The sequence below is a fragment of the Poecilia reticulata genome, chromosome 16 (genome assembly GCF_904066995.2).
Source record: "Poecilia reticulata chromosome 16, P_reticulata-male-v2, whole genome shotgun sequence".
NCBI classification, from domain to species: domain Eukaryota; kingdom Metazoa; phylum Chordata; class Actinopteri; order Cyprinodontiformes; family Poeciliidae; genus Poecilia; species Poecilia reticulata.
In genome coordinates, this window is record NC_088845.1 from 25,189,569 (window position 1) to 25,311,464 (window position 121,896).

Genomic DNA, 121,896 nt, shown 5'->3' on the forward strand with positions numbered 1-121,896 from the left:
CACAGGCACAGAAATGTACTACTACTCTCTGTCAGCACCATCAACACAGATGAATGTGTGGGGAAAAAATGCCCAAACCACTTAATTTCAAATCCTTTACTTTAGAGAACTGACCAGGAAGAACATGCCTGGTTGTAAAAGGCTTCTTCAACCAGCTCACCAAATCCCACACTGTGAGAACCAGATGACAATGGCCGTGCTAAACCCAAATGCTAAAGAATCCCAGCTTTATGGTTATCATGCCACATTGAATGCAGAAAAGAAAGTTTCATGCCTGTGTGTGTGTGCATCTTTTATGTGGGTCACCCCACCATGTCTAATGGCCCCTTGCTGCGTGCAGCGTCCTGCGTTGAGCTGCTCCCTGCTGTCACACTCACACACACACACAAACAAATGTGCGGGCACAGTGGGGGAGATTTTTGGGGTCTCCCTTTGCCCTAATACCCTCCACAATACACCACTGCTGCATCTGTTGCGTCTGTCCTCAAAGTTTAAAGTTGCTCGGTGAAGAACTAGCATCCCTCTCCTCTCCTCATTAGCTAGCTTCTCTCCTCTTTTCTGATGACATCTGCTCACCCTTTCCCTCTTTTCTGCCACTTTTTATTCTTTCAACTCAAAAGATGGGTTATTATTTTTGCAATTTTTTTCTGCAGTTTTTTTTGTTGTTTCACCCTAGGATGACTGGGACTGGATTCTACAAGGAGCAGACTTCAGCTTTTTTTAGGCCTCCATGACGCTAGCGGCTAGCAGCTACCTCAACCAGGTGAGCCTCTGCTTTAAGGAGATTTAAAACCACACATTGGCATTTTTAAGGTTCCTCTCAATAGAAATTCAAGGCTAGTATTGACATAGCTAGCAAAAACAACATTGCTTGATCCCCCCTCTGAGTCATTAATGCCATGCTAAAGCCAGCCTTGGCATCTTCTGTCTCAAAATGTGAAATTCAAAGTATTTTTGCAATTAGTGGGTTGGAAGAGTGTGTTGTCTTTTTTGTCATATTTTTTCCTTTTGCCGGCTTGTCTATCCAGGCATAAACCAGAAAAATAATTTTAAAAAAAGACCCTTATTAAAATTCTAGCACTGCAGTTTTATTTACCTCCTTCACTGTGGAAAAATCTTGGAGGCGAGGAAAGACGAAGAGAGGAGAGGACAGGAGCGTAGGGGGATGGGTGAGGTACAGTTCGAGAAAGGAAGAAGCAAAGACGAGCAAAGAGTGAGATGCTGATAATTCAGTTTACCACAGCCAGACCCAGCCCATCCCCATTGCGTGTATATGTGCTGGAGCACGTATACACACCAGGAAACAAGGCAAGGCATAATTGTAGATACAATAGGCTAACTGGGAAGCAGCTAACTTTCAAAATACGATCAGCGGCATGAAGGCTCACTTTGACCCTCAGAGCGTAAAACGAACCGATACATACCCTAGCTAATTCTCAGCTGCAGAGAAGCCAGTTACGTCACTACATTTTCACACTGCGGTACTGTCTCTTTGTCTGCTTGTCGGATAGCCAGCTGTAAGACGGAGGGCGTACGATGTCTTGGACAAAAATACAGCTTTGTGGATTTTTTTTTTTTTGGTTTGTTTTGATGCACCTTTGTTCAAATATTGATCAGTGTCACGATGATTAGTTGTTTGGTGTTTCAGTTTTTTCTCTTTTTTTATCTGAAGTGTGTTTCACCGAATATTTTCACAGATAAATTGTTTGTCCTTGTGTGTGTGTGTGTGCACAGAACATCACGTGGATTATAAGATCCACTGAATTTTACAATAGGCATGAAAAGGGAAATTAAAGCCATCTTTGTGTTTCCACGTGAACTGGGCATCCATAAACGCAGTGTAACGGAGTAAAATTTGTATCGTGATATATGGCGACCTTTTGTTCAGCTGTGCTCGACGTCTCATAAACACACAGACAACACAAAGAGAAGAAGAGTAATAATTTGTTTCGGTTCTTCTCCTGTCATATCCCGTTTTAGTTGCAGTTTCTTTCAGTAAAAAAAAGACAGTTTTTGACTAAAGTAGAGGATTCTTTTTAGCAATCTGTTTGCCTGTGTGCATCAGTAGCATTCTGTTATTTTCAGTGCCACGCCTTCGACCGTTTGGGACAGACTAACCTTATTCTAACTCCACCACCCCCATTTTCAGCCCACCTGACCAAGATTCACAAAAGACAGACCCCAAAAAACGCTCACGCGAATCCACAACACAGACGACATGAGACCTCCAAAGTCTACAGCGAATGCAAAAAATTATTCAGACGTAGCAATCAGAACTGTGAAATAACAATTCTCATTTGTTGCAAGTGATAAACAAAGAAACGTTTTGGGGTTTGATTCCACTGTGGCTTCTGCTCTTCACACACAGTCGTACCATGGACTGGCCTGATAGGATTATAGAGTGGTCCTGTAGCCACATTCTTTGTGTTTCTTTCCTCTCTTTCAGTCCGTCAAGCCTAAAATAATCACAAAGTTAATTCCTGTCTGACAGCACTAAAAGAAATATCTATCTATCTATCTATCTATCTATCTATCTATCTATCTATCTATCTATCTATCTGTCTATCTGTCTATCTGTCTGTCTGTGACTATATTTTTCAGGTTTTGGATGTGAGGGTGTTGTCTGCTGGTGTATAAATTAAAAATAATGCAGCAGAGCTGGAGACAGACAGGCTTTACAGAATACTGATGCCATATTACGTGTTCGCGTGTGGAGAATATTAGTCCTATAGCGATAGGTTATTGGTCAAACCTCGGGTTGTGACAGTAGAGCTGTTTGTCGAAAACCTCCAGCTTTATCTTGCTTATAAAAACGCCAGAGTGACACTGTTATTTTTCAATTATATATATATATATATATATTTTTTTATTTTTATTTTATTTATTTATTTATTTTTTTATCAAACACTTTTGCTGTGCGAAAGAATGAAATGAGCAGTTGTTGTAGCAATTGTCCCGACGTTTTCGTATTTGATTTTCTGGAGGTGACTGCAGCCTTATTTATGTGCTTTTTATTCGTTGTCTGGGTATCGAAAGAGTGTTAGTTTTTCTCTCTGTCTGAAGGACAATGTTCCCATTCGGAGGAGAGTGGGAGTGCAGTGTTTGACACATGTTAGTGCTGGCTGATTAGTCGACACATAAAGAACATGCAGTCCCTCCATCACTATTCAGCCATTTTGTCTGCGCCGTTTGTGCTTACTGGTCGAGTGGATGTTTGAGTGCGCGAGAAAGGCTTTTGTTAAGGTAATGCCTGGGAGAGAGAATGACCAAGGGAGAAGACACCGTGAAAAATCGCGCAGACCGCGGCCAAGTCCCACCGACCCTCAGATGAGATTTTGTCGTCTTTAGTCTGACCACATCATTAAAACTGAATTTTTGTGTTTTACCTAAAATTGCAAGGTAACAAAGTAATGCCTTAAAAAAAAAAAAAAAAAAAGGTTATATTTAATATGGAGAGGTGCTGTGTAGGGAAGAGTGTCAGATCAGTAGTGTTGTGTCTTTTGTCTCTTAAGTGGATTAACACTGTGGTCAGTGAGACACAGTGAAACTGGCAGCCATAGCCATTGTTTACAAGCTGGTGTCGCCTCTGCCGCTTCAAATCTTTGTTCGATGCTGATTTGTTTTCCCAGACTTTCTTACAATTGCTGGGTGGAGTTTGAGCTGATTCGATGTGTAATCTTTTGACGTTGGGGGGGGAGAAAACGTGCAAATGTTTGCATTGCATCGTTATATTTAATAAATTTTTGGGCCCTTTTTAAAATTAGAGTCCAGACTGAGAAGGTGATGTGGTCAAATCTGCAATATATGTATATTCAGCACACACATACACACACACACACACACACATATATATATATATATATAACATGTACAATTACAAATATCATGTTTATTATTATTTTACTGGATGCTGCATCTTTGATAAAGATGCAAATCTTGTTTTTCACTTTGTGTAATCTTGTGTAGTTTTGAAGGCAAATTCAATCAACCTTCCAACATCATACTAGTTTTATAAAACATCAAGAGGAAATAATTAGATATGCAGTATAAGGGCAAGACATTTGATGCTTTTTATATTTTCATCTTATTTTTTCTCACTAACTCCACAGCATAGCTACTATACAGTAAAGTCTGAAACACTCTCAATGAATATGTGCATAAATACAAATTAGTTTACTTAAATTGATGCAATTAGTATTACAAATACTATTTATGTTACTGCTTCTGTTCAGCATTCAATGTATGTAATGCATGGTATGTCATTCATTCATAGCATACATTTTATTTCCTTGTTTTTTTTTTTTTATTATTCCTGAAAAGAGCAAAGGTACTTTGTAATTTTAGTTGTTCGAACAGTAGAGCTCCCCCTCTGGCTTTCAGGTAGCTTAGCATCCAATTTGGCTCTAAGCAATTTGGAACAATCAAGTGTGTGGTTATAACTCAATTGTTTTTACTTTTTAAAAAAGAGAAAAAAAGAACAAAATAAATAGCTGTATTTCAGCTGCGTCGCATATATTTACGATTGACTTACACCCTTAGAACAAGATGAATGAAATAATGTGACATATTCACATATTTACGTAATTAATTTTAAAAACATAATCAAAACATATTTTAGCTTCACGGTGAACAGATTTTATTTTGATTTGAAAAACCATAAAGAGTAAATTACTCTGCAGAACGCAGAGCTGCTGGTGTCTCTGTTTTAAAATTTTCTTTGAAGAATCAGTTTTTGTTGAGTGGGTTACATTCACAATGACAGTGATGAAAAAAGTATATTTGCACCACGAGACGAAAATTCAACTTAAGCTCCTTTCATATTTATCAATCGCAGCCCACATTTCACATCTCTGCAGATAATAAATACCTGCATATTTCAGATTTGTTATCTTTGCCTCTGTACGCCTTATCTCTGCAGGTAATTTGTATATCTTTACGTAGACTCTTAACCTCGCCTACAAACGACTAAAACGATAAGATTTCAATACGTTTTTGAAGTGCTGTCTAATAGATGGTGCTGTGATTACACCTTCAAGGCCTTTAAGTGACATCCAAGTAATGTAGTTCTATGTCCTTCATTTTTTCCTTTTTCATTTTCCGACGAGGCTTTTTAATGGATTTATTCGTCAAAAGGTTGCTACGTGTGGTCGTGTTTTCAGTAGTTAACTTGACGCTTTAGTTATTTTTTTTATTTTTTTTGCATTTCTTTAGAACGTAGTCTTCTGTTTTGTTGGCTGAAAAATAATTAAAGTGGACGGGCCTAAACGTACACGAGTAACTTTGCATTAACGGTCAAAATTTAGACAAGGGAAAACATTTAATCAACATTCATGGGTGAATTTTAAATAAGATATATATATATATATATTTTTTTTTTTTATGAGCGATGAAATAAATCAAAGCCTAAATAAATATTATTCATACTTAATAACACGAGTGCATTACAGATCAAATAAAAAAGCTAGATATTTATCATGCAGCACTACTTATCCAAATTCTCACAGTAATCAGAAATAATAACATTTCTTTTGTGTCTCATGACATGTTAAATTGGTTTGTGAGCCATGAAGGAGCTGTGATTTCAACAAAATGACTCAATGTTAAGTCAGATGACATTGAAAAGCAGTTTGTTATTCTTCTGGTTGACTCAGTCATCGTCTCCTTTACCATTCAGCCCCGTTCGCTTTGACTGAGGCCTGTGCTGAGGACCGCCATTCATGACCAGCAGTGTGTGCAAACAGAAAAGTGTTATTGTCAAGGTGGGTGTGTGTTTGCATTGACCCTTTTAAAAGGGAGGCTGCGCCTCCACAATACACTCTGATGTTGATTTTTCACTCTTTCTTCTTCTATCTGTATTTCACACACACTCCCTGTCGTAAGCACACACACACTCACAAAAGCCAGGCGGACCTATGCAGGATCAGCCATGCTAGAAGTTGTCAGTTTGACATTGTTGTCTATAAGCTGCTTTGGAGCAAAAGAAGAAGAAGTTCTAAGGACATTTCCAAATGGTTTGTAGTAGTTGAGTTCTTTTTTTCCCCCATGGCAGCCACAGCTCCACGTCAGTGAATCTCTGAAGGGGGGGGGAGGGCGGCGGCTCCTTCCAGTCATTCGCAGCTCAAATGTGAATAGGACCAGCAATTGATTTGCTAATGACAAAGTCCTCTGCCTTAATAAAAATGGACGTAACAAGCCTGTCCGTGTTGGCGTTTGGCGTGTTTTAGCAGGCTTCCTGAATCGATTAGCGGAAGGTGAAGCGGAGGCTGCCGTGCAGGATGTTGTTTCATGCAGTGGAAAGATGACTTTAAGATAAATGTGACACAGCTGTTGTAACTGCTGCTGTGCCGCTTGAATCTGCCTGGAATAACCAAATAGTAATTATTGAATTATTGCGCCACAAAGTGAGTGGAAATAATACGCTCAGTCATGATTAATAAATTCATTTGAGCAGAGTCAGTCTTGTCAATGGTGCAGCCTCGTCAAGGACTCGGTTTTCCAGATGTGCTTTTGACTTACAAGCGTTTACAATATGGATTTATTTTCACATAGGATTTATATTGCACTGTTCGTTCATGAGCTGAAATAATGTTGGGCTTAGACTCGGATAAAGATTTTATGTGTCTTAAACAAAATTGAAAACACGTGATGTAATTGATTTTATTTAAAACTGAATCTTACAACTACAGTAAGAAATAATGTATTATTACAATCACAGTTAAGTTATATGTCATTTTTACTTATTGCTATTTAGATATACTTAAACAAAAGTTCAGAATTAACTATTACTAAATGTATTCTCATGTTCTGTCATTTATGGAGTAGCACAACCAATTGATGTATAGTTGGAAAAGAGATGCTGTTTAACGGAGACGTTCGTATTGAGCCAGTTGTAATTTGGATACGTTACACTTCTTTAATTTGTGCTCAGTGACTGTCTGTGTTTGTGCAATCAGAAAGATTTACAAAGATATAAACAAAAAAATTCAGCTGACTGGCAGTGTGCAGCAACCACGGGAGGGACGTGCATTACTTGATCCATTCAGGAAACTCTTTATTTCTCTGTCATGACATTAAAAGGACTTTAAAGTATAGCAGCAGTACAATAGAAAACATTAGTACATTAAAAATCTCAGCTTTTTAAAACCTTCAAATGTGCTGAAACCTTTAACTAGCCCATAAATCATCAAAAGCCTTGTAGAAAAACCAATGAAAACCCCAGCTAATTGTTTTTTCTTTTTTTTTGCTTGTTTCCCATATTTGGTCATCTCTTCCTCTCATTTTCTCATCAGTAACGCTGTTAGTTTTCTGTTGGCTTGACTTGAAATCTCGATAAAGCATCTGAAATGCCACCTCCCTCTTCAGCTAACATTTACACTCTCTCAGGGCATGTTGAAATTACGTTTTAGCTGGCGTTGACGCGAGAACAATAACGACAGTGATTGTGCCCTGCTGCGGATGTGGCACAAACGGCACATAAATCCAGATGTGACTGGCTTTATTAGACAGCTGCTGACGATAATCCAGCCGATAAATGACTTTGAGGAGCTCTAAGCCCCTCAGCTGCAGCGGTTCGCTCTCTGTGACAAGTTTTAATTTCCCCGTCACGAGACGTAATAAAAATATCAGGAAGCTGTGTGACACTTTGCGCATTCGAGTGCTGATTGAGACTCAACGCAAGGAAAGTTATTCCTGTCTAGCTTTTAATAAAACGAAGCCGAAGCAGCAGAACCGTCGTGGAGGGGAAGAAAACAAAGTTGGAAGCGTATGGAGGCGAACGCCGTCTGCGGGCCCTCTGCGCGTTTAGGCTCGCCGCGCCTGTCGTGCTGTTTTGTAAACTAGCGATAGATCCGGAGCAAGAAATCTCAGCGTGGTCCTTGCAGGAACATCTCAGCGCCTGCACATCACACAGCTGTCACTGGGTTTGAGCTGTCTCTCAGACCTTGGATTTCTCCTTGCGCTCAGTCCGCTCTGAGCGTCTCCTCCTTTGCGCAGGATAGACGCGGGATGGAGGACCCTTCACCATGGCAACCGCTAATGCAGTATAGATGCAGGGACTGCCGGCTGTAATAACACAGGGATGTGGGGAGAGGCAGGTGAAATGTCACGGGGGCTGCTTAAATGAGGCGCCTTTGATGTTCCAGTGCGGCGAACTCTAAATCCCGTTCGGCTCGGCAGTGGAAATCAGGTTATTGTTTCCTGTATTGGTTCGGCGCTGCCGTCTCCCGTTCAGCAGAGTGGAAGCCAACAAAAGAGCCTGTTCCTCAACATGGCGTCCCACACCGCCCTACAGCCATCACTTCATTTTTGTGTCAGCCTCTCCTCGGCATTGTTTCCTGTATCGGCTTAGACTGCCCAACTCTTCTAATCCCCCTGTAGTCTGAGTTGGATATCGGCTTCGTGCCGTGTCCTCTCACCTCTTCAAGGATGGGATTTTTCTGTCCTGTCCTTCACACACTGGAGTGCATTTCAGAGAGTTTAAAAAAAATTATACTCCAAGCAAGTTGTAATGGAGTTGTCAATACAGCTTTCCATCTTGTTACCCATTATTTCAATATATATCTTTTTATTATAGGTGGACTAATTGATCAATAAGAGATCAGAACAGGTAATTGTTTGCCGATTAACTCTGATCGGTGATCAGATCCTGAGCAAGAACCCTAATAATCCTTTATTTTCTCTTTTATTAAAGACACCAAAACCAAGAACTCATCAAATAACTGCGTGAACTTTTTTTTTTTTTTTTTTTAAACAAATGCTTTGGATCGTAAATAGGGATGATCAATTCAGCTACTGTTGCATCTCAAACTACTATCTCTTTTCAAATAATCTTTTTTTCCTTCCGTTTCATGTGTTTAGAGTTCTTAGAAAAACTAATCGTGATCAGTCGAAATTGAACCTCAAAGCAAATCGGAAATTGCTATCAGCCTGGGAAAAGCCTGATTACTGCATTTCCTATTGTTATTTTTAAATGCATTTATAAATGTGTTCATAAACACTTGTTCATTCGTATCACATTACTAGAACACAAGTAAGTGCATTATTTGATCATTTCTAGCTGACACAAGGCCACAAGTCAAGGACCTCATGACCACACGGTCCAAAACAAACATTTCTTCAATACGGCCTTGTCAGTAGCACTTTCCTGACCCTGCTGCTACTGCTCCTGCTATGTGTGTGTGTGTGTGTGTGTGTGTGTCCCTGTGTGTAAGGGCGTATTTGTTTTGTCTGAACCTATCTATAGCTTTGAGCTGCCCCTTTCTTTTACAGGGAGAGAAAGAAACCACACCCCTCGGGCCTTAACCAGCCTCTCTGTGTGTGCGGTGGTTTGCTCTCTTGGGATTTGGGGATTGATGTTGGGAGTTTTTCCTCCACAGCAGAAGCTGCGGGACAACGGGATGCATGTGTTTTAGAGTGAAATGTACCCTGAAAGTTTTCTAAAAGTTCTGATATGCAGTACATGAATAAAGATGGAACATATACCGAGGGCAACGTGCATCTTGCCCCACACGGTGATGTGTTTGTTTGACTTTTACACACTCAACTTGTCAATACAAATGACAGTGTTGAAGAATAAACTTGACACAGCACATATTTGCAAGTTTACTTGTTTTGACCAATGAGATATGGATGTGATCAGGCGTTCTGTTTAGAGCACCAATGACAGATCACAGTAAAAATGCCTTGGTTTTATAGTGGTTTATACAAATACATGACATGATCTAACTGATTTTAAAAGTGATATTTTTTTCAACTGCTGCAACAATATTGTATCACATTGATATTGCTGCAGTTACAGTAATATCTTTAGCACCTATTTATTTAAACTTTAAATTAAATCAGTGATTCTTGAGAATAAGGACAAAATGGGTTTTAATTCTCCCTTTTTTAAAATTATTTCTCAACCTTATGTATGCAAATATGACAAATAATTTTTTGGAAATGTAAAGATGCTAAGGTACAGGCTCCCAGTTGCAACATTTTTTTTAAATTACGTTTTTAATCGACGTGACCCAGAACGTTGTCATCACCATCTGACAAAAATAAATAAAAAATATTTTTTAATGACCCTGTTACTGATATTTTTACTCATTTTACAGACAAATGCTTCTCAAGAAACAAAATAAATATTATTTAAAACAAAAAACAACATAAATCCATCAGATGGAGTTGACAGTGCATGACCGAGTTGACACGGAACTGAAGGTGGTGACAAACTAGTGAGTAAAATGAAAAACTTGATACATGTGAAGTAATGCAATTTATGTAAAATACATTAAAATTAATTAATTGCACATTTAAGTGAGATTTGACAACAATTTCACTGAAAGACTCACAAAAACTAAGCTGACATCTGACGGAGATGACAAAAAGCCAAACTACCTCAATTTATATGATGTTATTCTGAAGGAGGCCATATTGTAGCTCATCGGGTCCATGAAATCTTTATAATATACCAAAATTAAGCTTTTATTTCACAAAATTTCATCAAAGTTTTGTAAATTGTCAGTTATGGAGTTGACATATCATGGTTGTGACAAACAACATAGGATTAAAAAGAAGAAAAAACTAAAGAATAACATAAGCCAACCAGAACTAATTAGCCCTCTTAGCAAAGAAAGAGAAAGGAAGAGGTCATGGGGTCCTCAGAAGTTCTGGTGCCCCCCCAATAATGCCTGATTTCTTTTACATTCTTTTCATGTCTGACGGTGTTGACAAAAACTAGGGACAAATTTCAATGGAGTTAGAAAATATATTAAAATGATTTTTAATTACATTTATTGATACTTTTATAATTATTTATATGACTACTTATACTTAATTGTCATAATATATACTTTTAGTATTTATTTAATTGTTTTAAACCATTATAATGTATTGAGTTCTGCTCCGGGACAAGGGATTTTACAGGCATCATCAACCGATTACAATGTTTAAAATAAAAAAATATTCAACAAATACCTGGAAAATATACATTGTTGTGCTCACATGACCCAGGTTAGCTTAGTCAGATATTTGAAAAAATTATATTTTGTGTATATTTTATTCAAATTTTGTGCTTTATCCATAGGACCTGTTTTGTCCCTATTCTCAAGAATCACTGAAATACTTTGAGGAAAACATCACTTTAGACGCTAGCTGCTGTTGTTTCTTTCTTTTTTTTTTAAATAAATGCTTTTTGTTTTGAATACTGCATTTTTTTGCCGTTGTGCTTTTTCTACAGTATAACAAGCCGACATTAGCCGGTTAATTAGTCGGACTACAGAGACGCCGCTCTGACCTTCCTGACTGCAGTCTGAAAACGGTGGTACCTTAATGAGAGTGATGAGTGCTGCGCCTTAAGTTTCCACGCCGTGAACGTCTGTGGTTTTTCGTGACCGGAAGAACACTCCGGTCATGCTGAAAATATCCCTGGTCTCATTAAAAGGGCTGAAAACTGTAGCAACTGTCTGATTCACCATTTCTCGGATTTAAAACTCTGAACTTCTTAAAACATTTGGCGTACCTGCGGCGTATGGACCAATACAGGTCTGCTTCCGTCCGTTTGACTTTTAATTGCATGATAATGAATGCGGCTAAAAACCACAAATAATATCCACATTACAGTTTCATTTGGCGACGTAGATGACATGTACGCTTTATAATTTGTCGGACAAATGTGGGAAATATTTTCTCAAACTTTTACAACACTGGCGTCCTATTTTTAAAGTCGACATTAATGCAGTTTCGGTTCCAGAAATATTTCCAGGAGATTAGGAGAAGGAACTGAAACCTGCACAGACACATGATTGGAGTTGGCAATGAAAACATCAGGACTTAATGCTTAACATTTTCCAACAATAACAGGCGAAGAGTATTTATTTTTCAGTAAGATTATTGCAGTCCTGTCCAAATTTGCTTGCATGTTTGTTTTAGTAAACAGTGTGCCATACCAATCTCTATCTCTGCATTTCAGGTGCACAGACTCCTCATCGCGCCTGGGCGGAACATGAAACGGTCCCTCCAGCTGGAAGAGCGAGAGCTGTGTGGGCTTCCTGAAGTGGTGCAGCGCCGGGTCATCGGAGAGCCGCAGTGCATGCTTGGGAACAGAAGCAGCTATCTGTGTTATTTCAGCAGCAGCAGCATGTTGGATGAAGGGCCCTTCCACGGGCATTATGGATTAATCTTTGGCAGGATCTCAACTGGATCGGCCCAAAAATGGGATGTTTAACCTCACGTGTAGCAGAACCGCTGTGATAAAGCGGGATAGAGAGAGGATTGAGCGTGACCCACATTGGGACTGTTCTAAATGTATTACCTGTGTTGACTGTTTATGAAGGTATGTGCTAAAAGGGTATGTGCTCTGCAAACCCACAATGTTACTCCAAGAGAATCGTCACTATATATATATATATATATATATATATATATATATATATATATATATATATATATATATATGTATTTATGTAAAGCAACAACAGATGTTTGCTAATTCTGAGAGGTTTGTTTTAGATGCAACAATCAGAGATCAGAATCAACATTTGTTTTTTGTTTTTTTTAGCTCTGACCAAGTCAATATACAGACAATGTTATGTTTCCCCTTCATTCATTAAAGCTACATTCCTCCTATGTATGCTTCCTAAATTCAACGACCAAAACGCAAGTACGTTTATGATATATATACTTTTAATAAGTAAAATCAGATCAAGGTTAGTGTAATGCACTTTCATGCATAAACTGGGCTTAACATAGTCATTGCTTCATTTCTGTTGGATTCCAGACATCTGTCTCTATCAAAGGATCTGCAGCATATATTCCCCCCCCCTCTTTTATATGTTACAGTCCTAAGAGAAAAAAAAAAATCACTCAAAATCGAATCTCAGAATCATCCTGTGATCATTCCTAATAAACAATTGGAAATATTTCTCACTTTCAGTCGTTAATAGGCAACATTTTTGAACTATGCGGTGGCGTTTAATCCACCACCTTTCACAAGTGAACACAGGCTCCCACTGCGGACCTCCCTCGTAAATTGTTACACAGGCCTGAGTGGAGAGTCACTTTCCTGTCGAGCTTCACATCAGGAAGTCAGTTTTGACAGGTCTGAATAAAAAAAAAAGAGTCAGGAATCACAGGAGAAAGGCATTTTATGAATCCAGTACGTTCTCCAGTATCGCATGAAACAAGCTAGGCATAGAAGGCGATGCTGTTTGCTCGTACGGAGCAGTTTGCAGCCTTTTCATAGACATCCCAGATTAGACATCAGAGGGATTTTCCACAGAAGATAAATCTGATTTTAAGTCTGTGCTCTTAATCCAGACTCCATGGTCACGAGACGATGACCCGTGACAGTCTGGTTGTGATTAAACCTTCTGGTAACTAAATCTTAACTTGGGTATCGCAAAGTCACTCTCTCTCTCTCTCTTGGAACGCAATCACGGTTTTTTGTGTGTGAATTATTTCATGTTACTTGTTTAGATTACATCCAAATCATAAAATAACATCCTGCATGAATCATTAAAAAGAAAAAAGAAAAAAGCATAAAAACCTAAACCTGCTTCTCTTGGAACATATGCTTCAGCGGGGGAAGTTCTTTAGTTAAGATTCAAGCATTAGACCCGAGACAGTGATCACAAAACTCTGTTTAGATTGTGCAAGCAGCGTTTCAGCACTACAAAGGCAGCTACGTCTTTTCATGAAGGAGTTTACAAGTACTTCCTGCTTTACAGTGGTGCACTCCAGAGAAGGTGAAGGCTTTAATGTGCAATTGCCATCTAACAAAAACACGATTATGTCAGAAGCTGCGTGTACCATTCTCTCTGTTCAAAAGGGCTTTTGTGATCATATATTTTAATGTACTTTATCAAAGATTCCCTTTTTTTTCTGCTTCTGAACCCTGCAACAAATGCTGCACCGTTTGATATTCGGCGTACGAATATGATCGGATTTTTAGGTGCTTTCAGAAGGACAAACGGATCATCACACCTCTGATCACAAGCCCATCGCCTGACAAGTGAACACAAAACCTCTCGGCTGATTTATGTTTTGGCCTGTAATTAAAACGTACGAATGTGAAATCACCCTGTCCTCCTGACGTGACTCACAGCATTAGGATTTGTCGCTCTTCTGGTTGTGTAATTGTGGTCCCCGTGAAGTCATGTGACCGGCGTGAACCCGTTTTCGACTTGAAAACCTCTTGGCTCGGCATCTGCCAGAGTGACAGCAGTAATTCTCGGTGTGGTTTGAAAAGGGATTCAGGAGAAGAAAAAAAAAGCAAATCAATCATGTTGCAGCCTCATGACACAGGGTGGAGTCACGCTGCTGATGCGCTCGTTGCGTTGCTGTGACGCTCCTGTGTGTGTGTGGGGGGGGGGGGACCAGCTGAATTAACAGTTTCAGACAGAGTTGGGGTTTCGGCACTCTATTCCACCCACGCACTGTAAATATAGGTTAATGAAGTAGCCTGTAGGCAGACGACAGGAGAGTGCGTTACTACCTTTGTTTGCTGGTGACATTGCCGCATGCAGCATGAAGGGACCTCGCCGGCTCCGCAACCTTTTATTTCAGCAATTAAGGGACCAACACTGACGAGGGGGGACCTGAAATGCATGCTGAAATTTTATATGAGAGCCTCCCTCCTAACTGCATCAGCACCGAACCACATAGAAAGTCGTATGAAAATGAATAGCTGTGATCTCCAAATGAAAGGGAGATCACACTATTTGCTTAAAGGACCACATCTATGCCCGCTAATAGGTTTCATTGGCTCAATCTGTTTTTTCCGGCCCGTGTTTAATCTGAGGCCGGAATAGTTTTTTGAATGGCTTGGTTTGATTAAATCTCTAGATGTGTTAACTGCCAAAACTTCCCCACTCAAAATGCTAAAATACTCCCAGTGATTTGCTCACCACTTTCACGTGATTTTCCTTAACATGTGGGTTTTTGATTTGACTCCGCTGTGTTTGTATTTTAGCAGCCATCGAATGCCAGGCGTCTCAGACGAGCACAGGCTCTCGAATTGAACCCTGATGCAAGTAATCCACATTGGAGAGCTGCTCAGACCTGCTGAACCACTTGTCATGTCGCCTGCAGACATAATCAGAATGTTTTTTTGTTTTGTTTTGTTTTTTTTCAAAGGAACAAGTTGTGAGCAAAACAAAAGCCTGCTACTGAATGGCAAGGACATTTATCAGTTGAGTATTGAATATCTGAATGAATCAATAACAAATAAACCAATTAAGTAAACACATTTTCTGAGTCATTTCATTGAACTGTGAATGATTGTTTTAATGTTTGTCAGACCACTAACATATTCTACATGATAAGTCTCAAACAAACAGTGGTTTCCAAAGTTGGGAATGTGTGTATCAGATCTAAGTAACATAGATAGCAATGGTAACAACACATTTATGCATTAAGTTATACAATAAATACAAAGCAGTACTTATGGATTGGTTAAAAAACAACAAACAACTATATCATGATTGTTGAAGTTGTTTTTGTTGTCAGTACTTACCCTTAAGTGACTTTTAATGACTGCCTACTCAACAGTCAACGTCCCCGGTCTCTTTTGTTGTTATTTTGAGGGTTGGAAGGTAAAAGGTTAGGGAACCACATGGGTTCAAACCCAGTTATGGTGTCTCGTTTCAACCCAGTTTACTGAGATTTAAAAAAAAAACAAAAAACTTTTTTTAACAGTGTATTTTTCGTCCCATTTCAGGTAGAGTAATAGTATAAATACCATTAGGAATGACACGGACACGGTCTGTTTTAGCAAACTTCTATGTTTGTGTAGCTTAAAAAAATACCTATTTTCTATTCATTATATATTTTTACAAACCAAGATAACTCCGGGAAAGAAGATCGGTTTTCCTATGCTTTGGGGGTGGGGGGAAGCTGGAACTTCATTTCATTGTGTATTCATACTCCACACGTACAAATGCATATTCTATAAAATGAGGTATTTGTTCATACCAAATAATTGTATTATTGTCATAGGTAAATTAATGCAGAACCGAGTCAGAGATATAGGAAGACAAAATATGATTTCTGATTTTAGTTTCTATTTTATTAGAGAGCACGGCAGGATATGGCTAGAATGCGGGTGTTCTCCGGTCTATATAACTCCGCCGCCATCTTACATTTCCCAGTCTCCGCTGTTCTGGCTGCGTCAGTACCTGCTGTCTGCAGTTGCCTGTGAGGGAGTGGATGAGGGCTCCCCGCTGACGCTGCTCCACACATTCTCCCCGACTTTTTCTTTTTCCTTTTCCAAGTGGTTTTTACTCTCCGGAACCCAAGTGGACGGATTTGTCGTATTGACAAGGGTAGGCTTCAACATTCAAAACTATCGGCTTTCCTCAGTTTTCCTCCTTTTCCTTACCCGGGTCCGTGTGAACGCCAGCGGGAGTGGAGTCGGTTGTTGTGTGTATGTATGTGTGTATGCGTGTGTGTGTGTGTGGGCCAGCCGGCCGGGGATGGAGCTGCGGTAACCTGCGAGTCAGCTGCTTTCACGGCAGATTTTTGGGATAATCCAGCCACCGCCTTTTGGGGGCAAAAGCTTGTATTCTTAGATATTCGTCGACCTAATGTTTATAAAGAACATTTAGGCTGTTTTCCCAGCCAGTACTTAGACACGTTTGGATTTTATTGCCTTTTACCTAATTCGGGAGCGGAAAAAAACAGTTTGGATATTTTGTCTGGTATATTTTTAAAGTAGTTAACATTAGTAAATGTTAGCCTGTTAGCTTACAAACTGTTGGCCACATTCCTCCATTGTGACTCATGTTTGGGCTTCTTGAGTTTCGCCAGTTTTTTCAACTGTTTATGCGTAACGAAAACTACTGGAGGTGAGGAGGACACAACGGGGGGTTCACGCTTAACTTCTTACAAGGTTATTTCATCGATGTGAAAAACGCATAACGCGAATTTGTGAATTGTATTAAAGTCAAAGCGAACGTTTTGTCTTGAGTTGGAAGTTTGTGAGACTCTCCAACCTGTACGGAGCGTCAATGCTGTTTTATGTACGTATCTCAGTTGAAACAAAGTTTTTGTAGGTTATTTATTTATTTTTTTTAGTCTGACTGCAAGTCTTGGGTCAGCGTGTGTGTTTTTTCCCCTTTCGTCCTTTTAAACAAAGACCGACAAAATTCCTCGGAGCCGATGTGCTTCGGGAGGAAGACGAGGAGGAGCCAGAGTGTGAAATTTGAGTCGCTGGTGTTGGGGCAGAAAGTCGGGGGCAGCTGTGGAGAAGAGGCGGGGCGGCGTGCACATTGTTCGGGTCTATGTTGGTGGGGCTTTAGTAAATATTCCGGGGCTGAAAAAGTCGAATTTGACCCATTCGGCTTTTTTTTTTTTTTTTTTTTGCTTTTGCGGTTTCTGCCCTGTCGCACCTTCCCACTTGTCCTAAGCGGAGCCGTCTGCCGCGGGACGTTTCGGATCTACCATGAGTCAATTCATACCCACCAGGGGACGTTTCGTACCTGCTTTGACGCTGACGCTTCCTGACAGTGGCATGTAATTAAAAAACAAACAAAAAAAAACAAAAACAGACTTGAGATTTGAGGATTTTTTTTGCCAAATAATCTGAATAATTCATTAGAATATGAAGAATATAGAGGAATATGAACTGGTTCAGTACATGAGTATGTAGTAGTTTCAGATATGACTTGCAGTGTTAAGAAATTAAAAAGCACAAGTATGAAACACATTAGTACATTCCTGTGTGTGTGTGTGTACTTGTGCTACCTATTTTGATAATTTTCTGGTATATTCACTTACTTTAAATAGGCCTTTAGGGATGAGACCTGTCCTAATGCATCAGTTTGAGTTAGTATTAAGCTATACTGTGAATTTAAGTTTAAGATTAGGAATGTAGATGGAGGTGTTTGGGTTAAATGTCAGGAGTTCCTGAGTTACACTGAAGTCAGTAAAATGTCCTATTTTTCAAATACTAAAGTGTTTTTGTTCATAAAATGTGGACAAAAACACAATTTGAAAAATTTTCATACAGTACAGCTAGGTGCATATGTTGAACATGGCAACTAAAATGATCAATTTCAAATCAAGTGGTACCTAATTTAATGCTTTTATTCAGACTTTTTAGAATATTTAATTGTCTTCTTTTGTGTTTGTGTGGCTCGTCAGAGAAATCCCCAAGCAGGTTGCACAATGGAATAAAAAAAAGTGGATCAAACTTGCTGTCTCGTCAACACACTTTTTTTTTTTTTTTCTTTTTCTGATGATGCACAGAAATTTTTCAGACGGAAACGTAGGTGGTTTGTTTTGAGACGATCCACCTTTCCAGTGGTCTTGTCATTACCGGAACAACGCAGGGTTTCCTGTTTCCTCTGCTACTGAGCGTTGTCTAGATGTAGGCAGTGATTAGTGTTTGCCACCTGGTTCTGAGGCAGACTTTCGAGGCATAAACAAATAAAAACTAATGTGTGTGTGTGTGTGTGTGTAAGCTATGTTGGAGAACTCCCAGCATCAGAAAGGGATTCTTCGTGCGAGCCCCGTTGACGTTTGTCCTGTGTCCACAGCTATGCAGCATTTTGCAGCTGAGACACAAAATACGACTCTGCAGCGGCTGCAGGCATTTGGTTCATTGTGGTGTTTGGCAGCCAGTACTGAGTGCTGCTGACCCTGCACTTTAGCCGGCTAAGCCTGTGGCTGCTTCTTTTTCTCTCTGCTTTTGCCAATAATGGTTTTACTTTTGCTCATTTACTCATCTGGAGGTATTGACGCTCTGTGTTTTCTCCAGAAGAAACTCGATTGTCTCTGTAGAAGGTAGATGGATACAACTGGTGTATTGTCCTGATGTGAAAAGCTTTTTTTTAATGTCAAGTACAGCATTTCCCACCCCTAGAAAATAATCGCCCTCTTTTTTTAATTTTTTTTTTTATGCCTCTACATGCCAGGAAAACGGTTGTAAAATTTGGCCACAAAAGTCTGCAGGCCAAATGGACAGAAATGTAATTTAGCCTGGGGTAATTTGCCCAAAGCTCACTTGAACATAGTCCAGCACTAATTTAAAAGTGAGCTTCTTTTGCATTTTGTTGGTCTGTTTTCAGGTTTTGAATGTTATAGTAACTGATTTGAAAACCCGTTGCATTAAGCTTCAGGTCTGTGTGTAGCCTGGCTAGCTTAGATTGCAATAAAACACACTACACACATTTTTGTTCTTCTTGTTTTTAAATTTTACATCAACACTGTAACTTGTCAGCAAAGTTGAGCTGCAGCACATAAAAGTTAGGAAGCATTTAAAGTGCATCTGTGAGTCAGCTTGTGTTGCACCTGACTTTCATTAAAAAAAAAAGTTTGTTTCTCTAAGTTAATTGAGGCTTTTTTGACATGTTGCACGGCATGCGTAGGTCATAGTTGTACAATCTACACTCATATCTGTGACAGCTGCTTAACAGGCCCAGCCGAGCGCAGCTAAAGGTGATGTTTTCCTTCCCTTCGCTGCACAGATCATCCCTCTAGTGGCTGCTGTGTCGGGCAACGTGCATCTGGTTTTAATTATCCGCCTTTTAACTGCACCAGGCACAACTCTACATACTGGATTTGACATATGGCTTCAAAGTAACCCACCGTTCAGATTCTTGTGGCAGTGCACACAGAAAGTAAGAAGTCCTGCAGTGACAAGTTCTTTTTTTTTTTTCTTCTTTAAATTCATCTTTACTGTTTAACTTTTAACATTTTCTCTCGGTCAAAATTCAGAGATTTCTCTTTTGCTCATCTATAAAGAAGAAACTCTGTTTCCTAAGCCAGATTAAACGAACCGCTCAAACCGCCAGCGTGAATCATAAATGATTCCACTGTGTGCTTTGATTGTATGTTTGATTTGCATCCAGGCATGTATGAGGCATGTGGCTCTGGTTAGGACTGCGTTGGGTTATACGAGGGCAGGCCGGCGGTGCCGGGAGGATGGCGTGTGAACAGCAAATTTGAGTTCATGGTTGGAAACAGCAGTCGTCATCTAATTCGAGAGGATTCAAGATTGGCTTTTTTAGTCACCCAGCTAAACTACGGTGGTGGAGTTTCTCCTTGGATATCTGCTGCAGTTGAGCTTCATAAACTCACATTTACAGAGTAAATTTGTTGCCTGCCCTGTTTTAGTAGCTTGTTTTGTCTTTACTCCTACTTTTTTTTCCACCTTTTTCTTTTTCCTTTTAGGTTTTGATCTGTCCAGGATTAACCTGGGATAAAATTTTCAAGTGAAAATGTGTGGGGTTTCCCCCCAGTGTATTATAAGCCTGGCAGGCCACCAGGTTTTACTTGTGACCCCACCAGGCTAAGCATTGCTTATTTACTTAAATCTTTGCATTTTTTTTAAGACTTTATAGTTAATGTTCAGGTATAAATCTTCCAATCTTTAAGTAACACATAATTATCAAGTGAAATTTTCAAATTTTCCTGTCAACTTTAAACATTTTTTCACTCAAAAACACGACAGGCCGCTGGATGAACGATGCCCAAGCATCCAACCACTGGGCTTAGCAAGTTTTCTTGGGGAAACTTTCAATGTATAACAATGTTTTATTACTTTTACTTTAAATATTTTTGCCAACTAGAGTTTTAAAAATAAAGTTGTGTGAATGAGAGTGAGTGGCACTCCTTTAGTTTCCACAACTTTTCTGTCATGTTTTCCAACAGGATACATTTCTTAATACTATTTATTTTAAAGTCTTCTGGAAAATATTATTGTCTTCTTTTAGTCAGAATGACCAGCATTGCGCAGCAACTGGTGGGGGAGGGGCAGGGCTGCAACACTCCAGGACTTTATGAGATCTCATTAAAAAAAAGACCTTAGAAACCATCTGAGAGGAAATTTAGACTGTTTTAAAACGGAAACTTTTTAAAGCCTCCCAGTAATAAAGCCATAGTTAGCTGCTGCTTCTGTTCTATTTGAATAAACTTGGCTTAATCAGCTCCTCCATGTGTTGCTGTTCTCACCAGATACTGGAACAGATGCGTTGTTTAGTCAGACATTCAGAGATGGCTCTTAATCCAGCTGCAGACAGGATTTTAAGTTATGTTTGTTTCAATTCTTCCTGGATTTTGTACTTTCATAAACGGCCGATTGGACTCGATAGAATCAAGCTCTTGTTGGATTTTAAATGATTAAAAACGCACCTTTTTCCTGCCAGACAGGAGCACTGTCATAATAGTCAAAAGATGCTGTTGTAGTTTTGCATGTACTGTTACAATGCAAAGATTACATTTCAACTACTGACCAACAGCACTCTGAAACGTAGCAACCACAGGGCTTTTCTTTTTCTTCTTTTTTTTTTTGGACCGAGAGGATGGAACATTATTTTAGTTGTCCATGTGTTGGCTCAGAGATGCAGGGTAGATTAGGGAAATTAGGTCTGCCAGCATTTGTCACTTGTTCCAGAGGCAGCTGCACCCGAGAGAAAGTACTGCTGCTGGTCACGCTACTGCTTTAGTACAATAAAACCCACTTATTGCTCCTAAACTGTTCAGATATCACACATTCCTACAGAGGATAGAGTTGTTTTTCCATGTTTGAGTTTTGCCACCGAAGGACAAACATTAATGTTTTTCCTTGTCCTGTTTCCAGTTTTGCTGAGCTAAAGTGCACCTTCAAACTAGTAACTTGTTCACTCGAAATTGAAGTTAACAATTTTTTAAAGGAGGAAAGACGAGAGGAGCTCAATCAATCCGTCACTTATCCTGTTAGGATGGTTGGGACTGGTATCCATCTCTAGAGGTCGTTGGGTCACCACCAGTCCATCACAGGACAAACAACCACACACCGTTGTACCCGTGTATCTTGTGTGTCTCTAAATGATTTGTGCTCTCATTCCTGTGGGTGTAAAAGAGGGGATGAGCCACAGACCCCAGAAAACCTCCGTCTGTCTCCTGGAAAATTACATGTGGTTTAATTACATGTGATTAAGCAAAGTTAGAGGGACTTGTTCTGTAATCGTCTGAAACAGAAACTAGACCTCCCCTCTTGTGAATATCCTGTCATTTTAGTCATTACTGTGATTTTTGACACAAGATGGACGGGTGTTCGTAGGAGTTGAACTCTACTTGTGTTGACTGACAGGTTTTCTCTTTGAGCGCTTCAGAGGTTTTGTTTCTATAGCAGAGCCTGTTGTTTCCTTTGATTAAAGTCTACAGTAAGTTTGTTTTCTACACAGGTTCCTGTCCTGCATGTTTTCAAAGCTCTGGTTGCATGTTGGTGTTCAAAAATACCTGATTAAAAAAAAAAAAATCTTCATACATTGTAATTTGGCCCATTGCTGGTCTCCTCTCATGTGCTGTTTTTATAAATGTTGAGAGTTTTTGGTCAAGTTAAAGTAATGGCTGGTAGAGTTGGTGGAAAGCAGCATCAGAAATGATGAGATGAGACAATTTCCTGATCTGATCTAAAAAAAAAAAAAACAAACAAAACCCAAAGCTGTAGTCTGTACAGTGGCAATGTGACCCTGACTTTTAAACCTGTGCAAAAACATGGGAATAGATTGAAACTGAGTGACTTTATTTGCTGTTTTGGGCTGGGTTGTGTTTCTATTTTACTGGGTAGAAGCTGTAGCTGGCTTTGTATACTGTAGGAAATGTACTTGCGTTTTATTGTCTCATTAATCTGTTTAAATGGGTTTTTCCTTTCGTCTCTCATATGGCGCCTCTTTAATTTGAAGGGGCGTTCAGACTAGCATGTTGTAACAAGAGCGCATTCATTCTCCCATTTACTGTCATGTTAATTTTCACATGATGGTTTTTGAATGTGTACAGACTCCACAGGTTCAAACTTTTCTTATTTTGACAGACCTTTGTAGACATTTTTTCTTCACTCCAACTTTTTTGTTTCTGTCATAACATTTATCTTCCAGTGTGAATTGAAAATGCCCCGTTTTCAGTTTTGCCCCCTTTCCCCTGCTAAATTAATCCCTTTTGCTTGCTCTACCTCTCCTGCCATTGCCAGTATTTACTTTCCAGCAGTGTGTGGTTTCGGCTTCAAAGCCAGCTCAGGAATGCGAGCGCCCTCCTCCCTCCCGTTGCCTCCTCTCTCCACCCAGCGCTGCACTTCCCTCGTCCTTCCTCGCTGGTAGCTGCTGCCCTTAATGGAGGCTTTTGTGTGCGAGCTGCAACTGTTTGCATATCTGTCTGAAACGGGAAGAGGAAACCCAAGAAAGGGAGGAGGCAGAAAAAGAAAACACTGTAAAGTCACTTGTCTGGGCCGTTTCCTTTGAACTAATATCTTTAATTTCAGCTGCCTTTTTTTTTACAGCTTTCCTCTTTGAGTGATGTTGGATGAGTAGATGGAAGTAGAAATGTTTGACTATTTGCTGTCTTTTTTTTCCCCCTCTGCAGATCAGGAAGCTGTGTTGGGTGTGGTTTGAGAAAGAAACATGGCTTCCCAGGGTGAGTTGTTGTGGTTCAGGGGTCATCTTTGCACAATTGTAAAAGTTGTCGAGCTTTTTTGTTGTTGCTGTTCTTGAGTAGGCCTGTTAAAATAAATCAAATAATTGCATGATAAATTAAAACAAACTCAATAAGTCCCATTTGGATGATTTATTGTTTTTCTATTTCCTACAAAAAGCCAGATGACAGAAGTCTTCACATTTGATTTTATTTTTTGTTTGTTTTATTTTGGATATTTCAAATATCTTTCAGTTCCAGTATTAAATGTTTATTAGTATTTAAAGTTTGATCTTTGAGAATCTTTTCTTGCATTATTATATAACTTGAAAACGGTCTCAAAACAACCATATTGTTGTTTATCGCAATAACGTCTGGGACAATTTATCGTCCAGCAGAATTTGTCATTGTGACAGGCCTGTTCTTGAGCACAAATATTCGTCTATCGAGTTCAGTTTGAATGTTTGGCCAGATGTAGTTTGGTGAAGTGATTCTAAAGTTGTCTGAATTTGCGTCTCCTCAGCTGATCTGATGGAACTGGACATGGCCATGGAGCCGGACCGCAAGGCGGCCGTCAGCCACTGGCAGCAGCAGTCATACCTGGATTCAGGGATTCATTCAGGGGCCACCACAACTGCTCCCTCCCTCAGCGGGAAAGGCAACCCAGAGGAGGACGACCTGGACAACAACCAGGTCCTGTATGAGTGGGAGCAGGGCTTCAACCAGAACTTCTCCCAGGACCAAGTACAAGGTAGGTTTCACCTGTCCTCTGCCTCCCTGTAGACGATTAGGAAGCAATGGTTAAAGTAAGCCAACGTTGACTGATTAAACATCCCTTCTCTCTGTCCTAGACATAGACGGTCAGTACGCCATGACGCGTGCTCAGCGGGTGCGTGCGGCCATGTTCCCAGAGACCCTGGAGGAGGGCATGCAGATCCCGTCCACGCAGTATGACGCTACAAACCCCACCAACGTCCAGAGGCTGGCGGAGCCGTCACAGATGCTCAAACACGCCGTGGTCAATCTGATCAACTACCAAGATGATGCCGAGCTCGCCACCAGAGCCATACCAGAACTCACCAAGCTACTCAACGACGAGGACCAGGTTATCATCCACAGAAATGTCTGGCCCAGATTAGGGCTGGGCGATGTGGCTTAGAAATATAATCTCTGATTTTTTTATCTTTTTTTTGGGGCTGTCATAAAAAATTTAAAAAAAGTACAAAAGACAATATTTTAAAAAAATGTCAATATTTTTTATTTATTTTTTGTGTTTGAGTTCTCACAGATGTACTACTTCATTCTTCAAATATTACAGCTTCAGTCTGATAATATTGAGATTTTATTTTCATAGTATTAAACTTTATTCTTGTATCATGACTTCTTAAAAAAATTGTAGTAGAGCTGATCTAAATACAAAACTTAAATAAATAGAAGTTGTAAAACAAAACGCTTGTCAAACAAGATGGCTGACCTTGGTGTGCTGGCAGCATTTCCTACAAAAAGCCAGATGACAGAAGAAAATCGGTTCATTGCTCAACTCTATCCCAGAGCTTTTTTTTTTTTTTTTTTTTACACAATGATCAAAATGACACATGGTTCCATCTTCCATCCAGGTGGTAGTTAACAAAGCAGCAGTGATGGTCCACCAGCTTTCGAAGAAGGAAGCCTCTCGTCACGCCATCATGCGCTCCCCTCAGATGGTCTCTGCGATCGTCAGGACCATGCAGAACACCAACGACATGGAGACGGCCCGCTGCACGGCAGGAGCTCTGCACAACCTGTCCCACCACAGAGAGGGGCTACTGGCCATCTTCAAGTCCGGAGGAATACCGGCTCTAGTTAAAATGCTCGGGTAGGCGGTGCAGGGATGATTCCCACCGGGTGCATATGTCTTCCAACTCGTCGAGTTTGTGTAACCAAACGGTTTCTCCTCCTCAGGTCGCCGGTGGATTCCGTCCTGTTCTACGCAATCACTACCCTCCACAACCTCCTGCTGCACCAAGAAGGAGCCAAGATGGCCGTCCGCTTGGCCGGCGGTCTTCAGAAAATGGTGGCTCTGCTCAGCAAAACCAATGTTAAGTTCCTGGCCATCACCACCGACTGTCTGCAGATACTAGCCTACGGAAACCAGGAAAGCAAGGTGAGGAAGGGGTCAAAGGGAGGAAGCTACATGTCAGAGCAGCTCTGAAAGAGCCTAACCTGGTTTTGTTTGTGTAAAGCTGATTATCCTGGCGAGCGGTGGCCCCCAAGCACTGGTCAACATCATGAGGACCTACACGTACGAGAAGCTCCTGTGGACCACAAGCCGCGTCCTTAAGGTTCTGTCGGTGTGCTCCAGTAACAAACCGGCCATCGTTGAAGCTGGTAGGTCTTTGAACCATTTACGTTGAGTGGATTTCCCAGCAGCAGGCCGTTCCATATGTAACACTGTGCGTCCGTTCAGGAGGTATGCAGGCTCTGGGTCTCCACCTGACAGATCCAAGCCAGAGACTGGTCCAGAATTGTCTCTGGACCCTCAGGAACCTGTCAGATGCCGCCACCAAACAGGTGAGGGCAGCTGCAGCAACTCTGTTTGACCGAACACAAGACTGCATGGTTCCAGGATTCATTTTCATAAGAATATAAGATTAGAATAAATTTTCTTTATCTGAAGTTCCCAGTGTCTTTGTTGAGCTGTCTTCTGTTTGCTTTCCAGGAGGGAATGGAAGGTCTTCTGGGAACTCTGGTTCAGCTGCTCGGCAGTGACGACATCAACGTGGTGACCTGTGCTGCTGGGATCCTTTCTAATCTGACCTGTAACAACTATAAGAACAAAATGATGGTCTGCCAGGTGAGATTACACTCAGTTTACTGGCCTCATTTGCACATTTTTCTTTAATAAACCGCAGTCAGTCATTTGATGCGTATCCACTGACCATAGAATTATGCAAATTGGAACGACAAAAATAAATTTGCGCAATGGAAACATGGCAATTTCGAATAAAACTTGCAGTTTTTGATGACGTTTTTGTGCTTGGATGAGCTTGTTTCCCAGGAGTATCAAAATGAGCGTTTTTTGAGAAACTGCCGTGAAAACAGGAAGTGGTAGGAGGATGACGACAAGGCGGCGTGATTTTTAAATGACCTATAGCGTGATCATGTGTGGTTTCAGTTGCTTTTCTCATTTAATGGAAACACCGCAATTGCGAAATAGTTTTTTCAACATTAGTGGAATATCAGCAAAGTCTTCCTCACGTTTGTAATGTAAACACAGCTACTTATTCCTACGGTCTGTAAGATCTCCCTCTAATTTTCAGCAACATTTTTGTTTTTGTGCATGAATTTCTCTAAAACCTGTAGGCGGAATCTGTTCACGCCTCATCTGTTGCGTTGTGCGTTTCAGGTTGGAGGCATTGAGGCGTTGGTTCGCACGGTGCTGCGGGCCGGAGACAGAGAAGACATCACAGAGCCAGCCATCTGCGCCCTGCGCCATCTCACATCTCGACATCAGGACGCCGAGATGGCCCAGAATGCCGTGCGGCTGCACTACGGCCTACCTGTGGTGGTCAAGTTACTGCATCCACCGTCACACTGGCCCCTCATCAAGGTACGCAAGCACATGCTCCTGCTCTTAATTTATGTTTAAAATATGTAATGAGCATTTTCTAGATTTATATCTGAGGTTTTTCTTAATTCCATAGTGGTGCTCATACATCTTAAACATGCCGTGTTACTTCCCATCAGGCTACAGTGGGTCTGATCCGTAACCTAGCCCTGTGCCCCGCCAACCACTCCCCCCTGAGGGAGCAGGGCGCCATCCCCAGACTGGTCCAGCTGCTGGTCAGAGCCCACCAGGACACGCAGAGACGCACCAGCATGGGAGGCACACAGCAGCAGTTTGTGGTAAGAGCAGCTCACGCTACACTCCCGTTGTCATAGCTCCAAGATGAGCCTCCATAAGCTCTCGCACACTTGCAGAGCGGCCATAAGAGCTCTAATGACATCCTGTGGAGGGCAGGATGAGCAGGCGGTGCCGGGCTTTATCCCGATCCTGACGGAGTGTTTGTGTTAACAGGAGGGAGTCCGTATGGAGGAGATCGTCGAGGGCTGCACAGGAGCACTTCACATCCTGGCCAGAGATCTCCATAACAGAGTGGTCATCAGAGGCCTCAACACCATCCCACTCTTTGTACAGGTATGTCTTCTGTTGTCCGTTTTTTTTTTTTCTTTTTTTAAACATGGAGGTAGAAATGTAGGAATGAATTTGACTGCGAGTTTCTGTCTTTTTGCAGCTGTTGTACTCTCCCATTGAGAACATCCAGCGCGTAGCAGCAGGCGTCCTCTGTGAGCTGGCCCAGGACAAAGAGGTGGCAGAGGCCATCGAGGCCGAGGGAGCCAGCGCCCCGCTCACAGAGCTGCTGCACAGCCGCAACGAAGGAGTTGGTACGTCCAGAGGAATGCCTGCTTATTTCTTCGTTTTTTTTTTTTTATTTAAACGGCTACCTAACTGGTTATGTACTAAATCAATGCATAAGGTTATTTCATATAATGAGCCATAGAGACTATTGAGGCGGGCGATGTGGCTTAAAAATAAACCAGATTTTCAAGTTATTTTCTATTTAAAAATTTTATACGTTTGATTAAAAAAAAAAAAAAATTATTTTTAAAAAGACAAATAACAGAAAAAAAAAATATTTTTAAAGCGTCTTTTAATTCAATCATCCCTTCTGTGACGAGTATCAGGGCCTGTTGTCATATTAACAGAATATAGATGTAATTTTACCAAATCTATCATCTTAAAATTGTTTTAATGAGGGGGGGAAGAAAAGCTTGAATGATTTTTTTATTTTTCCTGTTGGCGTTCTTATAAAATTACTACTTTTACTATTATGACTTTATTCTCATATTAATTTGACTTTGTTATAATTTTTGGGGGGTAGGAGGGTGAAACCAACTTATCATGACCTACCTTTTATATTTCATCAGAGTTGATCTGAATTGAAAATCCAAATAAATAGAAGCTGTAAAAAAACAAAACGCTCTTCAAGAAAGATGGCGAACTTGGCTGCTGAGGCCACTCTGAATTGGTGAAGCAATAATCCAGATTTTCCAAAAATAAAATATTTGGTTAATAAGGTCAAATCAATTTATCACCCTGCCCTAGGAACGGTAGTGTTTGTTCCAGAGTCCTGAAAATGTCATCATTAAAGCTGCAGCAGCTCCTTCTAAACCGTCCCTCATGTCCTTCCCCAGCAACATACGCAGCAGCAGTTCTGTTCCGCATGTCGGAGGACAAACCTCAAGACTACAAGAAGCGGCTGTCTGTGGAGCTGACCAGCTCTCTGTTCAGGACAGAAGCAATGTCCTGGAATGAGGTACTGGCAGCTTTTTCTTCTTCTCATAATGGTCCTTATCATCCAAATGTGTGAACTTCTCTGCTCACACATTTTATGCGTTTCCACAGACCGGAGACCTGGGTTTGGACATCGGAGCACAGGGGGAGCCTCTGGGCTACAGACAAGATGGTGAGTTGCCTTCTCAGGTTGATGCTTCTGCAACACTTTCACACGAAAAGAGGCACAAACACGTCGGAGCAGCTGAGTTTAAACCCCACTTAGTCTTACTTCAGATCCAAAGGAAAGTTCGGCAGAAATCTTTTTAGCTTCAACTTTTTTAAAGCTCGGTGTGTGACATCAGTAACTACTTGGGTGTGTAAAGTAATTTTAATGGCTGGGATGTCGCAGGAAGTTCCAGCCTGCTGCTCTGTTTACTTATCAGCAGGTTAGAGGGAACAGTTGCCAGGTCTTATTTTATAAACTTGCTGAATGTTGGTGAACTCATTTACCACCCAGCCGCCGTGGCACCAAGTAAACTGGGCCTGAATCGCTTCAACACGTGGGCCGATGAGCCACCGTGCAGCCTGCCGGCGGATGACCTGTGTTGCTGTGCGGTCTTTTGTTGAAATGATCGTACTACTGTGTGACTGCGTGGTTTTTAACATGCTTCTAACAGCTGCTTTGCTTCCCCCGCTTCTCCTCCACCCTCGCTCCACCGCCCCAGACCCAAACTACCGTCCCTTTCACTCTGGGGGCTACGCAGGGGACGCCATGGGCATGGAGCCCATGATGGACCACGATCTGGGTGGAGGGCACCACCCAGGCCAGGACTACCCACCCGTAGAAGGGCTGCCCGACCTGGGCCACGCCCCCGAGCTGATAGAGGGCCTTCCACCTGGTGACTCAAACCAACTGGCCTGGTTTGATACCGACCTGTAAATACCAAGACCACCATTACACTACACTTTCTACTAGGTAAGACCCACTTCTCATTCCACTTTGTAGCCTTCTCCAAGCAGCACAGTGGGGAGTATCCCAGATAAATGTTAGGAGGAGGGGGAGGCTCACTCTGGCTGTTGCATGTCCGGACGGCTCCCGCTCTGAAGCTGTGTGATGTGGCGTTTGATCTCTGTGTGTGGTCCTCCACCAGACCCAGTAGCCTCCACTTCCTCTCCTTGAACGTCTTTTTTTTCTTTTCTTCTTCTTCTCTTCTCCTTCCAGCTGTATCATGTGATCTGGATGAACCTGCATCGTGATTCGCCCATATGGAGGAGGCGGGGTCTCAGAAAGTGCCTGAAGATGACTCAAGAACAGCAAGCAGTTTCCTGTCTACAGGAGCTCCATTGGGACAAAGTAGATTTTTTTTTTTTTAGTGCGGTTCGGTTCTGGTCTCTCGACTTCATCGAAGGCCGACTTCAATCCTGACGAAACACAGATTTTGATCTCAATGAGCTTTTTTTTCTTTTCTTTTTTTTTCCCCCCCCAACAACTTTTTTTTAATGTATTTTGTTTTTTAATTTTTAATACTTTGGGTTGTTTTACTTTTTTATTCCGTTTTAAGTCTGTAATGGTACAAACTGAACTTAGCTTGCTTTTTCAATTTTCTGCATTATGATACTCATCATTTTTTTATTTTTTTTTTTCTAGTCCCTTGTATTTTAAGTCTAAGTGTTTTTTGTTTTTCTTTCTAAGTGGTGATGCTCCATCCAAAAGAACTGGATGAGATTTTAAATGGTGTCCAAACACTAAAGGTAATCAGTTGAATTGTATTCTAATGATCAAGTGTAACATTGTGTAGCTTTTGTACAAAAAAAAAAACAAAAAAAAAAACAAACATGAATTGGAAATCATGGTCCAAATATCGAGCTATTTTCTTGCTTTAAAGGAGGACACCGACGTGTCCCAGCTGTTCCAAAGGGGGTTAGCTGACCGAGCTGGGTGGGCGTGTCTGTAAGGATGGGTGGAGACGTGCTCCTATTGGTCTGCTGTTACTAAGGGGTGAAGTAGTGAGGCGCTGGTTGCTTGTAGCCTGCTGTGTTCTGAAACAATAAAACGGACTGTCATTTCACCCACGTGTCTGGTCTCATTTCAGTGAGAAGTTTGGTTTGGACAAACTCTCCGTCACTTATTCAGCACCACCGCCTTTATAACATTTCAAATCTTTAAAAGGATATTCTGGGAATGTACACATTTTCATGTTGATGGTCTATACTTTTCCAGATTAATTGGCAGATTCGCAGGTTATACCAGTACAATCATTCAGACTTGTAACTCTGCTTCAAGTTAGAAAACTTCTTATGACCCTGCTGCATCACAGACCTGGCATCAACACAAAGGCCATAGAAATAACATCCAAGTTCTGAAAATACTAATGCAATATTTCACCCCGCTGTAAGAATTCATTAAGCAGCACACAGGTCAACTAGAGGAGAGACTGCAGTGATCCTGAGATCACATCATTTAAAAAAAACTCGACTCATCTGAAGCATGTAAATACCTGGAGAAAAATCACTAATTAAAAACTCTTAAAAACCAAAGCTGCTTTGTAAAAGCTCCAAACTCTTGATTTATTTGGTTTATTGGGGGGAAACATCCTGTAAAAAGATTATTAACCTCCAACTTGTATATTTACATTCATGTTCTACTTGATGGAAATACACTTAAATGTATGAATCCTGAAATGAATAAGCTTGAAAGGAAGTGAGAAGTCAAAGTGCAGTGAGTGGAAACAACACGGTAGAATTAGGAGTAAACACTGGAAGTGTTGATCACTACTTTCCTTTTTCCAGAATTGTCCTTGAAAACAAATTCCAGTTTTTCAGGCTATATGGGAATTATGTAATTAGGAATGTCACTGTAAACAGTTGGGCCTTTTGTACGACGGTGTATTAGGGCCATTGTGGAGTAAATTTCTATCCAAAAAACTCAGAAATTTGAAGAGTAATAGAAATTGACCAGCAGTTGACTTCTGAAACTCAGAAATGCTCAAGTTTTTTTCTAGAAAATCTGAGGTTTTGTATCTACGATGCATCAATTGTGTATTTTCTATCTACAATGGCCCTAATACGCTGTCATACTTTTTTCTGCCCGATTAGAAACTCTTGATATTTTCCGTATATTTTTCTATTGCAACGTCAACAGCCGAGTTATTTTTAGACAGCCTTTCACTTTCCCGATGTAGTCTCCGTCATGACACGGCAGCAGACGCAGCTGTGAGCCGTCCGCAGCTCCCGGCTCCCGTTGATGCCGAACTGATGCCCTGTGAAACTGCAGGTGACTGTGTGTGTGCGTGTGCGTGTGTGTGTGGACACTTGGATTTCACACTTGGCAGATCCTTTTTCCAAAGCTCGCTGCACAGCTGTCATTAATAGATGAACTCTCCTGTGTTGCTTGTGCTCAGATTGTATTACCGCGTCTGACCTCGTCCACACTCCAAACGTACAAAGTGCAAAGTATTTATATTTTTAAATGAAATCCCAGTCATTTTTTGACTGGGATTTGACAGGCTCTCCTGTTAGAAGAGGAGAGCCTGTCTCCTCTTGAACACAGGTCATGAACACAGGTCTGTCCTAATCTAAGCTCATTCATAACACTCAGTTCTCTACAGCAGAACTGAGTGTTATGCTGTAGAGGCAGAGTAAAGTAGTCATTGTTGACTGACAGCGCGCGCACACACACGTGCGCGTGGCCACACTGAGGGCTAATCTAATGAGTCAATATTCTGTCATTAAAGCCAAATGGGAGCATCTAAACAGACTCCAAGGTCAGCGCTGTGATGCATGTGACAGTCCAAATTACTGCTCATGATGTAATCCTGTGCAGACTGATGGATGTTTTCAAATGAGCTGTCAACTCTGGTGACGATATTTTTACCGTCACTGATCCAATTTGTGGATGGAGGGAGTCACGACGAACGGCCGATATCCGAACCGCGTGACTTAGTGGCGCGTAAAGCTCTTAGCATACAGGAGCTGCTGACTGAGACTCAAATTATTAAAACAAATTTATTAAAACAAGCAAAACGTCAAATCCAACCGAATGTCTATGTTGGAATCTGATTGGTTTTCAAGTACCAGCGAAACAAAAATCCTACTTTCTGAGGATGTTTTAGTCCCAAAACAAAAAAAAAAACGTTCTGAGTGTGCAATCAGCACTGGATTTAGAAACAGTAAAATGCCGTTACTGTTGGGGTCACTCGGGGGTCACCGAAGGTTGAACGATGGAAAAACGTCTAGGACCCAGAGAGCTCCTGGAGGATTTCTGCAGCCCGTGTAGCCACATCAGCAGGACACCTAAAATGAAAAAAAAAAACAAAAAATATATATATATATTATTCATAATCTCAACATGGAGACAGAAACAATGAAATTATCTAACATATATAGTGTACTCTCAATAGCTGTATGCTTGTTTTACCTTATAAAGCACAGAAGAGCATAATGGAATAATATTCTGCTCCATATTCACTTAAAATCAACATTACATTTGTTCTGTTTTTACTTACATCTGTATCAAAATCATAAACTCCAACATGAATGCATAAAGTCCTCAGTCGACACAGTCAGCTCTACACTGAAGATTTTTCAGAAAATCCATCATCAGCTCAACATAACGGCTCAGACACAAAATACTTCACAAAATCACCCATCTGGACTTGGAGCCACATGATGAAATGAGTAGAAAAAAAAAATTAAACATGGCTTCACACATCCACTAAACACTCCAAATGCAGGTGAATCTATAAGCAACAATATCATTGAAAGTTCAATTATTTCAGTAATTTGATTAAAAAATAAATAAATAAAAGAAGAAACTCACACAGATTCATTTCCACAGGTCCGCTTACGCCTCTCAACTTAATTACCGTCCTCATAATTGATCTAATTAAAACGTTCCCCAGAGGCCTTTCAAACCCTTGAAAGTTTTGGCATTTGGATAAAGTGAGTGAGTTCAAGCTGCAGTTCATCACTGATTGTATCCCCCCACGTTCTGCTAGCAAGTACACACTGTGCAGCTACGCAGAGGACGAGGAGCGACAAGCCCAGCTAAAAATGGCTTTAGTTTTAATTTTCAGCTGATTTTCAGTATATCTGATTGGGCCACCCTTAATTTACAAATATAATATGATGTTTGCAGGACTGAAATATTAGTTTCCAATCTTGCTACTTATATTAGGAACATATTTCTGTTCATGACAAATATGTGAAAGAGGAGTTTCTGTAAAAGAGGCTGGGATCTTAAATTGCCGTTAGCATCTTTACTAAGTAATTAATATTGTTAGCACAGTAATACGTTTTCCTTGCGTTTCCCTCGAGAAATTAGATCTTTACCTAAACTTTACCAGCATTTTAAAATGCTCTGCTGCCTGGAAGACTGAGGCCGAAAAGTATAAAACAGCAAAACCTGAAAAGTAATATGTTTAGCTTTGCTGGTTTCTGAAGATAGTCTTGCTCTCTCTCGCCTTCTGGCAGCCTGAATGAATTGCAGACATGTCTTAGAAGATTTTCTCCCTTCAAATAACCTCATTATGTCTCACTGCATGGTGCATTCACAAAACAGAGTATGATGGGAGTTTTTGAGTTTTCAACTGGTTGGTCATCAGTAAGGGTCAATCGAGTCGATTCCTCTACATTTATAGGTTTTAGATTATCAGCATAAAATATAAGCAGCTTCTCACATTACAGGGAGAAAACTGAAAGAAAATTATAAGAGCAACACTCAGCATTGTCCGCACCACATGTAGCAGCAAGGGGGGCAGATCACAGCTGAGCAGATGGTGCCATTCGATGCTCACTTGTTTCTGGAACATATTGCTAGGACCTTACTAAAAATCACGCCATAACTCCCCCCCCCCACCCTTTTATTTTTCTTTTTTTAGTTTGTTTCTGGTCCTGCCTCATAGTTCCACAGCTGCTGAACGTCAAAGATTTCAGCAGCAGATTTCTGCTGCAGCTGCTTCACGAATTTTGAGTCCAAAAATTAGACAAAGTTGTTTACAGAAGGAGCGTTTCGGTTCCACGCGCTGCGTTTGATGTCGGCGCGGATAGCAGAGCGCCTCAGCATTAGCGACGGCTTTGACCGACCTGAACGTGGCGGTGAGCCAGGATCAGGTTCGGAGATGGGCGAGGGGGGGCGGGGGGGCGAGCCTTTTCTTCAGGAGCTGAAGTGACGCCCCTCCCTCTGCAGACGGTCAGGCTTGAGGGTTTACGAAAAAAAAAAGCATTCCTCAGGTTGCCATGGTAAAGGCAGGCACAATGACATCATTAGTATCTAGGCCCCGACCTCCGCTCTCCCTGAAAATCGCGTCTTTTCCCCTCTTCTGCCGCTGCCCAAACTCCTCTCATCTTCTCAATTAAAACCTCTCCCACCTCTTCCTGTCCCCTTCCTTCTCTCCACACGGCTCTTCTCATCTCCTACCCCTTTTTTCCTAAAAACCTCTACTTCCCTCTCCCTACTGCTAGATGGGTGGGTGGGTGGGAGGGCGCCAGCCTCGGCCACTTCAAAGCAGAGAGCTGATTTTTGCTTTCATCTGCCAGAGAAACGGGAAAGTGAGGCGAGGAGAGGAGGTCAGGAAAATAGGGAAATGGAGAGGGGCAGTGCATGCTGGAGATACGGGGCTGCGAGGGCGACAAAGGGGGTGGGGGGGACGCATAAAAGAGGCGGCAGAGGAGAAAAGAGGTGGAGAGGGCGAGTCGAGTAAGAGGAGCCTCAATGGCAGACCAACAATACACCTTTAATATTGATCTGGCAGGATCTGTGTGTGATTGAGAGACACAATCTGGATGCAGAGGAGGGGGAGAGCAACTAATTGTGTTCCTGTGTGTGTCGGCACAGTGCGCACGTGTGCGTGCGTGTGTGAGAGGTCGCTGGTCTCATACATCAAAGGATCAAAGGAAGCATGGTCGCTATAGTGAGAAAACCCTCGGTTCAAAGAGGGAGCAAACATTCAGCCCACACACTCATGAAAAGCAGCCCGGTGCGGGGATGCAGGTGCACGTATGGGAACACACACGTTGGACGGGTAGCAGTAGCCAGTGTTTGTCCCTACAGATGTTGGTTATTGATAACTACACATCAGTACTAGTGTATGGATAAATCATGTTCTGCTATGTGACTGAAGTTTTCTTCTTTTTCGTCAAAACAGCTCCATACATAAAGTTCGCTAGTGAAAGAGTATTTTACATTCCTGTCTGTTTTGTGAGCTTTTTGTCTGACCTCCTGTCCTTTTCTGCTCTGACAAGAAGAAAAGTGAGTTTTGTTTTAGACAAGATGTGAAAGATACAACTGACATACATTAAAGGAACAGATGTTGTGCTAAAAAGAAAAAAAGTTTTCATATACATGTTTGGTGGGATTTTATGTGACACATTAGTTTATAACAATGAATGTGGAGAAAACTGTTCAAATTTAAAACAAAAAACAAAAAAACCCAGCTGAGATGTGTTGTGTGTGCATCTGTCCCTCTTTACTCTGATACACTTAAATAAAATCCAGTTGTTCCAGCAAGACAACAACTCTACATGATGCCACCGCAGCTAGAGCAAAATAGCTCAGATTAACTCTAACTGTGATTGTGGGGCAGATTTTGAAAATCGCTGTTCACACTCGGCCTCTACTGAAACTGACAAGCGTTTTTATTTATACAGGCCAGAAAAAACAGGGGCACAAATCTCATTCTCAACGTGTACAACAGAGAAATACACCTGTTGACTACAGATGCATGACACACTTTTCAGATTTTTCTTGCCAAAAACACATAAGCCAACGTAACGTCAATGTGTGAGGTTGCAACTTGACCAAATGTGGATAAAGTTGGAGGGGTTCGAATACATTTTCAAGGCAAAACACAATTTTTTTTCATGCTTCTTGCAATAGCAAACCTTTAAGAGCGAAAGGATTAATGTGTCTCAGTCAACGTGAGTCAAGAAACTATGTGAGTAGGAGGTTATAGCTTCTCGTAGGGTCTGACCTGTTCTGCTGGTCCCAGAGGAGTGGGCCGGACAGGCGACTCAGCAGGCCAAACACTGAGCTAACAGAGCCTGTCGAAAGGCATTTCACCTTTACACAGAACACAATATACAATAGTAGCATAGGGCTCACAGCACAAATATTACTTTGCAACACAGGAGGAAAAGGTTCATGAACGGCCGTCGACAGATGAGAACTGCTCTTAAGGAAACAGCGATTTGCTCTCAGAAACAGGTTGGACGGGCTCAGCATCGGAGAAGAGCTGCTGTGCTGAAAGGAAGGCTAATTTCTCTGGTTGTGCGCTATTACAAATATTTACACTGCCCACACTGGTATGTTTTCCAGCACCGCAAACTGGTTTGAGGCAAAGAGAATGTGTCTGTACAGAGACCAAACTGGCTCACCCAGAACATCACACAAGCTCTCTACCAGTCTGCGATCGTGATAATTAAAACATCGACACCTCGAGTTCATCAATTGGTTCTGGAACCATTTCTGCAGCATGTCGGCCTGCGTGGTCCTGGCCAAAGAGGCTACTGGCTTTACTGGATATGGGATAATGCAGCAGCATTAGAAGGATGTAAAAAACAAAATCCAACTGAATGACAAGATCCAAGTTTCTCAATTAGAACTTTCCTAAAAAAAACAACAAAAAAAACATCATGGTGGTTCTGCAAGCTCCCCGTCTTTGTACAACGTTCCCTGTTCTTCTCTTAAGCACGGGACAAAGCCGTCCACAATCTGCAACTTGTTTGTTTTTCCACTAAAAAAAACAATGTGGGATGTTCATGAACATCTTGTGGGATGTTCATGAACATCTTGTGGGATGTTCATGAACATCCCACAAGAGCTGCAGCTGTGACTCAAACAATTTCACATCGCAATGTTGTTAAAATTACAGTTTGCCAAATCTTTTACCCGAGTCACTTTTTTTACCTTCTCAGACCACTGGAGTTTGAAGGACTTCATTTTCATGCTTTCATTTATTCCACTCGTTGCCGGATGCCACTGTATTTTTCTCTTCAGCTTTCAAGCAGTAACCCTTACAAGACCGGATAAAAATAAGCACTGCGCATCAGAAAGACGCACCTGTTGGACTCGGCAATATCCTGAAGCAGACTGGTCAGGCCCGTTCCTTCAGGACATTCCAGCCAACCACACTGGTCTGTAGTTTGTATCTGAAAAGAAAAAAAAACAGAGAGAAAAATTCAGTAAAAAGGTTTCACAGTACTTTTCATTCTGACAATGGGATGGAACACTTTAAATGTGGTAGAAAATGGAGCAGCTACTGGACTTTCACACCAATACGATTGAGGCTGTTATTTGAATACGGTTCTGGAAATGAATCAAAATTGTTCTGCACTTCTGAAAACCTAAAACAGATCTCTGGTTCAGGGACAGTATAACTTTATTATTCTGACAGAATAAAGAAATAGAACGAAAAGTGTGATGGATTTTATTTTCTGTCTCTTACATTGCAAAGCTGGAAATTCACAGTATTGATGCATTAGATAAAAAAAAAAGTTCTTTCTGGAGTTAAAACAATTTCTTCAGTAAACTGTAAGTCATCTCGTGAATATAAAAGCATAAAGCTCACTCGTCCATGATACTGACGAGGCCCTCAAGTGTGTTACTATCATTTCAAAATTCACCTATTTCACTGCAAGCCCCTTTTTTCTGATTTCTGTACTATTTAGTCATTAAATAGTCTGGATGGTTTGACTTCCAGGACCTACTTTATGATTCCGTCACTGACTATAGACTCATATGCTGCTGTCTTATGAAGTGTGTCCATAAGCCCCGCCCTAAACTATCTGAGAGCGATTTATTCTCTCCTGTTGAGATTCCTCTGGTTTTATGGCTGCTCTGTCAGGCCTCTCATCATGGTGATGTTTCTGTATTTTCCCAGAGCAACCCCCCCCCCAAAAAAAATACTGAACACAGTTTAGTGATAAAATCTGCCTTAACTTTGCATTTAAAGTTATTTTGTAGCTCAAATCTTTAATAACTAACAATGAAGCATGTTTGTGTCGGTGTTTCTTAGTGTGAGTTTGCGTGTCCGTGTGCTGATGAGTGGATTTGTGTCACTGTGTTTTGGAGAACATGCTTTCTCTGATCTCTGGTGACATCATCATGTCTGTCTCTGTGGCGACACAGTACAGTTGTTGCTAAGTAACGGGGTTAGGGGGAGAGAAAAGATGCTCCCCTCACTTATTTTCCACACAAGTGCGCACACGCACACACACACACACGCACACACACACACTTTTTTTTCTTTTGCCTTCTCCATCGGCGTTGGAGGACCTTCATGTGTGCCTGCCAACCAAACGCAGACATCTCTTCTTCAACCTGGCTCTACCACCTCATCCTCCATTCTCCCCTCAACTCAATACGTGACGAACAAGCGAGTCAATAATGTTGAACTCAAAGTTGTACAAGATGAACCCAGACAGACAGACAGACAGACATGCAGCTCCTCAGACGTACAGCACAGGGCTGTCATGGTAGATGTCGAGTTTAAACAAGTGACAATGTACCTGACAGCACGGAAACAGATTCGCCCCCCCAAAAAAAGAAAATAAAAAACTTGTACATGATCCATGAATAACAGAACGTTTAGATGTGTTTTTCAGAGGCTGACAGAACGACTGAAAGGATGCGTTTTGTTTGAATGACGGCTAAGTACTTTGTTTGATGAAAAATTTGCAATAACTGTAGGAGCAAAACATGAGCTTCCTGCTTTTGATGGGATTTAGGTCCGGCCTTTGACTGGGCCGTGATGCACTTCGATCAAAACCTTGACATTTTAGCTCCCACCAGAGCTGTGGATCTGTGGAGCTAGTTAGCAAGGGCTGCTGTATTTGGATTACCATTAAATTACCTACAGGACTGTATCTACTAATTAGGTGAATTCTGATAGTAGTTAGAAGTACTACGATTTTCTTTAACTTTAAAATTATGAGCTACTTTTAACTGGATTAAACCTCAGATAAAATATATTAACTACATTTTGTGGCTGCAACAAGACAAAAAGTGGAAAAGTTTGCTTTTCCTGCCGTACGAGAAGACATGTCACAGATCATTAACTCCATGTTGCCAGAAGGAAACGAACAAGTGAAAAAACAAAATAAATAAACTACTCTACGGAAATAATAAATGCTCAGTTCTCTCGCAAATTATCACACGGTCTTATTGAATTAGCAGTTTTTTTTTTTAGTCTTTTTAATTTGTAAAAATAAATTGCAGTCAGATTTCACTAATTCAAAAATGATTTATTCTCCCCTTCCCCTCTTTTCAGTTTCAAAGCTATTAGCGGGATCTTTGATTGAGATTAACAGAGGCCTGAAATCAATGAAAGATAATTAAAAAGCTTTTGTGAAGGGCAGACGCTCGGTTCAGTGAGTAGGTGTGTGTTTGAGACAGAATGTGGGAGACAAATTAAGGAGCACGGCACTGCATGGCACAATTAGCAGACTCAAATCCAAACATGGAAAGCGGTGAACTCCTACGCCTAAATAGGTCAGGTATTCACCAAGTAGGGTCTGTTTATGTTCTACGAATAAAATAACTGTTGGGATTTTTTTAACCATTACAGATTCGTAAAGAAAAGTCAGTGGATCTGATTAGGTCGACAAAGACGGGATAGGAAGTGCAGCTCTGCTCGCCTGTCGCCTCCAACACTGAGAGTGACCGCCACGGTTCCTCCGTTCATCAGAATGATTCACGTGTCTGAGCAGAGAAAATCAGCTTAGGATAAAACAGTTTAAAAGTTGTTCTTTTCATTGTGTTGCTTGAACTGTGTCGGCCTGCAGCAGGCCTAGAGCAAGCCGCAGCTGAGGCCATCGGTGATTCAAACTTTATTTCAATAAGTATTTAAGCACAGATAGGCCAGTAATGTGATCTTATTCTGTTTTATGGGGGCTTTACATTCCTCTGCTCTCATTCACCTATATTAAATGTTTCTGAATATTTTCTGTACAATTGTTGAATTGAGTCCGCTATCTCAGCTGATAATGCTAACGCTATTAGCTCTGCTAATGCTAAGACGCCAACCACGGTTAGTTTATGCTGTGCTTAACACTCAACTTTTTCTGTTTATGCCGTAATTAGTCATTGTAGAGAAAAGGGGTTTTCAAGAGGTGCTTAATAGCACCACATCTGCTACTTTCCTTCTTTGCTACACTGAACTGCTAATCCCAGGTGTGACATCATCACGTCTGCCATTTGTTTGCCATCTTGCGATTCGTAAAGATTATTAAGTCACCATCTTGGTAGTCCGTCATGTCATCCAGTCAGTCGATGTGATTGCTAGTTAGTACAACACTGAGAATCGATTGTCCAAAATGTTTGTGATTTTTACTTCAGCAAATCATTTTTAAAACATTACTTTATTCAAAGTTTGTTTTATTTCCCCCTCAGCGCTGCATTTAAACTGCTTGTTTTAAAACATTACAGCTGTTATTTATTGTGGCCTTTCAGAAACACACTTTGGTTCTTAAACATACATTTTCTCACTGAATTGTGACATCACTATCATTTTATTAGATATTTTTTACAAGTAAAAAAAAAATCATTATTATTATTTCACTTTCACTTGTTAGCTTAGTTGAATGTTGCTAGTCCAGTTAAAGAGTTTGTTTACTAAAGTATTTTACCTGGAAGTATTTCGTTAAATGTTTACATTTTGTGTTTATTCCCTATTTGATGTCTGGCAATATCAATGTTCAAATTTACTCCATCTATTCTACAATGGCACACAGAGGATTTTCTGCTATTGATTTCTCACAATGAGGTGGTGCAGGTGCCCTGACTTAGTAATTTTGATCTAAATTACAAACTTTGTTAACATTATTAGCCTTTGACACTTATTAATAGTCAAACCAAACCTATTCCTGTACAACATCAGAAACACTAAGCTGAGTACCAGATATTTAAAATGAATAGACTTAAAGTATTAGGGCTCTAAAATGTGATCAACATCATACATTTGATGACTCCAATGTGTGCATTAGTGTGAAAAACAGAAAAGCTGTGGACCGAGGACATGGGGTATTTTTTTTATGACCAAATAAATTAGTTATATTTCCACTGGGATGCTGCTTGGTGAATCATCCCCTCGCTACAAGGAAATAGCTGAAATATAGCACTGTGTGTTGCTCAGGGTGGAGAGTCAGAGAGAGACGGCACACTGAGGCAGCGCTGGGGTAATGAGGGAGCTTCCACAAAATGACAAATTTGTCAGACAAATAAAGGGGAAAAAGAAAAAAGGGGTCTGTGACACGGAGAGAGAGAGAGACAGAGTGGGTGGTTCAGATGGCCAGAACTAATTAGTGAGGAGAATTACAAATATATCTACACATGCAAATGTCCTCTCCTTCCTTTTTCACGCACAGCTACAAAGTAGAGTAGCTTCCAGGCACAGCCTTGGGTCAGTTCATGCAACACAAAGGTGGCAGCTGACCTTGTGTCCCACGTGCAGAAACTTTTTCATGACCCTGCGGCCAAGCCAAAACATTAGGGATGCATTTTGCATAATTCATAGAGGTGTACAGAAAAATTAGACGTTTTTTTTAACCTTCCGTCGACGACTTGAAATGTGTTTTCGTTGGACTCCCAGCCCAAAAATAAAGTCCTGGTGCAAATCAAAAATGGAATAACAATTAACAACTCATTACAACCAGAATAAAAAGAAAGCATATGTATTAGGAAAGGACGTAAACCTTGACGTTTGTTATATTCAGTGGGTTACAGTTCGATGTAAAACGGCGTATCAGGCTCAGCATCACAGAGTGAAGTGTAAGTCTTGTACTTTGGATTTTTTTTATTTTTATTATTTTATTGCAGGATCATAACAGGGAATTGTGGTACTATTTAATATTGCAGGATGATATTTATTAGGGTTAGCGTACTGTTTCCCAACTCTTGCCTATCTTTTCTTTATTACAATATCTTTACTTCTTCTTTATGGGCTTCAGCATCTCAGCGACTGTAAAACATACATCATGTCAGCAGAGCATTGAGATCAATGAAACACCATCCAGCAGGCCAATATATATTATTGGCAAGCAGAATTTGCATTCAAGGAACGTTAAATAAAATATCCGACCAAATGTTGCATCCGAGCGGTCCTATGCGATCCCATCATTACAGATATCGACACTGTGATTCAATATATTGTGCACCTCTGGCAGAATGAAAATAGATATTTCTCCAGTGTTTCAAGGCTGCATTTGCAAATAATGCAGCTAATCAATATTTCCAACACAGCGGAGTTATTGATTTAACGGTTCAATTAAAGGGGGCAGCGTTGCATTATGAGGAAAAACGAAACACTGTCACCTTGTTAAAATAAAGTTTAGTAAATGTCAGTTTTCTACTTGGTGTGAGAAAACCAACAAACTCGTATTGATTGTGTTTGAGGAGCAGCAGCTGTGCTGCACTGCACTCTCTTCCAGGTTGGCTTTCATCAGAGCAACAAATCATACCGACTATCCCACAAAATTGGACAGACTCTTGACCAGATACTGACAGGAAGAAACAACCCAGCATCCCCCCCACCCCCCTCAATCTGTCTTGCACCTTCTGTCAGTCTCATTCTGGAGAAACTGCACATTATTCGGGAGAGTAGGAAGCCTGGTATGAGTCTGTGAGAGTTAGAGTGTGTGTAAGTCTGTGTCTAGTTATTATTTTATTATCTCTCAATGGCCCCAAGATTCTCTCCTGCCAGAGCACAAATTTAGATACATTGCATCAGACGCTGCTGCTGTGTGAGCGACTCACCAGCCGTTTAATGATCCTCAGAGCCGTGCGTTGGACTCGGGGGTTCTCGGAGTTCACGTGAGCGCGCAGGAGATGGGAGAAGCTCTGTAAACACGAAGGCGACAAGCAGTCCTGACCTTCTCCGCCGTACAACTGTACCAGTAAGGACAGACACTGAATGGATTCCTCCCACACTTCCTGGTTTTCAGTGGACAGCTGGAGAGACGATGGAAACACACAACAACCACAGTTCAATTTGTGTTAATGCTAGAATTACTTGAATTTTAAAGATGACTTTTTTTTAGCTACCGATGTTTACAACACACTGTGTTGTGTGTGTAGAGAAACTTTATGAGCTTAAACCTGGAGTTAACAGGGCATTATGTTAATCTGATTCCTAAAAGTTGTTTAGCGCGGAGCGGAGCGGGCAAAACAGATTTTCCTCCTAAATAGACGAACTACAAAGCCTTGGGAAAGTGTGACAAATTGTATTTACATCGACACTGCATTATTAGGAGAATTATAACAAAGAATACAGAAACTCTAAATAAAATACACTGAGGTTTAGGTGGCATTGTGGTGACGTTTTGCTGCTTCAGGACTTGGATGATCGTAACGGCTGGAACCATGAATTCTCCTTTCTCGCCAGAAAACCCTGAAGAAGAATGGTTGAGGTATCAATTTGTAACCTGCATTCAGCCAAAATGAAACGATTAAACTTTCTACATTAACAAAAGGTCTACCGGTGTCTAAAGCTACCCGTTTTGGCAGTTTTAGTGACGTTTCATTGCTATCGACAGCGTTTCGCTCACTCACTAATCTTTCAAAGGGCAAAGGGGCTGAGCAGAGGTCGAGTGTGTGTTGGCTGCTCCATCAACCCTCTAATGTGTTCATTGTGTCCCTGGAGACGCCCCTCTTTTCTGGGCCCCAAGTTCCTTTCTTGCTGCTCTCTCCACAATGCCATCGACTTTCCAGGATGACTCACAGCATTCTCCGTTCTGCGTGGATTCTTTCTTCTGTCTCACAGGCAGTTTATTTCATTTTTATTTGAGCTGAAAGGCACATAACACACTCAGAATAAAAAGTCAACACCAACAAAATGGAATGCATGAATTAATCTCCTTTTTTTTAGCAGTGCATTGTTGACTTGTCTTGTTTTCATCATCTGCAACACGATCCACTGCGCCATCATTCCAGAGAATATTTAATTCAGTGGCCGCCCTCAGAAGAAGATGGGAAATATATCAATATTTCATTTTGTTAAGTTTGTTTAAGTGTATATTCAGTGCTTGTGGTTGCTCTCTGAACCATTTACATTTCATAAAATTAAAGATGACAGTTTTTTCTTCTTATGAGGCAACCCTGTCTTCACCAAACTCTGCCTAGCTTTGAGGGCTACTTAAATCTAAATGTCAAAGGTGATAAGAACAGGTTACATTTACATTTAAAGAATTTGAATTTTGGTCGTTTATTTTAGATTTTGTGATACTAAATTTAATCTGAACTCTATTAACAGTTTGCACTGAGATTTTGAGGCCACATGAAGGAATGGGGGAGTTATCTGCAGCACATTTGATGGACAGCAGAGAAAATAGAGCCAGAATCTGAGAATGTTTAAGAGGCTCCTTTGATTAAATGTTCAAAATGTCTCCCCCCCCCCAAAAAAGCTAAAAATGTACTCTATACTTAACTTCCTGTTTGTGAGATTTCTATAACTATAACAATCAACAGTGGTTAAATGTAAGCTAAATATGTACGGCCATCTTGCATTTCCTTCATTCTACACACTGTTTATGTCACCAGCCCATCTCTTCTGCTCATGGCAAGGACAGCATTGTTTCATATTATGTGGTATCTGGTAAAGGTTTTCATATCTCCTGAACTTTCTAAATCTTCTCACATTTCATCCACAAACAACGATGTTTTTTTTTGGGGGTTTCATGTAAAAGGTGGCGTTGCAGGCCAAACAGGAGCGTTGTGTAATGCAAAAAGGAAATGTTTGGTGTTCGGTTCTGAGCTGTGGAAACTTGATGCTTAAAAGTGTTCATCACTGCAGGTTTCACCAACTCAAAATTTAATTATTTTGTACGGTCTTTTTAAAATCATCATGAAGAAAATTTAAGACAAGTGTCATTTCCAAAATGTACTAAAGAAAATTGCATATTTTATAAAGAAGAGCCGAGCTTGATTCACAGAATACACGTAGAATCGTTCCGGTTGGCAGGAGAAGTGAGACAGTGGCAACGATGAACCACATCTGGCCAGCTAGCGATACATTTACACTTTCCAATGATGGACATAAAAAGGTAGCTAGCTAGCAAGGGTTTATTGTTGGCTAGTTAGCGGTAGCCTCCTCTGCTTCACGTCACAGAACGTAATCAAGATGTCTGACAGAAAAGTCCCACAAGAAAAATAAACTACATATATAGTAATCAATAGACCTGCCAGGGCAAAATTTAAGACCAGTGAATAACTTATTTAAGGCCAATTTACATATTTTCCAGTGAATTTAAGACATTTTAAGGCCTTCATTTTACATACGTAAATAAGACTTTTTAAGGGTGCGGGGACACCCGACATCCGTGAGTTGAATTTTGTGATCTCGCATTAATCTTCAGAGATAGGGCGTTTACACATCCAGAGTCATGGAGGCGAAGTCAAAGCACCATCTCACAGATGACGGGGGGGGGGGAGCTGTGGAGATGTAATTTGTTTTGAGGGTGGCTGTTACACTGCAGCTCTTTAAGCTCCATGTGGATGTGTGCAGAGGCTTTCTCAACATCAGGAAGACCAAGAAACACGACACAAAGGTCAGGGATAAAGTTGCAGAGAGGGCTGTTATGAAACTATTTGAAGCTTTTAAGACCTGTCTCAAGTCATCATCTGAACATGGAAAAAGTATTTCCCAACAGCAAAAAACAAACAAACAAAAAAACACCACAGACACAGCTAATCCAAAATCACAGGCTGGGCAAGAAGAGCATAACCCGAGAAGAAGAAAAGTGGGACATGGTAACTTGGGAGGAGCTGCAGGGACTCAAAGCTCAGGTGGGAGATTCTCTTGACCAAACAAGTATTAGTGATAGAACAGTTTGGATCAAAGGATATGGATATATCGGAATGGTGCAATTAAAGTTCAGATCAGAAACTGAACAAGAATCCAATGTCAAAGTTCGCAGACAATCTGAGGTGGAGCCATTTTGGAAAAGAATAATGTGTTCAGTGCAGATGTGTTAAATTGCTGGAAACATAGCACAAAAAAAAAAAGCGCTACTGAGATAAATTAGTCCTGTAAAGTACTGACTAAGGAATGCCAAATACAAAAGCACAACACACTTGCCGTATTTTCTTTTCCTTTTTTTCTCCAAACTTAAAAAAGAACCTTAATCATTTTCCTTCCACTCTAAAATCCTGCACCACTTTGTGCGAGTCCATCACACAAAACACCAATGAAACACAGTTTGTGGCTGGCAAAGTTCTTCGGTCGTGAAAACTTTCGCCATGCAGTGCGAATAATCCAGAGACGTACACAAACACGCTGGGAGAAAAAGTATCAGCACAAACACAAAAAGGCTGCGAGTGTAAGGTCTCACCATGTGAATGAGGTGAGTGCTGAGTTGGCTCAAGGGTCTGTTGGCTACGAGCAGTTTCTCTGCTGCCTCCGTTTCTGCTGCTGAACAAGATAGCCTCTGGCTCTATACACACGCACACACACACACACACACGCGCACTTTAAATCATTTATAGAGATTTGACAGTCAATAATGATTTATCCAGAGACTTGTCAAGACTTATTCTGACACAGAAAGACGATGTGATAGACTAAGAAAGGAAATAGTTTCCCTGCGTGACGTTACTGCCGCTGTTCCTTAACGAGACGGTCAGGACAACATCGACTGAACTCTTTTCTTTGCCACGCCAAGTATTTTTAGCGTGCCACAAAGAATTAACCTTCTCATATTCTGTGTTTTGGTTTTTTTTCCCTTCATCATTAGCGTCCCGGTAATACAGTTTGGCTTATTTTAGTTCAGTCCGTGCCTGCAGTGAAACTTCAGGCCAATTAGTAGTGGAATAAGATGATTAATACTGGCGTACATCCTCTTTCTCCACCAAAGTCACTGCTGTTCTGGGGTTTTTTTTTTCTTCTCCCACCTCTGTGCTGAAATATCTGACATACTCTCTCTTGACAAACTGCGAAACAGTTTAGGAAGAGCGGCCGAGTCACGTCCGCTTCCCTTATCGGACCTTATTACCCAAAAGAATTTGGTTTAGGCAGAATTTTTCTTTTTTAATGAGCTTTGCATTTATGGTGGAATTGATTTCTGCTGCACATTCTCTTTGTTCCTTTTTTCCATCTCCATCTCTCTTTCCATGCTTTCTCTTCTCCCCTCTTTCCTCTCTGTCCTCTCTTTCACCCAGTCTTTTACCCTCCTTCCACTTTAGTCCCCCCCACCCCCTTGTCCAGGCATTAATATGTATGCACTGGGCTGGGGTGCACAGTATGGGGAGATGGGGGCTGGTTTGTGTGTATGCGTGTGTCTGTCTATATAGTGAGGCAAGCTGAGGACAAAGCCAGCGGTGATAATGAGGCCGCAGGGACATAGCCAGACAGGCCCCTCAGTATATGCCTGTGTGTGTGTATGCGTGTGTGTGTGCGTGTCCCAGGGACCTCATGCACTTTCTCCTGAGTCTGCAACTTCAATATTGCAGTTGCTTAAACCTGCTAGCTTCTACCTCATACATCAATGGACACACACTCGAACACACACATGCACTCGCCTTTGGGGGAAAAGATAGAAGGACAACATTTTCAGGTAGATGACTTTGTGATTTTTGTCAGCTGATGTGGGCTCACCGGAGATGAAGAGGCCAAGTATCGGTAAAAATGTTTTTTAAAAAGGGTGGAAAATGAAGTACCTTGCAAAAGTATTCACAGCTCTTTAACTTTTTTTTACAAACTTAAATGTGTTACCAAAATTTTGTTTTAGACCAACATCAAGTACTGCAAAATTGTGAAGTGGACAGAAAACATGAGTTTTTTATTTTTATTTACAAATAAAAGTCTAAGCATCCATTTGAATTCATCCCTCCCGAGTGTAGAAACACTTTTCACTGCATTTACAGCTGCAAGTCATTTCAATTAGATCCCTATCAATTTTTCATATCTATAAACTTCAGATTTTTACAAGTCTTTGCAAAGCTACATCAAGCTCCATCAGACTGGATGGACAACAACTGTTCACATCAATTTTCTTTTCTTGCCACAGTTTCTCATTTCAATTCCGGTCAGGACTTTGACTGGTCCATTCTTACGCATAAAAATGCTTTCACTGAACAAACCGCAAAATATGTAGGGTCACTTTCCTGCTGGAAAGGGATTTTCAGCACTACTGTCAAGTCTTTTAGAGACTCTTTTTCCCCCCACAAATGTTAAGTAATTAACCATCATATACCTGAAGCAGTGTAGTTTTCCACCACACAGTATTGTTTTACATGACCAAAACTGAACATTTTTTTTGCCACATCAGAGCAGAACACCTTCTTCAATGTATGTGGTGTGTCTCTTCTACATGGTTTGTGGCAAACTGTTTGCATGACTTCTTGACTATTTTGACATCTGAAGAAAGTTTGCTCTACTGAATTTTATTTGTGGGTATTAGTGTAAAGGGGATTACAAATTTTACTGGAAAGAAAAATTAAAACCATATATTCTTTTCTAAAAATTTTACTTCTTTGTGCTGTTCTATTAAAAAAATTGTATAAATACATTGAAGTTTCTGGTTATAATGTAACAAAACATAATAGTTTTGCAAAGTGATGTACAGCTTATAAGCGGAAATGTAACAAGTTGCAATAAATGATCTCATATAAGGAAAAAAAATATGCATATTTATATATTGTGTTCTTCATATAATTCTATAGTAAAGATCGACAGGGTTTGTTCATTTGAGCTGTCGTACCTGCAGTGCAGTTCGCACAACACCTGATGTTTGCTTTAGGACGTTGTGCAGCAGTTCCAGAAGAGCTTGCAGAACAACCAGGCTGATTTTCCTTCCAGCATGCTTTTCTCCATCAAGGTAAACCTGCGCAGCTTCCGAGAGAGTGCTCACCAACACCTCCACCAGCTCTGTGGAGCAGAAAATGCTTCCAAGTCAGGGCTGAATCTGACTTTCATATTTGTTGTACCAGGAAAACTTGTAAAGATTTCAAACTCACATAAAGCTACTACTCAGGTTAAGGCTACACAGTCAAAATGAATGATGTTTTGCTATTAAGACAGCCACATTTTTTTCTCTCTGCCAAACTTGGTCATGACCAGAATCACAATTTTTATTTAATGTGTGTATATATTAGTGTGTCTAAAAAATGTTTTTGCCAGTCATCTCAGAAAGTGAAACTTGTATAAAAAAAATCATCAAGAATAAGAGTGATATAATCCAGGCCCTTTGTTATAAATGTAATGGTTGGAGCTTACAGATCATGTCTCAGAAAATTAGAATACTGTGACAACGGTTCTTATTGAAAATTGAGTGGAAGGAAGAAGTGTGGTAACAGGGAGAACCGCAGGTTTAGTGAAACCCATTCCAGAAGAGCTGCCATAGACAGACAAATACCAGACATGGGCTACAGATGTCACATTCGGCATGTCAAGCCTCTCTCCTGAACCAGAGACAACATCAGAGGCATCTTACCTGAACTAATGAGAAAAGGTATCGGACTGTTTTGGGTGTTCTGGGATCGTCACATCAGCTGCCAGGCTTGATTGGTTTTTATACTTGGCCTTTACACCATTTTGTAATGGTTATGAGTAAATAAAGTTCAAGGAATAAAAAGAAAATGCGCTTTCAGTTGCAACATTCTCCTCAAGAGGATGAAGTCTAAATTTAATATTAGTCATAAATTCAACCCAACAACTTTATGTTGCACTAAAAAAGAAACGATATCACCTTCTGGTAAAACAGTCAATTTATTGTTTAGACATGAACCACGACTAAAACAAACTTAATTAATGGGATTATTAAAAAAAATAATAACACAATGTACTTCTCTTTCTTCCTTTAAAATAGCACAGGGCACAGAGGCTGACCAAAACTATATAATATAGTTTATATATAATATGATCCAGCTAACCTTAATTACTTTCACCACACACAGACTCACCTTCCATTGCTCATTATATTTGACAGAACATACCTCCCCTTTTGAAGTAAGTTTAACAAGCTTTTATGAGCCTCCAGAGATGTTGCAGGCAACCACAACCGAGAACGTCTAAACAGAAATGTCTGCAAATACAAGCTGAAACACAAATCATGGATCCCAATGAATGCAGCTTTATAGTAAGTCCACACTTCTGGCCCTTCTTTTCTGTTTCTCATGAAAAAGAAAATAAACAGATGCCCTTAAACCAATTAATATATTAAATCCATCTTCTCAATGATAAAAACTCATCCAGTTTTCTTTTTTAGTTCAAATAGATCTTTTGTTAAAAAGCAGATGATGCTCGATTTCGGTTAGTGTAACTAACATTGCAGGCTCTAGAAAGATCAGTCAGATGTACTGTTACTCTGCCAAATTGCCAAATTATTTTGTTGGACGGCACTGGGCTGTTCAAATCAAATCAAATCAAAAAAAAAACAACAACTCTGCTGTTATGCTTGAAATATATTTAATGAAGTGGAGAAAAACTGCAAGTAAAGTTTTGAAACTAGAGACTGGACAGCCCGAAAACAAGGTTGGTCAAATACGTTTCCTGTAGATTAAAAGAAAAATAAAGTACATAGAGAACCTCTCAAATAGTTGCTTTTGGGAGATTTGGGGGTTGCAATGGTGGAAGCTGCCAAGTTTAGGCATATGAGGGAGGGAGAGCAACAAAGCAAATAAACCAAATAGTCATAGAATGTCACTTAGATTTTATAACTACGGTTTTGTCTTTATCATATGTTAAGTTTTTTCATGTTTTTCAGAATGTTATGGATGTGCAAGCACCTAATCTGGAGGCAATCAGCTACAGATGAACTACAAAAACAACGAAAAGCAAAGTAATATGGAATATTTCAGTAGTGGCATGAACAGCACTTGAAATAAAATAGATATCTAATTGAAAACAATAACATAGTTTTGGTATTTCTGCTCAAGACTATTGCTAACAATAACAATAATATCACTACTGCCCAATAATGGTACTTAATATCATTGGAGTAATTATGACTCGAGTTCAGGGTAGCACAACAAACTCACATCATGGCAACATCTGAATACACAGCAATTTAGAAATGTCACAGCAGAAAACCTATTAGCTCTATCAATGTTTGTGCAATACAACATTTAGCATTTATCTCATTTAGACACTTGGTCATTTTAAAAGGTATTTAAAAAATATATATAAATAAATGATGATGATGATAACAGTAAGCAGTTACCTTGCAGTGATCTATTTTAGTATTTTGTCATCATCCAAGTTAAAAATAGACATTGTGCAAAAGCTTAGCAGAGTTATCTATTTATAAACCGCATTTAAATCAGTTCTGTTGGGAAACGACACACTGAAATGCTCAGAGCACCAGAGGAGCGAAGAGGAAAACTCATCTGACTCACGAATGGCCAATAAAAACTATTTTAGCTCATGGTAGTTGTAAACACATTGCATATAAATGAATGATTAAAACAAGTTCAACGTTTAATTATTAATTAACATCCTTTCAATATAAAATACATAAATTCCTACTATTTTTAGTTAAAACTTGGGAGTACATGGGTAACTCCTGAGCCCAGTCCAGTCTGACTCAGATAAACAAACTTTTATGTCTGATTATTCTGGCATTTAACACATTTAATGACTTTGGTAAACCTGATTAACCTAAAACAGAAAAAAAAGAAGTTTAGATTCATTGAATACCGAGAGAAAAAAAATGTGTCATTGTATCTTCAACTTGGAGAACAACCATACCATTGATTTAAACTATGAAGAAATGTCAATTCAGTTCATCTCTGTAAGCCTTGCTATTAGAAAAACATTAATATGGAAGACAGATGTTGGTGTAGAAGTTATGCTAAAGAGCAAAATGATCGATTTCACATATATGTGGGAGTTTGCTGGAACACCATTTGGGAAATGACCTGAAACAAATTTTGAATGATGACTTATTGATGCAAATCGCATCGACATTAAGCAGCGCATGCACTGAAGCAGTTTGCCAAGATGCCAAAAAAATAAATAAATAAAATAAATAAATAAATAAATAAATAAAATGCAAGAAAGACAGAAAAAAATATATATATACCATCCATATAAGCAGAGAGGAATGGTTGGTGAAGTGTTTTTCTATAATCAAAGATGACGTTGTCTCATGTTTTGTCCAAACCTCAACCCTGGACCGAGCTCAAAGACATCTCGGCACATTAAGTACTTCTGAACTGTTGGACTGAATTTCTGATGCTCCCAATGTGTCCATTTCCTTATTAAATCCGTCAGTCTGCTCGTCAGTGTGCCTACAAAACAGGTTTCATATTCCCTCTCAGTGGATAAGCCCTAGGCTTCGTATCTTTATTTAATCAGATTACAGCCTAGACGGTTTCCGTCAGTCTGCCGCGCGCGCCCAAATTAAAACCGAGCAATCTACGAGCGTGCACATTAGAGCAAACTTTATTTTGAAATCACATTTCACTGTGGAATCAGGTTATCTCTCTCCTGCTGATTCTTTTCATCGCTGTCACTCGTTTTTAACCTCCCAATTTTCTCCTCTATAATCCCATCCCCTTTCCAAGTGTCTCTGACCCAAATGTAGGCCTGTTTATCCCATTCTTCCTCCCATCAACCTTTCTGCAACCATTTTTACTGTTTTGGCTCCCTTGTCATATTCCCTCCCTCCCGTTCTTTTTTTGTCATCTTTTTTTTTCCTTTTTCCCTTTTTCTTGTTCCCTTCTTCTGTCCTATCTCTGTCTTCATTCCCCAGGGGGTATTATCTCAGTCAGAGGCAAATCTGCCCAATTATAAACCTCATCTCCTCTCTCTCTGTTACACACACACGCGCACGCACGCACACACACACACAGATGCTGGGTTCTTCTGAATCCTCTGCTCCACACACACGCACGCACGCACGCACGCACACACACACACACACATCTTCTCTCAGCCTCAAACGTCCACGGAGGAATACACACAGACACGTTTGCACGAGCACACAAAAACCCACTACCTTGTTTTGCTCTTCTTCACTGTCTATTTCATTGTCTAACAACACATACACACACAGACTCGCAAACCACAGCTACCCTCCTCTCTCTCTCTCTGTCACACCTTAAAAAGCCAATTATTCACGCTTCTTCCCTTTTTGCTTTCCTCTCCTCTCCCCTTTCCCCTGTTCTCTCCCATCACTACACCGATCTGCAGAGAACGACTCCCAAAACAACGGGGAGAGGAGAAGAAGGGCCAAAAATAGGTGACAAGGGATGTGTAAAACTGAAAACAGACAAAACAGAAGACGATGAGATGATGGGAGGGAAGGCGATGGGTGGTAGTGGGTGGGGGGGGGGGGGGGGGGGGGACAAAATAGGCGCTGATTAGTTTGGAAAAGTGTGGGACAGTCAAAAACAAAACAGAAAGGACATGAGAAGAATGAAGAAGCAGTAAAGAAGTGGAGATGGTGTTAATTGCCAGGCCAGTGTTAGTGCTGGGTTGACAGTTTCCTGTTGGTAGGGGGGCTGATTGGATGATAATGATGCTGACTAGTGAACTGCTGCACTGCTGACCCAATGGAAACGGAAGAAGAGATGCTGGCTATGAGCTCACCGAGGAAAAGATGGAGAGATGCACACTGAGTCAGTGAAAGGGATGTGGAGACAAATTAGCACGGGTTTCCAGGGAAGCATTAGAGTTGCATTTTATGACCACTGAACAGTACAGTTGTGTTCTGCAAACTTCTGTTTTTACTGTCATTTCCCCTAGTTTGAATTCTTGCATGCATCTATGCATGTTCAAGATTTGTGTATAAATATTTGTTATTTTTTGAATCTATAGTTAAACGTGTAATTGCAACTGTGCGAGATGGTGCAAGAACGAACCAATGTCAAAGAAAGTACTAACCTGTATGTGACAGTAAAAAATTTTTTATTACCTTCACCATAGCTTCATTGGATGCAGTGGACGACAAAACTGCCACATCTTTCTGATGTGAAACAATGACACCCAGATGAATCGTTTCTAAGCTTCCAACTTTAATGTGACGCCTTTCCAGTACAATTCAACTTAAAAATAAAGAAAGGTCAATTTTAGAACATAAAAATACACAATACCCTGGTTGCATGGGCTTAAACTAATACTTGTTGGATTAAAATATGAGCAGTTCTAAATACCAGGCAGTTGTGACCTGAAACCTTTGGGTGTTTGGGAAAAGGAAGTTTATTTTTTCAGCATCACAGCGAGTCCAATCACACATCAACAGAAGAACGGCTTCACCAGAAGAAAATGCAGCTTTTGAGGAAATCAATTAAGTGTGAGCAGAAAATGACCTGAAACGGGTTGTGGATAAGAAAAGTCTTCAAGATTTTGAGAATTTTTGTCAGGTGGAATTGGCAGATATAAGTCAAGATGCTGATAATTTCTTTTTGTCATCAAAAAAGAAATTAAAATGAAGCTACTTTATCAGTGTTAGCTTGATATACATATTAAGACAAACAGGTTATTGTTACTGCTTTTATGATTGTTTTTCAAAAATGAATTTGCTTGATTTTCAGTTGAACTTTAGAAGATATATGTGACATTGCAGGTGGACAATCTTTTTAAATGGTCTCACTTTTTATGTTACAAAATGCTGATATTTTAAGAACGATTTGTCAACTTTAAGATTCGCCGAATTCTCAGGTCTCATTCTCTAATTTGCTTCCTCCGCTGAGCGAACAAAACATTAAAATGGCACAAACAGAAGAGGAAATGGGTGCAGAGTGTGCACTCACTGTACCTTGCTGATGTTGCTGTTGGTGACTCTTCACCGTGTCTCCGCTGAGATTACACAGCAGGACGACTGCACTCTGGACTGTTCCACTGGTGACACTGCTGGCCTTTAAAACAGTTGGACGCAAGGTCAGCTTTCACTTTTACTCATGTAATCAAACAAAAGTTAAAGTTTTACATCTCTACTTTTAGCCAGAAAATATCTAACAATAACTGTGAAGAAGCAAGAAATGGAAAAAAGGAAGGATATGGACTTTAAACTTTATTTATGCCTTCCCCGTATAAGCACAGTTTATGAAAACACAGAAAAAGAAAAAAATCCTTCTGCAGGGTGATAGTGATTCACTTTGCATTTGATTTGACACCAAATCAAACGCACCACAATCTGATAATGTTTTTGCCACTGTCGGCCAAAAATCTTACATCTCCACTTTAAATTTATTTTTACTGCCATGAGCCTAACACAACCTAACGCTCCTTTAAAAGTGATTAACAAATTTACCTCAATGGGTTAGGGTGATCTGCAATGACTTTTTTAGACATAGGTTTGAGTTTTAACTTCTTGACAGTCTGAAGCGTCGGTGAAGCTCGGCTTTAATTCAAGCGCTGACACAGCTGTCAGCGCCATCCCAGAAAATAGTCCCATCCTAATGATCTTTTTTGTTCTCATCACACACTGTGTGCTCGTGCACTCAGGCAGATTTGCTGTGACACTTCTATTGATAGAAGCATGGCAAATGAAAAGCAGCCATGTTCTCTCTGGGAAGAATACCAGATGTCACATTTTGCACAAACTGATCCTTGGCGGGCAAAACTAGAACTAAAAGGTTAAATTGTGTATTTATTCTAGAAGTACTGGAGAATAGTAATATAAGATAATTGTTTATTTTAAGAATAAACAATGTTTCAAACTGCAGCTTTTACCTTCCTCCTACTGCCATCTCCTGAATGCCTCCTTCTCCTTAACTTCTACCCTCACTCCTTCCAGCTAACACTTTCACCTGCTAATAGGATCTGCAGTCCTTACTTTTACAGCTTTTTGCCATTTTTCCTTCTTCCTCCTGCCCCCGTTTCAGCATTTGATCCTTTTAAAGATATGCCAGCTCTGCCTCCAGGGTCTGCGTACATCAGTGTGATCTGTGTACGGGCTGCTAAGTCAGGCTGGTACTCATCAGGTGCAGTTGCCTGAGGCTGAAGACAACGGCATCCGTTCACACTTTGGACAAACTGCCTTTCCGTGACAATGCTAAACCTATTTGATTTTTTTATGAACTAAGAAGGTCACAAAAATACTTTATAGTCAATACAAAAAAACCCTAAACTGAACAATAAAAGTGAGCAAAAAGCAGAGGTTATTTTAATTTGGATCCTCCTAGAAGGTCCTCTAGAAACTCACGCGAAAACAATGTAACTAACAAGAGTCTATTGTAAGCAAATGAATCTAAGCAAAGGCTCAGCAAGCTAACGGTTAACAAGTCTGTTTTAGGCGCCATCCTGAGGTCCTTTTACTTTTGAAGCAGAACTACTTCATCATGTAGACAAATACAATTAAGATAGCTTCTCTGTGAGAAGTGTGATCAGGAGTGACAGGTGTGCTCCGTCTTGATCAGAGGATTTCAGGCAACATAAATCAATCCATAGGTGAGCAACACAGACAGCTCTAATGGACCCAGACATGAGTGGTTCAGACAGCAGTAAACAATCAGGAGACGAGTTAATCAGGCTGTTGGATAAGAGTGTTTAAAAATTCTGCATCAGCTAGTCACGGTTGTGAAAGCAGCCATGTCGAAAGCTCATTATTTATGGGTGTGGATGTGTGTGTGTGCGAGGAGAGTGGGGGGGATTGTTTCTTGCAGCACAAGTATTTTGGTTAGCTGTAAACAGATTGCCCCTATGTAGGGTGGGTGCATTAGAATGTGTGTTTGCAAAAAGGGTCAGGGGAAAAATTGTTTACTGGCAACGCTACTATGCTCCAGTGATAACAGACAAGTGGCGTGTGTTTGTGCATAAGGTCTTGTGTTGGGTGTGAACAGTGGAGTTCATATTCCAAGTCTATTAAGCATCCCTCCTCCCTCGTGCTGACCTGCCAGTCAATTACACAAGCCCTCTAATAGGTCAACGCCACTCCAACTAATTTGCATAGCGGCTGGATGGAGCGAGCGAGAGAAAGCGCAGAGCAAGACTGAGAGAGGAATAAAAAATAAAAAAAAAAGAGAGAGAGATGCACTGATCAGGCTTTCCGGTTGTCCACTGAAGTCTGATTCGACAGGTTCGATTTTAACTGATTCAGATTTTTCTTTTAGGCACTATAACACATTAAAGAGGAAAAAATGCCCTGCAGGTTTTTTTGATAAAGCTAGTAGTTGTAGATCCAAGAAAAAATGAATAAATTAAGAGGATAATCCCCATATGTGTGTCAAATCACATGTCCCAAACCTTTATCAGATTTTTTTTATTAAACTCAAAAAAGTGCTTCAAAGTGCATACTGATGGTTGAGCTGTTTAAAGGCTGAAAATGGCAGGAGCTCCTAGTTTAGATGCATTTAACGATTTAAGTCTCAAGACGGGGAAACTGGAAGCGCTTCTGGGTCCTTGCTACAGCCTCACATATAATTGGTGCTGTTTACGATGTCCTAGCTACTTGAGTTCATACAAGAGGAATCTTGTTTTCACTGAAAAAGGAAAAAAGTTACAAACATAATCAAAGTAAGACTGGGTGAAAAAATATTGAAAATGCATGAATTTTACATGGAAATTAAAATACTGGCCAATGTGTTGGTCATGCTGCGTGCTTTAAACAAACAACACGTTTACTTAAGTTTTGACCTACCAATCACTGATCAGAGATTAAAAAAAAAGAAGAAAACTGACTAATTCAAATCCCTTAGTTGACTGATTGGGGCATCTCTGTTTAATATAACACACAAGTTTGTTTTATCTGTTGTTTGTCAGCTGATTTTAAGAACAGTTGATTGACAAACATTATTAAACTGTTTCTTACCATAATGAGCTGAAGGACAACTGGGAGGATCCTGCCCTGTTTGATCAACCTGAAAAAGAGAGATAATACAGATACTGAAAGAGCTGTAGACAAACCAAGGTCAAAATTCAATTTATGGATTTTCTACACTACTCACACATGCATGATCTGCACACAAACGCAGACTTGCAGACACATAAATGTGGATTGGACTGTTTAATCTTCATTAAGGGCGGATTTAACTCCACCGACGCCTGTCTGGCACCAGTGAAACTGAAAAGAGGCGACCTCTCCTCAGTTTCTTAAAGAGCAGAGGTGACGAGAATAAATGAAATAAGGAAAGGTGCGACAGGGGGATGGAAAGACATGGAACGAGAGTGGAAGAGAAGACGGGGACAATTATATTCTTTAAGGAGAAAGAAGTGCGGGATTATAAAAGAGCAGATTTCAACAGAGAAGACAAAGGGTCGGTGGGAAAAAAAAAGAAAAGGAGAGTTTAAGAGGAGAAAAGAAAGAAAGTGGATCAACCCCCTTTGAAAGACAAGAGGAATATAGATGGAATGGAAAAAAGGGCAGGAAAGCGATGGCTTTACAATCTCTTCTCTAATTTATCAAGGTTCTTTGATTTACATGTAATTACCATCTGGACAAAGCATCTAAAGTGCTTTAATAGATGTCTTATTTACATATATGTGCATTTTGAAGCATTAAAGCATTCATGTCGTAATGGGAACAAAGTTAAATCGAAACAGACGGGTGTTCATGCGTTGCCCAGTCATTTATCATCAGTATAATTATGATTCATCGCTCGTCGAGCAAACAGTCAAACAACCTTTAGGAGCTTCCGTTCAAACAAGCTAACTTAATAAAGTGTGCAAACACACAGACACCGGTGAAGATTAATTTACTTTTTACATTCATTTTGCTGTTCTTCCACCTGCCCAACGCTGCTGCAGTCCTATGACCTATTTTTTATTTTATTTTTTTAGGATCAATAAAATTTTCATGTTTACTGAGAGCGTATTCTCCACACCATTACCCCAAATTCTCAGCTGTGTGCAAAACAAACTGAGCTTTATTGAATCAAGCACTTGTTTTACTGTTATGGCCTAAATTTTTAACTTCAGGGTGTTTCAATACTAGAAACCCTCGAGGGGAAAGAGTTAGCTCATACTCTGGTTTGTATCTGCTGACTTCTGAATGTGCTGATGTTTTACACAGCATGGAGAAAGTTTAAGAGATGCTGGATTTAGCATCGCTGATGGAAACATTTACTCTCCAGCTGCTCCTTTTCTCTCTTGTTGAAAACTAAAATTTTCATCCTTTATTGTGATGAAATTCATTGCCTACATCTGTGACTCTAATGTAGATAAATCGAGCTTATAACAGATGATTAAACATCTGTAATTGCTGTTGTTTAAGTTCATTCTTTTCAGCTGTTTTCCTCAAAGCTGAGCGCTGAGTTAGTTTGTGTGTGTAAGTCTCCGCCTGTGTGTGTGTGTGTGATTGTGTTTGCTTGTACATGTGATAGATGACCCCCCATTATGGAGCTGACAGTCTGAAAGATGAGAGGACAGACCAGGCCAGCACAACATGATAAACTGGGCCACCTTTAAACTACCAGCCATACATCAATTGACAAAGTGCACAACACCGAACGAACCAGAGCACAACAGATGACCTATAACAGAGGAAAAACTGATCAATCAATCCTCATTATGTAAGCCATAAATTACATTTATCAAACAGTTTTTACAGTGGTTTGTATTGTAATGAAGAGAAATACAGGGAAATTAACAATATTTAAAAAATGTTTTTTATGCATTTACTCACACGTGAGAGAAAAATGATCGCCTCTTGGCCACTTCGTACCCCCATTTCGTCCCAACCCACTTTCAACAAACCATTTCATTACATATTTACCAAGACAACTGTGTAATTTAGTAACTTGCTTAAATCTTACGCACAGCTAAGGATAGCAGTATATTCCGTTTTCTGCAGAGTTACAACATAATTCTATAAATTTGTACTGTTTTCCATTGTTGATCATGTGACTCTAAAACAACCCAGATTATGACCCCTGATCTAACCATAATAACTTAAGTGCTATTTATTAAATTTGTGTACACAGAAAATTATGCCCAGTTTGTACAGAACAACTTATGGGAGACGGAAAGCAAGTAGGCTGACAGTGAAACAGTGTAAAGTACAAACGTAATGGCAAAATGACCACCACCCAGGAAAAACACTTTCTATTGCTATATGTATAGCAGCAACATTGAGTTTATTGTACAAACTAACAAGGGTAAGATTACAAAATAGCTTGAAATAACAAATATTTTCCTTCTCCAAACTAAATACAAAATACTTCTTTTAATGATACATAATTACTTAGAAGGGCACCTTTGTGTTACAATCTGCGACAAACGTCTTACGTAGCCACACACCATCTTCTTGCAGCATTCTTGAGGAATCATAACCAACTCCTCATGACCAAAAGGCCCACACATCATTTATATCCATACGTTTTCAGGTTGCAACCATATTTTTTAAAATCCCAGCAGAAATTTTCAGTAAGATTCAAAACACGTGATTGGGACGGCTTCAATACTGCTGTATCTTTCAGCTCTTTTGATGGAGTAGCTCCTCCTCTTGGTGTGGAGGTACAAAGTTATGTTTCTGCTTTCCTAAATTTTTCTCCCCTATTTTTTCAGCTCAATCAAAGTTGGACATTGTATGAACTTTTTTGTTTCATTTGTTCGTTTGTCCAAGGCAGTGATCTCTGGGACAACTGTCTTGATTAAGCCATATTTTTTACATGCAATATTAATAGCCCCGGTATTAAAGGATTTCTATGAAAGGCTCACTAATCATGGCTCTTTCGGGTGTACCTGAAAACTAGAGGTGTGCCGATCGATCGGCCACCGATCATAATCGGCCGATTTCCGTGAAAAAGTATATGATCGGTGATCGCCGATCACGGTCTCTTGTTGCCGATCACACAAACCGATCACCTGCATCTCATTTCGCAGCCTGCTTGTGCAGCTGGTCTCCTCTTTCCTTCACACTGTGCAAACGCGCAGCAACAAATCCTAAGCGATGTGGAACTATAACGCACTAAGTGAATGGGGAAGTTTGCGTGTTGCGGCGGAAAATTACCTCGGGGTGAAGCAGGTCAAAATGCATCAACACGACGAATCTAATATAGCATAAAAACAATGCCATACTTGACGGAGTTTGGCTACATCGAGGCTCACTGTAGTAAAAAGGACATATGGAGGATCAGATAGCAGGTAAAGCAGCGCACAGCTACAAACACTCACCCGGAGTAGCATGACGGTCAGAAAGCTAAATCACCCGCAAAATTATTTAAGTCTTCGAGCTGCGATGTAGGACGCTGGTTCTGTTCTCGCTGTTGAACCGCTGCTACGCGCTACAGGTAGTAATATTTCACAGACGGAGCGCCGCTTCTGCTCCACCTGGTAGTGACTCTCACACCGAACCTCTGCTTAAAGCTGCAGCATCTAACTTAAAACATACATTTTACATACGTATTAAAACTTTCGCTATCCTAAACATGAGACCTCTGAAAAAATAATCGATCTGTAAGATAATTTGTTCTCCATAATTACTCCGCTCAGTCAGAAACAGTCAATCAGAACTAGCAGTAATCAGCTAGCCGCTATGCTATCAGGAAGTTTTCATTTAGTAACTCAGGATTTTTTATTGTAATGGATCCTGTATTTGCCTATGAATGTTAAGTTTTATACTTGATTTATTTGGAAATGTTGAGAAGTTTTATTTTGACTCTGCATTATTTAGCCGCTTCAGAGCCTTCGTATGTTTTCAGTCTGTTAAAGATAGTGTTACCGATAGCAGTACAATTTGCACAATGCCTGTTTTGTTTTTTTCTTGGATAAAGTAATTTTCCAAGAAAAATTACTTTTTCTTGGAAAAAGTAATTTTTCACCCGGATTAGCAAGTTTTTGTCTAGGTGAATTTATGGTTCCTTTTTCCATATAATGTAACCAGTAGTGCTTATGATAAAAAAAATTATAATAATTATGTTATCGGAATCGGCAGGAAAAAACCTAATCGGCACATCTCTAGTATTAAATATGTGAATTACAGACATACAGCATCTTTCTAACGCAGTGGTTCTTAACCTGGGTTCGATCAAACCCCAGGGGTTCGATGAGTCGGTCTCAGGGGTTTGGTGGAGCCCCTGCCGTGGAGGTAAAGACACACTTGTGTAAAGTCGTGATGACGCTCCCCGCTTTGCCATCACTTGCTGCATAGGGTCACGTTACATTGCTTAGCCAATCAGTGCTGCGGAGGAGCACTGATTGAAGGAGCTCCTCTCAGCATGGATTTGAACTTTTGTCTTTAATTACTTCAGCAAAGCTCACAGTGTTTACCAAATTATATAGTCTAAATCTGCTCCTTAGTCGCATCTTTTCGGGGTTGGTACTGCCTCTAATGGTGTGGGGGTGGTTACACAGCTAATATAATTACATTACTAAATCAGAATACCGCAAAGTATTTTGTGTGTCGGGGGGGTTGGGTGGAAGAAGAAGGGTTTGGTGAATGCGCATATGCAACTGGGGGGGTTCGGTACCTCAAAAAAGGTTAAGAACCACTATCCTAATGTATTCATACCCATGTGTAGTCAGTTTAGGTGGCCAGCCATGTTTTGGTCAAATTACAGTGTTTCCAGATGCTTTAAACATCTCTACAACTTTCACAACAGGATTCACACATGCACACACACACAGTCGTGTTTTCATCACTTGTGGGGACTTCGCATTGACTTCCATTAACTACAGCCTAGCCCTTACCATAATCCTAATCCTATCCGTAACCATTACATACCTAACCCCTACCTTAACCTTTACCATAAACCTAACAACCATCACAGACCTAACCACTAACCCAAAAACAACAATTTTCCTCTTGGGGACCAAGAAAATGTCCCCACAATGTGCAATGGTCCCCATAACCCCACATTGTAGACAGAAATAGGTTCCCATAAGGATATGACAACCTGGTACACACACGTTTGTTTTGCTGTCTTTGTGGAGACTTTCCATTGACTTCCATTCATTTCTACAGCCTAACCCCAACCAAAACTTAATTCACACCTTGGACCTAAACCTTACCCCTAATCCCAAAACAGAATTTCTTCTTTGGGAGCAGTGAGTTCCCACAATGTAGTATGTGCCAGGAAAATGGTTCCCACAATGCATCAAATACAGAATACACACCTACACACACCCACACACAACAGGCTTTTAGTGGCTTTGTTGAACCAGTGATGTCACTCATGCACTCTGACATCACTGATGACTGTGATACATCACCCTTTAATACCAACTTCCACAGAGCAACTCATTTGATCTACATGTCAGAAGACCAAAACTCAATTTCACATCCTTGGACTTTAGAGCAACCAACGCAAAAAAATGTCTGAAGGTAGAGACGAAGATGTGATGGGTGAGCTTGCCAGCATTTTTAAAGAAACATTTGTTGATGACGGCATGGACAGACTGGAGAAGGAAAATCGCGAATTAAAACATATTGTGGAATGTCTTTGATGTAAGCTCGAGCGCTCCAAGTCGAGTGAAAATGCTTGCTGGGAAACAAACCTGCAAGCAAAATACGATATGGTGGCAAGTCGAAACAGAGAACTCCGTGCGGAGTATGTGTCGATTCGTGCAGAACTTGATGACATGGAGCGCGAATACGAAAATACGAGAGATGAGGGGCGCCTTTTAGAAAACGCTCAACAATCTCTCAGAAGAAAACTCCAGGAGATTTTGGTAGATTTGAATACCGCACAGAGGATCATGGATGAGAAATCTGGAGAGCAGGAAAATCTTCATGAAGAACTGAACGTTCTCAGGAGCCTGAATGACTTATGTAGTGAAGATCTCGAGACATTAAACAGGCAGAACATGGTTTTGTGGCAGAAAAATGCTCTGCTTAAGTCAAAGATAAGAGAACCAGGAGAGGAGGGCAACCGGGGACGAGGTTCAGCTCTGAGAAAACTAGGTAACTGGGTATATACCACTTTAAAGACTATGTACCAGTCGGGAACACTTGGGTACTGGGTCCCACCGTGGCTCATATAATTCCTCTGGTTAGTCTGGAAAACTGGTGCCTTGATCTTACTGGGTTTTGTTGAGTCGCTGGCTGGTCCTGAATGGCTGGCTGGTCCTGAGTCGCTGGCTGGTCCTGATTGGCTGGCTGGTCCTGAGTCGCTGGCTGGTCCTGAGTCGCTGGCTGGTCCTGAGTCGCTGGCTGGTCCTGAGTCGCTGGCTGGTCCTGAATGGCTGGCTGGTTCTGAATGACTGGCTGGTCCTGAATGACTGGCTGGTCCTGAGTCGCTGGCTGTTCCTGAATAGCTGGCTGGTTCTTAATGGCTGGCTGGCCCTGAATGCCTGGCTGGTCCTGAATGGATGGCTGGTCCCAAATGGAGGGCTGGTCCTGAGTCCCTGGCTGGTCCTGAATGGATGGCTGGTCCCAAATAGATGGCTGTTCCTGAGTCGCTGGCTGTTCCTGAATGGATGGCTGGTCCTGAGTCGCTGGCTGGTCCTGAATGGCTGGCTGGTCCTGAGTCGCTGGCTGTTCCTGAATGGCTGGCTGGTCCTGAGTCGCTGGCTGGTCCTGAATGGATGGCTGGTCCTGAGTCGCTGGCTGGTCCTGAATGGATGGCTGGTCCTGAGTCGCTGGCTGTTCCTGAATGGCTGGCAGGTCCTGAATGGCTGGCTGTCCATGATTGGCTGGCGGGTCTGAGTCGCTGGCTGGTCCTGAATGGCTGGCTGTTCATGATTGGCTGGCTGGTCCTGAGTCGCTGACTGATCCTGAGTACCTGGCTGTTCCTGAATGGTTGGCAGTTCCTGAGTCACTGGCTGTTCCTGAGTCGCTGGCTGGTCTTGAGTCGCTGGGTGTTCCTGAATGGCTGGCTTGTCCTGAGTCGCTGGCTGTTCCTGATTGGCTGGCTTGTCCTGAGTCGCTGGCTGGCCCTGAATGGCTGGCTGGTCCTGAATGGATGGCTGGTCCTGAGTCCCTGGCTGGTCCTGAGTCGCTGGCAGGTCCTGAATGGCTGGCTGTTCATGATTGGCTGGCTGTTCATGATTGGCTAGCTGGTCCTGAGTCCCTGGCTGTTCCTGAATAGCTGGCTGGTCCTGAGTCGCTGGCTGTTCCTGAATGGCTGGCTGGTCCTGAGTCGCTGGCTGTTCCTGAATGGCTGGCTGGTCCTGAGTCGCTGGCTGGTCCTGAATGGATGGCTGGTCCTGAGTCGCTGGCTGGTCCTGAATGGCTGGCTGGTACTGAGTCCCTGGCTGTTCCTGAATAGCTGGCTGGTCCTGAGTCGCTGGCTGTTCCTGAATGGCTGGCTGGTCCTGAGTCGCTGGCTGGTCCTGAATGGATGGCTGGTCCTGAGTCGCTGGCTGGTCCTGAATGGATGGCTGGTCCTGAGTCGCTGGCTGTTCCTGAATGGCTGGCTAGTCCTGAATGGCTGGCTGTCCATGATTGGCTGGCTGGTCCTGAGTCGCTGACTGATCCTGAGTACCTGGCTGTTCCTGAATGGTTGGCAGTTCCTGAGTCACTGGCTGTTCCTGAGTCGCTGGCTGGTCTTGAATGGCTGGCAGGTCCTGAATGGCTGGCTGTTCATGATTGGCTGGCTGGTCTGAGTCGCTGGCTGGTCCTGAATGGCTGGCTGGTCCTGAATGGCTGGCTGTTCATGATTGGCTGGCTGGTCCTGAGTGGCTGGCTGGTCCTGAGTCGCTGGCTGGTCCTGAGTCGCTGACTGATCCTGAGTACCTGGCTGTTCCTGAATGGCTGGCAGTTCCTGAGTCGCTGGCTGTTCCTGAGTCGCTGGCTGGTCTTGAATGGCTGGCTGGTCCTGAATGGCTGGCTGTTCATGATTGGCTGGCTGGTCCTGAGTCGCTGGCTGGTCCTGAGTCGCTGGCAGTTCCTGAATGGCTGGCTGGTTCTGAATGGCTGGCTGGTCCTGAATGGCTGGCTGGTCCTTAACGGATGGCTGATCCTGAGTCGCTGGCTGTTCCTGAATGGATGGCTTGTCCTGAGTCGCTGGCTGTTCCTGAATGGATGGCTGGTCCTGAGTCGCTGGCTGGTCCTGAATGGATGGCTGGTCCTGAGTCGCTGGGTGTTCCTGAATGGCTGGCTTGTCCTGAGTCGCTGGCTGTTCCTGATTGGCTGGCTTGTCCTGAGTCGCTGGCTGGCCCTGAATGGCTGGCTGGTCCTGAATGGATGGCTGGTCCTCAGTCCCTGGCTGGTCCTGAGTCGCTGGCAGGTCCTGAATGGCTGGCTGTTCATGATTGGCTGGCTGTTCATGATTGGCTAGCTGGTCCTGAGTCGCTGGCTGATCCTGAGTCCCTGGCTGGTCCTGAGTCGCTGGCTGTTCCTGAATGGCTGGCAGGTCCTGAATGGCTGGCTGTTCATGATTGGCTGGCTGAGTTGCTGGCTGGTCCTGAATGGCTGGCTGGTCCTGAATGGCTGGCTGTTCATGATTGGCTGGCTGTTCCTGAGTCGCTGGCTCGTCCTGAGTCGCTGGCAATTCCTGAATGGCTGGCTGTTTCTGAATGCCTGGCTGGTCCTGAATGCCTGGCTGGTCCTGAATGGATGGCTGGTCCTGAATGGATGGCTGGTCCTCAATGGCTGGCTGGTCCTGAGTCGCTGGCTGTTCCTGAATGGCTGGCTTGTCCTGAATGGCTGGCTTGTCCTGAATGGCTGGCTGGTCCTGAATGGATGGCTGGTCCTGAGTCGCTGGCTGGCCCTTAGTCGCTGGCTGGTCCTGAATGGCTGGCTCGTCCTGAATGGCTGGCTGGTCCTGAGTCGCTGGCTGGTCCTGAATGGCTGGCTGTTCCTGAGTCGCTGGCTGGGAATGGGGAGGTTTGCGTGTTGCGGCGTAAAAATTGAAGCACGTCAAAATGCATCAACACGACGAATCTAATATGGCATATAAACAATGCCATACTTGACTGAGTTTGGCTACATCGAGGCTCACTGCAGTAAAAAAGACATATGGAGGATCAGATAGTAGGTAAAGCAGCGCACAGCTACAAACACTCACCCGGATTAGCATGACGGTCAGAAAGCTAAACAAATAACCCGCAAAATTATTTTAGTCCGCGATGTAGAACACTGGTTCTGTTCTCGCTGTTGAATTGCTGCTATGCGCTAATATTTCACAGACAGAGCGCCGCTTCTGCTCCACCTGGTAGTGACTCTCACACCGAACCTCTGCTTAAAGATGCAGCATCTAACTTAAAACATACATTTTACATACATATTAAAACTTTCGCTATCCTAAACATGAGACAGATAATCTCTGAAAAAATAATTGATCTGTAAGATTATTTGTTCTGCATAATTACTCTGCTCAGTCAGAAACAGTCAATCAGCACTAGCAGTAATCAGCTTGCCGCCATGCTACCAGGAAGTTTTCATTCAGTAACTCTGGATTGTTTATTGTAATGGATCCTGTATTTGCCTTTGAATGTTAAGTTTTATACTTGAATATTTTTGGCAATGTTGAGAGGTTTTATTTTGGCTCTTTGCATTATTTAGCCTCTTCAGAGCCTCCATAAGTTATCAGTGTTAAAGATAGTATTACAGATAGCAGTACAATTTGCACAATGCCTGTTTTGTTTAGTTTTCTTCTTGAAAAGAGTTATTAAAAACAAGTTTTTGTCTAAATTAAGGTGAATTTATGGTTCCTTTTTCCACATAATGTAACCGGTAGTGTTTATGATTAAAAAAAATAATACAAAAATTATGTGATCGGTATCGGTGATCGGCCCCCATAGGTGATCGGTATCGGCAGGAAAAAACCTGATCGGCACATCTCTACTGAAAACTCACCTTATTTGCATATGCATGTTTTTTTTAGCGGGGTGGAATAATTTTGAGATTGAGGCATTCTGATCGAAAGCACCATTTGTGTTTGATTTATATAAAAATCCTTGTAAAATGTATTTTCTTTATTTAAACTTTTCTTGTGTACAATTTGCACAAACAAGTTCAAATTTTGCCAATAAATATTTGCATTGGGGATTGGAGTCATTTGTATAGCAATTGTGTGCACAATACATCTATACGCAGTCCCATAAGAAAATGTGTTATTTGGAAAGCTAGCTACAACGCATAAACACACATTTCCCACAGAGGCAGACATTTAAGGACATTAAACATTGATGGGAAAACACAGTTGCAACCCCACAGGAAGAGGTCTTTGGCTAAAGGTCATAGTAAATGTAGTTGTTTGAAGGTGTCTGGACTGTGATAATGAAGAGAGAGACAGCAGGCTCCCTTCCCAACGTTAATGTCCCCAATTTACCATCTAATTACCACTCGGCTGGCTTCATAGCCACACTTATCTAACCAAGACCCAGGCAATTTAATTTCTGATTGTAAAACCGAAGCGATGGAGGGAAAGTTGTGGAGTGAGGGCAAAGGGAAAGAGCGAAATATGGAACGATGTTAATAAATTAGAGATGGAGAGAGAAAGAGAGCGACGGAGATTGGAAAAAAAAGTGTTAAATGTTGTTAATAATGTCAAACAGAGGGAATGAAAAAAACTCAACAAGAAAAACAGATGTAAAGAGGAGAGTGGGCTGACACCAATTTGAAAAGTTCACGTCACTCTACTTGTGTCAAGGAAAGAAGGGGATGAGGAGAGGTGGAGGAAGAGAAGGATGAAGACAAGAGTGGGGAAAATTACAGATAAGAGAAGTGGGGACGTATTTAGTTATGCAGATGAACTTTTAACTCTAACAATTGGTGGTCGGGAATGTATGGAGAGCAGGTTAATAGAGATTATTGCCTTATTTCCGCAGCAGATAAAACAAGCAGAAAAAGCAATTGGAATAACAAAAAAAAACTAAACAAAAGGTAACGTAATGGTTTAAATTAAAAGTTACAATATTTGAAAGATTAATGAGTGAATCTTCAAGTCAGAATAGGACACAGAACTTGGGCATAAATGTTGTCTTGCTCAAATCCATAAAGAGAAAATAAGAAACCACCTTTGACCTCAACATTGCTAACAGTTAGCTATGCAAAGTCTTTGATAACACAGATAGATTTCAGTGTTGTGATGCATTTATCTTTCTGTTTCAACCTTTCATTTACCTGGCTAACCCAGTACCTGATTATTTCTCAGCGTGCATCTCTGATAACTACACAATGACGAGATTGATGTCCATGGAATAAAGATCCACTCACGTTAAACTCACCACCAAATCATGGGTGAGCATGAATCATTATGTACTTTGTTAAAATTTATTACAACAAGGGGTGACCATTTATTGTTATAAATTTCTTATAAGAATTTGGATTTATCTTCACCACTAAATTCTGAGTACTAATGTTTGAAAACCTCATGATCTAATTGCATTGTCATGATTACATTTAGTGATAAAAAGCAGAGTTCTTTGTGTAAAAACACAAACAAGTAAAAAAAAAAACCAAGGAGGATATTGTGAAGAAGTAAGCATCCATCATTAATTGATGTGGAGGAAAAGGACCGATGCACACGCAGGAGGCAGACAGAATCATTTGTAAGGTGTTATACTAAAGTTAAACCAAAGTGGAAAACAACAGTAGAAAAACTGCCTAGAGAATAACTGAGAAAAACAAACTATGCTATTTTAAATTGTGAATATTATACAACGTAAAGAAAATAATCAAAAAATAAGAACCCAGAAAGATAACTCAGACTAGAGGTTTAGAAACAAAACAGAGACTATAACTTCATTACAAAGTGTGATTATGTGTCATAAAGAGCAAAGTTGGGAAATTCTTCACCATGTAAAGCAGATTTATCCTCCACATGAACTAAAACAACAGGAAGCCAAATTAGCTTGTGAAATTAACCCAACAAACATCAGCCAAAAAAAATGAAGTAAATATTGTGATAGTTTACTTAGAACCAACACTCCTTGTGTTTACTCCATAGATCTCCAGGAATGCTGTCATAACTCTATGATAGCCATTTTCACTCACTGGGAGCTAAGTGAGCTAAGTAAAGCTCAGTCAGCCAAAAGCCACAGTGCAACCATGTTAATATAACCAATGAACACATTAAACACAAGCACATACACACGCATACACACGCAGACTCACACACCCTGGTAAGGCATCTCATGGTTAGACAAGGAATCAGCAGATTTTCTCTGCAAGAGCAACACATCATTATCTCTTGTTATTTTGGTGCCAGATGACTTCCTTCACAAGAGTTGTTTTTAAATTCCTGGATAGTGAATCCCTTCTACATTATGCAGAGATAATTTTGTCCTAGTGTTGTATATTTAAAGAGGATGCATTACATTTTTAAGCAAATCTCTTCAGGAGAAACTAGTTCGCAGAGATTTCTCAGCACAACGTGTCAATTCAGTGCGCACTTAAGCTTATGTAGCACCTAATGCCTGCCACTACAGTGATTACTAATGCAGGGAAGTCTGGCTTTTAAGACAGGTAAAACAGGTCCACTTGAATGCAGATCACCAGCAGTGCTTCAGCTGGAAAGTTGTTCTTACTATTAGCAGTGAATCTGCATCATCTGCATTGAATAATCATTCGGGTGTGTTTTGTATCCTGCAAAGAGCAGATAAATCACTGCTCCTAATACAAGTGAGTGTGTGTGTGTGTTCGTGCATTTATGCATGTGTGTGCCTGGATAGTGATTCACAGAGCTGAACTAGGAATCACTGGCCTTGGAATTAAAACGTTACACACCGTGGTGTTTGTATCGGTACCTGCAAGGACTGCAAAGCATTTAAATCAGAACAAGTGTATGCAACGTGAATTAAAAGGTGTCTCCACTAAATGTAACATTTCTGTTACTTCAGCATAATTAGCGATAAAGGTTTTCTGTAGGTCTGTTTAATTACACAACCCACATACATAGGTCAATTAATTGCATTTTGATGCATATTTCTTTAGATATTTGAGTGATTAAATGTGAGTATTAAATGTACCTGCAGATCTGAGTGCTGTGTTCAGTCATTGATACCAGCAACTTGAGTGCGTAGAGCGGGATAGGTTCTGCCGCACAAAGAAGAACTTCGAACCTGGGCAGAAACAAGCTTAGTACTTAGTGTATGATGCTTCGTCAGAGGAAGGTGAGGTGACTAAAGCTATAATAATGCAAAAAGGGAGTTAGAGGGCAGAAAAAATTCAGTAGCTTCAACCTTTTAAAACTGGGCTGTGAAAGGTAATAAAGGGAGTAAACTGGTAAATTAACACATACAGTCGTGTAAAATCATAGCATAATGTTCCCTTTTAGGGATTTGTTTGACCTTGATATCTGATATAAGTATCGATTGTTAATATCAGCTCAATTTGATTTACTGGACTGATACCAATGTGTTAAAAATGACTATTGTAGGCCAAAACCGTTGTTAGTGCCAGTATATCGCATATCACTGCCATTTTTTGTCTAGCCAAAATAGCAACTTCATGAGACCAACAGGAGTTCTTAATAGTCATAAAAAATGTTTTTACTGATAGATATAAAGACAATAAAGGTATTAAACTTTTTTTTCACAAAATATATTGCTATTCAGTGCCAGAAAATTCTTTTTGTTTCTTAAATAAACAAACAAACAAGCAAAAAAACATAATTAAAAATACAGCAAGTCTGTCAGGAAAGGATTTGGGAGACTAACCAACCTTGAAAGCAGAGATTTGGTGAAGACAGATAAGACTTGGCTGCTGGATCTTCCATCTCCACTTCTTTCAGTTGCTCCTCCTTCTGTCTCTCTCCTGTCTCTCTTTCCCTCTACTTTGTCCTCATTTTCATCAGCATTTTCATCATCTTTTTGGACGAGCATAACCAGGCTGAGTTCAGACAGCACCTTCAAAACAAACACCGACCACTCCACTGCAACGGGGAGAAAGAGAAACCAAATATAAATCAGTGTTTACGGTTTGGCATTCAGGCATCTGTAATAAATAGGAGCCTTTAGACCAGCGTGTGCTACTGGACTTATTTGGCTGACATGCAGCATGTCATGTTTTATGTACATCGCTTTCTGATTTTTGATTGTCAAGACGCAACATTTTATTTACCTAAAATCCCCTTATCTACTGAGAAACCATTGAATCAGCTGAAAGACAGCTTGCAGCGAAGGTGTAAAGGTGCAGCTGTATGTTTCGATCACAAGCATTGCTCGCCATGTCAGTTTCTTTAAAGAAAAAACTACTACTAACAAAACGGTGTTACAGTGCAAACATAAGCTAAAACAGCCCAACTAATATAGCTAAAGAAGTAGCCTCATTACATCATTACAATATAAAGAAAAGAAATGATAAAAATGTATAAAGAGAATGAAAAAAAAATCCATGCTAACAAAAACAGCCAAAGGCTCAAGGTTACAAAACATTTTAGACTAAAATGGAATGACAAGTAACAAGGAAACAAGATGTTAATGGCAAACAAACCCCCCCTTTACCCTAACAACCAGTTCTGCTGTGTGGGCAGTGGGCACCCACAGCGACTACACATTAATGACTCACAGAGGGTCTAAAACAAAAACAATGTTTTAAATTACTGTTAAGAGTGATTTACACAAGCTACTGATTCTCCACCTTTAAAAAAAATCAAGGTTATCTCTTCTGGTTTATATTCTTGCTTCTCATTAGCAGTTGATTTCCAACTATGCACCTGACTCATTACATAAGCCCCCCTACCCCCAACCGTCTTTCTATATTGATACATTACAAACACTTTCTTTTGTTTTATAACAGATATATTTCAAGTGACAGGGAATGGAAAAAAAGAGTCTGTTTCTCCTATTAAAATGATCCTATGCCTGAAAACTTGCTATTCAGCTTTTTCAGTTCCTTCCCACTCCCAGCACTCTGATACTAGCCTCTCTTTCTATTGCTATTCTGTCTAATTCGCTTTATTAAAAGTGACACACCACTCATACCATTTCTGCTGAAAGCCAGAGTTGTCAGAGGAGGTAGGACAGCATCCACAACCTTCAGGAACAGAAGAAGACAGAATGTGGCAGAATCATTTACAGTCTGGCGAAACGCAAGTCCAGCCGGAGATCATATGAGAACGTGAAACAAATCACATCAAGCAGTAACAGAAGGAAGATAGTATCAAGCAGTATGTAAAAGGAAAATTGAATTGTCCTATATACAGCATTAAAGGGGTAGTTCATGATTTTCTGCAGTAAGGTTCTGTTAAAAGGTAAAAAGCAGTTAAAATCATATGTGCAGCAGATGACTCTCATGTGGTCTTCATTTAGAATAAAGCTAGATTATTTGGTCTGGAGGCAGAAGCTAATAGCGAGAAAGTATAAAGGTCAAGATTAAAGCAAATTTCTATAAGTTCAACCTCAGAAACATCATAGCTGTTGTTGGGAACATCATTTTACAAACCTATACAGTCATGTCTGCGTAGGATGGTTATTTAAAAAGAAACCATTGGCTTCCATGAAGTGGTGTACCGTCACTGATGGTACACCACAACTGTATGAAACAACTGTATGAAACACGTAGTGAGAGTTTCAGGTCAGAGAAACCACTGAACAAAATAATAAAGCATTTTTTTATTTTAAGCTGTTACAATACTTTTTACTTTTATGTCAGACAGCTACATTACGAGTATTATGTTTAAAAAATAAAGGTAAAACATTGGTGATTATGTAAAAAACAATCTGCTCCTTTATTAATTATCCTTCATTACCTGAAGTGACAGCGATGATGGCTTAAATGTCCACAGGTTAGCATTCACAGAAGAAATGCTTTGGTATTGGCCCCAATCTAACAATCTAAAAAGCCATTAGTGCCATCTTTTAAGGATTTTTACCCAGAGAATCTCTGACAAATAAAATATGAACCGCTTCTAAACTTCTTACAGAAGCTCTTTTCAAAAAACTTGAACTATTCCATTATTATCTGTTAACAGCTAAGTCTTTTGCATCCTTGTTGTCTTATGTGGGAGAGGGGGGAAAGGAAATATACCTTCTTAAGTAAACCAGTTAATAAACTGGCTGCACGTTTAGATTTTGTTGAAAAGGAAACTCTGTGTTGCATTAATTCCGGAGGCATCAACCAAGCAGACCACTGTCACAGAGGGTCAAATTACTATGGAAATTCACTGCTGAGTGATTCTTCTCATTTATTTATTTATTTTAGGATCAAACAGACGCATGTTCCAGAACTGTCAAACCCTTATTTAGGCAAGAACTGTATACCACAAATTTGCATGATTACTAATATTACCATAGAAACAAGACTAGCACAGACACAGTGTGTGAGGTCATTACATTAAAAGCACAAGAAGGAAAACTACAAAGGAAGTTTCCCACTACCTAATGGCCTGCAAATTAATAGCAGAACCATCAAAAGGCTAGGTAGAGCGTGTGTGCACATGAATGTGTGTATTTGTTTGCGATTGTGGTTTTGACCCTTTTACCTTGTTAGCATGCCATCTACTGTCCAGTGGAGCAAAACCCCCCCAAAATCAATAGTATCTTCTTTCATTAGAAGATAGATGCTGCACTGCATATAATACATTAATTACAATTATTTATGGAACCCCTGTCAGTACGATAAACAAAACTTTTTGGACTGTGCTCAATTATAACAGGGACTGAAATGAGTTCTTCCACTTTTTTTCCCGTACACTTTTTACCACTGAGCTACTTCTGCATTCTTGTGTAAGTTCAACCATTCAACTTTTACTATATTTTGCTCATTCAGGACACTACGACATCTTCTACGGTAGAGGAAATATAATTTTTTTGTGATCGTCTTAGGCCCCATTGAAATTAATGGACCATCCCATAATTTCTGAGAAATTCTGCTAAAACTTTGGCACCCTTTCACATCTAACTACTTTTATTTATTTCAACTTTTTCATAAATTTTACAGATTTCATAATATCCCTCTTCAAGTTTTTGATTGCATTTTGATTTAGACTGGGTTCCCAATCTAAATTTAAACCCAAAAATCCTTCCAACCATAATTCCAACCTTCCTTCCAACATTTAAATTAATTTCCAACATTTATTTCATTTCCCTTTGGTGTCAAAGGGAAATGACACCCTTTGACACCAAAGGGTGTCAAAGTATTTTTGAATTTGAATTGAATTTGAACCCTAATTCCAACCCTCATTAAAACGCTCCTTGAAAACCCATTTCCAACCCAATTTGCAACCTTCCTTCCAACGCTCTAATGCTATCACTGGTATTTTAGCTTTTAAGAGGGTGGTTTTCTCACACTGCCTGGAGTATGTGGCTGCATGTGAACATGCTAGTGCTTGCCTAGTTGCTTTAGCTAAGCTTAGTGTTTTAGCTAATTTTTGCCTTTATATGTGTTTTTCAGACTGATCGGAATATGTTACAATAGGTTGCTAGCCTAGATGCTATCCTTAGTATTTTAGATAGCTTTACGTTTTTAGCTAATTTTAGCTTTTACGTGGGTTTTTTTCACACTGCATGAATTTTACTGTAGGTCAATTTGAGAAGGGTAACCTACATGCTATCATTGGTTTTTCCAATGATAGCATGCCAGCTTTATTGGCTAGCTTTAGCTTTATACCTCATTCTACCTTATAAACTGCTGCGACCTTTACAGTTTAGCTTTGGAATCAGTATTCTGCACCAATTTCTAATAGTCTTTGTGTTGAACTTTGTATTGACTAAAGGTTTTCACTCCTCTTTAACAGTTTTTTTTATATGTTTTGCATGTTTTTTCCTTTATTACATTGTCTAAGTCTTCTAAATTCTCAATTCAAATACAGTAGATATGATTTATGGATCTGATTGTCTGCAACGTGTTTTCCTGTTTTCTTGGTTTACTGATACACATTTTTCAGTCTTTTTTATGTGCTTTAATGACAACAGAATTAATGTAAAAAAGTTTTATTAAGATAGGTTTTGAAATAGACCAAAATAACAGAAAACTTTTCTTGTTACACAACTACAGTTGAGAAGTTAGAGATCTCCCAGGTAGCAGTCCATGTCCTTGTCCAGAAACAATAAAAGCTAATCTGAGCTGGCTTGGGGGTAATTAAAGTGTCTTCCTGTGTTATTGACAATCAGTAGCTGCAAGTCTCCTCTTTGCTCCATTGTCTGTTCCTCATCTCTTTCTTTTCTCCCTTTTCATCCTGTCTGCTTCCTGCAGCGCTCCATTCCCATACGTCAATAGTCATTAAATACAATCTCATTGTTCCATCCCGTGCACATCCACACATGCACGCTTGCACAGAACTCTCACAAATCTGACGAGGTTCGCTTGGTTCAATATTTGATTAATTTCTTGCCAATAGCTCACACGTTGACCCGCTGTTCTCTGATATCAGCCAACCGGTTAGAAAGTGTGAAGGGCACATAGACTATAATACCAGGAGTTACAACATGAAATTGACAAAGTAGGCTGATTACATAACATAATTTAATGCAGGTATTAAGCGGACACTTTCATCTAAACTGACAACGTGATGAGCAGCAACTAACACTTATAAAAGAAAGAAACTAAGGTAAGCCATATGTTTTAGCTCTGAATCTATTTAAAGTGCAGCTGTCATAAAGTAAAGTGTGAAATAGACTTAAGTTTGTTTTGTGGTCTAAGAAGAGAGAAGTGTCCTCAGAATCCACTCATACTTTGTGTATCTTTAGTACATAAAAGACACTTTATGTACTTTATGATATTTTATAAAGCTATACCCTCGCACAGTGGTTCCTAAATAAAGGTTCACGACCCCACTGGGCATCAAAAATCAATAACTATAGGGTCTTGAAATATAAATGTATATGTAATATAAATATAAGCCTTTTAAACAGCCAGACAAACTCACAGATATGTAGACAGACACACACTAACTCAAACATTCAATCAGGGCAACATCAGAAAACATATAGGAAGCCACACATGCATATACTCACAGCACAATGATACTGAGTGACTAGAGTATGGTGCTGACTCAGGACCTCCACAATGGACAGAGATGTTCTAATCAGCTCTTCGCATATTGCAACACCTAATGAGGAATGAAATTTATCAGCAGCACAGAATCAGGATTGAGGGATTAAACTCCCTAATTGCTTAAGATGGTTGAACGCTGATGCAGTTTAAATGCGTACTTGGAATTCACAATTCACACATTTCTTTTTAGGACTGTGTCTGTTTTCCTAACCACACATGAGTATTATTATGGTTTCTTATTTAAAATGTCTAGTTAAAGTATACACGGTTTAGTCATAACATTCAGAGTCAAGGCAGCTTTAAAAATTAAAAACTGTAAGACCCAATGATGGGTATTAAAGTAAAGAAATATATTTACTAAACACCAATGCTAAGTGACTTCATATCGATATATTATGACTACAGAAAAAGCTGTAGATTCTCATTTGGCATCTACGTAATAATCGATGGAAAAGAACTGACCGACACCACTGGACAGGTTAGTTTCATTGGACTCCACAGAAATAACGTAGTTCTGAAAGAAGAAAGCAGTAACACCACAGAAATCTTATGTTATACTTGCAATGCTGCAGTAGGGTTTGTTTGTGTATGGAGTAAGAGGTTGGATTTTATCCTGGGTTACTAATTCCACTGTGATGCTGCAGTTCAGACAGTAAATATTTAGTGTGAAATAAAATAGAAAACAGTAACATGTGGAGGACTCTGATTTAGTTTACAGTAAACCTTAAAACATTTTGACGAAAAAATATCGTAGTAATTAGATCAGATAATTCTATACAATTGTAAGTAGTGTTTGTATGAAGGTGGCTACAGGGAAAAGTGAACAAAATAATCAAAGAAATCAGAAAGTCAGAATGACTAATGTTCTGCAAATATAATAAGTTTTTTTTCCATGACTAAATGTCATATGAGTTGGTCGTTTTGTCAATTGTAGTCTAAATTACCAACATAATGTGCAGAACTACAAAAACCTCTAGTGTTTAAAGATTTTTTTTTCTTTAACCAGTCTATCAATAAGTATAAAGATCACTCTAAATGACGGAAATGACTCAAATCCAACACAAATTGTAATTAGTTTCAACATCTCTTGTGGTTTTTGTCTTTAGTTTATAATAAAACCTAAATGGACATTTAGTAAAGGTGACTTATAAAGCACTTACAAGCAGCAATCCAATTTGAACCAGAAACTCCTGGGTTACAATTCGAGCTCTAAAGACCTGGAGAGAGACGAACAGACCAGCAAGTACAAAAACAGAGCGGTTCATAGGTCAGCAAAGTAAAACAGTCAAGAGGTAAACTGACTCACGCTCGATGCTTCAACCAAATAGGTGCTTCTTAAAAACATCAACTGAAAACATTGCTGAAATATTAACTCAACCATTAAGTTACCTGAGATGAAAGGAGCTCTAGAACTACAGACAACGTTGGCAAAGTCTGTTTAAGCTGTTTACTCTGAGCTGCAGATGGGTGTTTCCTCCCAATCACATCTCTCAGTGCAGACAAGACATCCTCTATAAGAGACAAGATGAAGACATAAAAATGGAAGAGAACGAACAAGAATGGCCAATAATACGGATGAATGACACTAAACAGAAAAGCTGCCAGTGACGATTATGATATCCCACAAATATTATGTTTTCCTTGCTTCGATCATTCCTTTATTTTGCACGTGGTAGAAATTAATATAATTGGCCAAAAGTATGACTAGCTAATAAAGTGTGAGCGCCTCCTACCTGTCAATAAAAATGCCATACATTTACTAAAGTCAAAGTTATTTTTGGTGATGAAGATATTGATGAGAGTGTAATTTTCAATATACTTTTAAGCCCTTAGGAATACAACTGTCTTAAACATAGGTTTTAAACTGTGATAACTTAATTTGAGTGAAAAAAAAAATAATTCAAATGAATAAACTTTTACAAATCCCATTTTATCTAGTGTGTGTGTGTGTGTGTGTGTGTGTGTGTGTGTGTGTGTGTGTGTGTGTGTGTGTGTGTGTGTGTGTGTGTGTGCGTGCGTGTGTGAGAGGGGGGAGGGCGTGTGTGTGTGTGTGTGTGCGTGTGTTTGTTTGCTTGAGTGAGAGTTGTTCCAAGCCTACCCATTATCACCGGTGCAGCTCGACTAAAATGCAGCAGCAGTAAATCCAGACACTGACAGAGGTATCCTGATTGGCTGGGGTTGTCTCTGACAGGAGTGGCTTTCCGCAGGTCTCTCTCCAGGTACATCACAAGTCTGTGCAGACAGACAGTGCAGGATTGTACTGTTCCAGTGAGACGTTTACATAGACTCATTGCGGCTTAATAACCATTTTAATTTTAGGAGCCCCGTATGGTGCAGTTGAGCCTTTACACAACTGCACCGTACGGGTGCAGACTTTTCAAAGCAAGAGAAGAGGTAAACCAAATACTGACTCTGTCACCTAATCATTGCAGCTGAAATTGAGAAAAGTTTGTTTTATTTTAAGTCTGGTACACGATTTTTTTTTGTCAGTGTAGGTCAGACTTAGGTCAGAGTTCTGGAACGACTCAAAGAACATTACAAAAAACAATTTTGAGGTGCGTTTGGGGTCAATTTATCTGAACATGTTTTAACAATTTAACAAAAAGATGTAATAATTAGATTAAAGAACATTAGTTAGGATGTTCAGGAGCACAAGCTTCAAGAGAAGAATGATTCCCACATCAAAATTGGTAAAACAAAGTCCGGTATGAAAACCACCTGGGCTTCCATTACACCTCAGCAGAATCACAGGCTGATGATTGCCTCCATGCTACGCTGAATTAATGCAGCATTCATGCAAAAGGAGCCTCAACCAAGCATGAAGTACATAGAAATGAACATACATTTCAGAGAGCTGGCATTTAAGTTTAAAATTAATTTTATTATTAATATTATATAACATTTTAATTTCTGAGAAAGACATTTTTGCTTTCATTACCTGTAAGCCATAATCATCAAAATAAAGGAAGAAATAAAGGCTTGACCTGCTTCACCTTATGTATAATGAGTCTTTGTAACATAAGTTTCTCTTTCAAAAATATAAAATTTTCTTACATACCTGTTTATGAGTATTAGCAATCAGTTAAAGAAACATTTAACAACCTCCTTAACTTTGGCTTACACCTCATATCTCATAGTTTAACATTCTAGATCATCAAACCTTTAAATGCAGCAGCGTAAAGCCAATATAAAGACAGATTAGGATAATCATAAAAACACTCATATAGTAAAGTTGGATCTTCGGTCCAGATTATAGAAAGAAAAACTATGATTTATATACAGGAAACAGCCCAACCATATTTTCCATAGCATAATGATATTAATGTTTGAGGACTGCTCTTTTACAAGACACCATCAAAAGTTGTGAACAAGCCAGCCAGCCTGCTGACCAGAGAGGCACCGCCAGCTTACCACCATTTTGTCACTGACGGCCGGAGACTCAGAAGCTGCTCACATAAACTGACCCGCAAGTCGCTCACTGTGCGGCTGAGTGGGTGTGACTGGATATGCTGAAAGCCATCACATTCCACCCTCGCTGCCAATCTTGACACCTCTTGGTGAGATTCGAGCAAGTTTATCTCACAGAGACAGGCATGCATATTTTCATGTTATCGAGGTGCTAATTAAACACAACGCAAGGCTGCGAGAGAGTGAGACTAAGGCAAATATGTGTCTCTGTGTGGCTGAGTCATGTGGCGTTCTCAGTGGGAGAGAGACAGGCAAACCAAATCTAAACGCTCCAACTCTGCTTACAGAAGGAGAGCAAGTGAGGCGTGTGAAGAAGCAGGCAGAAATAAAACAAAAAAAAACAGCCAGAGGAAATGAAAAACAAAAACATTGAATTTCTATAATCCTGCTCTAATGTAATAAAAGAAGATGTGTTTACATGCGGTATGGTAAGGGAATCGACATACGATGTTTCGGGGATAGCAGTGGATTGTGGAGAACGGTGGGATCAAAAAGATCACAAACCGATTGTGTTGCATTTCCATTTTCTTTCACTGTTTATTTCTCCGGTGAAATTATGGTTATTTCACAACCCAGATTTGTATGAAATCATTTTTTTTACGAGACATGTTCAGAAAGACAGTGTGCAGGTGAGAGGCATAGCGGATCACATTCCCCTGTAAGTTATCTATAAAAAGATGTGACAAATGAAAGTTAAACAACTGTATGTCTGCAATGCTGCAGCCTATTTAAAGTTAAAAAACTTGTTTCCTGAGTTACTTTACATACCAGAAGAATGAGTAAAGAATTTATTTTGCACCTAATATGACAATTTCTAGTGAGTCAAAGTAAATGAGTAGCTTATGACTTCCTTTTTTGAAACACAGACAAATCAAGTGGTGACCACATTGGCAGATTTTCAGCTTGATCCCTCCTGACAGTTCACAAGTAAGTTGGGTAGAAACCAGATCTTTGTACGCACACTTAACACATCATGCCTAATCTCTAAAATGCAACACAGATATAATCATTTTTTGGTTTGGATGCTGTTATGAATGAGAAGGACTCAGGTAACAAGCTGGAGCACCAGTTAAGTGAAGTTAGATGAATACAAAAATGAAAATTGTAATTTTTATAACACTTTTAAAACATTTTTTGCAGTCCATTCAGGCTGCAGGAGAGAACACAGCTTTAAGAAGACAACAAGAAGGCTGAACTTGACTGTAGAATAGATCCTATGTTTCATCTGTTTGAGGTTTAATCCTCTGTTTCTCATGATATGTGCTCGATTTTGTTGGCAGCTTTTTGAAAATCTTAAATTTAAGGTAAGGAACTACAGCATCTAGAATACACACACAAGCAGCTGTTTTAGCAGCAATAGCCATATAATCACCAATTTAAGAGCCCAGAGACAGCTTAAAATGTATTTATTATTTTTTTTAAAGCATGGGTAAGTCATGTCTTATAAACTGGCTTGTTATTGTTCTCAACAATAAATTGGACTTGGCTAAAACTGGTTTGGGCAGGTCATAGTTTTACAAAAAAAAAAAAAAAAAGGGCTTTGTAAATTGGCCATAAGATTTTATTTAGTGCATCTCTCCCCTGGTGTATAAAATCTTTCTCCAAGTTCCCATCCTAATATATTTCTAAAGAGGGCCAGTTCAAGAAAGAGCTGAGCGAAAGTTGTGAGGAGCCAAGGGGAAAGAACAGATGAGACACCAGTAAGAGAGAATTATAATGATTCATGTGTCAGTAATTTCAACATGTAGTTAAATTGAAAAGCCAAGTGGGAAGAGGGTTGTATAGATGCATGGATGCAGGAATCATGCATTTCATCACATGCTCCTGACACATTCAATGCTGCAATGCAGCGGGGTGAACCACAGGACAAGCTGCTAATAAACTGTTTGAAGTTTGAAAAAGACTAAACTGTATGTGGCTAAATTAAATTTCTTGGGAAAATCTATTTATATTAATATTCCCATAGTTTCTGCATTAGCTTAACACAAAAGGTTATAAAAACTATAACTACTTTGCTAAAATCTGCAGGCAGAATTTTGATGAAAGAAGTTTCTTCTGTAAACGTTTCCGCAAGACGTGCGATTTACAGCATCAGAATGTGCTGTTTTGACCCAGATTTGGTTTTTTAATCTGAAAAATGTTTTCAAACATTTAATCTAAAAATACTTCTTCAGCCATAGAGAACATATATCCATTTGTCTTACCAGAGAGTACACAGAAGAGGTCATTTATATAGCAGTGTTGTTAGATAAGAAAACATAGCTGTACTGAAAGCTACAGTTAAATAATTAAAGGGAAATCTCACCCTGAAATGGAATTCAAAAATGCAACGTGTTTGTTCTCCGACAGTTCAGGCTGTGTGTGAACGTATACCGCTACATTCCAGAGAAGCTAATTAGCCAATGGTTTGCCAGACTGACTGCAGCTAAGAGGACGTTTCTCCACTCTAAGCCTCGGTGCCGTCAGACAACAGGAGGCCGTGCAATAAAATGTGGTGAGTTGAGAAAAGCACAGCAGGCAGGCGTCACATTTTAGAAACAAGGAATAAAGTACAGTTTAAAAAGCAAAATGTCTTTAATTAGCCAAGTAGAAGTTTTCTAGCCACTTAGGTTGCTCTAGGTTGATACCTAGAGCTTGTAACAACTCAGTTACAAATAGTTATCGTAATGTCAGTTTGTTGTTGAGTTCTTCAAATTGATCTACCTCCTGCCAAATACTATAGATTAAGATGGATAAATAATCAAATGATGTGTAATAGAGAATAAGTTCACTATTCAACTGTGTGTGATCGATAGTGGTGTACAGTGTTTACCTGTGCTGACAGCAGTAGAGCAGCATTTGTGTGTTGTCCTGTGTTAGCAGCAGTAACAGCAGTAATGCTTTGGCTCTTGTCACAGCAGATGGGCTCTCCAAGCAACGCAGCACTTTCAGAACCAAATCCTACAAAACAGAACCACCATTGAATCTTAAGTCTGCAGGCTGATGATTGTTGAAAAACAACAACTGGCAAACCACACAGTTCCAGTTATTAAAGGAACTCTTAAAAGCTTCCACGTGTTTATGTTTGTGATGGTAGGACAGAAGAGGCTTTTTCTAGCACCCTTAACCACTAATTAGCATGCAGACGACATCAAAGTTTGCTGTTTTGAGACTCTGTGACCCCTACATGCCATTATTTGTTGCACTTCTCAAACAGTGACTTTTTGAGATTTTCTATTGCCTTTACTGCCATGCTTGGTGACAAGTTTAAACTTGACAAAATGTCTGAAACAAATGGACCTCTGTGTCTTATATTTAAACCATAGCGAAACAGAAATCACAGATTACTATTGAGACACTCCTAGGCTCTCACCAACTGAAAAGAGCGAAACATAAATTATAGAACTGCTTTCTTTAGCGTGTTTTAACATTTTAGGGGAACAAGCAATTGTGCTACCAGTGATTTTAGGGAAGTAAAGAAACAAAAACAAGAGCTGTGCTTAAAACTGTAAATGATAAAAAAATATATATATATAATCCTGTTAGGCTGCACTTTATGACATACAAACGTTTCAACAGCCATTCCTTTAGCAGAAGTAGCACTAACTCCTTGGGAAAAATAAAAATAAAAATCGGACTGACCAACATTCATTAACAGCACCATTATCATCAACACCATACACAACCAAGTGTGTGTGCGTGTGTGTTTAGGAGCAAATGTGAAAGCATGTTCTAGTCTGTGTGGTGCAACACACCAAGTTAATTAATTTCAAAGCCCAGCCGTGTGCTCTTAGCTGATAAGTCCCTCCCCACTACCCATAATGCTTTGCTGAAGTAGAAGACTGCAGCGTATTCATTCAGCCAATTAGCCCAGATACTGACACACTCAACAAATTAGTGTTTGTGCTTCTGAGCACACAGTCACAGTCCCTCTTCACACATGCATGTACATGCATGCACACACACACACATGCACACGCAAACAGACAGAGTTCTGTGTAAACAAACTCCTGGACTGTCTGTCTTTGTGCCAGGGGAGAGAAAGAGGGTGGGGGGGGGTGAATGCATATCAGTTTATAATTAGAGCAGAGTTGAAGTACTAAGTTTGTATTCTGGTGTTAAATTGGAAGTGTTCAATGCAAATAAATTCAGTTCAGAGTCAATTACCAATTCTAGACTGCAAGTTAAAAACCTTCAAATCAATTTCAGCCCCTCTGCCTCCCCAACATTAACACATCACATACACACTAGATGGGTTTTCTCATGAAAAATTAAATAAGTAACTCCTGACAAATTAGTTCATGCACAGTTCAGATTTAGTTCATGAACTATGTAGAAAAAAAAACTGAGAGGAGGTAAACCAGCGAAGACAAACAGAGGATGAATTGTAAGGATTTTACAAACTATGGTTTTTATATTGCGCATTTATTGATGAGTGTTTCCAATCATAACCAATGTATTAACATTAAGAACATTTCTCACTAAATCTCTTGTGCTCATCGGCAAGAACCTGAATAACCACAACATATCCTGCGCAATGTCATATTAAAACAGCGTTGCTGCTTGATAATATGCAGCCCGAATAGCTTCAAGTTTGACATTTGAACTTCTTGTAATATCTTGCACATGTGCTTCGGAGAGTGCACATACCCGGCTCTGTGTGATCCGATGTTTGTGGATGTGTGAGGCGAGGAGGGCAGAGGCCGCAGCAGTGAGCAGGTGCTGCTGCACCCTGGACCCTGCTCCACCTATGCCCTCCAAGACGGCTGCGGGGCCACAGGTGTCAATCACCGACAAGAAGACTGCTGGGTCCAGCCGGGTTAGCCTTGAAAGAGACTGGGGAAACAGGCGGATGAAAACGCACGCTCATCATGAGCTATTTTACAGCATGTCATTCATGAATTATGAGTCCGCGTCTTTGTAAAGCTATATGATGCGCTTGGGGTCTGGAGTGTGAAGAGGTCAAAGAAAATACATGAGTAGGTATCATGTAACAACAACTCACTTGTAAAATTTTCCCCACACGTGACAATAACAAAATGAATTAACATATTAGAGTGCATTGGTGGGTGATTGAAAAAATGGCATGGTGTAATAATCAACAGTGATTATACTTCCAGATACTTCAACATTCTGCACATTCTGTCATGTTAAAGCCTCCAGGATATTAGACTGGGATTTAATGGGAATGACAAATACAACAACTGCATAATTATGAAGGTGATTAAGCACAAATATTATGAAAATAATAAACTGCAGTTTTACTACCAATAAAAATCTGCAAAGTGTAATGCATTTGCATTCAGTCCCTTTTAAGTAACTACTCCTAAATAAAATCCAGACAACTGCCTTCAGAAGTCGTCTAATTAATAAAAGCATCCCCCCGTTTCCGACTTCATCTCGGAATAAATAGAAATTCATGTGTTGCACCTGCAAACCATCACCTTAAACTGGCAGGCTGGGCCAAATGGAACAAATGGAAATAGGAAGTAATATTTGTAATTTTCTTAGAGCTATTTCGGACATGACACTGAAGACCCACCCCTATGGTAACACATCACAATGGTATAATTATGCTGCAGGGATATTTTTTTCTGGTGAGGAAGACGTATGATGGGAAAAAGTATGGAGACTGGACAATTCTGGAAAAACACAGTAAAACCTCAAGCCCAGACTTGAGACTGAGACAGAGGTTCACTTTCCTGTTGGACATACAGCCAGAGTTTCAATGGAACAGTTTCAATCAAATCATGTTTAACGTTTGCATGGCTTAGTCAAAGCCCAGGCCTAATTTTAATAGAGAATCTGTGACAGAACTGGAAAACTGATGTTCACTGATGCTTCCTTTGTAATATGGCTGAAGTTAATATTAAAAAGAACAGGCAAATGTAACTGACATTTTTAAACAAATAAAAATCTGAAAAGCATTTACTATTTTATTAGTGTTTGTCTTTTATATAGAACCTCAATAAGATGCATTAAAGTCTGTGGTAGCATCACAACAAATTTTTGCTACCCTTCCACCTCTTTGTTTTAGGCTGCAAGGTTAAGCGTATTAAAATACACTTTAAAAACCAGCCTTTTTTCCTTCAGTTTTACCTTGAAGCTGCACTAGATGAGAACATTTTTACTCAATGCATATTTTCTCCGCTTTACAGAAGGTACACGACATGCCTTTGTGTTGAGTGAATGTCGCCAAGCGAGCTTACAGAGATGGCAGTGACTCTGACGGCCTCCGCCGTCGAGTGACTGAACAGGTACCACAAAGCGGAGCCCATCTCTGTGGTAGCCAGGTGACGAGAGAGACCAGAGATGGTCGAAGAGACGTTTTCTACAGCTTTTGCAGCCATATGATGTACCACGGCATCATCCTGCAAGAGAGATACATAAACTCAGTTGAAATTTTTAGCAAGGGTTTAACGGTGCACCAAAATCATGACTCTGTGTGATTTCAGTACACTTCAATGAAGAAACATAAATGAAAATGTTAGTTTTTTTCACTTCAGTCAGCATTAAAAAAAGAATTTTCTTTTTTAAATATCTGAAATCATCATTTAATATAAAGTGAAAAGTTGGTACTAATGTTTTGACCCATACCCAATGATAGATTGTATACTATGATATAGTTAATGTTGATAAATAGAAATTTTTGAATCAATCAATCAATCAAATTTTATTTACATAGCACATTTCAGCAGCAAGGCATTTCAAAGTGCTTTACATAATTAAAATCAAAACAGCATGTGACATTGAATAAACAGTGAGAAAGAGATTTTGAAAAAAATAAAAATAAGACTGGTTGAAAATAGAACATGCTTAAATCTCTTTGGAGTTATTTTAATAATTTGACAGCGCAGGAGACAACATTTTCATGGAATTGTAATTTTCACTTTTTACCAACCATTTCTCCAAAAGACATACTGATGCCATATCCTGATAAATATATTTTTCCATTAATAAGAATAAATCATCACACATCCTGCAACCATTGCAGTCATTCAGACTGTGTTTTGAATACTGCAGCAATTTACAAATACTAAATTAAATTAACACATCATAATTTCAGTAAACACAAAAAGTATCGTATTTGTGCTTGTGTGCTGCATATGTACGGTATGCAACCGCACACCTTTGCCTGAGCAGAGAATAGCTTCTTCTTTTCAGACAAAGGGGACAAGCTAATGAAATTTCTGTGGCTGAGGAAATTAGTTTTTCCCACAAGAGTCATTGTGGAGAAAGACAGGAAGTACAACAGATGTGATTGCCTCTGTCAGGTTGTTATTTCATTTCACCATGTTACATCACTTTGACGCTACTCTCTCCAAGGTGTGAGATGCAATGGAACTTCTTCCAAAATAAATCTTACTACATTTTTAGGAAAAATGGCTTACAGTAATAGCGGCGACATTAATTCCACCACACCAATTTATCATGGTCATCCTGTAAAAGAGCAGGTGACACTGATGACACTTCAACTAAACCCCTTGTCGCATTTCACCCTCTAGCGTACAATTAGTTTGCAGAGTGCCATATAAATAGTGAGGAGATGCAGGAAACGACTCTAGCAAAAAACAAATATTTTCAATTTAAACAGTGCAACCTTTGAAACTGTGCAGAGTTTTGGATTTGTATTTTTACCAGTTTTAGCTGAATTCATGCCCAGCACAATGCAATGTGGCGAAATTTCACAGCCCAGAGCAGTGATCACATTTGAACAAAAATCCTTTTTTGTTTCTTAGTCAGTGAATGCACCATAACCAAGCAAAAACAGGTCACTGTAACAGCAAAACTTTTTAGTACGGGAAGGAAAAATGAAAGTTATGTATTTTTGTTACACTGAGGTGCTTTAAAATAAATGCAGATAAGATTTGGAAAGCTATTCTAAAGTAAGAAGTCTTTCAAAAACATGTCCAGACATTTCTGTGGTCCATTCAGGTTGCAAGCCAGAGATGGCTGTTCGACTTCCAGCAGACAACAGGAAGGTCAAGCGGAGTTCAGTAAAGTTGTTTTGTTTCTGGGTTTTTTTACACTGTCAACCTTTTTCTTTCATAAAACGAAGTGGTTTTGGACATGCCGACACCTTTTGGAAATCTCAGAGTTAAAGGGTTGGACTTAAAAAAAAAAGTTCTATGGAGTAGGTCCCTTAACTGTAGTAGAAAGATGTTAACAAGCTAACGCGTTAATTCTCCACCTCATCTAATTTGTTGAATAAACTGACCATGAGTCAGGATAATTTTCAAACAATTAAAAAACCTGGAAAGCACAACATCATACCAAGTTTAACGAAGCTGTACAACTAATGCAAAATTCTCAAATAGACTCTGTTCTCGGCAGAGCTAAAGCGCACTGGCAAGTCACAGCTGATTGGAGGGATTGGCTGATTGCAGCCAACAGGCTGAAGCAGAGAAACCTGCCATAGAAATAATAGAAGTTGTTTGACTGAACAAAGTGCAACGATAGTCGGTTGAGAAATTATAATTTGCTGATATTTGCTAACATGTTGTTATATCCCGCTGCTATGAAGATTTTAATTTTAAGTTATTTTAAATTTTTAAAGTCTGGTAAAAGAGGCAATGTATGTCTGTCTGTTGTGATCCTGCAGTTCATATGTTTACTTAATTCACAATAAACTCAAGTTAAAGTTTAAAATGTCAACAATATAATCATGTTGTATATTTTTAAAATAGTGACTCCACGGTGTGCTGTGGTGGCGCAGGAGTTAAGCACAACCCAAACTCTGATCACTGCACCTTTAACTGTGCTATGAGAATAAGTTATTTTTCAAATTAATTCTTTAAGTGATATCTAGAGAAAATTAGCACTAATAAAGTTACATTTAAAGGACCACCGTTTTCAAACCACCTTTATTAATAAAACATTAATACAAGCAAACACCGACCAAAGTAATGAACATAAATTAGTAAAAAGAGAAAATAAAGATGAAACTGAATAAATTACTTAAAAATATATTAAAACACAAATATAAAGCGTCCGCAAGTATTTGCGACAGAGACATTACCAAAACAGCTGCTTTCAGCACAAAAACTACATTTCCACTTCAGATGTTACAGAAATTCAGGTCTATTTTTAACATATTTTGAGGGATTAAATTTGCCACCCACCCAACACGTTAACAAAACTGACCTGCTTCCTGACCTAATGAACAGAAAGCAGGTCTTCTCAGGACCGCAAAACCTAAAGAGCTACCTGTGGCATACAGCGGTGGCCGGGCTGTGATCCATTGTCACATCCATGTTGCGCATTAAAAAGATACATCATATTCAACCAACACAAGGACTCTAATGATAACTGACAGCCTAAATCACCAACCTATTAATTCAATATACGACATCACAGCATGTTCCCAACACCAGGGGACTAAGTGGAGCGGCAGCATAATGAATCCTCTGGCACCCCTTTGGGAGCCAGCGGAATGGTCTGTTCCAGCGTTCCCCAGGCTGTGCGGAGCAGCTCACTAATGAGCCCACGGGGGAGCCCCCACTGTCTGTGTGTTTAATAGACTGTAGCCTTGCCAGGCACTACACAGGGAGAGAGGGTGGAGGTGGTAGTGAGGGTTTTGGGGGCGAGGGGTGTTACATGAAGAGAGAGAGTGAGAAAGATATTCTTACAAGTGGTGAGAAACAAGCAGAAATTTCATCATTATAATTCAGAAACGGGAAACGCATGAAGAAGGGAGAAGGGAAAAGGTGATGAAGTTATCCTCAATGTAATATGACCATGAAAAACAGAAGGACATTTATTAAACTTGACGTCATGGTGAAGAATAACACCACTGGATTATCAGTTGTGGAACATAACACAAGGAGAACTTGTCATAGATACATCTTTTGTGAAATGACTTAAATTCTGTTGCGTTTGTGATAATGTCCAAAAAATAAAATGCAAGGAGCATTTGACACAATGAGAGATGTACGGATATCCGTTACTATGTAACAAAAACTTCAACAGATTTTATCATTAAAACATGTTTCACTTGTAAGCATATTACCATATTACAGTGGCAAAATAAAGAGATCCAGATTACTGGAGCATAGAAGCTTCTCCATGTTTGGTTTTGGTTCTGTGGATGCAGAGTAGAGCAGAGTGGATGAGTTTGTAATTGTCTTTATGTTTCTCTGAAGGTTCAGGCCCGAGTCCATCACTACGCCCACATGTCAGATCTGGTCAGCAGTTTCTAGCTGCAATAACTGAACGAGTAATTTAGTTTTAGCAAAACTGAGCTCATTAATATTGATGCACGGACAGACATTGATGCTGTTTTATCTACAAAAGGTGAAGCGGTGCAATTTATGCAAGACCTAGAAGAAAAACATATTTACACAAGCTCTGGTTCACAAATCTGTCAACAGCTTTGAAGTTGTTCTCATAACATTAAATATGAGTTAAATTATATGTACATATGTTGTAAAGATTAATTTATTTGTAAGTGCTTTGAAAGTCAAGCTAAATAAATTAAGACTTATTTTTGCCCATTCTTACTTCAAGCTGGCTCTAGTCAAATTCAAATTCAAAAATGATTTATTAATCCCAAAGGGAAATTAAATGTTGTAGCTCACTGATTCGGGTTCTTCAAAGAGTCATTGAACATGGTGATGGTTGATGGCAGTAGCGGTCAAGATCAGTCCCGTTTGATGGACAGTATCATTTAATCACAATTTTCAGTCTTGCCACCGATTCTAAATTGGTTTAGGTGTGGATTTAGACTGTGCCATCCCAACACATGGACAGGATTCGATCTAAAAAACTACAATGATGCTTCAGCTGTATTTTTAGGCCACCATGCTTTCTAAAAGCTTAACCCCCACCCCTGCCTCAAGTCTTTTGCCTCTTTAAAGATCTGCTTCCAAGATCAGCTTTTGTTTAACTTCATCCATCTTCCCAACCCACCAGCTTTCCTGTCGTTTCTAACAAAATTAATCCCTTAATCATTATGCTGCCACCACCTTGTTTCATTGTAAGGCTGGTGTATTCAGGGTGATGCGCAGTTCTATTTTTCAACCACACGGCATTGTGCGTGTAATCGTTAAAAGTTCAACTGTGGTTTAATATTACCAGAGCACCTTTTTTGACATGTTTGCCAAGTATCCCTTAATGGACTGCAGATAGGACTTTTTATGGCTTTTCTTTCACCAATGACATTCTTCCATAAGTTTAGGTTAGTAACCGTATCTTAGTGGAATTGCAGTTGTTCTAAACTCACTCCTTTTGTAAGTGGTTATTTTCTTTCCTCTTTCTGCCTTTCACCTCCCAACAGTCCTATTTCTCTGCTTTGTCCCTTCATCTTTGTGACACTGTTTGTCTACTAATGTTCACAAACGCATACAGAGGAACTGTATTCACGATGGAATTAAATTACACATAAGTGGATTTTTTTTTTTACAGTAATTACTGCTCTGAAGGCAAATTATTGCAATTGAATTTATTCTAACCTTTTAAGTGCAAAGCACTTAGAAAATCACGCTTTTGATTCCTTTCATTTCATAATTATGGGCTACTTGGTGACAAAATGTGAACAAATTCAGAGGGTATGAATACTTTTGCAAAGCACTGTTGACTGCAATAAGAAGCCTTACATCTAAAACTCAGATGCAAAGCTTTTTCTTCTGCATTGCCCAAAGTTGCATTTTTGAGAGAATATGAAAAAGAAAATGCAAAATAGCTCTTGGCAGAAGGCGAGTAAACAGAGAAGGAATGTGGAAGCACATGGGTGTAGATACTTAAAAATGTAACAGTATTGAAACTCTGTCCAGCAGGAGCAAAAGCAGAAACTCAAAATGCACACACACACACACACACACACACACCCACACACACACACACACACACACACACACACACACACACACACACACACACACACACACACACACACACACACACACACACACACACATAGAAGCAAACATAAATACATTATCACTAAGAGCAGATGTTGGTATGGTGAACACAAGAAGATGGCACAAATCACCTGCATTTCTCTCAATTTCATCTTAATTATTTTATTTTAAATGTTCCAGCTTAAGATTTGCTGCATACCTTGTACGGCCCATGTAAATACCAGAGAAATTCATTGGAGCCAAGTCACACATTTTATTAAAACATTGGATATATTAGTCAAGTTAAAGTTTCCTTTTATTAAACGATTTTAAAAAGCATGCACATATTTATTTGCACATATATGGTTATATACACTGGAAACATAAGAAGACCTTGACAGTGCTGGATGCAAAGCCTAATACTGAATATGAGCTCGAACAACATTTAGATGAACTCAAAGAAAAAAATAAACATTGTTTCTGCTTTGGATAAGCCTAAGAGGTTAAATAAGATTATGATTAATATGACTATTCAGTAATGTTGGTTCATGACCTTATGTGAAAAAATAAACATATGTAAAACATGTGGAATGACTGTCAGGGAAACTTCATTTAATGATGACTGTAGATTCAATGTAATTTTCAGCCAATGAGGGAGAAATCTGTTGACGTAAATCTGACTGTGTGCTTTATTAAAAATAAAAGAATACAAATATTTTCCTATGTTTAACATCACAAAACCAAAAGAGAAAAGAAACAACAAAATTGCTACTTAAAGGTTTTTGCTGACAAACTTCCTGGATAATGACTCCTGGTCTATTAGTTACTAATTAATGACATGCCTAGATGTGTTTTAATCTAATATTCTTTCAAGCTGATTCAGTTAAAATACGTTTATTCCTGGCTTTTCTTGAGGCTTAAACAAGAGTTCCATGCTCTTCATCATGTTTCAACAGGACAGCCTGCTTCATTTCAAATGAAACTGTTCCTAATCTGAAGCTCAAAACTGACAGATGATATTTGAACACTCTGAACCCCTGGCTAAAAGCTGCTTTCAAACTGAAAACCTAAAAGGCAGGAAGATATAAACTGAGGAAACAAACTACTTCAAATGGCTTTCAGTGGACCACTTTTATATAGAAACAAGTTTGTGCCGGCTCTTTTGAGTCTCAAAGACGTAGATGGTAAAACTACTCCAGTCCGAGTGTCTGTGCTTGCACAGTTCAGATGTCTGATGTGGTTTCCTCTCTGTAATTACGGGCCTTCTGAAGATTGTGCACCTGGTTTTCAATAACCACTTTTGACAGAGACTCAAACGCATTCTGAACATTAAGCGTATCATTCACTAACAAGAACATCTAACGCCATGGATAGCCATTATCAAAAGCTCATATTTGTTAAAAGGTTTATAGAAACTGAGATATAAAGAGTGCTCCTGTAGGAATAAATGTAAAAGAAAAAGAAAAAAAAATAGGTACAATTGAAACTGTTTACATGTGTTGGTTAAAAAGACACAGAAGCTTATTTTTTTTACCTCTTAACGTTATACCAAGCTAAACTTTGCCTGCCTTAGGTCTGTTAGGATCACAAAAATTATCTATATTTGCTAAATAAAAGATTTAAATAAGTTTTAGAAAGCTTATTTTGTGCTACCTATTGCTAATGTACTTACAGGGTTTGTTTTGATTATTAAACAGTAATTTGCCATCACTATTGCCACAAGAAACTGAATGAATAATTTAACAATGATCTAAATGAGTCCGACTCTGAATTAAACCCTTCCTTTCTGTCACCACCTTGATGATGGTGTTCTATTAGATGTCTACTGAATTACTTAAAACAAATGTATTAATGTTATAACCCTGACAGATCAAGTTAAAATTAAAAATAATATATATATAGATATATGTAAATTGTACCCTGTGTTTGCTAAGGCAATTAAGTTAACCTTAGTACTGCTCGGTAATTGAGTGCATCACTATTTTACAATAATCAATTTTGAACGGCACTTTGCTCTGCGAGTTGTGAGCGGTTTCTGAGTGCATTGAAGTATAAAAATTACTCACACAAACATACAAATAACATCACTCCTACATGTAAATGTCCCATATTTCAATTTTTTTTTTAAAAGAGAGAAAAAAAAGAGGAAAGGCACTTAACATTTTTCTGATGTGTTAACGGTGTTTGGATGAATGTGTCCAGAAGAAGAAACTGAATCTATGATGCCAACAACAATAAAAGACAGAAGTCAAAGTGTCTGTGGAACCACACTTTGATAAACGTTAGGTGATCACGCATTCGTAGTAACCACGGTAAATCTGGATATACAAACATATTAGCTAATAAAAACTAGAAACTGGAATCTGACCAAGTGTGTAGCTTAGCTTTAATGTATCAAAACACCTTTAGGGTGTTATAAAGAGGCAAGTAAAGCAGCATAGCCCCTCAAGCTAAGCAGCAAATTCTTAAGAAACCTCTCCAGACATTTGTGGACATTGGGTGGACCAACAAAGTTGAAAAAAATTATACGAGTTCCATTTCAGCAATGAACATTTTTTGACATTTAGTTTGCCGAGCTCCTACTATGGGGCCTGTATATACTGAATATAGTAAAAGTATAGGCTTAGTTGTTAGTTTTTATATCAGTTTAAATAAAATAAAAAGAAAAACATGCAGTTACTTAGGTATAGTTTTGACTAACTTGACATAGAGGTGAGATTAGATAGGTGCGTTCTACATATCACAGAATAGTTTCTATTCAGAATGCGTGTGTGAGCTTTTGATAGATCAGGAGCATGAGGTGGCTATCTCATGTTAGAGACGCAAGGGTAGGGCCCATGACTGTTTTAGGAGTCACCCTCCTCTCTTTTGTGGAAGATAGTGATAAATGATTAATGGGCTCACCATAGCTGGGTGTGTATGTATGCGAATGTCCGTGTGTGTGTGTGTGTGTATGTGAGGGGGATTTCTGCCTAGTGCCCTCTGGCTTCTATCACTGCAATACTGTTCACACACCTTTTCTGTTGCAAGCGCATGCACACATACACGCACACACAGATTATTCATCATAGGCAGCTGAAGCATCATCTTGTTCAGGCTCATAAATAATTTCCTGCAGCTCAAGTCTGGCCTGGAAACCTGCCTTTCACTCCATGCCATCAACTCCCCCTCTAAGTACAACTCTCCCTTTCACACTCTGTCTGCCTGCCATATCATCCCCCTCTCCAACTACACTGATCTGGCTTCCTTTCTTCCTTTCTGTCACTCTTCAGTATCCCCTCTCCATTGGCAAAACCACCATGCTCCCTGTGGCTCCAGGCCCCCGCTACTTCCTTCCCCAGTCAAACCCGTCCTCTAGTACAACAATCTGTATCCATCTCTGCAGTGCTTTGCTTGGAAATCAGCAAAAAAAAAAAAAAAAGTCTCAACAGCAGCAGAAGGGGCTGGGGTTATCCACTGGGTCAAAAGAATGCAGCAAAAACACACTGCCTGGAGCATATTTGACAGGTTCTTGGCGCTGTGTCTCAATGCTGTCATGCAATTAACAGAGTGTGGCACTGAATTTGCATTTAGAACATTGGTAGACAATTTTTTTTCTCTGGCAAAAATTGCATAAGAAGTGCATCAGAAAATATAGGCAAGTCAAACAATAGGAAAGAAATTAAGAAAAAAAAAAAACTTTCTCGGGCTATATAAAAATTCGGAGAAATTTTCACGAGCGACTTTTATGACGCTACTTTAGATTAGAGCACAGCTGCAGCTGTAACCAGCTGAAATGTATACAACAAATAGTTTTAAACTTTAAAATCTGATATCCAACAAAGACTCAATTAAATGAACTACAAATTTTCTATCTAATGACTGAAGATGGAATGCATTTTTGTATTCTATATTCGATTACAAATATGCATTCTAATTTAGACAAAGCGACAGACATAGCAGAACTTTTCCGTCTTGTGCTTGAGGAATATTATTTAATTCACTCAAATCTATTCTCACAGTTGTAATTTCAAGCAGCTAAGACATTTTTCACAGAGAAAGAGAGAGAGAGAGACAGAAAGATAGAGAGCTGAAGTTGCACCAGATTTGTTCGCGAATAATAGATGTGGTGGAACTTTTAATGTGTTACGACAAATTTAGAAATAAGAAGTTCACCAAACTGAAAACAAACAAAAACTTTTAGTTTAATTGACAGTAAAAAGCTAACTGACCATGTTTGAATACTTTATTTATTTTTAAATGTTCATCATTCATGGTTCATAAGTGAAAGGTAACTAAAATTTAATAGAAATTAAGAACTTTTTTTTTCATTTAACAAACTCTACAGCAATCAGTCACAATAGCCACTGTGTAAATAACGATTAATTTTAATAGTTCAATTTTAACTTTTAGAATGTAATTGAAATATAACAGAAGTTAAAATCAGCAGTGAAATTCAGCCTAAACCCATTGAAATGCCTAATAGAAGTCAGTGTAAAAAGTGAAAAAACAGCTTGTCTTCTCTGTTCTGGAAGAATTTTGCCCAAACAATTTGGTAAGTCGGTGGATAGGTACCTGGTACCTATCCAGGATAGGTACCAGTGCAACAATACAGTAACATCATTATAAACCATAAGCAACTAACGATAGTCGCCGTTACACTGCTGACAAGCTTTCAATAAAATCCTAAAAATTAATGAGATGAATCTCCAACTTTGATGGCATTGATTTTTCCAGGAAAAACATTGGTTCAAGTCCAGAACAATGTACACTGTTTCAGTCACCTTCATCAGAAATCGGAAATATTGTGAATCCGTTAAATCATTCCCAGAGTTTTAATCAATCAGTAATAAGGTTAAATGTGCCAAAGAAATGTATGCTTCATTAGATAAAGCAAGGCAATATTGGCATTTACCCATAGAGTTTGAGAAGAGGAAATAGGTCTTTGTTTAACTGTAATGCATTAGTAACATAATATGCTGCTATTACTTGTGACAAATGTTTGACCATGCACAAAATAAACAGTGGGTCAAAAAAAAAAAAAACCTGCAGTTTTCCTCCTCTATTTCTCTTCGGTTGTTCTGATATTCAGTAGATTTGTTTTGACAGCTTGGAAGTTCACCTCTTTATGTCAGTCAGATCAACAGAGATTTAGTACATTCAATACCCATCATCCTCTAACTATCAGTTTCAGAGACTTACAGGACACAGGAAGCAGCTCCCACTGACAGTGGGCTTGAGACAGAGTATAACCCGGAACACTTATCCATCAATCTCAGTCATACCTAGTAACCCTAAAAGCTCTCTGCGTGAGTGTGAACCACAGGTTCAAGCTAGTTCGCTTGGGGGAAAACGAATACTGGAGGAAAACAGAAAAAAAAGAAGATCCTGCCAAACACAACATATAAAATCTGACTGCTGACCAGCAATTTCAAAACCAGGACATTCTTATGAGGCTAAGTGCAACACAAAGACGAATATCGATCTATTGTGTTTACCTCTGGTTTAGTGCTACCATCTGATTGGGGTGCCTCACAGTTCACCTGTCAATCTCCATAATGGACTCCTTGTGACTTAGAAAATCCATACTACTCCTGCAAGTTTTCCTTCATAATACAAGCTGATTTCAAAGTTCCACTTCTTTTTAAAAATGTTTCTTGAAGTCAAAGACATGGGAATCTGCATGTCTGTATGCGTTATGTTTTTAGACGGTCCAAAAACCATGTTCTTTATACAAAATGTTCTGTGATGGAACAAATATGCCGGGACTGACTTTGGCAAATAAAAACAGAACATTTGCAGATAATAAAACAGAAATAGTCATCTCTATGCACAATAGTCTTGGGTTACCCAAAAATAATAATAAGTAAATGAAAGAAGGTGAAGGTTTCTCTGAAACTTCAAATTAAACCCGGGTTTGAAACTTGTTCAAAACTAGAGACACATCTTAAAAATAAACAGTAATGCAACTTGTTATTGTAATTACTGGTGACACAGAAAACTTTGCCTCTTGTCCAAGAATCATTCAAAGTTTTCTAATATAAATGAAAGATTTCATTTAGAGATGCGGAGACAGAAACAGCATAAACAGAGGTAGATTGCGGCTAAATGATGAAAACAGATCGAGGAAGGTTGAGTCTGGCGATGAGGGGTCCCTGTGGCTACATGTGGCCATCAGCGTATCTTACTGTTCAATAATGATAAATAAGTTAACTGTCTCTCTCCCCAAACGCTCTCCTTGCTGCTAGCACTCCTCTGCTTATCTAGCCTCCAACATAAAATCCTAATGTTTATAAAATAAGTAAAAGCTGACCGCTTACAACACATCATTTTTATGCACAATGTACACTCACTGGCCCATTTATTAGACACTCTGCTAGCATTAGGTTAGAACAGCTTTTACCCTAAGGACTGTCCTAAATTAGCAATGCCAATTGAATCAACAAGGTGATAAAAACATTCCTCAAGAGATTTTGGTCCAAATTGGCAGCTACACATGCACATTACTTTCTTCTTTTCCAACATGTCCCAAAGGTTCTCTGTTGGATCAAGACCTTGTAACTGTGGAAGACGGAGTCCAATGAACTAATTGCCAGGTTCAATAGACTCGAGATGATTCAAGCCTTGTGACCACAGACATTAGAATATGTGAACACTGTAATCTTAATGGGGTAAACATGATCAGCAACAAAACTCAGGTAGGGTGTGGAGTTAAACAATGCTCTTGAAAATCACTCCACACCATTACACTGCCAGCAGGAGTCTGCTCTCCTAATACAAGGAATGCTGATCCAGGCCTTTGCATAGGAAAGATGCTTTATAAATGAACTATTTACATGCATTCAAGAGATTTTGGTCCAAATTGCATTTTGTTTAAGCAAGAATTGTGGCCCATCTGAATGTAGCATTTGAAATCAAAGGCCCATCACACCAGGTAATTTTCTAATCTGCTATTTTCCCATTGAGATGAGTCTGTGTGAATCTTAGCACCAGTTTTGTGCTTTATAATGGCAGGAATGGGACTTAGTGTGGTTTTCTGCTCCTGTATCTGCTTCAAAGTCCAACGTATTATACTCCTTTCCTTTTCTTTGCTCTTAACAATGGTACGTTCGGATCTGGGATACGTTTAAATATTATGTTGTAAATTTAGACAATAAGATTTTCTTTAACATTAATACCAACTAACCCTTTGAAGTAAGTCCAGTAACTATAACTAGAAGTCATCAGCAGAACAAATGAATATCAATAATCCACACTTGTAAGTACTTTGGCTTGTGTACATTCACCAACAATGGTATTGGTCAGCCAATGCATACAATCTAACAGGACCTAGTGAACAGGTCATCCATTACTGATAACCTTTCTCGTTTACATTACAAAGTTATTTCATGGTGACACTGCAGGAACCACACAATTATTAAATACATAAATACAAATAAATCATTTAAATACTTAATAAAACATTTATTTCATAGTACTTTTAATTAATGCTTTAATATTATACTTATTTACTTAATTTTGTCCATTTTAATTGTCTATAGTTCATTGGCGTTCCAAAATCCTATAAATTGTTTAATAATTTATTTATTTTATTTTTAATCTGAGTCCAAATTCCGTATCACAAACAAGCAAAAGCGGTATGACAATTAAAAAAAAATCCTTGAATCCTTAAATGACTGTCACTGTTCTGGACAGGTAGACGTCAATTACCTTTTGGGGCTCTGATGCCCTTTTTGAGATGCTTTAGGCTACGTTCACAAAGTTGCCATGTCAAACTTTTTCACCCTCCCAAAAAAATCCCATTTGTCCACTTCCATGTGAAGTATTAAATCAGATACAAATCCGATAGTTTTCAAAGCGTCTGCAGTCTGAATGGCCAGATCACATTTTAACCAACATTTACATCATTGGCATGGCATATACGTCATGATTCAGCACTGGAAGTTGCAAGACACATTAAATCTAAACGTAAACAATAGCTGAAGCAAGCAGTGCTGTCTTTTTTCTCCCACTGCTAAACAACTTTAAAATGAAGCCATTATTACTTTTGTAAACAGATGTGACAGCATCGTTCTTCTTCTGTGTACTTTGGGGTCATGAACTGTATGAACTGTTCACGTAGAAGTCTGACTGCAGTTTTATGTAACTAGTATCATGAGCGACCACAGAAAAATATTCAGATTTCAGAAAGAAATCTGATTTGAGCTTTAAGACCTCCTGTGTGAACATAACTTTTCTACTTCATGCTGTTAAACAAGTTCTAATTAAGCCATTTCTGACAAGTTTGGCAGGGGTTAATCAGGCCAAGGTGTAAATGGAGAAGTTAAACAACAAAAAAAGATGTGAGGAATAAGTTTGGTTCATAATTTAGCAAGGGGCGGGGGTGGGGGGGTAACAATGTTTTGTCAATGGATCAGGTTTGTCGGTTTATTTTCCCAAATGAATAAAATTCTTCTTAGAAAACTTCATTCTTAACTTCGGTCATCATTGCCTGACTTTTTGTTCACTGACCTGAAACATTTAAAGGTGAAACTGAATAACAGGTTCATGGTTTAATATAACAGTCTCTCACTCAATCCACCTATTTGTTTAAAGTTTTTTTTGGCTCTAGTGGCCTTTATTTGATAGTTAATTGACAGGAAAGTGGGTAATGAGAGAAGGGGGAAGACATGCAGCAAAGGTCACCAAGGCCGGGAATCGAACCTGCGACAGCTGCGGTGAGGACTAAGACCTCCATTTGTGGGTTGTGATTAACCCCTGCCCCACCACAGCACACAATCCACCTATTTGTTAAAGTATTTAGCAATTTTTATTAGTCGATGGAGAAATGTGCAATATTTTTATTTTTTATTTTTTACGGTAAAACCAAATAATGTCATGCTATTTTACCAAGCTGGGACAAACTAAAGCAAACAATAAAGCAGAAGTAAATAAAACAAAAAATGGGATGAAATTGAAAAAAGGCAGAAAGCAAACAGATATCGGCTTCTCCATTTGTGCTGTTGCTCCATCTACTGTAGGTGTGTGTCTGGAGGGTCCTAATTGCTGCTGAGGTCAGGCTGCAGAGCAGTAAAGGGTTGTGTTTGATGCAGGTAAGAGTGTGCATGCATGCATGAATGTGTGTGACTGCTCTGCATGCCCTTGACTTGCAGCTGGCAAACAACGCTTTAGGCCCCCACAGCTGCCTCATCATTACTGTTCACAGGGATCCCCTGCCACACACAAACACGCACAGGCTCACGCAGAGTGAGACTTAGTCACAGCTACACAGGCACAGACACAAACAGGCACACGCAGACATACACAGAGACACTCACCCCTTCCCGCAGGCTCCTCATTAAGCCAGTGTAGGCGGCAGCAGGAACGAACCACAGTCCCTCTGGGGAGCCTCTCTTCTCCTCCTGATAGAGAGTCATAGAAAAGACAGGGAGGACGGGTGAGAGGGGAGGGTGTACAGTTCGGGGTGGGGGGGGCAGCGAAGGAGCAGAGTGGAAATGATAGAGAGGCACATAGATGAAGTGAAGGAGATACAAGCAGAGAGGAGAGAGGAAAAGGGCAAGAAAAGTCCAAGGCAGGGAGGGTAAAGGGAGCACGAGGAGTCAAGACATCTTGATTACACGGTTTATAATTCCTGTGAGCAACATGCTTCATAGCTACGGCTTATTCGGATGGCTAGTCAAATGTTGGTTACTCAAAATGTTTGCTTGAACTCTTTTTAAATAATTGTGTAAATTATTTGCTGGGGATATAGAGATGTAGGGTCCCATACTAAATTTTACATTTTAAAATTTTATACTTTTCCAGATTTTTGTTGCGGTTTTTGTAACATTCTGGACATTTTTGTTCAAGATACTTACATATTTTGGTTTTGTTAACTGGATCTTTCACAAACGAAACAAGACAATACTAAAATTGGCTTCAAATTTGTTAATGGTGAAATCATTTTATGTCATCTTGACTAACCTAGAGCTGCTCTATTAAAAAAAAACAATAATACTTAGACCTCCTGAACAGGAGTGGCTATCAATGTTGAGCTTTGCCCCTAAACCAACACTAGTTTGCATACCAGAGGACTGATTTAACACACTTATTTAACAAAAAAATATTAAATGACCCTCTTTTTCAAATTTCCGTTTGTCTGTAGATTTCTTTCTTTCAACAACTCAAAATATAAAGCAATCAACAAGTTGCTTCATCTTATTGATAAAGCAGCCCTAACCCAATTGGGTTTTTGTGAAATAAATGTGAGCACTTTTTATACTCATTCCCACTTTACCAAACTTCAATTATTGAATTCAATTATTCAATAATTGAATACTCCTGCAATTTTTTTCCTCAAATAACAAGCTTTTCTATGGCATTTGTAGGCATCATTTTACAAGCCCAAACTCTTACAACTACCCATTTAGAAGTAATTTACAGGTTATTATAGTTGTTTAATATTAGATTACACTTGGTTTTCATTGCAAATATGTACATGAGAAGTATATGTAGGTCTTTCTGAAAATAGATCTTTTTTTTATCACTTTTATAGAAGCACTGTCTCATAGCCCACATATTTCTAATCATTTATCATATAGTCTCTAACTTATTTGAAATGGTGCTCTGTTCCCTTGCTGCTGTGCTTCGCTTTAGGCTATATCTAACCTTGAGGAAAAAGACAAACCTGTGGGCGCTGGGTAATTGTTGTCATTGACAACTGCAGAACTGAAAAACACACAACTTTATTTGGCTAATAGTAAAAGGAACATTCTGCATAGGTTAAACATTGGTTTTCCAGGCAACATATGTAACATAAATTCACCTGTGGCCTGTGGCTTCTTATTGTTAAATCTTAACCTCTGACCCCAACTGAGGCAACTGAGATCTGCAGAGCTTTAGATGTCGTTCAGGGTTGTTTTATGACCTCCTGGTTGAACCGTTTATGTGTTCCTGGAGAAATTTTGGTTGACCAGTCTCTCCAGGAAAGGCTCGCCACTGCTGCATGTTTTCCCCAGTTGGGGATTATGGTTCTCATTTTGGTTTGATGATGTACCAAAGTCTTAGACATCACTTTTTAATCATTTCCAGACAGCTAGCAGTGACTTTGTGTTTCTACCTTTTACATTTTTTTATTAATTATATATTATTAAATCATGTGCATTGTATCTGATAACTAATACACAGTCTTTAGGGTTTTGTTAATGAAATTGAGTAAAAAAAAAGAAAAAAAAAGTAGATTACCGGTAAATACAGTTAATTTCATTTATCAGGGGGACCAACTACTTTCCCCCGAGGGTCAAGACAGCTTGGATAGTTGTTTCCCATGATGAATGTAATAATTATTTGAAAACTGCATTTGTACAAACTCAGATTTTCATTTTATAATGCTAAAGATTTATTTGACAATCTGTAACCCTTCTTTGTGACACAAAAAAAGCAAAAATAGAACAAAATATGTAAGGGGGAAAATATTTTTGTCATAGTAATCCATCTCATGGTACAAAACTATCTTTGATAAACTGAAAAGGTTCTTCTTTCACTAAGCTGAAGTCTAATTTATTTCATTACACTAAAAGCTGTTGAAGATTCAAACCAAGTACTCCATCACCCTGAAACGTGAGCAACATTTAAATCTCCATTTCTGTGCTGGAAAGGATTATTAAGGGTACTTCGATTTTTTTTTGTTTATTTTGGGACTGACCCTAAATTAGAAACATTTTAAGGTGATAAACAGTTGATGAGAGCAACACACTGAAAGGAAATAATAATAATAATAATAATAATAATAATAATAATAATAATAATAATAATAATAATAATAATAATAATAATAATAATAAATAAAAACTATTAAAGAAGATGTTAAAAGTGATCCAGATGGAGCCTCTACAATTTCTTTTCTCAGCTTTGGAAGAGTATTCATAGTAACCAAGTAGGCTGATTGATTTTTGAAGGTTATCAGTCAGTCATGTAAATAGAAATGTTGCTTAATTGACTTGCCTGGTGAGATTGAGGTTAAGCAGAAATAAATTGGCATCACCTTTCCTAATAAAGGAGGCCTTCTTCACTCTTTCTTGTAAGTTTCAGGACAAGGGGTCAATTCCTTTTCAATTGAGTTTAGTCAGCATACAAAATTAAACTCCATTACCTGATGATAAAGTTCACAGTTAAATCCATTTTACTCTAGATTGGTCTTTTTCTCTGAGGTAATGATAATGCATTTTGATCTATCTTATATGCAAGGAATGCTGTGAATGATTCATTTAAACGTATTAACTCAAAGTCATCCATTTCATTTTCATCTCAAAAACCTTTTTCAAAAATACTTTTTTTGTCTTTTACAGTGTCTTGCAAAAGAAAAGTGCTTATATCCCTAGAACTTTCACTTTTTGAACCACTGTAAGCTGACATTTGGAGATTTGTTGTGATATCAGTACAAGGTTGTGCACAATGTCAAAGTGGAAAGAAACAAAAATCATAATGAACTGCAGTACCTGGCCTTAAAATAATTACTAATATGAAAATGTTCAAATAAATAATGATTTCCCTATTTATTTAATTGTGTATATATATATTTTTTTCTTTGCAATTTATTCATTTTAAACTATTCAAAAAAGCTTTGCTCCTCCAGTAAACAATATTCTTAGTCATAATTTAATGCCGATAGGGCCCAGTTGTGCCCCTCCTCTAGGATATGGGACAACTGACCCAGTATTCTTTCACGTCTGCAGCCTTGCATGTAGACATGTCGGTCAACAAGTCCCATTCAGGGCGCTAAAACTTGTTATTTAATGGTTATTTTTCCATTAAATAAAATGGAAAAAATATTATTTAATGGAAAAGAAAAATTCCACTAAAATTGTAATGGTTGCATTTGTCAAACAGATGCATTTGATTTGTCAAATCCAACCTCCTAAAATGAATATTTCTATTTCACCAGCAGTAACATGCGAGTCATTGGAAGAGGTGACATGCAAGCTATACCTCAGAAGACATCATGTAGAGAAACTCCCCTAGTGGTGGCAGCAGGAACTGTTTCAGTTTATTGTTCCTGAGATTATCCCGCAACAGGTCTGTTAGAGTTGACACAGCCTGAAAAACAGAGTGAGATGTGGTTTAGATATAAACAGAAATTCACTCCAATACAAAATACCAAAAAAATCTAGACTTTCCTCCACTAGTGTCTATCGGTGGGTCTATCAGATGTATTTATTTATTTATTTTTTTTTAAGGTGCCTTTTTGTGCGGACACTTATACGGAAATAAACCAAATTTCCAAAATTTTAATTATTTAGCTCCAATGGTTTAAAGTTAACTTACTGATGTTCTGGGGAAAACAGCACTGGAGTGACTAGAGATGCCTCCACAGAGAAAAACACAGTGATGCCCCTCCCCCACCTGTTGAGTGCTGCCAGTCAGCTGGCTGAAAAAAGGCCATTGACTACAGATGGCATTTTCAGCCAGCTCGATGGGCTAATTAGCCTGTCAAGCTGGCTAATTAGTTTGACAGGCTAATTAGACACCCTGTCAAGCATACAGGCTGACTAATTAAGCTAAGATAGTATCAGCTTGTTATACTTGTGTAACATTGAACGGACTAGAATGAAGGAAAGGTGTAATATTATATACAATAGACTCTGGAACATCAATACTAATTTAGTACTACAGATCAAAACATAAATAAATAAATATTAAAGACGACTGTAATATGCCACTACTTTAGCAGCAGCAGGTAGCAGTACTAGCAGTAATAAATAGCAATCAGATCATGGCATTAATTATTTAAAATGTTTGTATTATACTCAAGGTTATGATACAGCGAAAAGCTCAAACCAATCTATGCAAACTGACAACCACATTTATAATTTAAGTATCATGAAGTGGCTTTTTATGCTTTTGAAAACAAGAATGAAGGAAGTCTGGATATATACGAAGGACTAGAAACAGTGATTGAACTAAGACAGCAACAAGAAACAAATGTTTGCATGCAGCGTAATCACAATAGGTCAATAAATACAGTAAGATAAATCACAGTCGTTAGAAAAGGTGCAGAATTTTATAAGACGTAAGCATCAGTAGGAAACGTTCCTCACAATAACAGTACAAACACACACATAGTGGTAAACAATGTTCCAACTTGGTATTATCAAGTAACCTTGGTGATGCCATTACAAGGAGTCTGTATATATATTTGAAACCTCCCAACAAGACATATTAACTATTTATGCTTAGATCTTTGCTACTCGTTTTGTTTAAAAGTCTCAGATGTTCTATAAATCACAATATTCAAAATTCACTTTTTGCATGTTCCTGTACTTTCGTTTGGGCAACTCCTACTTCTAGAAACAATCCAAGTGAAAAAAAACCCAAAACACTCAGCTGTTTTTGGGAATATGTAAATGTTCTCCTGGTGTCTGCAAAACAATCCGTTTCAAAAACCTCTAAATTGTTACGTCACAATTTTGTTACCAAGCAACCCCAACCCAAGCCCCTCACCTGGCAACCGAAGTGGAGATCTACCCACTGCATTACAAGACAACGCTAAATTTGTCCTGCTGGATTATCACTGCAATGGCTGCTGGAAAACGAAAATGATTTTGTTGTCGACTACAATAAAGATTGTGTGTCCATGCATTTCCTCCCAGTCAAGGAGAACAGAGCTAAGTGGCTTCATTTTATTTTTGCTTGCAATGTCCCTGTGAAATTCCCAAAGAAATTTGTAGTTTATGCAAATTCGTTTAGAAAGGAATACTTTAAAAACTACCAACAGCCAAAATACTTCAACTGAAGGCAGGTTGTGTCCCTACTGTTTGTCACAAATCTGTAGATGAAGTTGATGCAATTACATAATAATGTATGTTTTGTGTTGATGTTCGGTATGAACATGATTTGTCGTTTAGCACAAGCTAATGCTGACCAATAGCTTCTGCTGTGTCTCATGTTATGCTCCCCATAATATCTGTTCATTTATGGTCAGAACTGTAGTAAACTGAAAGCGATAGTCTACCATTGAGAAGATGAAGAGTTTGTGAAAACATGTTGGTTACTTGGACACTACCGACATTGATTATTTTTTTTATTTATTTTTTTACATATTGAGAGAGGTGCTTCTCCTCTAACCTTGCAAATATATTTAAAAGAAAAAGGTTGAATTTGCGAAAAACGGTTTTAGCGCAGAGTTATTATGCTGATGTCAGCTGCTTCTGGGTCTGCTTCGGGGTCAAAGATGTGTAGTTGTACCGCTGTGCATTTGTTTGTAGACGTTTTTACGTGTCTGAGGTGCCGATGTAAACACTGAGTTTGGAGGTCTTGGCCAGCAGCAGCTTATTTGCATGAGTTCAAAACAGGCAGAACTGATCAGGTGAAATCTCAATACCTCAGAATGACTTTGTGTATTAATTGTAATGAACATGTTTTGTATAGCCAAGAGACCTATCCTAGCTTGACTGAGGAAGCATAATAGTGGGCCTTTAAAGAAACGGGCAAAAACGCAGTCTTCAAGCTCCGAAATTTTAAGAAAATGCTCATTAAAGAGGTGAGAAGGGCCAAAGACAAGTCCAACGCAAGAAAAAAAAACAAGAGGAAATGTAACAGATTGAGCAAGGCTTGAGACAAATCTGTATTCAGACTGTAAAAATATTGTGGGCACAGGTGTTCCGGACGACCTCTGAATGTGAGCCAACGTACCAAGAGTGTGTTAAGAAACATAAATCAGTTTTTAGCACAACGACTTGTGACTGGATCACTCAAAACAATTACTAGCGCCTTGTCTTTACAACCTGATATTTAAGTATATGGTGAGACAGCTGGCTGCTTCTTGACGTTAACATTAATGGGTAATTCTGTGATCTGATGCAAGACCTGCCTGACCCCTTTGTCAAACTGCCCTCCTCTCAACTTCTTAACATTCATCTTTCCTTCTCTATATGTTTGAATTTGCCAGATCTCTTCGCTTATCTTGATTAAGGTTGAGGCCCTTTTCACTCTTTGCCCATTTTGTAAGCAGATTTCTCAATATAACCTATTTTTCTGTCTGGACAACTTTTATAAGTAGTTATTTTATATATTTGAGAAAGATTTTCCACCACAGAATAAGAGGTTCGCACTAGTAAATTATTTATCTTTTAAATAGAAAACTGCAGCATCACTTCCAGGGACAATAAGTTATTGAGGTGAACCAAGAGACTGGTTAACAAAGCTGCAGTGCAGTCAACCTCATCTTCAAGTGTCCAGCTCTCCACCAATGTGCCTAATTTACAACATTTTCATTCCATTTTTTGTACTCTGATAACCTAATAATGATGCTTGCACAACGGAGCATTATTTTAAAAGGTTTTTTGGCAGATAAAACATAATGGCATGTCCAATGGAAAAACAAGCAATGCCTGGTTAAAATCTACATAAAGCACTGTATCCATCAAAAAGATGATATACATAGATTAGCCCAGATTCTGAGAATGTCTCGTCAAGAGCTCTCCTGGTAACATGAGACCTACTTTTATATTTTATGCACGACTATATGGGGTAATATCTGATGCAAAGTGGAAAACAAATGCTCTACATTATGAAATACCAAACCCATTAGTGCTACTGTAATTGAATTTTTAAAAATGTGTTTAAACCGTTGCGCTTTTCTTGATGGGGTGTTACAAATACTGCTACTTTTTGTGTTTTTGTGCAGCAAGTACCCTCTGAATCTGTGTCCTCAAGGATTGCTGGGAGATTTTTCAGAGCATTTAGTCTCCTTATCGTGTAAAACACCCTGCACAGTAAAGGATGTGCTTCTTAATCTGCAGGTGGGCTTAAAAAAAAGGGAGACATTTTTGAGTGATATTTAGTGAGGTTTCAAAGACACTGCATCACATTAACAGCTGAAAAGTTGTCAGTATTTTTTTCTAAAGCAATTTTATCATTTTAAATAAAAAAATAAACACTGTCAGCAGAAAAAGAACAAGACAGAAAGGGGACAGTGAAAAAAAGACAGGTGTACTTTGTTTGTATGTGTTTAAAGTATATATTTGTGTGTGTGTGTGTGTGTGTGTGTGTGTGTGTGTGTGCGTGTGTGTGTGCGCGTGTGTGTAGGTGGAAATGGAGGGGTTGAATAAAGTATATTGAAGTTACTATGGTAACTAAGCCCAGCCCCAACACACCAATCAGCAGGATTGCAGCAGGAGAACCCCTGCTGAGACGACACACACTCAAAGAGAAAAATGCAAGTGTGTGTTCCGTTTGATTGGTCATCTGTTCCCTGCAATATAAGGAAACACAACAATACAGTATCTGCAGGCACAAACACACACCAATAAGGACAGACAGAACTACATACGCAAAACCCCTGCTGAGAGCTCACACAGGCAGTGTTCAAAACAGCCTGTGCACACACATAAAAGACACACACACAGGACCCCTGCTGAGCCCATAGATGGTCAGGCACGGCCATAGTCACGAACAGACAGAGGAAGATAGGCAGGCACAACGCTCAGTTATATCCACAGTAGCTGCAGAAAGGTAAAGTGGGTAACGGAGGCAAAAAAACAAAAACATTCCACCATTTGTCCTTAACACCAAGGGCATTGAACATACATATATGCCAAGGCTGACCCTTTTCTAAATACCAAAGACAAATAAGCAGCAGCAGTATGAATGCTATAATGAGGACATCAGGAATCACGCAGACATAAATTATATATGGAAACAAACAACAGAGGAGGGAAAATTGGTTTATAATTATAAAGATCATTAGGCCTAATGGTCACACAAAATCAGTTTTCTACTTAGATAGCTCTGTATGAACCTTTTGTTTTTAGAGAATCCACATAAACTGACTAAATTGCCCCTGTGAATTAATAAAACTGATGTGAATATCGTTTTGTTTATGATGGTAATTATGCTCAGATGTGGTTTCAGTCCACTTTTGAAACTTGTTGATTTAACCACAAAAGCATTCACCAGTAATAAGGTTGTGGTCTCTCAACTGCAATTCATCTGCATTTCTGATGCTTACAACAATAAGTGTTGCTCAAAGCCAAAGAAGAAACACATTACATATCACAGGGTGCTCCAGCATACATTAGCCGCAACATTAAAATCACTTTGCAGATGAGGATAACAACGTTGATTATCTAAAAATCAATGCAAGGTTTCTTTGTGAAACCTTTGTTTTGAGCCATCAAGTTGTGTACTTCTTTCAGACAGATTTAAATATTACTTGAGACTGTAAAAACGTCCAAGGTGCTGCAGCGTCATAGCGCAGTAGTATTCACCGGCGGTATAGTGCACCCAATCTATAACGCCCTCAAAGCGTTCCAGAGGGATACAGAAAAGCCAGCTGAGATCTTGCATCCATTCCCCCAACAGATCAGAGGGTTTGAAAGCATGTGATCAATTTACACCAGGAGTGCCCAAGACCAGCCCTTGAGAGCTGATAACCTGCAACTTTTAGATGCATCCCTGCTCCAAATTCCCTCATCATCTTGGGAAAGAGTCATTCATTTGATTCAGGTGGGTTGAAGAAGGGCTGCATCTAAAAGTTGAAGGACAGTAACTCTCCAGGATTAGAGATATGCACAATAAAACACGTGTCTTATCATATGGATAAAACTGTTTGTGCCGTACATTTCATAAATATTATCTTAGCAAGAGTGTGTTCACTGTGTAAAATATCTTATCAAGTAATTTGAGAACTTCTAAAGTCATAAGAACTAAAACAGAAAAATAGAAAAAGTCATCATATTTTACTTGCTTTTAATGAAAATTACACCAAACGCATTATCAGAACATACACTTGTATTTTGCTTCTAAAAACATATCTTTTTTTAATGCAATTTTCCATTAGAAGCAAGCAGTTTCAAATTGGCACAATCTCAACTAAGCAAAACAAAATGCATTTGTAGGAGATATAACCCTGGTGCAAGCAACAGTACAGAATATTAAGGTTTTTCATTAACTTAAAATCCAGTTGTGTCTTCTATTTATGTTTAAATATGCATGAGAGACAAACAGGGAGATGGAAAGTCGAGGAGTTTGTTTTTTTTTTTTTCTGCATGTGGAAGGAAGTTGTCTCAAAGAGCTGTAATGCCCCCAGCTGGTCCAAGCTGGATCTAAAAAGTGAGCATGGAATGAGCAAGTGTTGCTGTTCACATGTTCATCCAGGGTCAATTTTCTCTCAACTGTGTTAAAAGTTTTGATTTTTGTTAGCCCAAAGAAAGGGGAAGGGGAATTTTACTACAATTTTAGATATTTTAAATGTTACATGAAGAGCATGAACACAATTCCTTCTGGCATTTACTGCCACATAATGGTCTAAACTGGTATTACATTTGTGATTTTCCTGGCGTCTTTGATGTCACTGTTAGATCTTTGAGCATGTGAGAATGTAATAAATTCATATTACCCAAACATGAAAATGTTTACCTGGTCACTTTGTAGTAACCGACTTGTCTGTGACTATTACTAAGAAGTTTCTTTTGATAACAATAATTAATATCTAAGTAAACTTGTTAAAGAATGAGGTTAGATTAAGCCTGAAATAATGCTACAGTAAAAAGGATTTATATATATATACATATATATATATATATAATTTATATTGTTTAAGTGCTGCACTCAGCTGTTTTTATTCCCAAAAGACAGCTGAGTATTGAGAACATTTATGAAAATAACATGTTACATGTTTGTATGTTCAGACCTCAGAAACGTGGCAGTCCTCTTCAAGACGACTACAGTACAGAGCTAGAAGACCCATCGTTCTGAGGATCTTGCTTCGTCTGTAAGATATAGTTCAAAATAAAAATGTGATTAATTAATTTTAGATATTGTGTTTGCATATCAGAACAGAGTACATGGTAACACAATTTAAGTTGGTAAACTTCTTAAATGGGCTTTCCTAAAAGTAACAGAACATCTGGAGCTTGCAATCAAAACCAGAACAATGGTTTATTTAATTCACTTAAATAACCCTTGAAAGAAGTTAGCTTAATTATTTCTGAATTAATAATAAATCTGGCTAGCCAACGAAAACACCTAAAGTAAAGCTGTAACTGAAGAGATGGTGCAAGAAAAAGATAGACAAGTGGAAAACACAAATCATACTTTCATTAACCGTGCCTATCTGGCGCTCAGGCTTGTCTTATGCTTTAATTCTGAGCCTTTTCGTTGCACAGGAAATTCAGAATTTACTGTAAAATATATGTGAAACTATAGCATTTTTGTATTACTTCATTGCAAGCTTCATGTTTTCTCTTCCTGGAAAAAAAAAAACACATATAGGATGTACTTACAAATCCCAGTTTGGAGCTTGCCGTAACTGCTGGGTCAATACAGAAAGCTGCCAAAAAAAAAAAAAAAAGAAACATAAGGAGATTACAGAAGTGATAAGGAAAAAGAAAACAAACAGATTTAGGAAACTAAATTAAGAGACAACAATTAAATTATGTAAAAACATGGGATTTAGATGGATTGTTACTTCTTCAAAACTCCTAATTCTTTTCAAAACTCAATTGTTTCTATACATTTACCACAACATATCAACAGCAAAAAATAAAAAGATCAATCCCTATCAGTACCAGGTGTGTATTATGCAAATATACAGAATGTGTTGCTGTGTCTTAACTAATGCTGCATAATTTCAGGAAAACAATTACAATGCTTTTTCAAAACATTTTGATTATATTATATTTGCTTTTTTCAAATTTCTTTTCTTTGACCCCACAAATTTTATAGGATTTAGCATTAAAAATACATCTAAAAATACATCATGTGTGATCATTGAGGCCAATGAAAGCTCATTCTGCAGACCAGGATGAGCCGGCTGCATGCATGGCACTTTTACTGGATTTTGGTAAAGTTCTTATCTCAGTAAATATACAAAACATGGTTCTAGGTATTCCATATTCTAACTCAAACACAAAATAAACATTTTTCAGTTGAGAATATCTTTAACATCAAGTCAGGATCTACTTTTAAACTTATTTTATAATGATTTCATGTGAAAAGGTAAATTAAAGTAGCACATGTTGTGAACCGTCAAGAGAAATGCTATATAGTATTTTAAATTTCTGACAATAAAAATGTAAATTGTGGCTTGTTTTTGTATTCAGGTCTCTTTATTCTTATCCATAAAATCCAGAGTAGCCAACTTCATTTGGAAGTCATAAAAATCGGCTAATAGAGTTCACCTCTGTGCAATTTAATCTCAGAATTACTGCAGAGTTTCTGTGAAGGTCTCAGAGGTTGGAGCACATTAATGAACAAACAGCACCATGAGGCCCAAAGAACACAGCAGACAGGTCAAAGATAAAGCTGTGGAGAAGTAACTAACAGGCTGGAAAAGCTCATGTGGATAAAGTTTAACACAGAAGTGCTATTTGTGTACTCTGTAAATCCGGCCTTTGGTGCAAGAAGAAAAGTCACTGAAGAAAGTCAAGAAGTGAAAATATATATATATTTTTTATAGCACTCTAGTTTTCTGATACACTGAATTCTTGTTTCTATTATCTGTGAGCCATAATTAGCTAAATTTACAGAATTCAATGTGCGAAATATATCCATCTGTGTTTGAAGACTTTCCCCTTTTAGAATAGAAGTTCTGAAATTCTCCTGATGGTTTTCTAAAATATAGAATAGAAAATATATAGCACTGGTGACAGCAAGGAGGGTCCTAACGCTGTCATGCTACTGTATGTTGAGACACAAAATACTATTTCAAACTACACAGTTATGGCCAATAAACCCAGTCAAACTACATTCCAAGAAGGGAGCTGAAGTAAATGTTTTCCTACCAGTGTTGAGTTAATCAGCCTATCAGCAATAACTGTGTGGCCAGCTATACAGCAGAGGTAGCACAGCAGGTTGAGTCTAGATCGAACAGCTGTAGACTGAGGAAGAGCAGAAGAGGAGGGGAGTGGCGTGGACGGCTTCTTTTCTTCAAAGCATGAATGAAGTTGTAGCAGAAAACCAGACCACTCATCATCACTCAGAGAAAGCAGCTTCTCCACTACACAAGACAAGAGAGAAAAGATTTAACTTTGAGATAATCTTGTGTTATACATTCAACTTTATTGATGCAGATTAAGACAACATACCTGAATATGCTGGTACACAGAGGTTTTTGGGATCAAATCGTACAGGAGTAATCTTAAGTATCTGTTGAAGTCATTATCAGAAAAAAACCCATAAACTTCAGTCTGCGACCATCTTACTTTTTGTTGCTTTGTTCACCCTTTTCTTACGACTGTGTCTTCAATATTCACATTCACATTAGGAAGAAACATCTGAAAGGCTAATTATAATTATACTTGATCCTAAAGGATTTAGATTGTATACAGCCATCTCCATCTCCATACCTTTGGATTGTCGATGATTCGGGTGACACTCAGGTCAAACTCGGTGTGTAGAAGCCGCTTCACACAGCTTGCAATGTCAGTATCGGTGACAATCTAAAATAGAAAACAGTGGGGAGAAAATCAGATGACTGCCTCTTTACTGTGTTGACCCCTCAACACCTACACAACTTGCTTGACTCTTTATTGTACAGAATCAGCAAGAAACATTCTGACATTTTGGTTCATATTGTGACAAATGTCCTGAACATCCATGGAGGGAGTCTCCTGTTCCATCCCAAGGGTACTCTATTGAACTGAATTAGTTTAAGTGAATCAAGATTCACTTAAATTCTTTTTCTCCCCCATTCTGATGCCTAATTTGCACTTTGTCAAATCGTCTCCACTACATCTGCATACCTAAACGTATTACAATGATGCCCTCGTAAAGTTAACAGTGAATCCATCATGCTGTATGCAAAGTAACGTTTACCTCAAGCTCAGAGTTGTGGTTTGATGGGTCTGCGATACTGCATTGGGTTCTTGAGTTGCTGTGAAAAACCACAAATAATAAACAATGAGCAACAATGGACAAATAAGAATTAAACTTTTTATTTATAACTGAACTGTTCATAGATATTGAAACTCCACTGAGGTAACACACGGACTACAGTTATGCTTTTAGAAATTAATTAATCCAATTCCGTCCAGATTAATGTCCCCAAATAGTTTTGATGAAGTTTAACTGTAGAATACTTTTGAAACAATATTTCTATACATGCTTTAAACAAAAATACCTAAGTAGAAAGATTGTATCAGTGTTGTCTTGATCCACCCCGTTCTTTGGTTTCAGCTCTAGAACGTTACCTGGAAAAAGGGGAAAATTTGTATTTTTATCATCAGTTTTTTTTTTGACAAAACAAATTAGTCAATAAAAAAGTTGAGTTAAAGAAAGAATTGCATATAACCTAATTTTAGATTTTTTTTTTTCCAGAAATACCATCTTTATTTAGAAATGACTGAAACTGCTTAGTGTAAAAGGCAAATGATGTCATGCTAAATTTGTACATTGTATTTGTAGAGAACAAAGCTTCTCGTGTCCAAGTAAGGAACTGCCACGCCATTAAACCGTTACAACCGAACACAATCTGTTACCTGACATATATGGTTTAGTGGGCTGTCGATCTCCCTGCTTTGGTTGAGACAGATCTCTCGTCTCAACTTGGTCCGCCATTGTTTTTCCACATCTCACTTCCTTATTTGAGTTTTTGTAATTTAACCTTCCACCAGACACATGTGTGACAGATTGTCGGCTTTCAGCTTCCGTGTCACACGGCCTGTCGGCTACATTTGTCGCATGAGAAGATGTTGATTTCTTTGAGACATTAGAACCTGTCTGGTTTATTGCTGAGTGGCTGCTGGGTTGACTGAATGAGTGTTCTGCAGGAAAAGGGCTGTGTGTCCTTTTGTGTCTGTAAAAGAATAAAAATGTGTCAAATAATTTAACCAAAGCCTCTCAAACAAATGACAGCATCACCATTTTTACAAAAATGTTGCAAAAAAAAAAAAAAAAAGGAAATGTTGCAGGGGATAAAATATATCGACACATCCCATGATAACAGAATTGTTTTTCGTACCCATTGACATCTTCAGCTTCCTCATATTTTGCATCATCTTTTTCCATTTTTACTTGAGTCCAGAAAGGATGATCCACCAGCTCCAACCAGCTGATCCTGATGAAGGAAACTAGTTCACACAACTCAACACTGGCAAACCAAAATTACTTCAACGGAAGTAGCCACAGTCAGAATCCACTGAACAATTGGACATTTAAATACAAAATTACAGCCATGATTTTCTCAAGGACAAAAAACGTTGGTTTTGTGACAAAAAAGATCTACGTTTAGATAAAAGTTTAAATAATTTTGAGAAATGAGCGCTTGTCTGTTGTGTGCAAAAATATGTGATTACTAAAATTATATAGATACATATAGTTCATATTTCAAAACCATAACTTCAATGGGAAATCAATGGGTCTGACCTCTTGGTTGGGTTTTTATTTAATAAACCTTTCAGGAGGCTCTGGAAATCCTGACTGGGAGGATTTGGGAGAAACACTGGAAAAGATTAAATAAGTTAATGTAATACTTTATATACAGTTAGGCCCAAAATTAGTCTTACCCCTGGCAGATTTAGGTTTAAAGTAATATTTTTAATTTTACTAACATGCGTTTTCTGACTAAAAGTAATAATAATTTTCATAATAATAATTAAGATTCAAATCTATTGGAGGGAGCTAAAGCTTATGGTGACAGCATGGAGGCCTTCCAATCAGAAAGAGTTCCCCACCAAAGACAAATCAACAACAACATCAAAACAACTTTAAGGATATGACTGGTGTGATAGAAATTAAAAAATGTACCACCTCAATATTGAGAATACTTTATGACCTGCCTTTATATCTGTTTAAATGTAAATGAAAACAGATTTTTATTTTATTTATATCGAAAATTGATAGTCACTTTAAATAGTTTTACATCTGCCCGAATTCATATCAGAAATACATTTCTTGGTTGAATAAAACATTTCTATATAATGCCAAGGGGCATAATAAACATAGCCTTAATTTTGCAGCTTAACTTAACTGTAGGTTCATGTGCTAGCTTGTGTTTGATACACAGCATATTACCTTTCTGTCTTAGAGGTGGCGGTTCCTGATGCAAAATCATCTCTGTCAGTTCAGTGTGGTTATCAGACCAGAAAGGAGGTTTACCTGGAAAACAAGTAGTCAGTAAAAAACCCCAAATCCAAAAAGGATTATGTAAAGTGTATGTAAAATGCATAAAAAATGCAAGTGCAAAGGTTTACAAATCCCATAAAACCAAATATTATTTCAAAGTAACATGTTTCAGTAAACATAAGTATTTAATTTAAGAAATTGCAAGATTTTTAGAAAATAGAAACCACTTCTGAAACTGATGGTAGCAGCATATCTCCAAAAGGCAGAACAAGGGCATGTTAGTCACAGTGGAGCAAGTCTTCATTAAACAATAGTCCACAGACATCTAGAAACCAAGGAGACCAGTTGTTGTAGCTGTTCAACAGTCCCTGGATCTTCTGTCTCAGATGTTTTTATTGTTAAGTGGTCTGGACTTCAGGCAGGCCAGTTCAGCACTCAGAAACTGACACTATGAATTAAATGGGGGAATTTTGTTCTAAAACGTGAATTAAACCTTTCAGACATGTAAAGTTCCCACTTTGCCTCAGTCCATTAAAAATGGCAGCGTTTTTGACAGATTGCTTATGGCTTCTTTGATTGATTAAGCTTTACCCCACACTGGTGGATGGCATGGGGAAATGTTTTTACAGATGACAATTTGTCGAAGGGTCCGAGTCCAAGCAGTGATGTTTGTAACAGAATAAGGACTGGGTGCTTTTTTTAAGCAGTGCCAGTTTAAGACGCTCACGTTTGTCCCAAATTGACTTCTGGGAATATCATTCAGATATTTTCATAGACTGGTGAACCTCTCCCCATCTTCACTTGTGATGAATTTAGCCTAAGATGCTAATTTTACACACAAACCTCATGCTAACCTGCTCCCAACCAACCTAATTTGTTGCCAACATTCTCATCCACCTGTTTGTAATTTGTACCACTTACTGTAACAGCTTTTAAGTCTCCCCTGCCCTTACTATTTTAGGATCTCTTCAGCTGTTAGTTTCTGAATCACCGCAGCTGTTCTGTTCTTAATTTCAAAATGTTATACATTTACGGCATTCCATTGTGAACAAAATAGAAGTTTATAAAATGTGAAAATGTTCCCATTTCTTTTGGAAATGGGGTTGTAAAATAATATTGGCAGCAAAGCAAATATTAGAATCAGAAATTCAGTTCAGTTTCAAGTTGTAATATAATAAAAAGACAAAGCAAATCACCAGAAGAGAAAATGTATCAGACATAGATCATATTAATTAATTGTTACTTTTCAATATGTGAATGTGTTACTTTGTAAACACGTGTGAGTGGGTACCAGTGTACATATAGTAGAGTATACAGCCGAGAGCCCAGAGATCAGAGCTCCTATTGGTTTCTGATCCCTGCACCACCTCTGGAGCGCTGTAGGTTGAAGAACCTAGAAATATGTAACAGAATCATGCAGATACAGTTAGAAAAAGAACTGATATCGTGTTGTTTGCTGTATGCAAAATACAAAGTATGAAATGTCCTCAAATGGCGTTATCATTATCAACAACACCTATGTATTCAGTAGCAAAACATAAAACAGAGGTGATTCGAGAATGACGCACAGTATTGTAAATACTGTTGTTTTCTAGGAATCAAATTATTTTGTTCCAGAATAGTTTGTACAGTCCAACTTGATCTAAAAAAAATCATAAAAGGTCTATATTAGCACATGTCCTTCATTAGTCATACATCAATGTTAAACTCTGACCTTGTACTCTTGCTCTCATGTTCTTGTTGTCTCCTTCCTCTGGTTCCTCAGATGCAGAAAGTGTTGTAAAAATATCCACCAGGGTTTCTCTTTCGGCCTTGGCCAGACAGAAGTTACTAAACTTCAAAATGCCGCTACCATCTAGAAGAACCTAAAGAGAAAAGAAAAAAAAAAACATTTATTATCGATTTAAATACGTATCATGTTATAATCGAAATAATCGCAGACGCTAACCTTTGCAGGGGTGAAATCTGACAGGATGATTCCCAATTCATGGATGTATCTTAATCCTTTGACCAAGTCCCAACCAAATCTCCTCACAATATCTTCTGACAGATTTCCATCATGAGCGACTACAGACTCCAGAGAACCGCCTAGAGGCCAAGAGCGTAGACATTAACGTTTAAAAAGCAAAAGTAAGTATAACAGAAAGGAAAATACTTTTGTTTAATCTCATCTCCAATATTCAGCAAATCCAATATTTATTTGGGAATAAATGAGAAATTACACACCTGTACAAAGCTCCACTATCACCCAGAGGTGCTTACTTGTCTCAAACCATTCATAGAAGCGTACAACATTTGGATGATGCAGATCCTGGCTCAGTCGTACCTTAAAGGAGAGAAATACAACTTGCACCAACAAAACCTTAAAACATTTTGTGCATTGATATTCTTTTAGGGATTCATAATTGACTAATGCAGTACTTCGTGTCATTTAAACTGACCATACATTTAGCATTAGAAAAAAAATTACAAATGAAGCATGACTAGTTAAAATACATGGTTTGTGATCTCGGGTCTCTTGGTTTTGTCTGTGCAGATGATGGCAACATAGCAGAGATTGCTCTTTCGTCTCCCTTTGTAGACGACAAAGCTGCCGTCTTTGCCAAGCTCCTCATAAAGGATGAAGTTCTCCATTTCCTCTGGAAAAAAGAAAGTATACTGTGCTATTCTTAAAAGCTGATGGTTTAGCAGAAAGCAATTTACATGAGGTCAGTGATCAAAAGTTTACAAACACTCACTATTAGCATAAAATTCAATCAATTTTCAGATTTTAATGCTAAATTTGTATCAACTGATATTATTATTCGACTAACAAATATAAAAACAATAGGATGCAAAAGTTTGAATCCATTGTGGATTTTCTCCACAGTGGAGCATGATTATTTAAGCATGATTTTCATGCTTAAATATTTTCAAGCAACCGAGGTGTGTGTTCACTAAAACTACACAACTAACGTGTATGTGGTGAATATTGTGTGACGTTTTCTTGTCAGGCGTTAACTGTTTCCGTGAAACACCAACGGTGAGCTTCAATGACACCAAATTTGCAGGTAACCGAACTCGACAAAAACCCTGATAAACACTAAAAAACGAATACATTACCATTAACCCTGTGCTAATTTAATGGTGACTATATTATTTCAGACTATAGTGAGGAGCAGTCTATTATTTTCAACTACCTTCAAACTTACCTCTCCAACAACCCGCTGTTGGTCAGCGGAAGCCTGATGGACCACGTATTTCCGGCTGGAAGAGGGAGGTTTGTAATTATTTATCTGAATATTAGGATTCACTTTGCTTGTTATGGTTATGAAACGTGTATACAGAAGCCTATTTACTTGGACTGGAATTTTTGTTTGGCATGAGATTTAGGATAAACCTCCTTTTTATTAAAAGCACCTTAATGGTTTTGTCCCACACCCCCTGCGTAACTGGAATATTCCTGAGTTGCTAGGATACCAGACTGCAGACAACAGACGAAGCATGGGGAAGAATAAAATAATAGAAAATGTTTTTGTTTGTTTTTTTCCACAAACCGAATCCATTAATGTTTTTTTTTTTGTTGTTGTTGTTTGCTTGTTTGTTTTTCTGTTTGTTTTTGGCGACATGTATCGTACAACAGCGGCGGTTATTTTGGCTAACAACCAAGTTATGGGAGCAATCAGTGCTTGAGTATATTCATACACGCATGAAGACACACGAGGAAGTTATGCTTTAGTAGGGAAACTAAACACCCGTGTGCTTGTAGTTATAGCAAGTTTGCTCAAGGTAGTTACCAACCTCCACTAGGGGGCACCAGACTTCTTCCTGATTCGCTCCAGAAGTCAAACGTACCGACCAGTAGGCTACACAATGGCACTAGGTGGAGCAGCTTCCTGTAGGCATATTTTATCCAACAAAATAAAAGCAGCCACTGCGTTTGGCCTCTGTAAAACCTAAAACGTTACCTATCTAATTGAAGTATGACTTATTTTACTACATAGAATGAAATAAATCAATAGTGATTTTCAAAGTGCTGAGGATTTGCTGTGACCTTTGTAAATGGTAGACAGAGATAAGACTCACAGGCCAAAATCGGAAACTAAATACATTGGCTCTTTAACATAATAAGGTAATAAACAACACACAGAATGAAAGTGTTTACTCAAAAGTCCAGGTAATTTAAATTCTACTAAATAAATCTTTATGTTAAACAATTTTTTTCAACTTGTAATCACAACTTTTTTGAAGAAGAAGAAGAATTTTGTGGCACTAGCGCCCTGTCATGGGGCA

The 121,896-nt window shown here is 39.2% G+C and overlaps 2 protein-coding genes and 1 long non-coding RNA gene across 13 annotated transcripts; 2 read left to right on the forward strand and 1 right to left on the reverse strand.

Moving 5' to 3' along the window:
• The first annotated feature begins 16,122 nt into the window (after positions 1–16,122).
• Positions 16,123–30,756, forward strand: ctnnb1 (catenin (cadherin-associated protein), beta 1). Of its 2 annotated transcripts, XM_008432067.3 has the most exons (17): positions 16,123–16,304; positions 23,323–23,373; positions 23,894–24,121; positions 24,222–24,475; positions 24,987–25,225; positions 25,312–25,513; positions 25,593–25,737; positions 25,817–25,920; positions 26,069–26,203; positions 26,756–26,959; positions 27,097–27,255; positions 27,428–27,547; positions 27,645–27,795; positions 28,606–28,727; positions 28,817–28,877; positions 29,413–29,663; positions 29,910–30,756. In XM_008432067.3, the coding sequence occupies exons 2-16, from the start codon at positions 23,361–23,363 to the stop codon at positions 29,625–29,627; spliced, it is 2,352 nt and encodes a 783-aa protein (XP_008430289.1). In that variant the 5' UTR covers positions 16,123–16,304; positions 23,323–23,360; the 3' UTR covers positions 29,628–29,663; positions 29,910–30,756. The 2 variants fall into 2 exon arrangements, with proteins under 2 accessions (XP_008430289.1, XP_081472872.1); XM_081616746.1 differs by lacking the exon at positions 29,413–29,663.
• Positions 30,757–32,673: 1,917 nt separating this feature from the next.
• ulk4 (unc-51 like kinase 4) lies at positions 32,674–121,476 on the reverse strand. 10 transcript variants are annotated; one of them, XM_081616741.1, is made up of 38 exons: positions 121,405–121,469; positions 120,804–120,870; positions 120,121–120,263; positions 119,851–119,950; positions 119,573–119,712; positions 119,339–119,489; positions 118,916–119,017; positions 117,574–117,657; positions 116,926–117,001; positions 116,522–116,617; positions 116,040–116,356; positions 115,682–115,751; positions 115,378–115,435; positions 114,909–115,001; positions 114,648–114,708; positions 114,345–114,559; positions 112,845–112,891; positions 112,253–112,331; positions 105,550–105,657; positions 101,901–101,984; positions 86,977–87,138; positions 85,418–85,603; positions 83,601–83,728; positions 79,419–79,552; positions 78,710–78,831; positions 78,481–78,537; positions 77,783–77,834; positions 77,281–77,375; positions 73,309–73,360; positions 72,047–72,257; positions 71,353–71,445; positions 58,370–58,418; positions 55,376–55,475; positions 49,376–49,542; positions 47,009–47,110; positions 43,437–43,631; positions 37,746–37,834; positions 32,674–32,980 (listed from the first exon to the last, which is right to left on the reverse strand). In XM_081616741.1, the coding sequence occupies exons 3-38, from the start codon at positions 120,256–120,258 to the stop codon at positions 32,920–32,922; spliced, it is 4,074 nt and encodes a 1,357-aa protein (XP_081472867.1). In that variant the 5' UTR covers positions 120,259–120,263; positions 120,804–120,870; positions 121,405–121,469; the 3' UTR covers positions 32,674–32,919. The 10 variants fall into 10 exon arrangements, 7 of the variants coding, with proteins under 7 accessions (XP_081472867.1, XP_008430291.1, XP_008430293.1 ...); XM_008432069.3 differs by having other exon boundaries at positions 120,816–120,870; positions 121,405–121,468; XM_008432071.3 differs by lacking the exon at positions 47,009–47,110 and having other exon boundaries at positions 120,816–120,870; positions 121,405–121,471.
• Positions 51,057–51,526, forward strand: LOC103478319 (uncharacterized). Its single transcript, XR_535779.1, has 2 exons — positions 51,057–51,147; positions 51,380–51,526. It is a non-coding gene; the product is annotated as an uncharacterized LOC103478319 (long non-coding RNA).
• Positions 121,477–121,896: the final 420 nt, after the last annotated feature.

Bases quoted from the DNA above. Each gene is read 5' to 3' on its own strand.
- ctnnb1 (XM_008432067.3), top strand. The intron at 27,256-27,427 runs GTAAGAGCAGCT...TTGTGTTAACAG, and splicing joins GCACACAGCAGCAGTTTGTG to GAGGGAGTCCGTATGGAGGA. The intron at 27,796-28,605 runs GTACGTCCAGAG...GTCCTTCCCCAG, and splicing joins CAGCCGCAACGAAGGAGTTG to CAACATACGCAGCAGCAGTT.
- ulk4 (XM_081616741.1), bottom strand. From the start codon at position 120,258: ATGGAGAACTTCATCCTTTATGAGGAGCTTGGCAAAGACGGCAGCTTT. The intron at 83,729-85,417 runs GTATGTGCACTC...TCTGTTTTGTAG, and splicing joins ATCGGATCACACAGAGCCGG to GATTTGGTTCTGAAAGTGCT. The intron at 79,553-83,600 runs GTAAACACTGTA...CTGTCTGCACAG, and splicing joins CTCTACTGCTGTCAGCACAG to ACTTGTGATGTACCTGGAGA.